The sequence below is a fragment of the Chelmon rostratus genome, chromosome 14, assembly GCF_017976325.1.
Source record: "Chelmon rostratus isolate fCheRos1 chromosome 14, fCheRos1.pri, whole genome shotgun sequence".
NCBI classification, from domain to species: domain Eukaryota; kingdom Metazoa; phylum Chordata; class Actinopteri; order Chaetodontiformes; family Chaetodontidae; genus Chelmon; species Chelmon rostratus.
In genome coordinates, this window is record NC_055671.1 from 11,260,584 (window position 1) to 11,372,538 (window position 111,955).

The following is a 111,955-nucleotide window of genomic DNA, read 5'->3' on the forward strand; positions in this document are numbered from 1 at the left end:
AAGCAGAGGTTCAAGTTCGTTCTTCACGTGCAAAACATGAGGCCAGAACACAAGGTCCATCTGGTAGCTATTCCAGATCATATGACATGACCTTCATCGGCAGATGGTGTTTGCGCACAAGATGTTCACTTCCGTCCACCTTCACATCCATTTTTTCTGAGCTCTGGCAGTAACTGATCGTTTGGCCACTTGGGAGCAGCAAACAAGCTGCAAACACAACACTGACCTGCAGCATCATCAGTTTTTCCGTTGAGAAAGTGAGTTAACAACCAGTTGCCTATTTACACATCCAACAGCAACAGTATCATTCATTGTACAAGTCCAGCACTTACTCTCCTATAAGGTCGGTTTTTGGGCTCCATGAACACCTGAGGGAAATGTGTGGCTATTTAGCTGCTAAATGCTCCCTGTGTTCACCTGCTAATCACTAAGTGTGTCTGTCTGCAGCTTGGTGCTGAGCAGGTAATGCACACTGATTTTTTAGAGCCTTTTCACGAAACACAGCTGCTGCAATAAAGCAAGTAATAAAGCTGGAGCCCTACAACCAAAACAATGAGCTGAAAAATATTAAAATGGGCAACTCCTTTCACACACGGGCAGCCGAGTGGTTCATTGATGACATCAAAACATTTCTTAATCTGCTTTAAAGACCTGCTGTCGATGTTGGCTTAAAAGCAAAGGGTTTAAAGTTCATTACTAATACAAGCAGTATCGAAGTCATACCTCCATCTGCTCATGACGCTCATATAATGTGATGAAAAGGTCCAGACATTTGTGTGTACAACAGACGTGTAGAGGCCCTTTAATCAATGTTTGGTTGCCTCAGTGGGGCATATTTTAATATATGACAAGGAAATAAAGATTTATACATATTGATACCATATACTCAACATCTTGTCCACATGATTACATGCAATGGTGTTTCCAATAATACATAAAAGAGACCATATTTTAAACTACTTTGTGTAATATAGTGATTAGTAAATGAGGATTTGGGAGTATGGAGTGAGGGGATTACATGCCATAAAGTCAGTTATACCGGGTTGCATAACCTTGTGCTGTGGTACATGAAGCCAGCAGGACGTCAGATCCATCAGAGGTGATTGATGGATAATGTGATGAATAACTACAATGCAAAGGTGATGGAACATGACCCTGTTCAGACGGCTCAGTGGGGGGCATCATAGGTTCAAAATATGGCTAAAAGTGACCTTTAGGTATTAAAGCTTTAACATTCGGGCTTGACCTCTGTTCCAGGAAAAACCTCCATGTCAGGTTTGTGTACCAGTTGGTGGAGTGTTAGAAAAGCATTGATTCATTCACGTTTTCTTAAAATTTTAAGGCATTTTAAAAAAAATCTAAAACTTAACTATTTTGCAAAAAATATTTAACTGGTTTCCTGGCAACCTTGTGGTTTTCATTTTTTGTAGTGTAGATTAAAAACATGTTAATCAGCAAGCTTTAAAGGCGCTGGTAAGTAGATTTTCTCAGGCTAGCTGTTTCCACATGTTTCAAGTATTTATGCTAAGCTAAGCTAATGTCTCCTTGAGCCAGCTGCAACATTAACAGACAGACATGAGGGTGATGTCAATCTTTTGATCTAACTCTGGGCAAGAGAGTGAATAAACACCTTAACATCTAAAAGTATTGCTTTAAAGGCAAAGTATGAGAATGGATATTGTTATACTCACACGACTTGTCAGATCTCCAGGCTTCAGTCTGCACAAAGGCCCACCTTTTAGGTTACAAAGACCCTCCACTATGTGGTGCCAGAGTGCCAGTAATAAAAATATCTTAGTGACTTCTCTACCAGCCTGTGTTAGATGAAATAAAAGGGTGAGTGTCTTTATTTAGTGTCTGCTGCTGATCGTTCATGATCATGATGCTTTGCTCGCACACTGCAGCAGCCTCAGAAGAGATCACAGTGCGGTCACACGCCATACACCATCAGCTGTATAGATCTAAAATGGTCCACTGGTAGCACGGCCTGTGTGACAGACTAAATGTGGACTCCTGTGGTGTCAAACAAACAAAGAAGCCACTCAAAAGCTGTTGATCTTAAAATAAACTGTTTGGATCTGTTCTGCCGTCACGCTGTTTTCCAACCCTGTGGTTATCTGCATCCTCCTGACTCCCTCTGGTGTACAGATGGAGAACTACACCTTTTAGTCAGCCATATTTTCTTTTTGATTTACAGGACACTCCAGCTGGTGCAGCAAGAAATCTATTTGCTAACATTATACAATGAGGCACTAGTCAAAAGGGTTTGTCCCCTGTTAGAATAATTAGTCTTTTTATTCAGCTTTAGTTAATGACAGTTTGACCCCTGACCTGCTGGAAGAAGACGTTCTGGTGTTTTCCATTATTTATGATGCAAATGTGTTGTTTTTAGCTTAAAACCGGCCGGACATGTAGCTTTTTAGATCTATCATTACACCATCTTCTATGATAGTTTATCATCATGTCCTTAGTTTCTCATTAATATGAATTAATATGAAAACCATGCCAGTCAGTCAGTCAGTCATGTATCACTAAGACACACTCCCAGTAAGTGTGTGCACACTCTACATGGTGTAATTGTATTGTGTTTGCATGTTTAAATACAGTTTAAAGCGCCATAAGAATTGAATAAATAAATGTGTGTGTGTGCGTGCGTGTGTATGTGTGTGTGTGTGTGTGTATGTGTTAATAAGTACAGTGGTGGCAGTGTGTGTCAGTCCCTCCCATTCAGAGTCCTTGTTCTTAACATGACAGACATACAATGCCGCAGGTGCGTGACTTCTTCTGACGCAACAGTGAATGTCTCAATGCCAGGACTCATTTAGCCCTGTGGTGTTGCCATGGAAACACTTGTTCACAGTCACACCCTGAGGCGCACCTTTACTGCCAAACAAAAATAGAGAGGGATAAGTCTCTTCCATTCAAAAAAGCCTTCGGTGAAATAAGTGGTGTACAGGAATTGTTTTGGATGATAGTGGAGCTCAGTGGGCCTTTCCTGATCTGGTGTGAAATCAGATCATTTCCTGTCCGGGAGGAGGACTTGGGGACTTGCTTGAGGTAAAGTATGCAATGTTCACCTGTTCAGGCTGACGTTTCAGGGGCGTGCCACATGTGTCAGCTATTGATCCTGTCTGAGACACTCACACACACTCACAGTGAACTTACACAGCAGCCTGCCAACAACAACAGCAGTAGTTAGGAGACGAAAATGCACGTTTAATAACTGTGGTTTGGCTTTGTTTTCAAGCTTGGTCTCGTGGACGTTATGTTCCATGAAAATGAAGACGAAGTCATGAAAGGTCCCGGGGTTTGTTCTGGTGGATCATCGTGTTGGCACACGTTTGCCCCCTCCGTCAGGTAAAGTTGGTGTTCTGTTGTGTCTCCTTTTCCTTAATTAAAATGACAGATAATCTCTCAAATCACAGGCGGATCATGATTCAAGATTGTGTATCAGGCTCATTTCTGAGCTCATCTCTGTAGATACGTAGATATATTCTATCTCCATTTAAACCGCCTATTCACTTTTAAAATATCATTTTGTGTGTTTCTTTTCTTATTTGTTGCACTATTTTATTTTATGTCTGTTTTTTGGCTGTTTGTGAATAAACTGTTTAATCTTACTCATCAAGCATTCAGTGCACTCACTGATAATCCATCTAAGATTATAAGAGAGGATGTACCTGATGCACCGGCAACAATGTGGTGATAGGGCCTATTTAAAGGCCTGAGGAAAACTTTCTAAGGATGGGTCCATGGATTTGTGCTATTGATCCAAAGTTCTTCATTTATTTAAAATGTACAAACTGGGAAAAGAGATCCGTATTTGTCTGACAAAGAAACATTGTTCCCCTCCTGAGTCGGATATCACACATAACTGTGCGTCATCTTGTTCCGACCCGACGGGACTTGACTCCAGCTATTGCCAGATAATCTGTTTGCCTAGATTTCTCCCTCGCTGAGCGGTGTTATATCCTCATTTACTCTATTCACCATCCTCCTCTGGACAAAATGCTTCCATCCACTCCGCTTCCACTGTTTGGGTGCCTTTTGTTTATTGTTCCCTTCACAGGAAACATTTAGAAAGCTGCTGCAGGAGGGAGAAAATGTTTTTTCCCTGATACTAAAATAACTACAATATGTTTAAAGTCACTAATGTAGTCCAACAATACCAGCACCCTTCCTACACTTCACTTCTGTTATATGATGCTGTTATAGGGGACAGATATTTGTAATTATTTAATTTGATTTCTACTGATGCTCCTGTGCAGCTTGTTTTGGCTTTCAAGTGTAACTAAATCAGCCCATTTATGAACTGTTGTTTATGATTGGATTGCCACGCTGTCTTCTTTCATAAGCAGGTAATATAAAATTCAATGCACAGTGTCATAACGGATGTAAACACCTCTAAAACGCTCTGGCCCAAGCAAACATTCACCATGTGTGTCTATACGGTGCAATACACTATCTACGACTCTACATACTGTTTGCAGTTCCCCAGAGCTGTGATAAAAGTAGTGTGTTTGCTCTGTGGTATTGTACTCTGATTGAACAGGAATGCATTCAAGCATTTGATTCGACATTGTTCACTATCCATTGCAAGATATGGTTAATTGACTAAATTATCAGAAGCAAAGCTAAAACATTTCAGACATATAATTACACAAAAGGCTGAAGAATTCAATCATTCATTCATTGTTCAGGATTATGCCTGAGAAGTTTTTTTCCTGTGATGCACTCTTTCTCCCGTTTGAACTGTTGTTCAGCAACAGGTCTCAAAAGCCAAACGTCACTACAATGAAGCTGAGCAGCAAATGTGTTTATTTCATCAACCAAAATCACTTTTTAAGGGTTTAAATGACTGTGTTTGTTATATTGCAGAGTGAAGAAGCCAGGCCCGGGTGTCAGACGTCTACGCTGGGTGCACGTCCAGCTGCTGGTCATCTTGCTGGCAGGTACGGTCTGACCTCAGCTGTGGCAGGTTAGAGTGACGCGCAGACAATGGAGCAGCGGCATCCGCCACCTTATCTTGACTGACAACTCTGCACCTCTATTTATAAACGTCTGACGTCTCAGACATGCCAATCATTCAGCATAGCTCATGTAACACACACACACACACACACACACACATCTGAATGTGTTATTTCTCCCTCCTGTTTATGCCGTAACCTGTTGTTCTAGTCTGATTGCCGTCTGTTTCCTAATCGCGTAAAACTTCACAGTGCCGTGGTGTCTTTGTAGAGGAAGGTGGAAAATATGACAAAGAGGATCAAAGCGAGATAGTGTGGGATAGTGTAACACAGCGTCTTTGGGAAAGTACCCCACATGTCTCAGCCTCTCAACCATGATTAAATGCAAGCGAATGGAGGGAGATCCAAAATGATTCTATAGAAATATTTTAGTTGTTTTTTTTTTTATTTGCAAATGCATCAATATATTTCTGTTTTATTTCATTTTCATAGTCATGATGTCCAGTGTCTACCATGCAGTATTAATTGCCGAAATAACTGAACTTTGAATTCATACTTTGATTCATAATAGATATATAATTCTTTTCCTCCATCAGGTCAGGCTTCCTGCATTGAGGCCTCCACTTCTCCTTCCCCTGTTTCTGCTACAACAAATGCACAGACCTCAGGTAAACTTGAGAAAGCAGACAGACTCGTCCTACTCACTGCCATATCAGTAGAAACACTTGTAATCAGAGAGCAGCAAACATCCGTTTCAGCCTTTGACAAACCACAACTGTCTTTCAAAGCCTTTCTTTTCACCACACGCTGCTGCTGCTGGGCTCGCCCATCTCTTACGACCGGCTGAAAATGAAAACCAACCTGTTCAGTCCAAACCTCCCTCGGCCACTCTGGTCTCAGCAGCTGAAGGGGACTAATGACAGGATAAAAAACATGTCACATAGCACAGAGGCTGTAAAGGGCGTCACTCAGCGGTGTGGAATACAGGTGCAGTGGAGGAGAAATATTCACATACAGGAATAGTTTGACATTTGTGGAAATATGCAGATTTACTTCCTTGCCGAGAGTTAGATGAGAAGATAAATACCACTCTGGTGTCTGCACAATAAATACGAAGCTTCCACTGGTTAGCTTAGCTTAGCACAAAGTCTGGAAACAGGGGGAAACAGCTTGCCTGGTTCTGTCCAAAGGTAACAAAATGAGTTCACCAGCAACTCTAAAGCTCATTAATTAACAGGTTATATCTTGTTTGTTTAATCTGTACAAACAACAGCCCAAGTGCTTCTCCCTGCTTTTGGTGTTTATGCTAAGATAAGCTAATTGTACTGAAGTGTGTGGGTTAATTTACACACTGCGATAATCCAAATCAAAGTGTTATCAACACATAATTTCTGTGTAAAAATGTAATGTGGAGTTCAGGTGAAGCTAATATGAGGCTTGAAAAACAGCTCATTAATTCAGGATCCTTATATCTTGGCTTTTATTACGCTGATTTTTAAAATCTGTCTCCTAAACTCTTTTCTGTCCTCTCCTCTTGCAGCAGTGTACTACTTTCTCGATGTCAGTGTGAATATCACTGGAGAGAGGAAGAATGCATCAGAAATCACAGACTGGGTATGTTGAGAAACTGGTTATGGACTACCTGCTTAATAAAACACTGGATATATCATGTTCATATCCTCTGATTAAATGTATCCTGTTCTTTTTCTCAGCTTATCCAGGTGTTCCAAAACAACCTGGAGAGCTGTGTGTCTCCAAGACACGAAGAAACAACGACCCCACCTACTTCTCCACAAACTACACCTGCAAGCACATATGAGACGACAGCAACATTACAAAGCTATAGCACAATGTCAGCTGCACCATCAACAACATTACAAAGCTATAGCACAATGTCAGCTGCACCATCAACAACATTACAAAGCTATAGCACAATGTCAGCTGCACCATCAACAACATTACAAAGCTATAGCACAATGTCAGCTGCACCATCAACAACCTTACCGAGCTATAGCACAATGTCACCTGCACCATCAACAATGTTACCAAGCTATAGCACAATGTCATCTGCACAATCAACAACTTTACAAAGCTATAGCACAACTGCAGCTGCAACATCAACAGCCTCAAATAGCTTCAGCACGACTGCAGCTGCAACATCAACAGCCTCGAAAAGCTTCAGCACAACTCCAGCTGCAGCAAATCAACTGACCACCGTGGCTCAGACGCAGAGCAACAGCCCTGCAGCCTCTTCACTCAGGTCCAGTGTGATCACGCAGATGCCTGAGTCTAGAGAAAAGAACAGACCACCAAAGAACCCAAATTCCAGTTCTACTGCAAAGAAGCTGGACAGAGCTCGTCGTGAAGTTCTTGGCAGTGGGATACATATCAGGTATAACTGCAATGATTTCTCATAAAATGAATGAAAGGGTGAACATTCAAGTGTTTCCACAGCATAGACCACTTACCAGAGAATGTTTCTTTTTTTGTGGATGACAATCATAAAAATTAGTACAAAAATGCTTTGCATATATTTCTTCTTAGGATCCTCTGCTGTCTACTGGAATAGTGAACTCTTAACAAAGTACACTTCAAATCCCATATTTGTTAGTGGCGGGTTCCCAAAAGTCCACACTGTGGGGAACAGCTTTTCTGATTTGCTGTATTTATAATTAATGGTATGTTGCTGAACAGCGGCCACTGTGGCAACAGGTTGCAATTACAACATAATTGGCACACTGAATTATCAAGAGCCTCACAATGCTTGTTTTGCTTCTGCCATAAAACCACAGAAATGTTTACCTGTGAAGAATAAATCGAAGAGTAATAGTACCACAAGCAGAGATGAGTCATAAAGTTAATTACCTGACTCAGTGTCAGTATCTTATGTTTGCTTACATTAGCCACCACATGCTACGAGTCATCAGAAGTGGAGCAACAAAACCTCTGGGTGTATTCATTTAAGCCAGGGCGTGTTTAATTGAATTCAACTCTTCATTTGTAACAGGAACAGTGAGATATCTCTACTGTCAAAAAATATATATATATACACATGTTTTAAGTCAGTCTTGTGTCACAATGACGTTGTCTCTCTTCATTTTTCGGTGGGGTCAGTAATTACAAAACAACAGGCCTATTTCAGGTAAGTTAACAATTAAATGTAACTGTTGGTTACAGTATGTGAACAGAAGCACGTGAATCAAGTTTGACTCATGTTTTAACAGGGAATTGAAGTGAAATGCGCCGCAGAAACTGCAGTAATGTAAGCGATCTACTAAACTCCCCTCACATGACTGGAGCGAGTGTGAACGATGTGTTTGTTGTTAACACTGAGTTTATTCTCCAGAAACACCAGCTGCACTGTGTTGCTGAGGCTGAAGCAGAGCGTACCTCCGTGTTGCATCCTCCGTACGCTCTGTGCGGCCAGCAGAACGTCCCCCGACATCCATGTGGTGGGAAGGAAAGCAGGCAGAACGAGTGAGTGCTGCAATCTGTGAAATACGTGATTACCTACCTAATAAGTTCCATGACGCAACCAATCCTCTGTTAACAGGTCAGCTACAAAATGAGTGCAGTAGCGATCCACAAGAGGAAAACCGTTGCATTTATAATGGTCAAGCCGGAGCATTGTGGTAAGATGTTTGGGTTTTTTCCTTTTTGTAACCCCTCAACTTATTTATTAAATTAACGTTAAAAGACGAGAACACTGGGACATTTTTTTCATGTTTGGATTTCTTTCAACAGTGAAGTGTCTGAGTCTGCATACGCGGTTCAACTAAGCAACTCGTCTCACTGCCGTGGAGGTGAGCTCCGATCGTTTCCTTCAACAGCTCCAAACCACACAAAGTATTCAAGTCAAGTATTCATCTTTTAACCACACGTTGAATCAAAATGGACCAAATTTGGACTTTTGTCACTGATCTACATACATTAACCCACAATGTCAAAGTGGACATTACACATTTTACATGAAGCTGACGGGTTTTGAGTTAATAAATGTTCACCGGATGTGCACTGTCACATGCCGAGAGCAGCTAAAGCACATCCATATTGCTTGGATTGTCCACACACGGCCTGGTCAATTGATAGGACAGTATTCTGATTGAAACACCACATGTGCTTAGACAGTATTACAGCTTCTTGCTGAGAGTTACATGAGAAGATCAACACCACTCTCATGTCTGTAGGTTAAACATGAAGCTAGAGCCAGCAGCCGGTTAGCTTAGCTTAGCATAAAGACTGGAAACAGGGGGAAACAGCTAGCTCTGTCCAAAGGTAACAAATCTGCCTACCACCCCTCTAAAGCTCACAAATTAAAACATTTTTATCTTGCTTGTTTAAAGTTTATATCTTGGCCGGGTACAGTGACTTCCTGACGTCTTGTTGTCACCATGGGGTATCCAGGCAACCAGTGTCTCCAGGAAGTCACTGCCCCCAGCCAAGTAGTTGTCCTGCACAGCCCATCTGCTCTTCTATATTATCAAGTATGGTGATGGCACGGTGCCACACAATGTGACAAAGAAAGTAAAATATTGTATGACAATCTTGAAATGCTGCAGTTCTATTTCGCACTGACGTTTAATTCAGTAAACCAACACGCTTTGACTTTGTTTCAGACAACAACTGCAGCTGCTCTGCTTACTGCAATGGAACTGGTGAGTGTTTTATCAGCCCACAAAACCACCAGGTTATCATCTGAGTACATACAGTTTGAAATATAACTTAATTTTTATGTTTGTTTGTTTCTAGATGCATACTACACTTTTCAGATTTCAATACAAGATCCCAATATAAACATTTCATATGTGTTGTCCCTGGTAAGTATAAAATATGCTTGTCTAAGTGTATGTTTTAGTATTTGCCTTGAAGTATCCGTTTTGCATCAGTGTGTTATTGCATTGAATCTTCTCAGGTTTCTAACATGGGACGACCGCCAAACTGCTCTGAAAGTGCAGAGTGAGTTTTGTAAATCAAATTTCACATCATGTTCTTTACAAACGCTTTCATCAGAGTTAACACAGTCTTTGTAATGTTGCTCTGCAGTGTTTCATGTCCTCTGGCCATCATTGCCTATGAATACAAGGTAATCGTGTTGCTTTTCATTTTCTAACATGACTGTTCGGACTGCTTGCTAGAGAAAAACTAATCCAAATGTAGTTTGGCCTTATTATCCAAAAATAACAATGGCTAAGCTAATACTGTAGGCCAATTTGATTTGTTTTAAAGGAAATCCATCCTTTACTGGAGCGTATAATGTATTTCATAGAATTAATAACATTTTCACAGTGAGCAAGCCAGCTAATTACAACTGAGATCAATTTATGTAGAGATGCTGGGTTTGCCATTGAAGTCTGCATATTCAGCCGGGCCAAACAGAACGTCACATTGTGCATTTTGTGCACAGATGCTTCTGGTGGATGCCCGGTGCCATTGTCTTTTACTCCACAGAGACATTTTGAGTCAAGTTATATTTGAGTAATGTGTTTCATTCAGGAAACTGTCACAAAAATGCACAAAGAGAAACTTTATGACACACATTCTCTTTTTGTGACACTTCTTGAGCAGTTTGTTCACATTTGGCTTGCTTTTCCATTGCACTTCATTGAGTTTGTGAACATTTTATGCACAAACAACATTTTTGGGACCTTATCATTCAATGCACACAAGTACATTTTGCGTAGAAAGCATACAAAATGAAAAACTTACTTAACTCATATTCAACATGATACTTTAACATAATCCATTGAGATAGTTTGATTAAAATATAAATCTCTGCTCAGGATGCCAATGTGACCTGTGGAACAACAGCAGCAGAGTGAGTCCAATCATGCTTTGAAGGAGCATTTCTATGCACTGACACACCTGATACATTTGAACATTGACTGTCTGTGCTCTTCTGATATTTTTCATTCTAGTTTTCAGAGCTGCAGCGTGATTTTAAGCATTGCCCATGAGGTTCCTATCTGTACCGTGTCGGCCGCCGTGATTCATGTGTTTGAGTCTGAGAAACAAATCAGTACCAATGGACGCGTGACCCGAGCAGGTGTGTATATTACCTACATGGACGCAAGCCAACAAGTTCATTCAACGCATCCTGTAAAATCTCTGATCTGTGTTTTGTCTCATCTGTCACACAGCAATTTGTGGAAATTCAGCAGCCAGCGATAATCCTCTAAAATCCCAGTTCACATGGGATGCAGTCAACCTGAAGCCTGATATCTTTTGCATGGCAATAGAAGCATCTTCACCCAAACTCCTTAATTGGTTTGTGTTATCTTCTGCACTAACTTTGCAAAATCTTTACAAATTCAGAGAACATGATCATAGTTTGCTTCCAGGCTCTTTGCATTGTAGTTGACTTTCTGCAAACACTTTCAACCAAGATTTTAATTTGTCATTTTCATATATAGTCAAAATGGAAAACACGTGGTTGTGTTGATGAAGGAGCAATGCATTCAGCGGCCATTTACCACGCCCGGCCCAAATGTGACAACCCCGCGACCAAACACCACCAGCTCATCTCTAAATGTAACTTCATCCCCAATGACCACAATAGCTGAAGCCCTGAGTGCCACCACCGCTGTTGCTAATGTCACAGTGACGGCAACACTCAGCACAACTACAACCACCTCAAATGAATCTGTGTCTGTGACCCCATCAGAGAGCCCAACAACCAACGGATCAGGTTCGTTCTCACCTCAGCACTGTGTGCAACATTCCCATGGTGACAGCATCATTAAAGCATCCCTTTTGAACGCTGTTGACTGCAGCTGAGAGCCAAGCTAACGCGCTGCTGGACCTGACCAGAGACGTGTCCAAACTGAACTCCAGCCAGGTGGATCAGCTGGTGTCTGAGCTGGAGAATCTTTTGTCCGGCCCGACAGTCAGCCTGGCGCTGGGAAACACCTCCGTCCACATCGTCAGCAATCTGCTGGACGCTTCGCCTGAGACACTAGCCGACTCCTCTAACAGGTTGTAGACTCATTTTTCTGGAATACTCAAATATATCGTGCACGGCTAAATGATTTAGATAGTATAAGTCAGTGGTTTCAAACCTTTTTTGCCCATTTTGTTCTCCACACCCCATTATGACACAAACTGAAATATAAAGTTAGACAGGGGGTCTTCCATTAGTCTGTGTGTTCATATGAATGTGACCCTCAAGCCGTGGCCTCAGACAGATTTTATGCACTGTTTGATTATGAAATGTTATGACAGCGGATTTAATTAGTAATTACCACAAAATAAGGTACAGTAGCTATCATGTACATGTATATAATTGTTCTGCTCATCAAATCTTTACATTTCCTTGCGGCGGTACCAAATGTTTCGAGGCCCAGTAGCGGTCTGCGGCCCAGGCGCTCTGGTGTAACTCAACAGGCTCAGCAAATGTTATAATTGTTCTTTTCCAATTTGTTTCCTCTTTCACCAGGATTATAGGGATTGTTGATACGGTGGCGCTGAAGCTGGTCCTTCAGGAACAGCCTGAGACCCTCTTGTCTCCAGCTGTGGCTGTGTCTGTGACGCCAGCAGATGGGAGTAACTTTAAGGAAACATTTTTTTCCATCTCGGACCCCAGTAATGTCCAGGTATGTGTCATTAATGGAGTCAGTTTACCTGTGGGCTCCTGGTTATTTTACAGCAGATGTGGAGGTGTTATATGTGCAAGAAGTTACAGTGAAGATGCTACATACTGAACAGTGGTAGAAAGTAACAAAGTGCACTTGCATCAAGTACTTACTTTAAGTACAATTTTCAAACACTTGTACTGTACTTGAGTATTTCCATTTTATGCTACTTCATACTTGCACTACAATAATATATAATAATGCACTGTTTTTACATTACATTATTCATTTAAATGCTGATGATACTTGTTAGTTTTCATATTTCTGGCTGGGGATTAATAAAGTCTATTTTATCTTACATTATTAAGATTTTACTTTAAAAGATATGATAAGCTGAATTCAACACATAACTAAAGATTCAAGATTGTCTTTCATCTTGTGGCATGTTACCAAAAAAAAAGCAGAACTTTTTTTTTTGCTCTCCTTTTCTCTACCATTAATCATCTCATGACCCGTCAGATTTATCTTGTGATCCACCAGAGGGGGTCCAACTGTTAGGTTGGGAAACACTGGGCTGAACTACCAAACTGTGTATAATGTAGATAAAGCAGCTCCTCCTCAAATATACCAGCACATGGGATAGTTTTCTGCAGAATGAGTACATTTACTTTAATAGTTTAAGTACACTTAGTAGGATTTTGACTGCAGGGCTTTACTTTTACTGCAGCATTTTTAGACTGTTGTTCTACTTAATTAAAGGATCCGACGACTTCTTTCACTGCAGGTAATTAGTGCTCATGCTGCTACACCTTCAAACAGTCAGCAAAGAGTCAATAAGTGTGGACCAACCTAAAAATGCCTGACAAGCAAGCTCAGAGGCAGTGAAGAGCTTTGCAACTGCATGTTTAATATTGACATGTCGCAGCATGAAAAGTACATGTGTGGTTAAAGATGTGAATGATGGCTGATGGAGAGCTGCTTTGCATTTAGGTGTACCACTTCCAGGGCTTTGGAATTTGTTCCATGTGTGTTTTCTCTGCTATTACCAGCAAAACTGTCTCCCGTGCAAAAATGTCTTTTGCCCAAATGTGTCAGAATGTTCTACAGCACATGACCTGTGCATATATTTGATCATGGTGGGGAATTCACTGTAAACAATTTATTCCCCAACAGTGGTCTTATATCTGGACAAATACCTGCATTAATGTAGAATCTGGATGTCGGCTCAGTATATTCTGCTAACGTGGAGAGGTCGTTGCCACTTTTGCATGACAGAATTCAGTGAAGTGAACTAGGTCATAGGGTCATCTGGCCTACTTCCTGTCACCACAGTGACATGACTTGAATTGACATGACATGACATGCCTGACATTTTAATATGAGTTTTAGCCTGGGATTACACTTGTTTTTGTACATGTTGCATCCTTTTGAAGAAGAAAGGAGTTGAGCTATTGCAGCTCAACCACAAACAGTGATCTCTGGACTGATGTCAGTTGCACCAAATTAAAAGGCGGTGTTCAAAGTCTGTGCTGATAAAATCCAGTTGTTAGCCCTGTGTGTCTCTGTTCACGACCCATGTGTGCTGCAGGTCCGCGGGGATCCCAGGCCCAGGCGGAATGCGAGGAGCGCCTCCTCCGTCCCTCAGGGCTCCATTAAGCTGCCCCCCTCCCTCACACAGGACCTCACCACAGAGGAGCAGCAGCTGGTCTCCAGAGTGCAATTCAATTTCTACCAGAAGAGCACAGTGTTCCAGGTCTCTACAGTCAGCACACATCCCCATTCAAAACCGGATACACATTATTATTAGCTGAGGAGAAAAAGAAATGTGTTATCATCTGCATTTTTAATTACATACCCCAGATCGACTGTTTAAAAGGTTTCTTGTGTTGTCTCTAAATGGCCGTGCAGGACAGATCTCTGGGAGAACGCAGACTTAATAGTGGGATTCTGGGGGCGAGCGTGGCCAACCTGTCAATCACAGGACTGCGGGACGATGTTGTGATTCACCTGAGGAACACGGAGCCCATCCCAGTGAGTCCGCTTTCAAAATGCAAATTACAGACAGTCCACAAACACGATGGGAGAGCAGCAGCTGTCACTCTCAACAGAGGAAAAAACTGATACAAGCTCATGTGCCTCTTCCCAAACTACAGGCTAATTTTGTGGCTACATGTGTTTTCTGGGACTTCGGATTGAACAGTAAGCTTTTTTTGACGATGACCATCAGAATTAAGTGAAAATAAGGGAAAAATAACGAAGAAAACTGAAAATATTGTTCTCCTGTTTCCTACCGGCAGACGGGTCAGGCGGTTGGAGTTCAAGTGGCTGTTTTGTCCAAAACAGCACAGACGCCGAGACAGTTTGTAGCTGCAATCATTTAACCAGTTTTGCCATCCTGCTGGTGAGTAGATGATCATGTTCCAAATTTTTTAGCACATTTATTGAAAATCAATCCGAACAGTTTGAATCTTAAATCTGTTTTGCTTTCTTCTTTTTCGGACAGGACCTCTCCAGAGAGCCTCTAACGAGTCGCCTCCAGGCCACCATCCTCACCTTCATCACCTATATTGGCTGTGGAATCTCAGCCATCTTCCTGTCTGTCACCCTCCTCACCTACTTGGCCTTTGGGTGAGAGCCATGAGATAAATTACACACGCAAAACTTGGCAAGAATAACGCTATTTTCCCGCATAGATGGTTTGTTTTTATTAGTTCACAGATAAATGTGTCTTGCAATGCAGCATTAATAATGTGCAAAGTTCGCAAAAACTGGAAAGAGGCAGATATTTTTCACAGCACTTTTTACAGTCCACTGAGATGTTTCATCTTGGCTAACCGATCTGAACACTGCAGGAAGTTGCGTAAGGACATTCCATCCAAAATCCTAATCCAGCTGTGCCTGGCCCTGCTGCTGCTTAACCTGGTCTTCCTGGTGGATGCCTGGCTGGCGCTCTACCCGGATTCCGTGGGCCTCTGCATCTCCACTGCCTGGTTCCTTCACTACTTCCTGCTGGTTGCCTTTACCTGGATGGGACTTGAGGCCGTCCACATGTACCTGGCACTTGTGAAAGTCTTCAACAGCTACATATCGCGCTACATGCTGAAGTTCTCGCTGGTCGGCTGGGGCGTCCCGATGATTGTGGTCATAATTGTCATTGCGATTGACAAGAATAACTACGGTCTTGTTTCCTATGGAAAGTTTCCTGATGGCACAAGTGATGACTTGTGAGTCTGCAGCTACATTATTCTGCACAAACTGAAATTATTCCACGAATACCAAGACGCATCAAATAAAACCTGCACAGAACAAACCCATTCATTCCTTCCTATCATTCCCATCTTCTCCCACAGCTGCTGGCTGAAAAATGACATTGCCTTCTACGTGGCAGTGGTGGCCTATTTCTGTGTCATTTTCCTCTTCAACCTGGTCATGTTCATCGTGGTGTTGATCCAGCTGTGTCGGATAAAGAGGCAGAACCCTCACAATGCGCTCCACCGCACCACCCTGCAGGATGTGCGCAGCGTGACGGGGATAACCATCCTCCTGGGCCTCACTTGGGGCTTCGCCTTTTTCGCCTGGGGGCCCGTTAACCTGCCATTCATGTACCTCTTTGCCATCTTTAACTCCTTGCAAGGTGAGCTGACTCATTTTATGCAAGAGTGGATCCATGAAAACCTGGTTTTGGTCATTTTTATAAGGGCTCCACATCTTAAGAGGACCATTTGAGTGTATTACAACTTGGGCTTTTTGGTTGTACACACCAAAAATCACTGCACCATCGAATAAGAGGGTGTCTGTTATAATCTACTCTGGCTCTTTATAAACGCACATGCCCCTTTTTGTTATTGATTCTTTTTAATATGTGGTTATGAATATCATATGCACATTTTTTGTACAACTACTCTACTATACTGTACATATGAGACAGTTTTAAGGTCATACTTGAGCTTATTCTGTCTAACACTGGGTCACAGTAGCCATATTTTAGTTTGGGTAAATACCCCGACAGCAAAAGAAAAATAAAAAATAAAAAATCTCACTAAGAGTGGTCAAAACAACCCCTTGGTAGTGGGTAAAACCATCCAGTATACACCCAGACTGGGTCACTTTTTAACCCAGTGATTTTCCATGTGTAGCTATCATTGTAATCAATTTTGTTAACATTTTATTTATTTAGCTGAAATCTGGGAACATGGCAGCGCACTCTGTGTCTGACATGGCAAGGCACGCAATCAGACAGGCTGCAAACACGCCAACACTTTCGGCAGATTATCTAAACCGCTTCATTCAGAGATGAAACTGAAAGTAAGGGCACACGAGGGAAATGTCAGGACTAATCCCTCATTGCATAAGAAAATGTGCCTGTGCACAACTTTGGTAAGTACAGTAGGTAAAGCTGAAAGAGGAAGCTGTCCTGTAAACTGTAATTGATGTTTACAGCAGACAGGTAGTAATTTTACCATTTTTTCTTGTTTCACTTTGATAGTTTTCATTGACAAATCAGATAGAGCCCTAAAACTGCACTTCCAGCCAACTGTAAAATGATTTAATATGATGAAATCAGAAAAAGTGAGAATGATGTAGGAGCAGACTAATTCCACCCACTGGCTGTCCTTTCCCTCAGTGTCCAAACACATGACGCTCTACTGCACACTGTAAAAGGTTTGGTGCGTTGCTGTTTCTGTTTTGCAGGTTTCTTTATATTTGTGTTCCACTGTGCCGTGAAGGAAAATGTGAGGAGGCAGTGGAGGACCTACCTGTGCTGCGGCAGAATGAGGCTAGCAGAGAACTCAGGTCAGAGATGTTCACCTTCCATTTCATTTCAGCACTCATGTACCCCGTTTGCTCTCTCATTCCTCTGAATATGGACATCTGCTCCATCAAAGTAAAAGATTCAAGCGTATTGGATGCCTGATTAATTCCGCATCCTGATGATCATCTCGTGGAATGTCTTTTCACAGAATGGAGTCGCACCGCAACACAGAAGACTGCAAAGAAGTCATCAGTGACCAGAATAACATCTCTTAAGTCTTCCAACAACTCGTCCAGCTCCTCGTCTTTCCTCGTCAGCGAGTCCTCAGAGCACATTAATGGCAGTGGTGAGTGGAGACAGTGAGATTCACAGACTTTGAGATGTTAAGTCACTCATCACCAATTATTTCACATAAACTTTAGGTAGGTTTTCATAGCAGGATTTACTCATCTGTCGATTGATGTCAAACACAGGTTTTATGTATTGTCCAGCTCTTTGCATATATCTGTTATAAACTTGGTTTGACATCCGTTTTATACAGAAATCTCTCCTTGGGCTGGTTCTTTCTTATTTACAAACACACATGTAAAAACCAGAATCACTATGGCCTGCACTCTCACCATATCCTGCAGACGTTCGTCCCCAAAGTTAGAACAGAATTAGGCAAAGAAGCTTTGAAATGCACTTTTCCCCCCTTTTTTCCTGGAATAATGAGCAGGAGGGCCTGACGTGGTCACAGCTGATTACTGAGCAGGAATTTAAGGATGGAGAAAATACTACTCTTGGTCAACGAAATCCATTTTGTAGTCATTTTTAGTCTGTGACAGTTGTATTTGATTGTTTGTGGTAATTATTTCTGAGACTTTTACCTTGTCAAATAAAGGATATTTTACACACACACACAGACATGAAATGTGTGGTCAACAATGCTTTTGCAGAATAGTTTCCCCACAAATTGGATGTGTTAGAAATAATGCAGTGTGCTGTATTTACAGGAAGCCCGTTTGAAGACAGAACAATCACAGCTGCTGAAGACCCTCGTGTGGATGTGATCCTCAACGAGATCAACATGCAGAACAGAAACCAACAAACAGCGTGAACCAAAAAGGACAGAACAGACTGTTTGATGGCTCTTATTTTTCAATACTTGTACATAATGTAAATTAATAATTTGAGTAATTTATGCACCGTCCATCTGCATGTCACATGCAATATTTGCAGTTGATTTTGACACATGTTCCTTCATTCATACTTTTCTGAACTCGATTTGCACAATGAGGCTGAAGCACCTTTATTCCTTTACACAGAGATGTTGTTATATAATGATATTCCAGTGTTAGGCTGCATAACCCCAGCATCACGTGTTACATTCAACAATGTTGTGCAACTTTACAGGACAGTGAAGACGCCATAGACACACCATGCCATTGTTAGGTAGAAAAAGTTCCAAAAAATCAACATCTTTAAACTGCCAAATAAATACTTCTATATTTCCAATAATCCATTTAACAGAAAATAAAATTGTCTAAACTGCAAAAACCACAGTGCTGAAATTTCTTCATGTCTGGATAGCTGACGTTAGGCTGTAAAGAGCAAACCCAAATCCCGTATATACGATTCAGCATTAATGGAGGCTTCATAGATGTGCAGGTGACCATGTGCCACGTGCACTGATGCAGTCCCACACCATCATGGATGCTGGCTTTTGAACTGAGCGCTGATAACAAGCCGGATGGTCCCTCTCCTCTTCAGCCAGGAGGACGCGGCGACTCGTCAGACCACAGGAGTTTCCCACTTAACCTCAGTCCACCTTCAATGAGCCCGGGATCAGAAAAGGCGCATCTGACTGGCGCAGTGTGTAACAGAGAGGTGAAGCCCTCCTCTTCTTCACTTCAGAAACACTCTTCTGCTTCTCTGAGAAACTCTTTTTAGACCCAATCATATCAGTAACCTGTGTCCAGTTAGTGTCCCTAATTACAGTGCCTATCATAAGTATTCACCCCCTTTGATGTTTTACCCTTTTATTGCTTTCATAAATCAATCATGGTCAATAAGATTTAGCTTTTTCAACGCAATTTTTTTTTGGAAAAAACTCTTTAATGTCAAAGTGAAAACAGATTTCTATAAAGTAACGTTAATAAAAGAAAATTATATAAATGAAAATAATAGTTTGCATAATTATTCACCCCCCTTAAGTCTGTATTTAGTAGATGCACCTTTGGCTGCAATCACAGCAGTGAGTCTGTGGATAGGTTTCAATCAATCTTGCACATCTGCCCACTGCAATTTTGCTCCATTCTTCTTTGCAAAACTGCTCAAGCTCTGTCAGGTTGTGTGGCGATCGGGCATGAACAGCCATTTTCAAGTCCAGCCACAAATTCTCTATAGGATTGAGGTCTGGGCTTTGACTCGGCCACTCCAGAACATTTACCTGGTTCTTTTTTAACCATTCCTGTGTTGCTTTTGCAGTATGTTTCGGATCATTGTCTTGCTCGAAAATAAATCGTCTCCCAAGTCGTAGTTCTCTTGCAGACTGAAAAAGATTGTCCCCCAGGATTTCAGTGTATTTTGCAGCATTCATTCTGCCCTCTATCTTTACAAGCCTTCCAGGTCCAGTTGCTGAGAAACATCCCCACAGCATGATGCTGCCACCACCATGCTTCACAGTGGGGATGGTGTGTTTTTGGTGATGTGCAGTGTTTGGTTTCCGCCAAACATGACGTCTTGTCCGATGGCCAAAAAGCTCATTTTTGGTCTCATCAGACCAAAAAATCTTCTTCCACTTGACCATGGAGTCCTCCACGTGCTTTTTGGCAAACTCTAGTCGAGATCTAATATGACTTTTCTTCAACAGTGGCTTTCTCAATGCCACTTTCCCATAAAGCTTTGACTGGTGAAAAACCCAGGCAGCAGTTGCTACATGCACAGTCTCGCCCATCTCAGCAGCTGAAGCTTGTAACTCCTTCAGAGTAGTTGTAGGGGTCTTGGTGGCTTCACTCACTAGTCTCCTACTTGCACGGTCACTCAGTTTACGAGGGCAGCCTGATCTAGGCAGATTCACACAAGTGCCATATTCCTTCCATTTCTTGATAATTGACTTCACTGAACTCCGGGGGATGTTCAGTGCCTTGAAATTTTTTTTGTAACCATCCCCTGAATTGTACTTCTCAATAACCCTTTCCCTGAGTTGCTTAGAGTGTTCTTCTGTCTTCATGGTGTAATGTTAGCCAGGAATACTGATCAACCACTCTCTGGACCCTTCAGACACAGGTGTTTTACAACTCAATCACTTGAAACACACCCACACCACTCAGATGATCTTCATTTCGCTAATTGTGAGACTATTGGCAACAATTTGCTAGACCTCTATAGAATTAGACCATTAAATTAAAAAGGGGGTGAATAATTATGCAAACAATTATTTTTATTTATATAATTTTATTTCATTAACATTACTTTATAGAAATCTGTTTTCACTTTGACATTAAAGAGTTTTTTCCAATAAATTTTTGTGTTGAGAGAGCCAAATTTTATTGACCATGATTGATTTAAGAAAGCAATAAAAGGGTTAAACATCAAAGGGGGTGAATACTTATGATAGGCACTGTAACGGTGAGATGCTCCACCAGCTGTTTCCTTTCAGCATTTCACAACTTTTCCAGCCTTTTGTTGCCACCCTGTCAAACTGTTCTTGAAACGTGTTGCTGGCATCAAAATAAAAAACATGAAATTAGTCAGTTTCATCATTTCTTTTCTTTATGCTAGTTTCTATTCAGTGTGAGGTTTCAGTGGTTTGCAAATGATCACATTCAGACTGAAACCTCAACAACCACTGGATGGATTAAGAACGTACAGTTTAATCTGGGATTTGTGCTGCACACTGCTTTAGTAAAGCACCTGTCATGGTTGGAGTATTTCTCAGGACAAAAATCTGAAATCATGTTCAGTTTCCTGTTGCAGTTTGGTTAAGTTTAGGGAACAAAATGACTTGGTTAGATTTAGGAAAAAATGATCAGTTAAAATAGACCCTTTCACAATGTTAACATTATAGAGGCTAACTTCCCCCACAACACCAACACAACTCATATCAGACCACGCAAGTTCAGGCCAAGCACTGAAGTCGGCTTGCAGTAGTTGAAGTGCATCACCTGCTGCACCGATCAGCTCATCCTTTCAGTCTAATCGCACATTTGCAGAACAAGATGTGACGCATAGCACAACTGTGCAAAACTTGATCACTGGCTAATGCGGTTTCTACATTGTTTTCCTTCTCAGCTTGTACAGACATGCTTTCCTAAAATACCCCGAGGTCGTCTTTGATTATTATTCATCAATTCCATTTCTTCTGAACAGAAATAAAAGAAAAGTCAAAACATTTTCCCCCAAAAACACTTTAATTGTAGATGGTCACAAAAATGATCTCAAGTGGGACAGAACAGCATTTGGTGAAATCATATTGAATAAATAAATGTAACTCAGTCCCACAGGGTTGATCACGTGTAAACGTGCTGTGTACTGTGTATGCAAGCTACATTCACCGTCCTTTACATGCACCTAATACAGTCTTAAAAAACTTAAAATATATCAGGAGAAACCAAAGGTGCTAATAAAACAAGACATATAAACAGCACAAGCACAGAGGTGGCATTAAAGTGGTGGAATCGTTTCCCTTTTAAAACACATTTGGACTCAAACGCTTCAGTCTCACTGGACATGGTCACATTGTCTTGATACAACCTGAAAGAATCAAATCACATTTGTGAGGCAGTAACAAAAACAGAGCTTAAAAGCAATTCAGTTCAGCTGTGCCGAGCCTACAGATTGCCCTATCACACAATTTGAGCTCATAACTCAAAGTAAAGAAAAGAAAACCTAAAGAACACACCTGTTGTAAGAGCAGGTACACCACATTATCAGTGCCTCAAAGCACTGTGGAAACATCTAACAGTTCCTTCAGAGCACATGCAAATGGACATTCCAAATCAACACAAACGAATACAACTGATAAGTTGTAGCAAACAATGGTCGAACACAACTAAAACTGGAAGAAAGAGAAGGAAGATTCGGGGAGAAAGGGGTTAATGGAGAGGGGATAATAAAACTGTCATTGTGCCCCTTAAGTTGTGTTCAGACTGAACACAGAGGGAATTTTCATCTTGATTTATTCGCACCAATTTGACCGCTGGAGTGTTTTGAAGTCCGTGCTTGTTAACCACAAACAGCCAATTACAGTGCAAATGCTCGCTGTAGTCAGTCAGCAGTAACGCACTAATGCCAGCCATGTAGACTGCCATGTGCATGAAAAATGTCTGTAGAACTATCAACTACTCTTTTTATATTGAAAGAACACTGCAATTATTTTTGTTTTTGTGTCCTGTTCCTCCAGACTCGCTCCATTTTTTTAAATTTAACCATTCTAAAGCCACCAGAACAATGCGTGGATCCAAACTTTGTGTTGCCTCTAATTGTCCTGTCATGTTCAGTCTGAACACACCCTAAAGGCTACAGCAGAAACGGGAGGAGCATTAACATTCCAGCCGCTGGGAATTCGTGCAGAGAGAACTGGAGGTCTCTACTTCTTCCATATGGTGTAGAAAACCCATCTGACACAGTACAATTAAGGATCGTACACAACAAAATGTGATGGCGTGCAAACATGTGCAATGTATGAACAAATGATCGCAGTTCAGTTTATCTCAACTTTTTTTGTAGTTTTGCCCATCATTATGTTGACACAAAGCTCGAACTGTAATCAACATGGTGAGAAAACAAAAATGCCATCCGAAAACATTTTTTAGCTTATTTATCCTCCAATTACAACATGTTAAAAGCCTCTGGTGGAAAGGATACAGCTCAGAGTAGGAGGGCACACACACCACCTCTTTGGAGAAGTCCACCGGACACGAGAGCTTTCCCAGCTGCTCCTCATACAGACTCAGTGCCTCTGTCAGATTCACGCTGTTACCCTGATGAACAATGACAGAAAACTGGATTTAATGCCTCGCCGCTCTGTTTCCACCAATCAGTCAAGTTGCATTCACATCCATGTCTGTCCAGACTTGTATGATATATGTAGTGAAGGCTTTAAAGGAATTTAATAAAGAGGTATTCAGCACATTTTCTGGCCAAATTGAAGTTATCACTGTATTGAAATGTAGGACTCCAGTCAGTAATTTCCCGTGAGAAACCTGCTGTCTTCAGTTCAAGGATATTTTTCCAGAAGAGGAAAGAGGGCTGATAGAGAGCTTCATCACACGGTGCAGCAACAATCACCTGAAGCTCAATATCAGCAGAAGCAATGAGCCTGTGGTGGACTACAATGCTTCAAATATGGATGTTGCTGCAAAGAAGTTACAAATTGTAAAATGTGGACGCTTCACACAGGAGATCTATATAATCTGCATAGTTTCAAGGTGGACACACAAGATTAGTGTCACCAATTCAGTGTCTGACCAAATGTTAAATATGGTCACAGTCTGCCCTTCTGTTCCTGAGTTATGGTGATGAATAACGGCCAGAAAAGTGTCTACACAATTCACAAATTTTAATCAGTTCATCTTTGAGTCCAGGTGGACATTTGTGTCAAATTTGAATACATTTCCTCAAGGCACTCCTCAGATATTACGTCCATGAGAATGGACACACTCTCTACCTGATGGTGACTCAATACTATGACTGACTTCTCCCTTTGTTGGCTGATTTCTCTGAAATTGATTTTAATATAAAGATACTGACTCAAGCTTACATCTAAGAATTATTTAATCCCTCCAATCAAATAGTAATTTGACTCCTTCCTTGCAATATTCATGAAATGTATCTTCAACATGAAATGTAAAGAATAATGAAAGCAAGAAACTCTGAAAACCCAGTGTCAACCAGTTATTAAATGGCAGTGGGGGAGAAAAAACTATAAAGCATCTCTGTCTGCCCTATGATCATCTCAGAGATTGAACCATTGCAGCATCTGTTTGGATGTAAGAACGACATCAACGTCAGCATTTCCTAAAAGGACAAGACTCACCTGTGTGAAGTATCTCCCAGAGGGATGCAGGACTTTTATTGACAGATCTAAGATGAGACGCAGGAACTCCCATGTCGAGTCTACAACAAGCAGTTAGACAGGTTCAGACATACGTTGAGCAGTAACACGTCTGTGCTGCATTTAGGCAACACCCCAGACAATATAGACAGGTATAGGCAGGTATCAGACAAAATGGACGGATTTATGCAGGAATATGCTTATTAGAGTGAGTTAGGTTCATGTACTTTTCGCCGACAGGTAAATGCAAGTATAAAGTAAAAAGCCAGTGTTAGGTTCAGAATTCAGATATTGAAGAGTCTGACTCATTTTGACTAAAAGAATTCAAAAGACGGTTGAATGAAATCAGATTAAATGTTTGTGGTAATGAAGAGCTCAAAAATTTAAATGTAAGAATATTTAGTGACTTTGAAGGACTGTTTTTAAGCACTTTAAGACCTGCACACACCCTGGTACACATGCAGTATATTATATAAAAAACACAGAAACCTTCTTCTGGCTCCGTAGATATCGGGATTGCAGTGAGGTCATTAATTACGTAATCAAACGTCCTTCCTTCCTGGACGTACTTCTTCAGCACGGGGACACAGTCCTCGACTAGTATCTGTAATGTAGAGATGATGACAGTCCGCTCAACTCTCCTCTTAGCTTTCTGACATCTGGCTCGCAAACATGGACGTAAACAATGCTGGATTTAAAGAACTTCAAGAGAACAACACACTAAATGTAAACAAAACTGCACCTCTGACTCCGCCTGTTCATACCCGGCTTTAACAAACCGGTTATTGAGGGATCACAAACATCAGGGGAAGAAAGTGTTCAGCACTCACTTGGTAGCAGTCTCCCTTCAGGTTGTCCAGGATATTGCCGCAGGTTTCTCTCATGTGCGTTTTGCACCCGTCTATCACCTTCTGGTCAATGTGCACACGCTGTTAAGGAATAATCGATCAGGTGCAGGTGTACAATTACACGCATTAGTAAAACGCTGAGAGAGAAAAAAAAACAAAGTCACAGCACAGAACAGAAAAGGCTCCGAACCCATAAAGGATATCTCCAACATGGTGATCATCTTTGGCTTTTGTTTGACCACCTCGGCAAGGATGCCTCCATCACCTCCTCCTAATATCAGCACCTCTTTTCCAGCATAATTCTCTTTGCCGCTACCTATGATGGCTTGGGTGTACGCCAAATCGCTCTCAGCCAGGTCTGCAAGTTAAACAAATCACTAAAATCATTGATCAATCTGCGTCAATAATGCAAACTAACAATAATCACCATTGAATTCAAGTGTCATCTGGCATGTTACATTACAGCGTGGTTACATTAACACACTTGTCACAGTGCAAATGAAAAAAAACATTAAACTGACAAACATGCCACGTACTGCAGTGTTGAATACACTTACTAATGTCTCCATTGAGCACGAGGATATTTCCAAACTGCTGTGAGTGCAATATTTTTATGTTTTGGTATGCAGAATCTTCTTCGTACACCACCCGGTCAATGTCATATTCAATCAGTCTGCCATCAGCTGTGGGCCAGTATCGGTCAATTTTTGCTCCTCGTACAAGGGCGGGGAGCCTTGGGGTAAAAGGTGAACGACACAGTTCATTACATTTACTGCAACACGCATGAAACACGGCGATCACCTTTCTGCGACGTGAGCCTCCAGATACTTACCTTTTAATCCTTGTAATATTGCCATTTAAGAGAACCTTTAGCTCCTTTTCCAGTGCATTTAAAAGCTGTGGAGGAACAACTGAGTCAGAAATACCATAACAGCAGAACGTTTTCATCAACTAGTAGGATATTTTATAGTGCTAGATAGGCGGCCAAAACACAGGCAATGAAAAATGCAGCAGCGTAACGTATTGTGTTTTTAAATCACCTACATTGTCTAGTTGTGCAATGTTATCCTCTTCGTAACACTGCAGATCAATGGTGACCAACCCCTGGGAGTGCACACGCAGAACAGCAAGCCTGAGAAACGAAGCGAGAAAGAGAGCAAAGCAGTAAAGTGAGTGGAACATTTTATTGATTGATTCTGCACCCAAAAAAACTAAGAAAGTGGAAAGCTTCAATACGTCCACTGCACCCCTCCTGTAGCATAATCCACCTCCCTGCTGAGCACCAGTGTGCGCACTATATACTTAACAGGCTTAATGACACTCACATAAGGCCAAATAACATCGCTGACTTGTTTCTGTGGAGGTTTATTTCCTTCCAAAAAAAACAGGTAGCTTTAGTCATGTCAGACCAGCCCAAACTCGTTCAGCAGGGCTGACAGAAAACAGTCACTGAAATACTGACCACTAACAAGGCAAATACTCCAGTAAATGCACTTACTGACCTCTGCATGGGTCAAAGTCGGCATGCGTGTCATATGATATGCATTAATGTGTGCTCGTTGGGAGCACGACAGCCGTCTCAGTCTTCTTAATGAATTCTTGTCACTTATGCAGGATTTCTTCTTATATTAAGTCAAGTGATGAAAATGGACTTATCTCAACTAATTAAACCAGATCTGAACTAGCCCAGCCAGGTTATCTCCATTCTGGCTTTGGGAAACAGCTCCATTCTGGATTGGGTTGCTGTGCTCGCTCACTTGCAAAACAACAAAAACAAAACATGTTTATTTTGCCTACACTACACAACAAAAGATGCTCTATGGAGTCTTACTTAACATCCTCACATGGAAATAAACAAACCCAAATGATTTTAGTGGATAACATTCTTTTCCAGAGGGTAAGCTGACTAAAAGCCAACAAAACATCCACATTCCATGTGGCAGCATTAAAATGTAATGTTCATGCCTTTGCAATATTTGAGACAAATAACGCAATTAAGAGCGCAGACGACACCCAGCTTTTGTCTGACAAAAAGTACAAAAATGTTGTTCTTACCGGCCATTCTTGCCTACGAGAGTAGCAAGGTATCCATGCTCATTTGTGTCATGGACAGTCTCTGTCATTTCCTGCTCATGAAATATGGACAGCAGACCAGGGACTGTTGTGGCAGAGTCAACTGAGGACAGAAAGACAGGAGATGATTATCTGCTCCCTTTACACTTTCTCTGCATCACTGGTGAGAGAAGTGCTCTGATCCTTTACTCACATAAAAGTAGTAACAGTAGTAAAAATACTCTATTACAAGTAAACATCCATTCGAAGTACTGCTTAAGTCAACGTACAGGAGTATTATTAACAAATTATGCTGAAGGATTTAATCATATCCTGTATCAAGTACTATCAAGTACTGGTGTCATATCACTACAGTTTATACTACTGGATTATCAATACATCATGACACATGGATTTATGAGTAAGCAGCATTTTAATGTTGTATTTATAGTGGGGTAGTTTACTGGACTGTAAAACAAAGCACTGTATTTTACACATTCATTATGATATTCTCACTTACAATTGAACCGATAATTTTACGTGTCAAATAAACGTCTTGCAGTAAAAAGTACCGTCCAACATGTAATAGAGTGTAAGTACAGAGTAGCAATACATGGTAACACTCAAATACCTCAGAACTGTACTTATGTACAGTAATGTAATAGTAACAGTATAACAAAGTATCCTGTCTATCTATTAGACAGAGCGAGAGTGAGAACACATATGGAATTATGCAGCAAGCAAAAAAGTGTGAAAGCAATGCAAAAAGCAAAGTATGCTTTATATTTTAAGATTCTTCACAGTGTTTGCATTCTCTCTAACAGCTTCAAGAGGTATCACCTGAAAGGGTTTAGTTGGTTAAGCGTGCCTTGAATTTTGAATAAATCAGCAACAATGTCACCGGCAAGGCGGCCCCGCACCATGACACCTCCTCCTCCATGCTTCACGGTGGGAACCACACATGCAGAGAGCATCCGCTCACCTTCTCTGTGTCTCACGACGACGCAGCAGTTTGAACCAAAGCATCTCAAATTTGGACTCATCAGACCAAAGTACAGATTTCCACCTGTCTAATGTACCTGACTTGGCCCAAGCAATACTTTTCTTCTTGTTCGCTCTTTCAGTGGTGGTTTCTTTGCAGCAGTTTGACCATGAAGGCCTGTTTCATGCAGTCTCCTCTGAACAGCTGATGTTGAGATGTGTCGGCTACTTGACCTCTGTGAAGCATTTATGTGGGCTCTAATCTGAGGTGCTGTTAACTGAGACTTCTGAGGCTGGTCACTTGAAAACCAAGGACATGTGTATTGACTTTAGACATCATCACTCCAACCCCGCCAACACTAAAACTGATGGTCAGGATTTGAACACTGGAATTTATAAGAAGATGAGCTTTGATTAACACCAAAATCCTGTGTAAAAAAAGCCAGCCTTTTTTTACATTCTCTTTTATCTGTTTGTATATTCCTCTGAATCTTAAAGTGAAAAATGCATTAACAAAGGTGATCAAAGACTGCAGCAGTATCACAGCTGCTCAACAGAGAAGTCTGGTTGCCCCTCTGGGGACAAATAAAGTCCTGCTTAGTCTTGACTCTTTACTTCACTGAGCGGTTCTTGTCATACTATGGATTACTACAGGGGTCAAATAGGGCAAGTTAAGTACATGAGGAAGGCAAGAAATTCCAGTAATTAACTGTTGACAAGGCACGCCTGTCAACTGACAACCAGTCCAGGCAAATACCTCAACAATGTGCAAAGCCGGCATCAAGACAAAACGTTGCTGTTTGGAAGAATCTAAAATAACATACGTTGGTATAACAATGTATATACATAAATACACATATTAATATACATACATATTAATATACATACATACATTATGTATACATAATGTGTATATATATGTATAGTGTATGCATAACATACACACGTGTGTGAGTCATATATATACACATATATATACACACAGATTTAAATATATTTAAACACTATATAGGTACGTAATAATACTTATACATTCTTTTACTTTTATATCAGTAAAGGAAATATGAATACTTCTTCCACCACTGCCTTTACGTATTAGAGTTCAACTCATAAAACTACAAAAATGGCCGAATTTGCGCCACTTCCTGTGCGACCTCGCTGCATTGAACATACTTTATTCACATTGTTAGCCAGAGCGGTACTGAGCCGCTATCCTGTGCAATGGGACTGAATAGAGTTTAAAAAAAAAGTGTAACGTCTAACAACGCACATGACATTAAAATCACACATTTCAGCTACAATAGCTTTCAGTTTTGAACCCTAGCTTGTTAAATACATCTCTGTGTGCGCCACTATCAGCCATGTTTAATCCAAATCAATAAAGCGTTACTGTTTTGAAGGGCAGTGACAGACTAGCAGGTTGATAGTAGCAGGCTAGCCTGCTAGCTAGCATGCAGCCCTGATGCAGTGAGTGTAACCTGACTGCACTGGAGTGCGTTCAGCCGCCCATCGCACTCGACTTACCTGCCGTAGAGAGGTTGAAGTCGAGAGTATAATGTCGCAGTGCCATGTCTGAGTGCAACCGTCATCCATGCCTGGAATAGGCAGGCTGCGAGTATTTATGTGCAGAGACAGAGGGAGGGCCCTGCTACCACTGCTGCTACCACTACCCACTACACTCAACCAGGCGTGGCTACTGCGGTGTCAAGGGAGACACGGTGACAGAGCAGAGAGTAACATGCGAGGCGAGAGAGAAATCGCCCCCCCGCGGAACGGTGCAATAGAAAGAAGAAATAAACTTATTTCTCTTTTATAAACATTTACATTCAAGGTCTTACAGTGACTTATTTAATCAGCTGTTTAGAATGAGACACCATTTCCCACATTGTTTGTATTTCTTTAGTAAGAGTGTTAAAAATGATTTTGAAAATGAGAATCTGTATTGGGTTTTTTTCACTGTTCAACTTGAACTGGAAAAATTAGATCCGAAACCAGGGAGAAAAAAAATGTACAGCAACAGCACCAGAAATGTAAAAACGACTGGATATTTTGTTTCTTTGTTTTTATGAATCTGCAGAAACAACACTTCGATTTAAAATTGCCAGTATTTGTAACTTTCCCAAAGTATTGCATACTTTACAGTACCTAACAGAGCATTAAAATGAATTCTCTTGGATAGGCTTCAAGAACACATCATAACTACATACAGTTTATTTTTGTGTGTAAATGCACTGAAGGAAGCCATAAGGAAGCATGCCTTCCACGCCGTGCAGAGGAATTTTATGTCCATTAACTGATTTAAAGAAAATGCAATCATAATGGCCTTAACTGAACTTACACACAGTCACACTCCTCATGTTTTTGGAAACACTGGAACAGATGCCTGTACTGTATGTCTATGTGTTTTAATCACTGCTGACTTGTGAGCTGAATGATTCTATCCCTGCGTTGTTGTCCTCATACTGCATTCATTGTTTCTGTACTGTTATGACCCTGTGAGTCTGAAATAAAGTTACACTGAAAATTATGAAAATCTGACTTTTTAGGAGGATGCCTCACTGTCACAATTAAGGACTATTATAACACATTTACAGCTCCCGTCACTAGCCCAATATGAGAGCTTAATTGATTGGTTTTATTGTGTGGTTGATCACAACTAATTGCAGGTGTGTCATAAGGAGCTGTTAGGCAATACATATCTCACAAAACTTCCCTATTCCCCTGCCAATGAACTGCATGCAGGTGTTTCCAGGTTTGTGGAAGACTTAGGTGCGCAATTTGGTGGGCGGTATCTCTGTTCATAAAGTTGCTTCAGATTTTTCTTTGTAGCACACAGCAGCGACAGAGCCTGCAGCAGTCACACATGCACCATATCGTATGGTAGAATACATGTGTAAAGGCACATTGTACCCAGAATGGAGGGAGTATTGCATCTGAGTTACTTTCTCACCAACAGGTTTTCTAAATATGGAAATAATGTGGACACACCTGAGCCAAGAGGGACAGGGAGGGGTGAGTGGTGAGAGAGAGCAGAAGTAAAACATGCCATGTACTAACTGTGCTGCAACATTATAGATTTTCTATTGCATGTGGACCACAGGAGGAAAACTGAAATTAGTCTACATTAATTAGACTCTGTGGAACTGAGTGTGTAAGCAGCACAGTATTCTTATGGGTATCTGCTCACTCATACATACTCATGCAGATATGTAGCTGTGTGGTAAACCATAATTTCAGCCTCTTATTAAGATTGCATTTACTACCTAACCTCATTTAAGTCAAAGCAGGAAATTAACTGATCTATGTTTGTACAAATATATAAAAAAGCATGAAGAAAAGCAAATACAATTGACAAAATTCCACATGTCAGTTTTATTCACATAAGTGAAATGGGCCCAAATAGACATGACATATATTTGCTTTTAACCTAACATAGATATAAAGCTCACTAACAGCTGGGTATTTGAAAGAAACACAGTACATGCACAAAAGTGGATGATGCTGAGATTCAGAAGAACCCTGTAGTAGGTTGATTTATCCACAGCCAGAGGTTCTGACTGCAACTTAATGAAAAATCTGATGCAGATCTATTTGAATCAATCCAAGCTTATGAAATTAGCATAAATGGCACACAAGTGTGCACCATTAGTATCTATGGCATGGTTACTCACAGATATGGTTCATTCATGACTTGTATCACATTTAAAACACATACAGAGCATGTCCATTATCACAAATTCTCACAATCTCATGACAATTAATGCAAATACAAGGGGTAGGCATGTCCACAAAAGTATTTTTGCAATAGTGTCCATATCACAACACAGGTGGTACAGTACGTACTAAAGAATTCAAAATCACATGGTAACTTTTCACTTTAATTTGTTACTAGAAAGTTACAGTCATGATCACACTGTGGTGTCGAATGTAATCGATTGTCACAAAATAGTGAGAAAAAAAAACATGTACGTCACACCTTTTGCAGGGGTTCAGACAGAACCAAGCTGTGCTAAGACAACGCCGGGGGATGCATTGGTGGGGAGAGCGTGTAAAGGTGAGCCAGTGAAATATGATGCAGGAAGTTTAGCTGGAGTAACAGAGTAATGTGTTTATTGCACTACCTGCCCAGCACCAAACGGCAGAGAGACAAAGTTAGCGACTAGCTAGCGAACATAGTGGAGCATTCAGCAGCTAAAGAGCCAGATATTTCGCTCAAGACTTGGTGGAGACCAAAAACAGAGCTAAAAGAGAGTAAATACAGACTTATATTTGCCAGGAGGCCATAAATATGACTCCAAAGGAATGATAATGTTGCTCTGTAACTGCGGCATGTGTAAATAGGCAACGGTTTGCTAACAAACCAGTAAAGTGTTGTTTTCAAACTTGTTTTTGCTGCCCCCATGGCCAAAAAAATCAGTTACTGCAGTTACTTCATAGCAACATTTTTTTTTTCCTAAAAAGCATCCCGAATTGGAGGCCTTCACGTAGTTCTGCCATTTTGACAAACCACGACGGAATATCAAGTGAGTTTTCAGCGTCACTCAAGCTGACCATATACACATGTAGCCCCCCTGTAGCAAACTGTTAAAAAGTAAATCCACCACAGTCAAAAGCATCAAAATCAGAGTCTGCCACTTCAAAGTCAAAGCTGTTGTAGTGGGGCGAGTCGAGCGCGGGGCCACCGGTGTGGTACGCTCCCGCTGGCCCCATGCCAGAGAAATCCGTGTTGATTGGCAGGTCAGGAGCTTTGGCTTCCAGATTAGACAGAGAGCATGTACCGAGATAACCCATAGCAGAGGAGGCAGCAGCCCCTCCCATCAGCAGATAAACTGCCCTCACCGCCTGGGCGTTACTGATAGTGCCATGACGCAGACACCCGGCTGAATGTGCACCTCCTTTGTAATACTTTGAACGGGGAGAATTCCTACCTGTGAGCAGTTTGAAGAAAACATACATGCAGTCAAACAAAAACCACGTGTGGCTCACACCAACCCGATTATTGACAAGAAAATATTCCAAAAGAGCACTCGCCCTTCTAAACTTACCTTTCTCCCTCGGGGAAGCACAAGTCATAGGCCCTGGGGAGGGTACCTCTGCGTCGCAGACCGGGGGAGTTGGTGGATCTTTGTCCAGGATTTGCTCAGGCACCAGATCTCTGAGAGTAATGTGAGGCGGTGGCGCGTGATGTCGCTTACAAGGACTGAGAGGTGATGAGAGACTCTGCGGGGAATAAAAGGAGAACTCTGTTAAGGAAAAATATGGGTCGTCGTTTCATGTAGCAAAATCCAATCAATTTGGTTTGACCAAATACGTCAACCAAATTGCTGTATTTTGTGTTGTGCTAATTAGCAGGTTAGCATGCTAGCACGCTAAACTACGGTGAACATGGTAAATATTACACCTGCTTAACATCAGCATGTTAGCATTGTCACTGTACGCACGTTGTAATGCTGATGTTAGCATTTAGCTCAAAGCAAAGCTCAGCCTCATAGAGCCGTTAGCATGGCTGGAGACTTATGTACTTATGTGTTATGTATGTACACATTTTCCAAAACAATGACCTTCATAAATGTGTCTTATTAACTCACCTTTTTCACTTTTTTCAGCATATTCAGCCATTGACTAAAAAGTGATAAAAATGATTCAGTTATTACGTCCATAGAAATCACACATCCATCAATACATCAGTTAAAAAGTGCATGCCAGTGAAATAACTGTGTAGGTTGCAGGAGTGGAAAATGGAGTATTTGTGGCTTCAGTCAGTCTTCTTGCAGGTGGTCATCGTTAACAACAGGCTCTCCAAGTCTCTGATTATTAACACTGGTGCCTCACAAGGGTGTGTTTTGTCTCCACTGTCTCACTTTACACAAACTGACATCTGCAAACTTAAACACAAGATGCTTAAGTTTGCAGATGATGCCACATTGGTAGGTGATCTCTACATCTTAAGACACAGCTTAAAGAAATGAGGTTTCATCCCCCGTGACACACTGAAATGGTATGTATACAGTGTTATACACCATAGCTGGGTGTGGCAGTGAATGTCTCCCCATGGCAGTGTGGTTTCAATCATGTATCATTATAACTTAAAATACATTTATGTGCTCAAGTGATGGTATGTTGTTGATCTTGTTGTTCTGGTCTCGCCTGAGCTCAACAAACCAAATTAACTATTTTAAAATGGCAATAAAGAATTGAAAGTGATATTGACATTGAACACACTTGCTGCTACACAATACAAGCTATTGTTGTAAGAGTGACATGTGAGGAAAGGTGAGCAGGAAAGGTGAATATGTAGGCAGTTAAAAATGAGAATATAACAAATATGTAAATAAAGGAGCGGGATGGGCTTTATGTGGTTATGAGCAATGACAGCAAAAATCTGAAGAGCAGTTCAACAATTTGTGAAATGCACTTCTTTAGCTTTTGTGCTAAGTTAGATGAGAAGATAAATACTACTGTCATAGCCATCTGCTAATGAAGCTACAACTAGTTAGCTTAGCTTAGCATTAAGACAGGAAACGGGGAACCAGCTAGCCTTGCTCTGTGAAAAGATAAAAAAAAACACCTACCAGCTCACTTATTAACATGTTATAAAAGTAAAAACTACAAGTTGCGGTTTTATGGGGGTTGTTGTTGTTTTCTCACTTCCTTGCAGCCAGGCTGAGATGTTTCCCCTTGTTTCCAGTCCTCCAGATATGTGAGTGGTATAAACATTCTCATTTAACTCTTTGCAAAAATGTGAAAACCAGCATTTCCCAAATTAAAATAAAACACTGGAACCATTCCCCTGAGTAACTGGTTGGAAATGCAGTTACTCAGTTGAATAATGTGTGCAGGATATCATTTTAGTGGAACAGGGCCAAGAAATTAGTAAAACAAGCATAGTGACCTGCAGTCTGCAGGGGTTTCCGCCAGCAGCAGCAGGTATTTATTCTGCGGGAGGATGAGAGCAAAGCAGCAATCCCTGCATCCACCAGAGGGTAACTTTGGCAGGTCAAGGATCTCCTTGCCTTCCACAATAGCCTCACAATTGCTCTGCAACAGCACCAGCTGGTCAGGGGGAGACGATGCATCATGGCACACTAAGAGCGTGCCCTCAGCTGTTAGGAGCAGAAACCTCTTCTTCCACTGTTTGAAAATAAATCCACCTGGATAAGAGAAGCAGGTTGGGGAAAAAAAAAATAAAATTTTGTTGGAAAAATGATGCCGTGAGAAACATTTCTAATCACAACCAAATACCAAAGGCTTATTTACAATATTATGCATGGTCACAGTGATCATGATTGCAGTGGGAGCAGTGTGGAGCTGGATTAAAGCGAAAACACTCATTCTATCATCCCCACAGATTAGAGGCAGTCAGACGGTTGGAGGATCAGGGGGGCTGTGGATGTTGGGCTCAACCAATCAGACTATGTTTACCAGTGTCCACATCTGGTTCTACTCATCCTATATACATACAATAAAAAACACATGGACACACTTTTTATTAAAGCACGTAACAGGATTACACTGACGAGCAATGGTTGAAAAAGACCGAACACCAAAAATTTAGTTGTCTTTTTTGTGAGTGTATTTTCAGCTATAGCTTGATTGTTTTTAATCAGGGTTTGCCACACAGCTGTGGCTATTAAGTAAAAAATGTTTATTTATTTACAGAAAATATCATTCCGTTTTTTTTAGAGGAGAAAATCCAGTCCAGAGAGCATTGCTGACTATTAACAACATCATGACATGTTGTCATTTTGGGGCAAAGCTCATGAGTTTGGGCAAACACTGAGACACAAACTACATTCATCATCCTGCTGAACAACATCATCACACCTCCGTGATGCAGATTCTAATTTAAATTCTACAAATAAAAACAAAACAATATAAACATGATCACCATTTATAAAGTTAGCAGACAGCAAATTTGGAAATTACCATAAAATCTACTGAGAGCTGCACAGCTATCCTATAGCTAGATATAAGAGAGGTAATCATCTTTGATCAGGGAAGAAGAGGATCAGCTCACCATACATCCTGAGCATCCCATGGTGGATCCCGGAGACGCTCATGTTAACAGCCGACGTGTCACAGTCGCACAGGCTCGGAGAGAAATGTTAGAGGACAGGATGGGTGAAAAGCACATGAAGCTCAATGTGAGTTTTAATGCTCAGCTTTAATCCGCATTCAGCCGGGATGTTCCACAGGGCCACAGTTCAACAGCTTGCTATGAAAATGGGTTGTGACGAGATGTTACGCACAAACTGCTGTCGTGCATGCAGAGATACTATTTTAAATGACTTATCAGCATGATTCAACTATTTGTTTTTGTTTGTTTTTTACATATTTCTCTTTAATAACAGTTCACTTTTACATACACACAATTAAATGTATCAGTTTCACTAAATCTGTTTGGCTCATTCCCTCCCATTCAAATACAAATTCACATCTACTTCACTTAGTAAATGTAATCAATCCATCAGCATGAACGATACATCAACAGCAGCCTGCAACTCAGTCGTCACAATAAATGTCGGCATTGTACGTTTCTGCAAACCACGTAAATGTTGCAATTTTCCATTTCAGTCTCAATTTTATGCTGTGACAAAGCAGGTCTGGTTACGTTTGGGCACAAAAAACACCTGGTTTGGGTTAGTAAAGCATCATTTTGGCTTAAAATACCAGATTTTGTCGCTACAAATACGCCTGGAAGCTTGAGCATCACACTGACCCCAGCAGCCACGAAAAGACCATAAGGCGATGTTGAGTAATGTCCTGTGCAATTTTATATTTTGTCATGTTTAATCCTGCACATTTAATGGCTGATAGTTACACAAACATTTATTGTTATATACTTAACTTGAAGAGAAAAAAAATAAACTGTACAAATTGTTAAATCCTCTAAAATCAAATACCTTCTGATCACCACTTATCACAGTAGGTCGTATACGTACATTATACACACAGCATGAGTACAAGATCAAATCAACGTCATTACAATGAAGCTTATTCTTACACAGAATTTATTCACCGTCACAGACTTTAAGCTGTCTTGAAAAACAATAAATAAAATAATTTAAATTCAAACATATAAGCTACAGTATGTGGAGCAAACTAAACAGAAAAAAACACTCAAAGACACATAGATATGCTGAAAAAAAGTGACACAATAATCACAAAGGAAATATATAATGAATTAGAAGAAAACTACTGATTACACATAAAGACATAAAGCTAGCTTCCCAGAACCTATGTTCCTTGATGCTACTGCTAAGGCACTTTATCACATTCTCACATAAACAGTGGTTTTATGCTCTCCTCTTCTAGTTAAAACCAATTTATCGGTATGATTAAATAAATGACAACGCTTAAAACTTGCATATAAAAAGTCTTTCTTTACTGGCAGTTTCTTGTTAGCCACTTCGAGGACGCTGCAGTTTCTTGCCATCTGCTAAAGATGGGGTTTGTGTAATGAAAACTGCTCTGCTTGGAAGTTACCAATGTTTCATGTGATGTTCGTGCTCTTAACCGTTTTTATTCTGCATTATTTTATTCAAATCATTCTGCATTTTTCATGACAAAATCAATTTGTGGTGTGCTTTGTCAGGAATGATGACCACAAGTCGTTCAATAGTTGTCACTTTCATTCTGTGTGTGTGTAAAAGTACTTGTTGGCTAGGAAAGTTGATCCTCATATTGCTTTCTAAAACAGTCTCCAGCAGGGAAGAAGTCCCAGCAACGCTCCTGATACATCTTCCACACGTATGACTCCTAAAACAGAGGAAGTATGAACAAGCTTTCAGAAGAGCACCCAGCACGAGACAAGAAACTGAACACAGCAGACTCTGTGCTATCGGTCAGTGTGAATCCTGACGATAAAACAAAACAATAGTGAATCAACTGTAATGAAACAGTTCAGACTGACCTGCCCAGTGTGCTCTGTCTCATCTTTGTTGATCAGGTACATTAAGAAGAACCTGAAAAGGAGTCATGTGTTAATATTTTCTCATTTGTGTACACACACAAACACACACCATAATACAGAGGAGGTACACTCACATGTAATTGGCCAGGTTGTGTTCATCTAAAGTGTGGGTCTCAAAGCCATGTGGGGTTGTATCAAAGTAGTCACTTCCGATGCCGCATATGAAGCATTTTGTCTGCATAAAAAAAGCAGTGATGAAGATTAAAGCCATGTTGTGTGTACGTGAGGTACTAGTATCAGCCTTCTTTAAAGTATTATACTGTACCTCCATGTCTTCCTTGACCTGCTCTTGTTGGTCTCTGAGTTCTCCAAAGGCGTCAATGATCAGACCTACAGTAAGAGTATCATTAGAGATGTTTATTAAAATCTGTCAAACAATCAGTATCTTAAAATTTTCACTATATCAACATTTTCAAGTAAAAAAGTGAAAATTTTAAAGTGTCCAGCGTTCCAGGCCGGCATCGTGATTACCCTGAATAATGGCCAGCAGGATGACAATGACGAAGAAGAAGAAGGTTATATCAAAGACCACTCGATAGAGCTCGTATTCATCTCCTGCAGGATCCTCGATCTCATCTCCAATGCCTCCACCAGCTCGCACACCCACGTACATGTGGAACAGGTAACACTGTGAGGTACAGAAAACACACATCATTTGGAAAGTGATGCGGGCGACAGCGTATCGCAGTGCACATTCTCAGACACCAGAGACTCACAGTCATCATGTCGTCACATTTCATATCCGGTTCATCTTCATCTTCACTCTTGTTGTAAAACTTGCGGAAGAAATTGAAGGCAACTACGGTGTAAAGGTACACCACCACAGCCAGCAGGCCCACCGTCATCATGAGCTAGCAGAGAAAGGAAGGTCGCAGGGTTACTACAGTCAAACTGAGGCAAAACGAACACTGTGAGTTTTTCTCTGCACTTGCCTGTTTGCCGTTGTGTGTGACGGAGGACAGGATGGTGCGCAGAGTCTTGACCCCCATGGCAATATCCAGCAAGTGGCAGGCGAAGAAGAAGTTGTTGTAATGCCCAAGCAAAGACATTATCGTGTACCAGCAGAGATATAAGAAAGTCTGAAAAGATAACAAGGAAGGTTAATTCAGTTCTTAAAAGCAAGTCATGTTCACATACTATAGTATAGTATAGTACAGTACAGGGTAATATTATAGTAAAGTATGGTACAGCATAGTACAATATAGTGGAGTATAGTGGAGTACACTGTGCAATATACAAGTAAATATGAGTTTCCTTACACCGTCCGTGAACACAACACCAAATTTCCAGATCTGGTACTTGATGTCAATGGAGGTCAGCCTTAAAAGAAATGACATTGGTTGATATCCATTTTAAATGAACTGTATCTAATCTCTGTTGGTGAACTATGCACGTACCATGCGAACACAGAGTTGTCTGGTTCCTCCTGTTTCTTCTCATGTTGCTGACTCACATCCAGGGAAGCTAGATCGACACCCAGGAGCTCAGCGATTCTTTCTCTGCCGTAGATGTCTCCATACTTATCCAGAACCTGGACACAGACATTACATCACACACTGACCTGCCCTGCGGAGCCCATTTTAAAACGACCTAAAGTCAACTCACCTTCCGTTTGACAAATTTGTCCCAATAGTTGTTTGGGAAGGAGCTGTGAAAAAAAGTGAGATTAGTTAAATCAAGAAAGAAAAGCTGTAGGTGTTTGAAATAGATTTCTCGTGTGCCTACTTATGCTTGACATTATCAAAAAGTCTGTGAGGAGGCAAACGATTTCTTTCTTCACATACGGTGTATTCAGGACCAGTCGGTCCCACTGGCCCTTAATATCATCATCCTCAGGCTGCTCAGTGATGTAGAGGCCATCAAACTCCAGCTTTCTTGCAAGTTCTTTCTCCCTCTTAAAGATCACCAGCGGAATCTGACGAAAACAAGTGCAAATGCTGTTTAACTGAGACAGAATCACTTAAAACTTCAAAAACTTTTTGAATATTATGAGACAAAAGTGTCAAATTTTACATGCTAAGTCAACAGCTTTTTACTGTGTGCATGTCATACCTTGAGACAGTTGTAGCCGATAATACAGATGAATGAGATGACTGTGTGCAGGGCAGCAAGGAAGGCCAGTGTGGGCTGCATGTAGCCGGTGCTCTCTTCTAAATAGAAATAAATTGGGACGTCTTCCTCGTCCTCATCTCCTCCTTCACTCATTCCAGACCCTTCGACCTCTTCCCCTGAGCCTTCAAACAACCCAGAGCCTTCAAATAACCCGCTTCCCTCTGACAGTCCGGACCCCTCCATCTCGTCACCCTCAGGCGGGGTGTCGGACACCTAAACAGAGCAGATAAATGTGGAGACATCTTGGTTTAGTAGAGCTAAACCACACAGATAGTCTATCAATCAGACATAATTAAGAACAAAACTCAAATAGAGAGTGTATTATTGAGTTCTCATTAAGAACATAATCATTCAACTACAAAATGATATTTTCACCTTGTAGAACAGCAGGATGAAGTTTAGGGCAAACGCGAGGAACAGAGCCAAGAAACGCAGGTTGTAGAAGTTTCTGGAGAGGTAGTTCTACCAAAGAGAGATGAATATTTTTTCAGCTGATCAGTGAATTGGTGAATTAGTGAAGAGTGACAAATCCGTTCTGAAACAAATACTAGCAAATGTGTCACCATAAATTTATTTCTTTGGGTTTCCAGCTCAGTCCAGATTTGAAAACCTCCTTCCGTTTTCGGCTTCTCTTTTTTTATCGCAGATTTCTTTGGTGCTTGGGGCTCCTCTTCCTCCTTCCTCTGGGATTCCTTCTCTGCTTTTTCTCCGGTTTCAACACTGACAACCAAACACAGCAGGATTATTGTTCTATATCTGCATTTCATTAACATTAAAATCAAACCATGATGCGCTGCGGCTGTCACTGCTGCAGCGGTGGAACAGTTTGAGAGGCACAGCTCCACACTGTATGATAATACCACAAATGTACAGCACATTATGTACTGGCAGTAATGTTGCTGGATGGAAACGATCCAAAGCATGTTCCAACGCTATGAATTCAGAGCATCAAATCATCCCAAACTATTTGAGTAAACATTCCCATCAACTGTATATAGTCTTGGCTACAAGGTCTTGTCTGTTATTGAGAACCATGACAGAAAGAAGTTATGTTGAGAGCAATTTGACATCAACTAGAGCCACTTACTCAGCCTTTTCAGGCTCAGGAGGAGGTTCCTCTACAGGAACAGGTTCAGGCGGTTTCTGGCTAGCATCCGCCTCTTCTGGTGGCTGTAAGAAAACAAAAACAAGGCACACAGTAGCCACCAACATTTTAGCCTATTTTCTTCCTTTTTTTAACAAACAAACAATGCAAGACTTGAGACTTTGGAGATGTCTGTCAATTAACAAATTGACAAAAAACTCACCATTTTCCTCTTTGTTATGGGAGTTCCTTCAGGAGTTGGAGGTTCAACAGGTGACTCTACACCCATGTCTCCAAGTCCACCTGGAGCATCAATGCCTGGTATCCTCCCTCCCTCTTTTTCCTGGGTATCCTCCTCTTCCTCCTCTCCACTACCAGTCTCCCCAGTGTCCGTGACACCTCCTGTGTCTTGCTCCTCCCCTGCCCTCGGCTCCCCTGGTCCATCTCCGTGCACATCATCCTGCGTGGGATCTGGCATGCTCGCTAGAATCTCGGTCACGGTGATGTTTTTAGCTCCTTCCACTAAGCCCCCTCCAAACAGCGTTTGCCAGATGATCATGAAGATGCCTTTGCACACATTGTAAATGAAGTGCAGTATACTCATCAGGATGGTCCAGAAAAAAGTGGACAAAGCCACTACAATCTCTTTGATGGTCATCTTTCTCACTCTGCGGTATTGTCTGCGAAGGTTACGGAAGGTAAAAATGCTGAAGAAGCTTATCATGCTGTTAATGAAGTCTGCAAAGGCAGAGCTTGATTCAGGTTGCCCTTCCTCTCCGTTGCTGTCCTCATCACCTCCTCCACTTGCACCTGTTCCTCCCTCACCTCCACCTTCATCTCCTTCATCGTCTTTTTCGCCCTTCCCCTCCTCCTCCTGCTCTGAAATTTGGGAGGCTATATTCATCTCAAAGATGGTGTCCTCACAGAAGTTGACAAACATCTCCATCTTCTCTGATTCGCCACCCTCATTGACAACATCAAAGATAAACTGGCGCTTGGACTCTCTGACCTGGGGCATCTCCCACTGTCTGCGGTTTACTTCACTGATTTCAAAGTAGATACGCTCAATTTTTCTGCTGGCGCCCATTATTTCAATGCGGCCCAGGAAGGGGCGGAAGTAGTTCAGCACACTGTCTGCTTGTTCGAGGAAGTTCTGTAGCCTGGTGTCATGGGGGACGTGCTCAGACAGGTTGGTGAGCAGCACTGCGATGTTGAACCCGATGTCCTTGGCAGGTTCCTGGAAACGACTGGCAAACTCCTCATAATGGATCATGTCGTTCTCGTCTGCTTCGGAGCAGGACAAAAGAAACTGGATCTCAGAAGGGGAGTACTGTTTCTGACTGTCCATGGCCTTCTGGAAGTCCTTCTTGGAGATCAGCCCTCGAGGGTCTGTGACGTAATCCCGGAAAGCGTCTGAAGCCACGATGTCTTTCAGTTTGAGGAACATGTCAAAGAACTTCAGGATCATCTCCACGTTGCTGGACGACTCTACCAACATATCTACCATCTGGCGGGCTATTGTACCGTTTACCACGTTTCCTGAATAAGACAAGTAAAATTCAAACAGGGGTTTGACAAAGCCAAGACAGGAGGAGATGAAAACTGTTGAAAACTGAACAGACAAAAACTCCTTTACCCTCTAAAAGGGAGAGCAACATAACAACCATGTCTTTCTGTAGGTCAAGAAGCTCCTTCAGCAGACCGATCTGACTGGAGTCCTGTGACCGTGAAAAGATGGACAAGATCTTACAGTAATAACAACAGATCTTACACCATTTGAAAGTATTAGGGGTTTACACGGATACATAGAAATGCAATAGTCACTGGTGAAATGAAAAACACAAGTCAAAGGTGTCAACAGTTATCACACAAAATTATTTGAACGTATAGTAACCCAAATCCTTGTTATGATATGAGGTGTACAATCAAAATACTGTGTGTTGCATACAGTCACATCCACATCAAAGAAGGTGCTGCAGAAAGAAGTTAAATAACCAAAACCTCATGCTGACAGAGTCTGTAAAAATGGTTTAGGAAAACTTCAATGTCAAACATCTCCTCCAGCTTTACATAAATTCTGGTTTCAATTCAATAGTTAATTAACAAAATTACTATGACCATAATATTTCTATAACTTTGTATATGAAACAGAAGTTAACATGTCAGCTATTCTTATCTGAATAGTGATTAAATGGTTGGGACAGTGAGCATTAGATTTAATAGCTGAAGCCTCTGACACAGAGTGGGCATCTTGGCTCGTAACAACCCATTAATAAAGGTTCCACCTGCAACACTGTTGTGTCCGCCTGTGCAACGAAAACGTCAACAGGGTTTTTATTGTAAACGAACCCTTCATCGGCTGCTAATTCATTATTCAATTCATTATTCTTTCATCCGGAAAAACAGGAACTCAGCAGACCAGAATACGTTTCACTGCCACTGGCCTGAGCTTATTCTCTTATATGGTTTGTGTTTGGACATACGTAGCCTCACAATACTACAATACAGGAATACTTTTGTTATATACAAATGTTATATTAATGTTAAAACAGTGTTATGACCAAAGCTATACAAAAGCCACAAAGCAAAACAACACAAATGAAACGCAGGTTAAATATTAGTCAAGGAGAAATGGCAACAGAATCGTAAGCCCTGTTAAATGTGCGCACACATAGTGGATGTCACATTAAAATGTGTATTGGAACACCAAATAATCTCATATTAAAGTGTGTATCCCAACAGTGGAGGTTAAAAGTCGGCCCCTCTCAAAGGAAGTTTTGTAGTCACCTGCTTTTTTGTTAATTGATTCAGCAAAAGCGATGTTTGTTGGTAATTATAGTATTGTGGGTTTTAAAGTTCCTGCTGGTCTACATAGTGTCTGTAATTATTTAATAAGGCTAAACTTTGTGGTTAGGAGAATTTTGCTGTGTGGAAATTCACATATTATTTCTGTAGCCTTATGTGGTTCAGAATGAATGAAGCAGGCGTGCCTCAAGATTTTATTCAAGTGTTTAGAAAGAGATGCCTGATAATAACCTGATAGTAATGGACTTTGCAACCTTCTGCTCATTCAAGTATTGATCTGTTTGTGTGTTTTCGAAATAATGACTTGTCCTTTTTGATTTGAACCATACAGTAATTTCGTGTGCTTTGGGATTTACTGACAGTTATGTGTAACTGAGGAGTTGGGAGAGCTTTAGGTCTCACAGAGTACACTCTGTTCTTATTTCTGTCTGACTTATGAGCCACAAGCTGATGTTAACCTGCTTCTTATACTCTATAAATAGCCATCCCAAATGAAATTAAAAATCACAATGAATTCTTGCAAAAAGGTAGAATAAGTAACTGGTGGAAAGTCTTTCTGTTATTGCATTATTACATTTTTACTGAATGCGAAAAAAATAAAATTATGTACACCAGTTAGCTTTTCAATGTTGATCTGATGTAGCTAAAGTAAGCCTTTCAACAAGATCATGAATATTAGGCATTTTTGAAGTGTGTATTTGATCAAATGACATGAAAAAGCTTTCTACTAGCTGACATGACACAGCATGTGGTTTTTGTGACTTCACAATGAACTCAACCAGGTGTTGAAGTATCTGCCTTTTAAAACTCACCTTCTATTTTGTGCTCTGTTTTGTTTGGATATTGAGCTCAGCTTTAAAAAAAATGACTGATGACTCTCACTGAATCCTATTTAGTATAAAAGGGTTAAATTTACTAAATTAAAACAAATCAATCAAAGACATAAAGTGAAATACAATAAACACTGGTTTGTGTATTTCCATTTTATGGACGTATTTAATGTGGCATCATGAAATGACAACTGACAACATATATTTAAAGGACAATTATTTAGCTTTGTGTCTTTAATGACTGAATAAATGGATCTTCATTTGATGGAAAAAAGCTCCCTTACAATTCATAAAAACAAATGACAGTGGTTTGCTGGTTGGAGATGCCCTCTGCTGGACACCACTGCAACGGAACACTTTGTTTTCCACATTGTAGTTTAAGTTCAATGTGGAAAAGTCATGTCACAATGAAAAACTACTCATTCAGTTGTTAAAGACAAAACAGTAAAGCTAACTGTCCTTTTATGTTGTTTTTGTTTAATTATAACACATTAATGCATACATGAAAGGAAATACAAATAACAATGTGTACTGTATTTCACTTTATTTCTATGTTTGATTTGTTTTCATTTGGGCGTTTTCGACCTTCTATAATATACGAAGCCCTAATGAAGACATTTCAAGTCAAAGTATTGTTATTCTTTAAAAGCAGGTGGGTATAAAACAACCTGATAAGGAAAACCAACATTGAATAAATTACAAGCTAGTAAACACAATATCACATCAATAGATAAATAAAATGAATACATACTTTACCCTGCATTGACCATGTGGAAGACAGTTTAAATAATAAATCAATTATTCAGTTGTTAAACAATTAAAAGCATTATCACAATGTCAAATGTTATTATGTACGACAAATATTTTCTTTCCTTTGACAGTAAAACAATGTTTGAGTTCTAGTATAGATTTTCACACTCCATAATACATCACCTTTTACATACGGTGCTATGGTTAGAGTTTAGTTGTTTGGTATTATACATTTAAAATATGTCCTACTCACTGGTTTACCATAGCTCTTCAAATATGATGACTGCTAAACAAAACAACTGATACTTGTGAGAATATCAGGCCAGGAAGGGCAGCGCATGGGAAAGTCATTTTGTGTTAGGTGCATCATGTGTTAAGAGTATTTTGAGTTGGGAACTTGTGGATGAAGTATGACTCGGCTCTGAGTGTATTAAAGGGTTAAGCATGCAAAGCATTGTGCTAATAATAAAGGTGCGCCATTAGCCTCAGTCATCCATAGAGGATGAGTGCATTGTCCAGAGCACAAGTCATGTGATTTCCCTCAAAGTATTTTGACCTTTCATTTGTACCAATAAAGTTGCATCATATAGCCTGAAATCAATATGATTCCACACTTCTGGTCAGGTTAGTTTGCCTTTTAATGGTTATGCTACCTGTATATTACATTTTAACAATTAAATATATATTTGTTTACAGCCTTTGAAATGCAAAGCAGAATTAATGTGAAGAACCACACTGAAACCAGCCCATACTGGAGGTACAAATAAATGGCTGAAATACTTATGGAAATCCAAAGTGACTTTGTTCTCTAGATGTAATCTTCAGGCGCACTATATGTAGTGTTTACTGGCCACCTATTAAACAAACATTTGCAAGCATGTTTACTATTAGGCTTGTGACAACATAGTTCTTTTCATGCACATGTAAAGAGCCGTTACATGGTTTATACTGTCATATATATGTACATGATGAGAAACTGAATGGACACTGAACATCCACAAATAGATACTCCTGAAGGCTTATAGGGTGTCAAGTGAACTTTCACTAATATAATATACAACGAAACTCAGAGGGAGCCAAAATGAAGTAGAAAATGATCATCAATGCACAGTAGGGGGCAATACTTGGGGCTAAAGAGCACCGTGCCTTTCACGGTTGCCATCGATTTCTGTCAGCATCACTGAAAATAAAATATGTTACGATATAGTAGTGTAACAGATTTAGTCAATATTGATCAATATTGACTAAATCTGTCACGAGTCATCATTGATCAAGTGTAGAATTGATGTCAGTGAGCTGTTGCAGAAAGGCAACAAAGAGTTTGTGTTTCCTTTATTGGCAAATACATGTTTTTCATTTGGGAAGTATAATTACTGGAATCGTATGTGCGTACCTGAGCCAGCTTCATCATCATGTGGGCAAAGACATGAAGGAACCCAACAATGGCATCCCACAGCCTGCTGTGGGCCAGGGACTGCTGGTTGCCGGTGCACGGGCCCTGAAGAAAGAAACAATGTGTTAAGCACATAATAAACAGCCAGCTGGTCTAAATGACTGATTCGTTTAATTTTTACCTGAATATATTCAGTTAGACTGTTGAAAATCTGCTTGGCCACAGTCATAGCTTTGGAGAAATTCTTCTTGCCTGGGTCATCAATGACATCCTTGCCAGAGTAATACCAGTAGAAATCACTGATAGACTCCTTGATTGAAAATAAAAGAAGAGAGGTAGGTACAGTGTTCCCATACTACAAAAATACTGCATGTTTAAATAACAATGTGTGTACAAACAATCTACTGCACATTCAACTGCACATCCCGCATAGCACATGTAGTTTCTGTGTCAATGTAATCCCCAATATAGCCTTCCAAAATTCTATTCTTAATCTGTGATAACAACGCCACCTTCAGGCGAAATGAAAAGATGCACCTGGAGTCGAAGGAGGTAGTCTACGGTACAGATGATGATGTTGATGGTCGTTGTGCTGCCAATCTGTGTCCGCAAGTAGTTCTGAAAATCTGCAGAAAAACATAGAGAACATTTTGAATAGTAGCTACGTTTGAAAATTTCATGAAATTTATAACTTGGATTTACATTTCATTTTACTCTTATTCGAAACATTCTCACCATTATTGTGACCCTCACAGAGCAGCTGCAAGAAACGGAAGAGGTCACAGGTGAACTCATCATCTGCCATCACTTTCTCATCTAAAAAATGAAATGAAATGAACAGAAGTGTTAAATTACATCCTAAAATCAGGTTGAGATCAGACTAAATGCAATTCTAAAAAGTCTTACTGGTAATTACTGAAACAGTTTGCCTTAATGTAAGCAGTGTGAAAATAGTAAAACAAAATTCATTGCTCAACTCACCATCATCTCTAATAGCATTTTAGTAACAGACCCATCTCTGACCGAGTGTAGAATTTTTACAATAAATTAAATAATGAGCCCACTACATTGTATACATAATATTAATACAAGAAATACAAATGACTGTGGTCTGACAATGGCTTGACATATAATACACCGTCAAACAACATACAGGAGGCATCAACATCACGTGCACACAGTTAACAGACAAACAAGTGTTGCAGTGAAAAATTAGCACAGACACATATCAGACGTATAGTCACATGAACAACACGTATAAATTAAGCAGACAATAATAATGCACAGTTGTACAGACAGATAGACAGCATTAAAGTTAAAATGTAGCCATACTCAGGGGTGAACTGGTCGTTTTACAGGTGGCCTGATCTCTTATAAACAATAAAAAATAGGAGATAAGGAAGAATCTGAATTTTTAAGCATCATCCATCATATAAAATCTTGGCACCGTTTTGAAACAGTCTACAAAAATGGGCCATGAATTGTTCATGCAGTTTTTTGTTGCCTTTCTAAAATCCCAGTCCACCACTGGCCGTAATCAACACACACACACAGATGGAGAATCATGCAGCACACACCAGCTTTGCTCTAATGCAGCAGAGTTAAATGTCAGAGAGGTTGGGGCGTTGTCCATCAAAATATTGAAGGGAATCCAGTGAATGATACGGTACATGAGAGAAAGGGACTGCACAGCTAATATTAGCTAATGACTTCCAACAGACTTGCACTTGGATGGAACTCTTTAAGATTAAACAGCTTCATGGTTTGAACTTGATCTCCTGAATTCAAGAGATTTAAATTTAAGAGTTGGTATTCTCAGATCTATCAGAATATTCTTTTATGGTTAAATAGTGTCAATAGTATTCTGTTAGATTTGTGTGTTCCAAGTTTTTTCAAGCTTGATGCAAATTCATCGTTAAGATTTACTGCAGTACTGTAAATGTGTGTGGCCATATTTCAAGATAAGAACAGCTTCTCTATAAATAATGTGAATGTTAAAGAAGAAGAAAAGAAGAAAAGAAGAGAAAAGAAGAAAAAAAATGTCAAAGAAGTTGAAGGTTTCACACAATTTCAGTAATTTTTTGCAGGAGCAGAGAAGACCAGATTCCATTCATTGCTTTTTGAAATGAACAAGAAATGTGAGGAGGGACACAAGCTATGAACATGAAAGATGGACAGAGGCATCCAATCCTCTCTTGGTGGAATTTCAGCGTTAGAAAAAGAAGTGATGGAGCAAGAGGGACAGGGGAGAGAAAGAGGAATAAGAGAACAGAGAGGCAGATGGACAGAAACATGATTTACCCCGATCTAGGTTCAAGTCTGAGGACCATGAAAGGAGGGACAAGGGAGAGGTGGCAGTGATCGTGGGGAAGGGAGAGAGGATCAGTGTGTTGACAACAGTAGAGGACTAAGAGATGAGGAGGGGGAGATTAACAACATTCCATGGCAAATTCATTCAGGTAGAACTTCAAATGAACCTCCAGAATTAGGTGACGAAAGTTGGTAAAAGAGTAGGTGAAGGCCAATCAACAAGTCAAACTACTGGACATAGGAAGGAAAAAAACTTGAACTAATTCAAGTTAAATTAAATCTTTGAATCTAACCATTTAACAGTTATCGAGTGTTAATAATATTTAATGTTAGGAAACTAATCATTCAATTAAACTTGTACAGTAAATGTTGCAGATGGAAGATGAATTAATAGATACTCAGACTGTCTTAAATATATCTATTAATTCATATCTTATTTTGATTAATTTATTTTCTATGTTAATGATGATGAGGCAAATACCTTTTTACAGTCACTAATAAAAAACTCAACTTGAGTAGCCATTTTTCATTTTGACCACTGGGACTCAATATTGTGTAAAATCTCATACTGGATAGAACAGAGTCGTTTGCACCACGATATATATGACAAACATGAAATCCTGTGTGTGTTTTCGGCGCAGCTTGTCTTGTAATGCACACAGAATTAACCTATTTGGGATTTTCTGGACATACAGAATTTTAACTAAGTGAGGACACCCAGACATCCTGCACATAATTAATCACCAAATATTCTATTATAAAATGCTGTTCATATAAGTACTACTGCTGAGTTGAAAGCTGTGGTGCAATGAATAATGGGAACATGTGGTACTCACTTATTGTTGACTTTTTGAATTATGTCTGCAAATAATTTCTATAGGCCTCCAGATCTGCTTTGGATGTGTGTGCGTGGCTTACAAGAAACAGCAAAACAGTCTACAGCAGGCATCTCAAACCGGTTCCATAAAGGGCCACGTGGCTGCAAGTTTTCATTCCAACCAAGGAGGAACACACCAGGCTGGAATCAATTCATCAGCTGATCTCAGTCTTCAGCTGATAACTAAGTGATCCCTTGATGTTGATTGGTTGGCCTGATGTGCTCCTCCTGCGTTGGAATGAAAACCTGCAGCCACGCGGCCCTTTATGGAACCGGTTTGAGATGCCTGGTCTACAGGATGTGCATTTGATTCCTCATTCAGACAAAATGTGTGTACCATCTGCACTTGCACCCCACTGCTGGTGACTGTGTACATTTTTCTGTAATAAGATGTGTGGGGTAAGTGTATTCACGAATATGAGGCAGATAGTCTACAACATAACAATATTAAACAATGGCTGCAGTGTGATGTTTTGTGTGCAGTATGCAGACTTACTAGTGCCCTCTTCAGAGACCATGCCCAGCCCCTCTGCCTTGTTCTGCCTCTCAAAGGCATTTAGATCCAGGACACTGCAGACAACACACAGACATTTTTTAGACGTGCACTCCTCACTCTAAAAATGAATCTAGTACAATACAACCATTATTCCAAAAAAAGTTAAGACGCTGTATAAAACAGAATGTGATCGTTTGCTAACCCTTTTTGACATATTCTCAATTGAAAACAGTACAAAGACAATATAAATTGAATGCTTCACCTCATCAACTTCATTGATTTTTGTAAATATCTGCTAATTCTGAATTTGATGCAAACAAGTTTTTTCCAAACAAGTTGGAACAGGAGCAACAAAAGACTGGGAAAGTTGTGGAGTGCTCCACTACTTCATGGGCTCAGGAACACAATGCAAAACTGTTGCCAGTACACACAGTTTGTTTGCAAATGTTTGAATCCTGTTTTTATTTGTGGTTTGCACAGCGCCCCAACTTTTTTTTTGGAATTGGTGTGATACAGTTCAAACGTTGAAAATTGTGTTCACTGATTGAAAACTGACCAGCATGTCTGCATCAGTGCCTGGAGACTCAAAAAGAAGCCTACATCCTTCTTATCCTTCAAGTACTCCAGCATTTTCTGACAAAAGAGAGGGGGCAATCCATAAAAAGTGCTCATTTAAAGGTAACTTTAAATTCCAAAATGACATAATCTAAAGGGTTTGTTTTCAGAGCACATACCCGTTGAACCTCGCTGTTTCCACCGTTCAGAATAGAGATACCCAGCTTCAGGGTTGTAGTCACCATTGGGCCTGTCTCACCTAAACAAAAAAAGAGAAAGGCATACATTTGGCAGGGGTAAACTGAATCACGGTGCAGGCAGGTTTGCAGAGAAAAAGTGTTGACTGAAGATACGAAGCAAGACTACCTTTGCAGGCACTGATCATTTGCAGAACCATCTCGGCAGCACCACGATTATGGAGTCTGGACTGCTGGTACAGGAGCCTTTGTTTCTCCATTTCTTTTTCCTGAGGTAGACAAAAACATTATGAGCATTTGCTCATAATGTATATATTTACCACAGAGAATTTAAATAGACAGAGTGGACTCTTTCAGGTCAGATATTTGATCAAATATTGAGTGGCAGAACTCAATACACCAGGATTGCGCTGCACCAGATATTCATAAATCCATTACTAGTTATGAAAGTTTAGTCATTTCTCAGTTTTTAGTAACAACTAGTTTCAAACTAGTGATTTATTAAGTCAGGCTTCACCATTAACACTTAAGAAATGTTATAGGTAGTAAAGACTTGAGTAATGTGCTGAGGACACATCTGTAGCAGTCTGTCCAATCAAGAGCAACAAACTAAACAGGAAGTCACTGTTGCATCCCAAGCTAGCATAACTTCCAAAAATGATATTTTTAGAGGCATGTAGGTATAACTTTGTTGTGTTGAGAGTACTATTCATACAGTTAAAAATGAGGGAAACACCTGATTATGCTAATAAGTCATGCATCAAACTTCAATGACGAAACACAGAACTAAGATTACTTTGAATGTACGAACAACTGGTGCAACTGGCTCCAGGTGTTGTTCATGAAAAAGTTGTCCACTCTGTCCATTCATTTTCTCAATCTGAATTCACATTCACTCTCCTTTCACTCAAGTCCCTAACCCTACACCTTTTTACTGTCTCATCAACTTACCTTTTTTTTTTAAACAGTCCACAACTGTAGCATTACACATCTATCGGTGATCTTTACAGAGAAAATACCTATTTTTTAGTAAATTCTGTCAATTACCTGTTAATAAATCAATATCAATATCAATATATTCTTACAGCTATTACTCATTTTCGCTTCTCTTCTATGTTCAGTAATATTGTCTTTTCCAAGCACTTGCGTTATGGGTTTGCTACTGTCTATTTAAAGGCCCTGTTTGACTCTTGCACACACTCTGTCATCCCACTTTATTAGTCATGGAGTTGTTACACTACTTCTTCACGTTTGCTGGCTGGAGCAAGCGTTAGACTACAGGAAACAGCCCCATTGGCTTAGCACTTTAACCATACAGCTTACCAGTGTCTTTATTGCAGCAGCCCTGCAAATAAGATACTTGTAATCTGTAGCTGTAATCCCTCTGTATCCGAGATATTTCTTTGGCATTCCATCGTAGTGTGCCTTTGCTTCAACAAATGGTTCGAAATAGTCATGCAAAATAATTTTGTACTTATGATAATGTACAATTCTTTATTTATAATAAAGAGCCAACTGGGAATGAAATGCCATTATAGAAAGAAAATGGCAATCAAATTAATATCTCTGAATCCAGAGGACAAACTGACATTCCTCTGTTCAGCCACACCACAAATCAACTTGTAGCATCCCACATCCTGACCTCAAAACAACCCCCACCCGGCCACCCCTTGCCTCCCCCACCCACCCAACCCCCCTCCCACCCACCCACGTATGCCTGGCCACGCTCTACCCACTATGTGTCGAGCAGTTGGACCTCCAACTTGCGCTGCAGTCCCTGACTATCTAATGAAACCTGATTATGAGCGATGCACTATGCGATGTGTATGCATTTACTAAACTTTATAACTATGTGCATGAAGATATAGCTTTTAACGTTGCATGTTCTATACTGGCTTTCGCTGTAGTCTGTCAGTAGGCTATGTGAGTGGGGGAAGGGAACATTGATCAGTAGCATTCAGTTAATGAAGACTGGTGTTATGGGGGTGAGAGGGATTACATGAGGTGATGGGGAGAGAGACAGAGAGAATGACAAATGGCACAGCTATATAAACTGGGAGGAATGACATCACTAGTCAATGAGTTTGTGTTAAAACACACTCACAGATATTTTCAGTAGAGATCTGAATTTGGACGGCCTTTCGTAACAGATTCAATATCATCTCCAGGCTTTTTAAAAAATCTTTCAGCATGTCTAACTCCCCAGTTTGATATAAGCGCTCACATGATTTGAAGGCATCTTTTAATTAAATTAAATTCAGTAATTCTTTAGTAGTTTAAAGCAACAGCATGACGAAGCACAAAAACTGCTTATGCTCAAACAAACAAACAATCTCACTGGAGTCCTCAAATAGTTCGGCTCCAGTTGCTTCTAACAGTGAAGTGAGCACTGGGTGTATCAATGAGGACAGTGTGTGAGACTCATGAACCTGACACAAGGAATGTAGTAAAGGCCTGCAGGGTGGCAGCTGGTGGTGCCTTTAAAAGTAAACCATAAAGTATAAAAAGCCCTGCCAGTCCACTCCAATTCTTTGAGCTATACAGAGTAAAACTAGAGGAATGGACAGGGTGGCCATGTGGTGTAACAGGAAGAAAAGGTTTGAGCTAAATATTTTGCTTAATTTTCCTAACTTTATCCCAAGCTGTTTACATCATCCATCAGGCTGAGTTGATGACTGAGTTTAAAAAGTGAGTTATAGTTAGTGTGATGACTATTGTTTTCATCATTATTGTTATCGTTGATGTTAAATTACATTCAGTTAATCTAATCTAATTAGACCCAATCCAGATTCAAAGCACCAAGTGGTGTCAACAGGACTTTTTTGAAACAGTCAATGGTACTTGTAAATAATCGCAGCAAATTGTCCAACTTTTTGTCTGAAATTGTCTCAAAGGAACTAGAAAGATCAGTGCACATATAGTAATTGATACAGTAAAACAACAACAACTCTGGATTGGAGCTTTGAGTTTCCGAATCAAGCAACTCACAATGAATGAAGCACAACATAGAAACAGAGGAGACAGAGCACAGACAGAACAGACAGAGGTAATAAGACAAAACAAAGAGAGAGAGAGAGAGATGTGGTTGTGAAATAATGTGCCGATGATGAGGTCACTCAATGCGTTGAGAGCTACCGCTCCACTGTGTTCCTGGTCCCTAGCCCCTGGCCGCCCATTACCAGTTCTGACTGTCGCACCTCAAAGGACATCTCATCCTCAGCATTTTCCACCATTTCCTCTCCCCCTTCTTCTTCCTCACCAATATGACAACTCTGAACAAATGGAGAGGAAAAGAAAAAATATGAGTGTTTCAAAGTACACTGTACACATATCAAACCTCAAATCACAGCCAAACCCCCGTGCAGCCACTCACCTTTGCCATAATGTCAGCATATGCCATATAAAGATGATCTGTATCAAGTTTACTGAAATGGGGACAAGAAAAGAGATTCAGTGAACAAGGAATAACCTCTCACCCTGCATTTCTACCACATTTCTGCTTAAAGGTGTCATATCAGCAAGGATCTATCTAACCTCTTTTCTGTCAGAGCGGTACGACTGAAATGCAGAATAAGTTGGTGGAGGGGATCTGGCTTTGTTTCTTTCTCCTCCTCTTCATCTCCTTCCTCTTGCTCCATTGCTTTCTGGGATCCACAGGGGGAGGAAGGGTGAGTAATGGCACAGAAAAAGCAATTTCACATGAAACAGATGTGAGATGACACTCACAGATAAGTCGTCTATCATCCTGTCTTCAAACGAGTAACCCTCAGTGTGAAGCCAGTTGCGTTTGTATCCCTCGAGGAACATGTTTGAAGCTCTGTGCCTGCAATCCAAAAGAACAAAACAGAACAAATAACAACTTGCGTTTGCATTTGCATACATCTGTTGTGGTTATTTGGTGAACAGTCTGTTCTGTACATGTCAGGTCTGACAACTTTCCCACCTTGGAATGTTGTATAGTGGTGTCATCCTAAAGCAAGCCACCACAGCCCTGCGTCTCTGCTTGGACAACAGCTTGTGCCACACCATCTTCTTGGATTTAAATGGGTGCTCCGTCTGTAGCAGAGAAGGTAGACATTTGCAAAGTGGTCCATGGTAACTGTACAGCAGGAAATGTATATATTATACATTACAGTTCAAAAGTTTGGAATCATCTTCCACACAGAGCTTGATTTGATACAGTCAGACAGCTGAGAGGACGACTCTGTATTTCTGAATGGTCTCTTTGCACATAGATGTTATTTTGTATGCTGTGTTTGGGCATGGAGGATAAAATGCTGTACAATGGGTCGACCAGACTTACAACTGAATGCGCAGGAAGAGACAAAGATACCTCTGAGCAACAGTTAAATAAGAATATAAGAAATCACCATCGTTGTGGTTCAACAATGATCAAGTCTCACATATGCTTTCCTATCCTGGAAACTTCAAAATCAAAGGGAATAATAGTTATAACAGTGTTCTCCCCTGTCATGCAACACTGTGGGGACATCGACTAAATTTAAACCATTCTTCTTTTGGAGTCCAAACTATTTTAAACTTAAATGATATATTATACTGTTTTATCTGTATGTTAAAATAGTAATTATCAAAGGAAAGAAGAAATACATCAGCAGGTGAATCCAAACACCCCTTGAACAAAATATCGTCTTGGTTGTACTGGGTTGGTCTATAGTGCATTTCCCACAGTATATTATTTTTATTATTATTATTATTAGAGGTTTCTGTAGGGAAATTGGTGCGGCTGTAATAGTAGTGAGCTTGTAAAACAGCATCATTTTGTTGTTCATTCAACATCTCTGCTACCTGTTATCCTTCTACCAAACTCAAAACTACTGAGCAATATGTTTATTATTTTCACATAATAAACACAACACAATAGTACAATATTCATAGCTAATTCAAAAATATGTACCAGTAAGGACAAGTTTATTTTTTAAAGCTATTTTCATCTCTGTCAGTGGTCATTTCTCATAATCTGAGTCTGCTACACTTAGTGCGGTTAACATTGGCCACTCACCACTTCAAGGTGGTAGAGGACAGCAGAGACCTCCTGCACTCTCTTGACAACTTTCACTGGAGCGTCAGCATCTTCAGCTTTCCCTGCCATCTCCTTGTACAGGGCCATCTGCCAGCGCATGGACGGGTTGTCCACCTTTCCATAACACAGGGATACAGAGCTTTCTGAACTGCATTGTGGCCGATTATCTGTTATGACAAGTCCAATTCCGTGGAAGCAAATACAACACTAACAGACTGATAGTCCAGGAATTATACCTTGCCCTGAAGATGAAGGTTGTTCTGCAGGAACTCTCTTACTTCTTCATCAGTATCTCGCTGCAAAGTAAAACACTTTATCAACCATTGTCCTCCTAAGAGTAGTTGGGAGGTAAAGCTGCAATAGAATGGTTACTATACTGCAGTATTTAACTTGATACAATTCAGACAACAGATGTTTACCAGAATCATTCAAAGTCAGAGAAAAAACTACCAAAGAGTATCTGATCTTGGCCAGGTTGATAAGCTCCTGATCGGCGGGAGAGCACATGTTCAGGCCTATGGGGAGCATCTTTTTCAAGGCAGCCACAATAAGTGAAGTCTGCACAGAGTAACGGTCTCCCCGTCTTTTCTTCTTGGTACGTTCGGTATCTGAGCCTCCACCCTGAGAAAATAGACAATAAACCAAAAAGCATTCACAGTATCTCATAAAATGCCACAGGTGCGACACCACAGTTAACACTGCTTTGTTTCAAACACATGACAGCCTTGATTCCAGGCAGTCACTCTCATTGATAGAAACCCTAATTAGTAATTAACTATTTTTTCCTAAAATGCTTGGAATGAATGCAACACCAGCAGAGCAAAAATTGCAACTGATTCTATACAGTATGCAACTGTACATCACATCCATATAAACACAAAATGAGTTTGTCAACAGTCACAGTAAAATTCATGACAAACCTTGGTGATTGTTTTAATATTAACTATTGAACATCATCCTATCTTTCAGTGACGACTGACTGCAAGCTGTTTATTATGCAATTACAGAAGATTTCTCCATGTAAAAAACCCAGCTACGTTCACTGGGGATTCTTACTCAACATGTAACTGTCAACCATGTGTAAAGAAAACACAAGTGCTAACAGCCGAGGGCCTATTTCCTGTCATTTCCTAAACATGAAAAATAATTGTTTCTCTGAGCTCAGACTGGTAAGTAGAGGGTGTAGTGAAAATGTGAAGGCAAAGTGGGGATATAGCTGGCTTTGGGAGCGGGAAGCTGAAAGGAATGGGTGTAATACGAAAGTAAATCAGTGAAATTGCATTTACAAAACATGCAAACAGAAAACAGATCTCATTCAAGTGACAACCCATTCAACATTCCTCGAACAGGATACATATCTAAAACAAACACGTGTCTTTTTTCTGCAGCCCTTGGTGAAAGGTTAAAATTTTAGATGAAGTTACAGAACAAAATTCTTGTTAGACGGATTAGTGGCAGGCTGGTAAAATCACAAAACTACTGTAAAACAAGCTGTCTATGGGATAGGTCCCTGTGCTCGCCTCCTGAACCCTGAGTTCAGTCCTTCTGTTGTCTGCTCTTTCTGGAGTCCTCAAAGATATGCAAGTGTATGTGAGAGCTTACAATATACCAATGCATTTTGCAATATGAATGTTTAGTCTATTAAATGCATGCTCAGTGAATATGTCACAGGGTATTTCTATCTGAGCCACAGAAAGTCAAATAAGTGAATCTAACTTGGGGACTTGCTGCGTACATTCACCAGCAAGATTGAGACTACTCATTATCACTCAGAGATTACACACATTGATGCTAGAAAGTACTAGAAGCACATAATATGGTCCAGTGACCACTTATAAAATACAAAGTCGGTTATTATGGTGTTGTTTACCGTGACTCAAGTGTGTAAACCCTAAACTTGCCTTGTGAAAATTATGGCTAGATTTTACTGGTAGGTCTGTTAACTGTCTGAATTTGTCTTTAGGCAATTCCAGACATGTACATTAAGGCTGAAACGGAAAAATGAACTGAACAGGTCGGTTACAACCTTCTAACAGCAGTCTTTTCATTATACTGTAGGTGTTTGTTGGAATGTCACTATAATGCCCTATACACCCCCCCTTTCCAAGTTGAATAACAAACATGATCAGTGCCAGGTGTACATAAGCCACTGTCTCTGCTTCAGTTCAGTGCCAGATGCAAGTGTGTTATGGAAGACTAGTTCAGAGGGAACAGGGTGCAAAGCATTTCGGGGAGTAATTTAGATAATAAGAGTGAATTAATGTATTGGTTAGGTTCATGGTCATTTTGAGCACATTCTAAAGAGGGAACCCAACAAATGTTTTCCAGAAATCTGCTTCAGTGATGTTAAGCATCAAGTCTTGTGTTAGTGTGGATACTAGGGAGTGTGAAGGAAGCTACACCATGATGTGAAATGGCATTTCCAGAGAGGAAAGAAGAAAGAGCACAGAGAAGACTAACATCATGCCCTAGTGGCAAAAAGCTGCATTACAAAAGCTACAGGTCAACCATCCTTCAATGAAAAGAAACAAAAGACATACTAGAAGACTCCAACTCAACTATGATCAAAAAAGAGCAAACTCAGTGGCAGGATGATGGCACTGTGCTCTCACTGCCACTTTGGGCTTGGTGTAAAGCCCAGTGCCATGAGCCCAACTCTACAGCTGAGTACTTTCATCAAGCGCCTCCAGACTCCCCCCCTCACACACTGGCAGGACTGGGGAGGGCCGGCAGATGGGGCCTGCCCTTTTGTCCAGTGATCCTTAATAAGAATAATGTGAATGTCATAGTGTATATTCCCTACAGTTCTTCCTTATGTATCACTTGGCACTAGTTAAAGTGTACAGTATGCAGACATACATCACTAGTTTTATGTTAGGCATGGAGTAATCCAATCTAAGACTGTGTGTCAGTGCACAAGTGAAAAGGTCCGTACACTTGGGTATTGCCATGCTAATGGCAGTGTAAGTGGATCCAAACTCCATCTGTCGATCCTTTGAAGAAAAGTTTGGCTTGGACGCTCATATTCTATTAATATAAATAACTCTATATTTATAGCAATGACAAATTCTCAACTGAGTTTTGTTCCACTCATAAGCAGATACAGCTGCATGTGCAGAAAAAGCATTTGTCACTGCCACTAAATTAGGCGTCTCGGGTCATGTCTCAGTGAATGGAATGTGCACGTCTTTGTGTGTGTCAGTGTGCACGAGCGAGTTAAGTATACTTGTGTGCGTGTGCTTGTAGATGTATGTGGATCAGATGTGCCAGTGTGCTGGAGAGGTTGATGAAAAGCTCCCCCAAAGTGAGGTGCCATGCGGTCAGCACAGCGGTCGTGCAGGAACAAAGTCTAACCTCTGAGTCCCCGCCCTGGAAACCCAGCCGCAACCCAAAAGAAGAGGACAAAGGACAGCCAAAGAGAGAATATTGTTAACACAGCTGCTATTGTTCTCAAATTTGCGAATTAAAATCAGACCTCCAAATTATATAGCAGGCTTTTGTTATGATAAGCCAGGCCTGATAAATAAGAATATCGTAAATTGAACAAAATCAGGAACTGCCAGAAACTTCTTTTAAAGTCTTTTAAAGTCAGGTACCTAGGTAGGTGCCTTTCTGTGTTAGATTGCTTTGAAGGATTATTTTAATTTTCGTATGGCAATAATTCGTATGGTTAATAAACGGCCATTTATTAACTGGCTGGAAATAGTTGGTAAAGTAACAAAATCTTAAAACCGTGATTTAAAAAAAGGGCACAAAGAAAGGAATGCATACAGTTGTTACACAAAATGCCTGATTTGAGATCTGACACTATACCGGCCCCGCTGCGGCACTGGCTCTGCCTTTCATTAACTCACCTTGCTCATTTTGCTCTTGCTGTCAGCGGTGAGGAATGACATGTTATTGATCTCATTCATCACCACAAAGTTTTGCTCCTCTCGCTTGAAGTTCTACGATACAGAGAGAGGCAGGAAACATACAGTACAGTAAAGGGTGTGAGCTGTTACAAATGGCTGCATTCAAAGGCCAAATGAACATACTCACATGAGATTTGGACCAGAAAATAAAGACCTCTCCAACCATTCGGAAGAGCTCCTCTGCATCTGGGTCTGGGCATGTCAGCCATCTTGCCCTGTAGCAGAACAGATTACTTTAAGCCTCCCCAAAGTCACAACAAGTTTAACTAATGAACGATATATGAAAAGATAAGTGCATTATTTTGCAATTCCATCAGTACAAGGTAGGATTCGTGGTTCAAAATTTATAATATACTGGTGTTTATCACTTAATTGTACCTGTTGTTGTCCACATAGCGAATAAGGAGAGGGTAGAGGGCATACAAGTCTCTACAGAGGACAGCAAACTCATCACGTATGGTGCCGTCTTCCTCGTCTCCCTCTGGTTTCCCCTCCATCCGCAAATGGTCCTCTTCAGCGACCACCTTTGAGGTACGTTTCTTCAGCTTCTCCATTGTTGGGATAAAGTGGGACTTGAGCATTTCTGGCTTTGCCCTGCTGACAATGGGCTGTGAAAACACTGGGAGAGAAAACAAATGGCGTCATGTACAAACACTTGTACAAAAACACACTCAGGTGTAAACAGTGACATTAATACGGTTTAAAATGGTGCTCACCGGCCAACCTCTTCATCCAAGAGGCCTCATCGATACCCAAGTTGTTGACTACAATTTTCATGATGCTGCCCAGCAGCTGATTGAGGTGTTCTGATGTGACGTCGGTGCAGAGCCGGCCCTCTATCTCGGGGAAGTTCTCAAGCCCTCTCTCCCACCAGCGAGGCAGGTAGTTACACAGCATGGGCAGAGTGATTTCAATCACATGGGGCATCTCAGTATAACGAGCCCCTGACTCTGCCAAGTCTCCAATTTCCTTCAGCAGAGCATCCAGCTCTGGAATGTCTGGACATAATTCCTGGACTTCATTGGGAAGGCCCAAGACTTTGGCAGTCACAAGAGAAGTAGTCGAAAGTCAGAAACAAGGCATGTTGTTAGAGAAAAAAACAAATCAGAGGAAATATTAATGCACTCACTGGCTCTCTCCCTGGGTGTCTTTGTGGTGTAGACAGAGAAAGCGTTGAATTCATTTAGATGGGGCTCTAAGTAGGCCACTGGCATAGCTGCTGCAAGGTGAGCCAAACACTCTCCAAGGGCTGGTCTCTGCCTGTAAATGCAAAGGACAAGTGCAAAAAATGCTCCCAAGTATCAACTTCTAAATGACTTCACAGATTGTAATGTATGCAGCGAGGGACTTACCTCTCAACATGTGGATTCTTGACAGTGCCCAGGGAGTAGATGCTACACATGATGCGATAGCACGACATTTGTAGATCATCCACTGTATGCAAGCGACAGTGACAAGTACAGCAGTGTCAGTGTGAATGAATAAATAAACCCCATGTAGAATCTGGAATAGTACTGACGTGAAAGCACTCACGGATAACATCATCTCCAAACTGGTGCTGAGCGATGTGATCAAACAGGGAGGTAAGCACTGGGAGCAGGGCGATGGTTGTGTAGTTAATGTTCTGGGACACGCCTTTCACTTGCTTTAAAGGAGAGAAGTAGCACATGGTCATGAACGAAGGATGTTTAAGGTTCAGCGTTTAACTGATCATTTGCAGCAGTCAAGGGATTGCAATATTTCAAATATGGAGTTTTTCTACTACCTGATTGCCTTTGGATACTTTGCCCAGTTTAAGGTTCTCTACCATCTTCTCGATATCATCAGCAGCACTCTCAAAGAATGACCGCAGCCCTGCTTTCACAATCTCAGGCCCTGACTTCATTACTGTCCTAATTAAGCAAATAAGAAAGATTACAATGATGAACAAAAACATATGCATCTCCATGGCTTTATGCATCCTGTGAAAAAATGAAAAAATTCTAAACCTTGCATCCAACGACCGTGCCAGGATGTGAAGACAGTTAACAATTGCTGGCGCATCCGTTCCTGCACATACAAACACAATTCTGCTGTTAGGAGGTCCTCTATAGAATAGAGAATAGAGAGATAAGAGGAAAAAACACTGCACTTGCTCTAACCTGGCAACACATTACAGTCGATACAATGTAGCCACGTAGGAGAAACACAGAAAAGAGTCAAAGATTCAGAAAGAAAGTGACATCTTACCAAAGAGAGAAACTCTGTGTCTCACCAGAGCGGACATTTTACAGAAGATACTACGATGAGAAGCAAAGGAAAGGGAAGGAAAAGAAAATGCAAGGAAAAGGAAATGCTGATAAAAGCAGGGAAGTGATGCATGAAAAGAATACAAAACGTAACACCAGTGTGTTATATCTGTATAAGAGAGGAGATCACCTTGCAATCATCTCCTTCTCCTTATTGGATGAATGTCCACCACTGCCCAGAACTTTTGCAGGTGTTGACAAGAAGTACAGGCAGTGGTTTTTGAAATACTGGTTGATTAGAGGCATCAAGATCTGAGAGGGAGAGTATTCAAAGAGTTTTCATGCTTAGTTTAGCAATGAGGACAAGCTGGGCCTTTAAAATTGTGACCACTCTAGCTTTACGCCATAGTCTCACCTTGGCAAAGAATTTGATTTCCTGCTCATGAGGAGACTTTTCCACTCGTCCACTGCTCACCACAGCCTCTATACAACACATTGCAAGAGAGGATAGTATCACAATAGCACTGGCAACAAGATTTAAGTTACACTTGTGCAATTCTGTCAGATGTTAAAGAATCTGTTCTTCATTTTTGCCCCACAGTACCAAGATGAGCAATGAACTCCTGGGCAATTTCCATCCATTTCAACAGCTTCTGCAGGAAACCATAAGCGAATCTCTTCTCGATGGATGAGATGTCAGACTCCATATCTTTCAGGCCCCTAAAGTGAAACAAAGTTCAACTTTTTGTACTCTCCACTTAAATTAAATGATAAATTTCCTCCACGAGTATCTGTGGCACATCATGGCAGCTTTCAAACTATAATGCTCAGTACTGGTTCCCTCTAGAAATGCTTGCTATGTTTCTGTTTTTCCTTAATAACATGTTTTTATTCCAAGCACTGCAATGACTTGGTACAGCATTTACTAAACAGAAAATATGTTGGAAGATGAAAACACATTTTACTATTATGAAACAATTGTAATTCCCTGCCAAATGCTATATATAAATTGTTCTTCAGATTTATTACCTTGTGACAGCATATCCATTAAGCTGCAGGAATTTGAGCAGCTCGTGAGCCTTCTCTCTATCTCGTGCCTTTTCTTTCGCCGTCAGAGTGTCATATGGCACCAGCAGGGGATGCGTTCCACCTCCTACACAAACAGAAGCACAATAAAAAACTCGTGAAGAAAATGGGCAAAAGTCAAATCTCTCATTTTCGTTTGTCCAGGATCCCTCTTCTAAAAAAACATCTTGCCTTTGGACTGCAGCTCCAGCTTTTTCTTCCGTCCCCAGGTGTTATGGTAATTTTCTGCCAGTTGCTCTGCCATAGACTGTGAGCAGATAGAACGTATGAATATTGATCAGACGGAATGATTATAGCACAGAATGCTAAACTATTTACTGCCATACCTGCAAGTCTCTTGAAAGAGCCATGTGTGTAATGTCAATGGGCTGTGGACTGTAGCCATGGCTTGGGTCGTATGTTGCCTGGAACAGAGAGAATTACTTTAAACTACATACTAATAATGAATAACATTATTAATATCAGCACATCCATCCAACTGCTCTATACCTGAGCGGTCTGTGAGATTTTTCGGGATGCTGCCTTCTTCTTCTCTGACTCTTCTTCCTCTCTAGCTTTATCTATGTTCCACTCCCATGCAATCATGGCTTTGATTGACTCTTTGATTGGCCAACGGTAGATCTCTTTGTCCTGCCAGAAGAAACACAGTGATCAGTGAACCAGAGACTGGTGAGGTAGTACAGGCCAGGGAGATTTAATGCACAGCATTAGAGTGAACGTACCTTCTCTGAGAACGTTTTGTATGGCCTCAGCATGGGATGAGTTTTTGCATTTTCATCCAGCGCCTCACCGTACGACCAGTTGTTCTGGATCTGAAACATATACATGCATATACATTCTTTTTTACAGCATCAATGCTTACAAATATTTAATGGCCTTCTCCCTACTAGTAAGTTTGTATCTATTTGAAATTATAAATCCAATGCTTTTCAGCACATAATGTATTTCTGCTCTGATCAAACTAACCCAGCATGTTGCTCCTGAATTAGCTGAAGAATACGTAGTATTACATTAGTGTGAGTGTTTATAATGAGCGCAAACAAAAGTTCTACCTTTTCAAAGGCCCATTTATCATGTGTATATTCCGCATATTTGTTGATAAAGGGATCCAGTCTCTCAGGGATGATCGTGCTGTGGTTGGAGGAGGAATAGGAGCACATTTAGCTTTCATTAATTTATAGAGAGATTCTTCATGTCTTGAGATGCATAATAACAAAAATCCTCTCACTTAGCGGTTTCTACAGGTTTTGGATCAAAGTTTCCCTCTGCATCTACTGATGCCTTTTTCTCGGTTTTGGAGGAGTAGCTGGCGTCAACGTAGTCTGGAGGAATGGCCCCAGCAATGGCGCAGATGCATGGCATTGAAATTTTGAAAATCTCAGCATCAAATTTCTGGAATCAAAACACAAGATATTACAATCTGCCCTTACGCCAAGTAATATGTTGAAAAAGAAAAATCTCATATTGCAGGAGCTCCACCTTGTGTGCTAGCGATTCAAAGATCCCCCAAAACAGTTTGCGGGTCAGATGCAGCTCCTCTTCTGACGCAACTCCAAAGTTGGCCCAACCATTAGGGAGGCAATAATACTTCCAACACCGCTCATAGTGATTGGTCAAAAGCTGTAGGACGCAAAAAAATGAATAAAATAAAAGTGAAAGTGGAAAAATGAATGCCAAAGGAAAATTTTGTTTTTAAGAGTTTCAAAATGTCTAAAGGTCCTCACACCTTCAGCGGCATTTTGGCGTACTCATTGAGAATGGGTACATCAAACACCAGCCGTCTCAGTAAGTGCTGAAGCATAGATGGACGTAGATGTCTGAAATAAAGATAAACAAAGTTAACTTCAGCTATGAACCTGTCAACATTAAATGCCATGAAAAGTTTTGCCATGAGGTTAAACACACTTGCACAGAGCCATGAGGCACTCTTCAATGATGTCTCTTTGGGCCTTTGTGAAGGCTCGTCCACGAGATAGCCGGTAGATTGTGTGCAACATGGAGTCAATCATTATGGCCCGGTGGTCACTGCCAGCAAAGAGCGGGGCACACTTGGTGATGAGTGGCAGCACAGCGGAACAGAGGTAGCGGTTCAAAGCAAGGGCCATCTCTGTGGTGCTGAAGGCAACCTGTTGGAAAGGAACTCAAGCAGTGAATCAAGCCCAGCAGTACCATAACAATCCTGCTCTGCACTTCTCTCCATGCACGGAACATGACTGCATGTTTGTAAGCTGTTTGGAGCTCACCGTGTCCAGAGAGGCAGCGGCCCTCATGTCAGGCAGAAAGCCCACCTCCAGCACATGGAGCAGGAAATCCTGGTTGTCAATACCATAAACTCTGTCCAGGAACAGAACCATGGGAGCCTTGTGATCCGGCACAAAACTAGCTGACATCTTTGGTTCTATGATGCTGTTGTCTAAGCAAAATATGAAGGAAACATGTTGGAAAAATTATTACCAAAATGCAAACTTGGAAGAAAGAAGTGATCTGATGGCAGAGGAAGTTTAGCGTACAGCCGTATAAAGTGTATAGAAACATCAACCATGAGCAGTAGTCATGATACTAACATCATACTCTGATTCATAAATTCAGGATGTTCTCCCAAGTCTTTACCTTTTCCAAAAGACGGAATTTGAACAGGAAGGCTGATGACTCCCACCAGATCCTCAATGGGTACGAGAGACCTTAGGATGGCCCTGATTCTCAGAGCTTCACCCTTACCAGCCTGGATCAACTGTGGAGACAAAAGCATGTTTTTTTCAATTAAGGCATTTCCAACAACATTTCCTATTCCTGTATCTTTCTTTCTCTGCCTGTTTGTTAAGTCCAATACGGTAGCCACTAAACAGCTTACGTGCATCTCTGGAGCGCAACGTCCCAGCAAGTCAATAAGGGCAGAGTAGAAGGACATGATGGCATTTCCCAGGTGCACCCTGTTCTCCTCATGCTGCTCCTCTCCTCCAAACCTTTCAGACAAAAGATAGTGGCACTAAATCTTTCTGCTACAGCAACATTGAAGGAGACAATGCACTCTTCTGTGCCTCACTAAGGCCTGCAAACCAAAGCTAGAGCTCTTACATGGGAAAGCGCCTGTCTTTCTTAACACTGGGGCCATCTCTTGCAGGGTCCTCTGATATTTTGATGGCCTCTTCTATTGCAGCCAGCAGACCATTACCACCCTCCCCTCTCAGGGCTGGACCAAAGCACTCAGGCCGGCGAATGAGGAGACGGACCACTACATTAGCGTTCTCTTCTACGCTCTCTCCTACAGGGAGGAAAAAATGGATTAATGGTTATTATGGAGGGAGAAAAGAAACAACTTAGGCTGTAGAATTAAATATTGCATTGTGTAGCAAAATAAAAATCAGACCATTGACAAATACAGCAAAGCGAAGAAAGTCAAGGTATTTCTCTCCACCACAAGGATTCCAGCCAATGTCAGGGTAGCCTTTAGCCAGTAGCATTGGACAGCTCTGAAGTCCACATCCAGCTAAATACTTCACCACCTGGAAAGATATCAGTGCACTCAAGTGATGAAGACTTTTTGTTTGTGATAGTGTATATTGAATGTATTTTACCATTTCTAAGTCCTGTTCTTGGAGAGCCAATGCCAGCTCGTTGTTGTCGATACAAGAGGCTGCAGCCACGTCCAGGGGGGTGGAGCCCCGCATTCCTAAAGAACAACACGGGGCGTCCAGCTTTATCACAGTTCACACATCAAGAATTAATCACCAAGAATAATGCTGGAACTCAACAAAGACAATCACCAAGGCCGATGCCACTGTTCTGCAGAAGGTAGCTGAGGTGGTCAAACATGGAACGCTGATTCTGACGACTGATGCGACAGAAATAGCAGAGAAAACGGCAACAGTTTGTCACCACTCGAGGGAATCTGATCTCCTATTGGGAGAAAGCATGTTAAAGTTAAGTAACATGCAACGTTGGTGTTCTTTTTTTTCCGGTTACCTGGTAACAATATAAAGCATGTTCTATGTGTAAATTGAGCACACTTAAAAACATACCTTTGAGTCCCCACCGCCCAGTACGTTAACCATGACCTCCATGACAGTTTCATGCATGCCTAGAGCTCGCATCAAGTTGGGGTGCTGATAAAAAACTTTGTTACTCATGATGTTCCTAAGGAGGAAGAAAGGAGGATAAAAATTAGTTGCCGACATTGTAGCTTCTGCCACATGTAATTATCAAGAATTCAAGGCAAGAACTTCAGAATAAATGAAATCTTATATCAACCCGATGCTTTGAATCATCAGCCTCTCCTCTTCCGGACCCATCTGGACAATAAGCAGTGAGCGGATCTGGCCTAAGCACTCCAGCAGGTCCATTGTGTCGTGAATGGACACTGCGTTGATGGTGTAGGCTTTGGGAAGGGCACGCATGAGCTCACCCAGCCCATCATACTGCCTGTGAAGGAGGCTGAACATCATGCGCACTAGCTCAGGGTTCTGGATAAATGACTCCTGGGCCCAGTGGATCATAGTGTGAGAAATGAGCTCCTGCAATGTGCCTGGTAAACAGAGTACAAGGAGTCAAGCAATAGCACAAAAGATACTATGTACCTTATTGAAGAGACTATAGAGGGGGTTTTTGACAACACTTAATTAGCTACTCCAAAATTACTGGAGAATGTTCCTCAGGGGATTTAACAAAACACATCACTGTATTTTCAAAGGACAGACCACAGATGTTCAACAAATCTTCTGTTTATAATTCATAATAGTTAGACAGTAACTGCCATTTTTCTGCCAGTGTAGTTCCTAATCAAGGGGTAAACAAAGTTCTTGCTATATCATCCTTACATTGAAAGCCATGATGTTCATGATGTGTTTCATTTCACTACGACAAGCAGAGCAAAGTGGCTACTGATGCTTTTAAGATTGTAATACACCTTTCAATACAATGTTTTTTGTTTTGGATCACTTAATGAGGTGAAGCTTTCCTCCAGGTAAATGCCGATCTACAGAAGACGCTGTTGCAGTTGTATGTTGTTGCAGTTGTGTATGTGACATGCAAAAGCTGAGAGGCTCACTTGGTTTTTTATCTTCCTGTGGCTCAGGCTCCACCTCTACCTTCTTCTCACGGAATTTTTTCACTTTTTCCAACAAACGGAGCAGTCGTCCACGGACAGAATTATCCACTTCTTCCTCTTCTTCTTCTTCTTCAATATGAACACCTGGGAGTGAAGTTTTCAGTAAGATACTTTAACTTCTATTTGAAGCTGTCGGTCACAGTGTCAACCTGAATGCTGATGTCGTCAGACTTGATACTGTAGATGAAGACTTACCACAGTGAGCCAGCAGAGCATTGTGAAAAGTCAGCATAGACTCGCGGACCTCATCGGGAACGGGGCACTCTTCATCCTCTGCGCAGTTCTTAAAGTTCATGAGCATGTTGACCTACAGTTTTGGGAAAAGAAAACAAATTCAAACTTATTCCAAATACACAAGTGACCAAATGGGAGGAAGCGGTATTTGTTGTTTAGGACTATATTCTGGGTGTACCTGCTCCTGTGGTGGGGAGCGAAATTCACGGGTCTTGCGGGCGGTCTCGGCTGCACTCATGGTGAAGGCCAGCATAAGTTCATTGTAGCGCTGCCTCTGGTTGGACTGTATTTGGCTGACAAACTGGTCTGAAAAAGCAGTGATGGCCTCCACTCTGTGACGTAGCTCACAGTCACAGAAATACTGCAGTAGAGTACACATCTAAAGGACAAAAGCTAAAGTGAATCACTGCTTTCCAGTATCACTGGAAAGAAGATCTTTTTATGTATTCTAAAAAAGACCAGCCATACCTGCAGTTTGACAGACTCTGGTAGCTTCATCTGGAAAAGTCCTTGCTCTAGTTGTTCGTCTTTATTCTCCCCAGCTGTCTCTGCAGGTTTCTCTTTCTCTGTTTCCTCAGCTCCTTTCTCACCGTTTACTGGCTCTGTCCCCTCCACCATTTCTTCATGTGGCACGACTGCTTCTGCATTCTCTAGTTCTTCCTCTTCCTCCATTTCTTCACCCTCCTCCTCCTCTTCACCTAAACCATCATCCTCAAATTCCTCTTCCTCTTCCTCCACGGCTTCCGCCTCTTCTTCCCTCTCCACTTCTGCTTTTGGGGGTGTTTTTTGTTCCTTCTCTTCCTTCAAGTTGGCATTCTCCTCAACGGGCTCCTCTGCTTTCTTGCCGCTGAAGACTGTGGGCTCGAGCATCTTCAGAATGTGTGTGACATCTTCGTCATCAAACACACCCATGATGAGCAGGGTACTGATGAGCTTCAGGATTGGAACAAAATGAAACTCAACGCTTCCTCCCACAGGATCTCTCATGGCTTGACCTCCATCTTGCACAGCCTCAGTCAGCATGTTCAGGGCCTTGGTCTTTAGCACCTGGAAACACAAGCAAACTTGTGATTATTAGTGACTCGAAAGTTCTTTAAAAATGCCAACGCTGTTCAACCTCACCTGTAAGGGGATGACTGGACTCAGAGTGTATATGTCTGGATCTGTTCCCACAAAGCCAATGGAAGAGAAATGGAGTTTTGGACGCAGACATGTGGTGAGGCCGACCCCGGGTAGAGCATGAGATTTCTCTGTGTACAGAGTGATACTGCGTGTTTCGTCCGTCATTGGAACTATGAATTCCTTGTTGGTTCCCAGCCGGTTCCTCTTGGCAGACTCCAGGTGCATGCTGATGAGCAGGTCATAGAAGCCGCTCCTCATTGGTCCAGGTAGGTAGGTGTTCTCTATGGCGTAGAAGAGCTGGGATTCATCCACATGGCTGCACAGGGCGTGAGCCACCCGGTTGTTTCCCAAAGCACACACTGAGCCATATAGCTTGAGAGTATGATAGTGAAACTTCAGCAGGTCCATACGTTCCGACAGCTCCAGGATGTCAATGCACCTAGAGGATCATTCATTTTGTTGAAAAAAAGCAACACATTTTTGTAAGTCCTAACAATGCAACAGATAAATCCAAAGTGACGCAGCTCTGACCTGTTCTCTTCTGGGATGTGGAGGGCCATCATGGTGAGTGGCTCCTGACACTGCACAATCCAGCCCAGTCTCTCACTAACACGCCCAGTCTCCGGAGCCAGGAAGTGGTTGGGCATACGGCTCCAGATGACTGGTGTTAACATCTGGACATCCAGTCTAGGAGGGCACTGGGGGACAGGGTTCTTGCGTTCACTCCGGAACATGGCGGTGGAGATCGGCATAATGTTCTAGCAAAACAAGTAAAGGAAGACAGTTACATAACAAAGTTCATAATGTGTGGTCTCGACTTTGAGAATTGGTACAGACTGAGATGTTCTGTGACTGACCTTGAGCTTGCCGAGCTCAAACTGAATCATATTTTGACTGGAAGGAAGAACAAAGACAGCTGGGAACAGTTTTGTGTTGGGCTCCACCTGCAAGAAGGGAACATTACATTGTTGCATTAAATAACCATGACTTTACAATGAACTGTATGAATTCCAGACTGAAGTTCATCTAACCTGGTAAAATGTGTTGATCTCTTTTCCATTAGCAGTGAAAGTCATGAGTCCTGTGTCCAAATCAATCAGACAGCCGATCACAAAATCCTCTTGACTGACGCGGGTCTGCTGGGAGCTGCTGAACTCCCCTCCCCATACCATGTAGCAGTTACTGCGTTTTATACTGCGCAAGACAGAAAACAAATCTGAACACTTCTTGTATGTTTGTTATCTTAAATAAAAACATGGTGTTCTTTTCTGTTTACAAGAGTAACACACCTGTCATGGATGTTGCCTTTATCATCACCTACAGTGACTGTTACATTTCTCACTTTGCTGATGTCAAAATGAGGGTCATACTGGTGATAGTCTGGTGTGATCCAGCCCACCCACACGCCACTGGGCTCCTGCCCCGCAAACACTCGCACAGAATAATAGTACTGGTACGGGAAGGAAGTGGGTGGGAAAGAAACATCAGTGCAGGTTCAGGTGAAGATGATTCAACTCGTTCAATATGAAAAACAAAGTAATAAAATATTGTATGCTGATTATGGTGTCAGTATAAGCACAAATAAACAAAGTGTGCATGGATTTGATGGGGTTATGTGGATGATAACTGTATAAATATAAGTAATAGTCATACTGTGGTGGTGTTGAGGATGATGTCGACATCATCCCTGTCATCCGGCACCACATCCTCCACTAAACGTGGCATGGTGGGAACAACAGGGGGTGGAGTTATCAGTGCAGCCTTCTTAGCCTTGAAAAGGAATCTGCAAATAACAGCAGCAATTACTCACTATACATGAAAATTTAAACACATTATCCCAGCTGTAGTCTTCTCAAACTCCACACACCTCATATACCCCTTATCAAGTCACTGTACATGAATCTATACGAACCCTTTCTTCTTGCTTTTCTCAGTTGAGGCATCCTTCTCGTTCTCTCCATTTTTGATGGCAGGGATCTCTTTGGGCACAGAGGGTTCTTTCTTCTCCTCCTCCTGCTCTTTGCGAGTAGCTGACTTCTTGAGTATTTCAAAGTCAGAGTCTGGGTCTACCTCTAAGACCTCATCCTCAGGAATGGTAAGGGCTCGAGTGAGAAGGGTGGTCCCCGCTGGGACTTTGAACGTCTCATGAAACTCAACTGGCATGCTGAGTCTTAAGAACAGCAGATCTGTGTTGGCGTTCTGGGATCCAAATGTCTTGTGGGTCACTTTGAGACAAGGCGGAGTTTCAACTGTCCCATCAACCCGGGACACCTAGAGCATAAAAAAGGGGGGGGCAGGGGGCGATCGAAAGAATAGAACTTAGCTCATAATAGATATGTAGAAATATTTCATCAGGACATTGCAACAAATCATGCACAATACCTCCATGTGAGGATGATCAGTAGGCGCAGTGATGAACTGGGGAAGGCTCTTGCTGAACCACATGGTAATGTCTCTCTTCATGTTGATAGCAAACGGTTCAAACCCCTCTTGCAGGCCACAGATGGTAAAGAAACGTAGGCTGCTGACATTTTGTCCCAAGTTGATCCTTCCAACCTGCGACAGGCCGAGACTGCACACAGGTATGAAACCTAGGGATGTTTCATACATGCATGAACACGAATCAGAAAGACAAACTCACGTGTCTCTTCATTTGCTATCAGCTGTGACTGTTCTTACCCTCTCCTATCTCGATATCCTTAAAGGCCATCTCGGAGCCTGAGTCACTGATTAACATTTCTCCATTAAGTGTAAACATGATGTTCATCTCTGTGAGGTCAATCATGCAACCCACCACATCACCAGATTGCCACTGACGACCAAATGGCTCATTTCCCACATGCCAACGTTGGGCCTGAGAAAGAAAATGGTTAATTTTAGAGTTTTGAGTTATAGAGGCTTTGGAATCCTTCACAAGCTCGCACACTAGGTTTTGTTCCTACCTTGAAGCCATTGAAGACGTACGCCAACTCATCCGCACCAAGTTCAGTGTCTGCGCGAACACTGGGCCTGGCCCAGCCCACTCTCATCTCCCCAACTGTCACAGCCTCAAACTCGAAGTACCACTTCCCCTGTGTGACACCATAACATTTCTCTGCTCTGAACACTCTGATCTTATCTCCACGGGCACTGCCTGGTCCATCCCCACCTAAATTAACACAAACACAGTAATGAACACTTCAAAGAAAAGCTTGTAGACTTCCTACAATGCCTGCAGCTCTAATTCAAATCTTGTATAGGACTACATTAAAAAATTAACAAATACTCCAGCCATCCTGCTTGTAGATGGTGGTGAAAACTTACTGCTCTCCTGGTCAGGTGGTTCTATGTTGTAACCATATCCGATGAGAGTGCGAACAGCTGCGCAAACTGTGTCTCTGTTGGTCTTTTTAGTCTTTTCATCCAGTAGGTTGTAAGGAACCAGACGGGGATTGCGCTTGTTCATTATGTCCTAGAAAATAAAGTAATATCACACATAAAAATGAAAATAGAATAGACTAAAGCTTTTCATTCAGCGTGTGCCCATCAAAATATCTACACATACTTATTATTAGAACTATAGGGACTTGATCATAAAAGGAATGGTGGTACCTGCACAATACTGTATGTCCAGCCCTGGCGAACCCGGTCTCTTGCCCACACATTGTGTCCGTTTTCTGCCAGTCTCTCCACCAGAGTGTTCTGATTAGGAGTCAGCTTAACATGGTTGAGGTCCAGAGGGGCTGGCTTATACCCACTACTCTGCATGTAACTAACGAACAATGCTTTGTGATCAGAATGGGTGCAGGAGAGTCTTCAGGCCATTACCAGAATGCTTGATACAAGAGAAGCGATGTCACAAAATCAATCAAAATAAATGAAATGCCTTGCAGCTCACGTTTTGGGGAGCTTGGTCCTTTTTAGGTTCTCCTCTGCTTTTTCATCTCCCATTCCTACATGACAGCCTAGTGCCAGCAGAGTCCTTTGAAATGAATCACGAGAGGCATTAGAAATACAAGGAGACAAAAAGCACAGTGCTGTTATTTAAGTGAAGGCACTGACTTACTTGAGTGTCTCTCCTGACATTGCTAAATTGTAGTTCTTCTCTGGTTCAGGCAGACTCTGGAAATCTACCAGGCAGGGATGCAGCTTCTTGTTGTCATCACGAAACTTGACATTGATTTTAAAAAGGTAAAGTGAAAAGATGTTTTAAGTACATTGATTAGAAAAACATTTTCTATGGTAAAGAAAACCAACACAAACACTCACTGGGCCAAAGGTCCACCCTTGTTCAATGCGAGTAACAGCCCATAACTCGTGGCTATTTTCTGCAAGCTTCTCCCGAATGCGCTCCAAATGAGGGGGAAGCACAATCTGAAAGAATAAAAAATTCAGTGCAGCGAAAAAGATGAAGATGAAAAAGAGATGGAATAGGATTTTACCTGGATGGTGTCCACAGGGCAAGGAGTGAAGGCGGTATGTGAGAGGGACTGAGTTGGACCCAACAGGTTGCGGACGCCATCGAAATCATGCTTATACTCCTTGATGGGCTCAATCCGCAAACGGTCCCTCGGCAGCACTGCTTCATAGCATGGAGCGTAGCCTGGAGGTGGGAGGAACTTAAAATCCCCATGACGCCCTCCGAGGAGAAATCGCAACCTTCGGTTAGAGTGGAAAACTGACATTAGTCTCATAGGCCATTGCCTTGCCAACAATCAAACATTATAATTCTGATTTAGAATGTCGTACGTAACGCCTGCAGAGAAGCTGACAACAGGAAAGAACAGGCCGTCCAGGTTGAAGTTCTCAAACATGCCCTGAACAGGATGCCCATTGATGCGGAAGGAAATACTGGGCACGCTCAGATCCAAACAGCAGCTGACCACGTCCTCTGCAGCTAAGATGTGCTGATTGGGTGTTGCAACATGACGCGGAACACGCCCTGTGGACACATACAGTGAAAAAAGAAAGAGCAAGAGTTTTAAGTAATACAGGTACACACTGTTTGAAATGAACTCTCCGAGTTGGACCGGACGATGGTGCCAGTGGTCAAATGCATGCAAAAGACTTCTTCTAAGTCATACCATGTTGATTTTACCTGACCAGAGGTTCAGTCCGTCAAAACCGTAGGAGTAGAGGTCATCCCCAACCCCATTGCCCCCCCAACCTTCCCCTCCACCGGGGTAAGGACTGTAGCCCTCCGTCAGAGCCCAGCCCACACGCAGGTGATATGGCTGAGCTGTAAGGAACGGCTCCACGTGGTCCACCATCACCTCGAAGTACCACTTCTTATACTGAGTGGATCCTTCACAAGTTCCGAGGAACACGTTGGGTCTCATGCTGAAGGAGGATCACAAAACAACTCACAGCTCAGAGCAGATGTTTTGATAACTGGGTTTCAGCACAGAGGAAAGAGCACAAAGCATGTACAGCCTGTGCTGAAGGCTGCTCATAAAAATCAACCCACCTGGTTACATAATTGATAATGTTGGTTTGAAGTAGGAGGTCACGACCTGGAAGCAGGTTCTCTGTGATGAGATTCTGATTTGACCTGACAGCCACTCCATTACACACACAGAGAGAACAGAGCACATCCAAGACCTGACAAGAAAAAGGAGACAGAAACTCATGAAGTCATTCTGTAGCTGCCTTGAAACTTGAAACCTTGAAACTGAAAGGTTTTCCAACATGCTCAGCAAGCAGTGTTCCATGTTCCTGACCTTATGATTGCGTCCATGCTTATCCAGCAAAGAGATGATTGATTTGATGTGATTCTCCTGGATGATATTCAGCACCTCTGGACTCTCAATTAGAACACAATATAACACCTCCAGGATTCCTGTAAAAATGTGACAATATTTAACACCAGCAGCACGTTTTTATATGGTATGGTAGAAAAGATATAGACACTATAATACACCAATGGAAATAATCTGCACAGTTTTTACAAAGCTTTAGAGGCTCCTCATAGTGTTTGTTACAGGAATATTGTTTTAAATTGCATCTTATTTTCAGCTGAGCAACAAACAACCTTTCATCATTGACATTTATGTGGTCAGTCTGATGTATGTTGGCTTTTAAAGAGAACAAACAAGATGTTATACATTTAAATGAGCTTCTATGTGTATATACATACCTGAGGATGCCTCCAAACGATCCAATTTACTGACCAGCCAGTCGAGGTTATCACAGAAGAGGGCACAGTTCGTACGGTTACCTCTGATCAAAGAGGCTGCACAACAGAAGAGCAGCAGAAAAGCTTGTAAATGCAGCACATTCAAAAACATGAAAGGTGGATCATTATGAGACTAAATCTAAAATCACCACGAAAGCACAGAAGAAATCGCTAGACATACCGAGCAATTCATACAGTAAATTTACTATCTCCTTCCATGACTCAGCCGCTTCTTCCCCAGCATACTCTGAGAAGTGGGCGGCTGTGTTGTAGACATTGAGCCGATCAACACAGTCCAGGACAAGAGTTATCATCCCCTGTTATAAAACAATAAAAACTTATGCTGAAATACAAATATTGAATGGAAGTAGACGAATCAGCCTAAATTTACATCCAAACATGGAGCCTTTATTCATTTTCATGAACAGTCATCCCTCAGTAAGAAGACAAACCTCTTCCTGAAAGAGGTTCTGTCGGTTCTTGAGGGAGCGAAGCTTGAACTGTTTGTCCTCGTGCTCCAGCTCCTCCTCGGGGGGTCGGAAGTAGAAAATGAGGTCCTGCAGGGACAGCACCACTGTGTCCATGGGCAGAGATGGGGGGTTGGCGGATTTGTTTTTCCCACTTAGGGCATCTAGACCTCTGGAGACATGAAAAGAACATGATGAGAATACCACAGCAAATATGCTGTATCTAAAAGGCAAAAACATTAGCTATCAGCAAAGGTCTGGATAAAATGAAGTGGTGCTACTTGATGAACTGGTTGAAGAGGCCTGTTGTGCTGTAAATCATTCTGGCAGCTTGGGACTCTTCAGTCTGAGATCGAGCCACTGTGAGTGCATCATCCATGTGGCCTTCTTTATGGAGAATGGCCTAAGAAGTTAACAAAGGTGCTCTTAAATTCCATGCACACACTCAGTTGCTCCAGGATTCATTGGCGATTTAAATTTTGCTGAACATCTTGCTTTACCTTTCTCTTTAGAGGACCCAGACGGGCAGATTTGGCATCAACAGCAGCATATGTGAGCCAGAGGCCAGATGAAACGTGTTGTACGAAGCACATGGACTCTCCATACTTAATCTCAGGCGTGCCCATGCCTTCCACATCTCGCTTCTGGGCCACTTCAATTTTCTCCTGTAGTTTCAATGAAAAGCGAAGGCTAATGAGAATCTCTATACTGCACAACAAGGGCTCAGACACAATCCTGGCACAGCTGACTTCGCTTGACAACGACCTTTGATATTCTGAAGCAGAAGGCGGACATCTTGGAATTTGCCTTCTCAGCGTCCACCAGCAGCAGTCCTTTCTCCTCATCCAGACAAAGATATCTGCCGGTTGTTATGTGACGTATCCGGAAAGACTGGCCCCATTTAATGTGACCTCCGCTCCAACTACCAACAGGCACAAATGAAGGAGCATCAGCGTACTGTAAAGTCAAGAAAAGTGAGTGACTGTACTACACATGTAGTTAAATGCAAGGGATCGAGACACTCACGCGATTCGTAGTGGCTCGAGTCTCCATAAGGATCGAGCGTGACTGCACACAGGCCCTCCTTCATAATGAGCAACCCTGGAGCAATCAATAATGTGCAAATAGTAAATTTAAGGTTGACAAATTCTTACTTTGCAGGCAGACAGTGGCTTCAGTTTCTGTCAGTACACTACGGCAATCAACTTGTTGCCTAGTGTTTTGATATTTGATGGAATGTACAGGAATGAGAGATGTTGGTCACCTGCGCTGATCATCCCCTTGGTCAGCTGCTGGGATTGCCAAACACTCGTCCATGTGACCATGGAACAGCCTGATGACGTACCCTCCGATCAGAAAACCTAGTGGAAGGGAGTCATATTGCTAGGAGAGTGTGGACGCGCTCATGAAAAAAAGAGACGAAAAAAACAAAATTACAGACCTTCTGCAAGCTCACATCCAGACATCACAGGAGTCATGGTCCACAGCGTTTGCATGAAGGAGGCATCTACCATCAAGTCACCGCTGGCGTAGGACAGATGCTGAAAAGCATGCAGGGGTTAATACTGGAAAGACTTGTTGACAAATTGTCAGTTACGATGCAGGTAAATCAAATCGTGGTTACCAGGTATCGCTCTGAAGAAACACTGACAAGAATGAGGTCATCTCCCACCCTGACCTTCTCGCCTTCAGACCTTTGTTTGGAGGCTGGGTGGATGGTCCACCAGCAGGCCTCTCCTGTGACGGACAAATAGATTTAGAATATAGAGCTCTACATCTGTGTGTGTGTGTGTGACGTAGCGTGCGGTGAAGTGCACAGCCACCTGTGGAGTCTTCCTGCAAGCCCACATCAAAAGCCAACTTGTCTGTCAGAGAGCGTGAAGTAGTCAAACAGCTCAAGTACTGTGGCATAAAGAGAGGGATAACAAGTCAGCGTGGTGAGATGACAGGCACTCCAAACAATTTAGAGAAGAACTTCTGCCCGGAGGAGGGAACATTATGGAGCAGCAGTAGCTCACCATGCTGGAGTGAGCGTGTTTCAGGAGGATGGCATGTCCATACAGCAGGGTTCGGTGACCCCCACCCTGTGACGACTGGCAGAAAGACGAAGAGGCAGAGTTAAGTTAAATGTACAAAAGATGAAAGGAGGTTATCGTGATAACAGTTGGGCAGGTCTACAGACTCCAAGTGTGTGTTTGGAGCAACAGGAGGAATAAAAACCACACTCCTGTCTGACACCACCGATTCCAAAAAAGTTGGGACGCTTTCTAAAACGTAAACGAAACAGAATGTGGTAATGTTGCTAATCCTTTCTGACAAAAAACCCAGAAAACAATACAAAGACAATATATTTAATGTTTCTTCTCATCCCTTATTCTGAATTTAATGGTGTTGGTGTTTGGTGTTTTTCATGTTCATTGTCTATTATTGTTCAATAGATGTTAAAAAAGAAAGAAGAACAGGCAGAAGCTGAGGTTTATCTACGGTGATTGACTTGAATCAGTAGAAGTACTGCAAGCTAAGTTGCTCTATGACGGCACTTATGACACGAACTTTCAGGCTAAAACAGTGAACATTTCAGTGACGGGGAGACTGAGAACACATACCCATTTGTCCAGATCGACAGCCTGTGGTTGGCAGGCGGGGGAGTGAAGAAACAAGAAAAGAAACACAGTTGTTTAATGAATAATGTACTGCATTTCTTTAATATATCACAGGTCCATCCCCTGGAAAAGACGCACCTTTGAACCAAACAGCACTGAATGTGTCTTACCTCATCCACAGAAGAGTTGGACAGCATCTCCTGCAATGCCCGCACAGACAGGGACTGCTCCAGAATGAAGCAGCAGATGGCAAGATCTGGAGGGACATTCTGAACCACAGGACAAACAGTGAACCTGGTGGCCAGCAGCAATTACAATTCGGAAAGAAAACAGATAAAAGGCATTAGGCGCCATGTCCGTTCACTACCTGGGCGTTCGAGGTGGTCTCGAGGAAACACAGACGATTCCCAAACCCTTCGCACGACAGACACAGCTTGATCTGTTCCTTGAGAATAGATGCCGTACACTGCAGCACCACCTGATCATCCTATAAAGGCAAAACAAGTCCAAAGTGAGTTTTTGCAGAAAAAACATGGGGACAAAGCAAGATTGACTAACATAAGATCCCAGAATCCCAGAATTGTCTGAGGGAAACCTGATTTCTAATAACTCTGAGGAAAACAGTCTTCAGCTTTCACATGTGCTGTTGAACTCTCCAAAACTTGCTAACAGACTTTGATGTGATCTGTGGAGTTCCTGTTTAATGAATACTGCAAAGCTCAGATTACATGATGCCTCTTCCGTTGCATGGCATTAAAGACTCTAATAGAGCCGTATGAACCATCCTGTCTCCGTATTTGCAAAGGGTGGAATTACAAGCTAAACTAATCTGGAGGTGGCTACGTACCAAGGAAGCAGTGAACAAAGGAAGACAGACAGTGTAGATATCTGACCTTTTCTCATTTCATAAATGAGAGGGTTCTTTAATCAAAAACACAACAGTGTGTCCACCATAAATAGGAGAACCTTGGGACGATACACAAATAACAGAAACAGCTGTTTTCTTATACAACTTTTCTTAACCTTCACGTGTTCTTGTCCCGTTAATGTATTTCTCTGCGCCTGTCACTGGCCCAGCTCTAATCTCCCTACCTCTCTGGCTCCATGACACCAGCCGCTCCCCCAAGCTCTCTATTTCAGGCTGCTGCACCTGCTGTTCACACATCCCATTCTGGAGAGCAACAGATTTGGATTTGACGGCCAGGGGAGGAAAATTGGCCCACATTGCCCTGACTCGATAATGCAATTAGTAAGCTTGCTGAGGAGAGGAATATCGTAAAATTCACTCAGAGTTACCTCAGCTCAAAACTGCACGCTCAGCTGTTTGTGTTCTTATCTGCAAATACTTCTGGTTCATTCAAAACAAGCCAGTAACACGTCATTTCAGTAAAAAGAGTTCAACATGTGTTCAAATGTCTGTCAACTGGGTTGAAACATACAGTAATTTTATTTAGTTTGTGCCCCATCACAGTTGCTCCTGGAGCTTTAAACTGGCAGCAGATTCTGCCAAATATTAACTGCTGAAAAGGGGAAATCTGTAAATTGATATGCCTTAATTAACACAGGTATGTACAAAGTTAAAATACTGTGGTGTGATCATAAACTGGTTGCTAACACATTTAAATTCACTTCCAACAACAAAAAAAAAAGCAGAGCAGGTGGACGTTTTTTTCAAGTGAAAGACTGTCGAGCTTAAGCGTGAGTTTTACTGTGTCTGCGTAACAGTCTGTGAGTCTGCAGTGTCGTGTAGGGGAGCTGATGCAGTCTGTTTCATCTTCATCAATCCCACGTCCTGAACACAGGGCAACTGAAATATCTGTCCTATAAACATAACACTTATGTCAGTACTTTGTTTAGAATTTAGAACAGCCATTAGTGAGAATGCAGAGCAACGACAGTGTTGGCAATTAAAAACAATTCAGCAAATATTAGGGACCGTTGAACAGTGACAGGTCTAGCATCGCGTGGGACAGAAGTGTTAAGTTTCTGTCACATTCTGCTCTTAAATTATTGTGTGAACATGAATGTGCCTACAGACAGACACACCACCGGCTCAGAGACAGAGGCCATCATGACAACATGAGGCTAGATGCAGGATTTTCCATGAAACTACTATCTGACAATAAGCATAGCTAGTAGAACTTTTGTAGTAAAGTTGCCCCATGGACTGAAGTAAGCAGGTGCTGAAATGGGCCAAGCTATGAACCTGATAATCCTCACACAGTAAATATAGAACTCAGCTGAGTTCAGGGTGAACAGCAACAGACTGGCACTAACTTAATGACACATTGTTAACATATTTTACTTTAGTGCTATTTCAGGACACGAGACGTGAGGCAGCTGAAAGCGTGTTTTTTTGAATGAATGCAGCGTCTAGATTGAACATGTAAAAGAAAATCACCTGAGTCTGAATGTGTTCATGCTCATTCAAATATTCAGTGAACGTTTCTTAAAACTTATTATCAAGTGACCACAAGGAAATGAGTTTCAACTAATACTCATAACACAGCGTATATAGATAATCAGCATCTGGCCTGTGCTAACATCAGGGCTAGAGTTACCAGGGTCCAGAGAAACTCAAGTGGCACTATGTAGAACAGCTACAATAGCTTGGTATCAACGCTGACCATCCAAATACAGAGTGTTACATACTGCAGACTGCTTGCAAGGCCACAATGCCCTTCTGCAGGCAGTGACACAGAGAGCTAAAAAAGAAATCTGATAGCTCAGCGGTGAGTAGTGCAGCATAAATAAACAGAATTAAGCACAATACTCATCACATTTTAGAATGGAACATTATAGCGTGACAAAAACAGTCAAAAGTTTAAAAATTCAAAATTAAACTTAAACATCTTTAAGCAGGACATCCACAAATCAAATCACAAATTGGAGCCGCAGTGAAGCAAAAACCTGACAACAAACTGACACCTGTGGATTAATCTGATACACTTACATTTTGGTGTATTTGGGCAAATAAGCTAGGGACACTGAAATCTGTCAAAGATTTTTCTAAAAAGGTGGATTGGTGATTATTCCGTACGAGATAAAGTCTAGGTAACATAGATTCTTGATGCGTATACACACACACTAGCCAGAATACTGATTTGTTCCTGTGTTCATCCACAACCATATCGCCATTATACTTTTGTAGATCCTTAACCCACAAAGCCAAGAAAATCACCCACATTCCCACTAAACCACTCGGCGTGGTCCAGCAGTTCACACTGTCATTCACTATTAATGAACTATTCCCGGTGTTCGTCATCAGGTCTGGCTGCCTCCAATCTTGCCGTGACCCAGATGCAAGCTACAGAAAATGAAGCATGTGATTAACCTTTCACAGAAGTATTGAATTATCCTACTTGCCATCAAAGTAAATACTGTCCATTAAAGAAAATGTGCGTCAGTGTAAAAATGTTATATTTTCATACCACTGTATCTAATTGCTTGACGTATTCTAACAAGCACCAGAGGATTTTTCTTTGTGACAAAACAATAACATATCAAGTACCCGCTGGGATATAAATAGATAACAATGTCGACAAAACCAGCCACCTGTCCTTGTCAGTCTGTGCTCAGTGCAAAGAAAGTAACCTGACACAAAAACACTTCTATTCTCTCTCACGGAGCAACAATTCAACATACAAAAAGCTAAGTATTGTGCATCGTTGGCTGAATAAGTTCACGACAGTTGCAAACTATGAGAAGAGGCAGACAGCATCACTTACTGTGCGCAGGAACTGAATCTCTTCCTCTCCATCTCCACCCTCTGCCATCCTCCCGAGGCTTTAACAGCTAAACCTTGAGAGATATGGGAAAAGGCTTGTCTCTTGGTTCTGCAGCCGCTGGCGCCCGTGTGTCCACCACATAAGACCAGACAATGTTGGTGAAGGCTCCTGAAGGGCAATGTGGGTCTGTGCCTCTCTCTGGCTGTGTTATGAGGCAGAGGGTTTGACCATTCTGTCCTGTTCATTACAACATCTTAAGGAGGTGGAGCAAGCTGGCAGAGCTGAACCAGCGATTTAGGTGTTCCCTGGCTGTGGTGTCTACAGCATTGTTTTGCACCATGTTGTTGCATTATAAATGACTGGGCTAAAGTAAGTTATGAAATTTAAGCAAGAGCTTTTATAATGCTTTAACACTTGAAAAAATGTGTTATAAAAGGGGGCAGATTAAGTGACTGAACTGACAGTTTGTCCCAGTCAGTGGATGGTGTCAGTGTTTGTTGTGTGTGTTAATGTGTGAATGAAATCACATAAGAGACATAAAAACATAAATGTATTATTGATTTGAATTCATGTTAAAAGATAATGCTTTGTTTTTACTATTTTAATGTTGTTTATTTTTTAAGTATTGATGCATTATTTATGTTCTTTCAAATATACTATAAGACAAAACTAATAAATTAGATTCTACTACATTCTTTTTCAGCAAAAAGTATATGTATACTATAGTGTGTGTGCGTGTGTGTGCGCGCGCAACATGCATTTAGCTAACTTAGCTGTTGTTGCCTAATTAAACAGCTAAAGCTAACTAACTAGCTCTTCTGAATGTTTACGTCCCTAGAAATTAAAACTCACCAGTTGGGTCAAGTGCCTGTGTGCTGCCATCCCCTGCGCTTTCTGTTAGGATTATAAAAAACTTGAAAATAACTCAAACGAATGTACAGCCTTTAAAAAACTAAAAAACGAGCAGATTCTAAGATTCAGTCATTAGCAATAACTTTAGCTGAGTAACAATAAGTGTAACAACGTAGCCAGACGACCAGTACCCTAATTTAGCAATTATGTGAGATTGAATGTGTTAAATACGAATTATGCACTTCTCCAGCCCAAAGTTATGAATAATAAAATTACAGGTGAAATGTTTATAGCAACGAAGTTTTGTGTATAAGTGTACAGTTGTACTGACATTCACATGAATGACTATGCACGCACACTCAACTTCCCGTGGAGGGCAGCAAAGCGCGCGAGCTGAGCGGCGTCTGTTGTTTGCCATCCAATTTCAGTAGAAGAAGAAGAAAAAGGTGCGTCGGTAAAACAATTCCCCCTTATTTTCACAACACAAAGCAGTGTCTGGTAAGAGCTTTTACTCTTTTAACCAGCGTTATCAACATAGTCATTACGTGCATATTTGCCAGTATACCGCGTAGTATTAGTATGCTTGCGCTGAAAGTTGAAACAGCAACCCAAACATTATAACTGGTTATTTTGCTAACTTAGCTTCTAGCTTAGCTCGCAAAGCAGCGCTACGTTACTTTACAAAGTGGCTAATGTTTTGACATTGGTGAATTCTTGGTAATGTCCTCGTTGTCGTTTGTGTCACTGAACTCCCAGACGCTTCCACAACTATAACGCCTGTGTACAGTAGACTTAAAGCAAATGCACCAGTTGGCGTTAGTCCGTAGCTTAAAACGAGTATGACTTTGTAGTCAGATGTGTTTTTCTGTGCGAAAGACCTCAAGGTTGGCGCAGAGGAGGAGAATGGATGCCCTCACCCACATGCTTACTGACCCACTTGATCCAAAAGAAGAAGACGATGGACAAATCACAGAGGAATGCCTGCTGGGGAACTGCAGAGTGAACCTCCCAGAGGACCTACTCGAGGACGTGAGTTACCTGGCGCCCAGTGATGAAATGCTGCTCTTTCCTGCTTTGTTCGATTGTTTACTGGTGTAAGACACTTTGCAGATGAAGCATTCATTTTCGCTCTTTGCTCTTGTTTGAAACAGCCTGAAATTTTCTTCTCTGTGATGAGCGAAAGCACCTGGAGTGAAGTACTGTCAGATTCTCAAAGGCAGCACCTTCGTCAGTTTTTGCCACAGTTTCCTGACAATAATGTTGCAGAGCAGGACAGCACCATCAGCGACCTGTTCAACAACAGAGACTTTAACTTTGGAAATCCTCTTCATCTTGCACAAAAATTATTCAGAGGTACTTCCTAGTTATCCACTTATTTACCCACCAACACACAATTATGTCATGCTGAGTGAATTTTTGAAGCACTTTGTGATCATGACTCATTACCTCTACCCAGACGGTTACTTCAATCCTGAGGTGGTGAAGTACAGACGACTGTGTGCCAAGTCCCAGCGAAAGCGGCAGTTGTGCTCCCTTCAGCAGTATTACCACAGACTGTTGAAGCAGATCCTCGTCTCCAGAAAGGTATGTTTGTAAAAGTTTTAAGTACAAGGCACATGGCTTTCTGCAGTTAGTCTTACTATGTCTTCTTGTTCAAGGAGCTGCTGGAGTTTGCGGTTCACAATGGTCTGGACTTTCCACCAAAAAGAAAGTTACCATCCAAGACTCATGCTGAAATGCGGGAGCCAAGGGTGAGAAGAAGACTGAGCCGCATATTAAAGGAGGTCAAAACTGAGTGTGGAGACAGCAACGCTTCATCTGATGATGATGGTCAGTCTTTTCAACTCTAGTAAGAGTTCATGAAATGATTTTGGCGCTAGTATAACAACCAATATGCAATGTGAAGATAAAAAAAAAAAAGAAACTAGAAAAACATCAAATAAATATAGACTTAACATTAGAAACATTACAAGATTGTCAGTATGAAATTCAGGTGCAGAAAGGCAGATTTCTAAAACTGACAATACCAGTGTTTTTGCATAGTATTATTATTATTATTATATTGTTGTTGTTGTTGTTATTATTATTGCATATGCTTGTAGACATATCATTATGGACTCCAGCACCGCAATCACCGTCCTCTCCAACGCCCACTGTCTCGCTCAGAGTTCTTCCAAGCCTCTCCACCCAAGACATGAAGATTACTGGTCAGTGATTTGTGCAGTATCCTGATGATGTTCCTCAACTGTTTATGCACTTGTATATGTATAAAAACATTTTATTTCTTCACAGAAAAAATAGAACTAGGGGAGCAGGACTTGAGAACCATGCTGCAAAACCACAGAGAGAAGAGGAAGCGACAACCAGTAAGAAAAAAAAAAAAAACACAGATATGGTTTGGTCTTAATTTGTACAGTGTATCACCAATGATCGATTTTCTCAGGACCATCCAGACTTGATGACCTCTGATATTCACCTTGGAGACATACTCTCAAGAACAAATATTGGTCGGAAGGGGACTATGCGTGAGTAAATCGAGTGGAAAACATAATGATGAATCTTAAGCCAAAGTCTTGTTTACTTTGAGTTCATGACACATGGTCACATGTTTCGTGCATCTTTTCTTCCAGCACTCTTTGATCTGTCTCTGCCTAAGAAGAAGATGAAAGATGAGAGGAGGAAGAAGAAAATGAGGACAATAAAAGTGGAATCTGAGGATCCCTGTGAAACTCTTGCACCTTCAGACACACCATCAGCTCCACTGGCCAACATCATCAACTCCCTGCCGGACACACCCTCTACACCACTGCCCAACATCAAGGAGGAGTGAGTCTAGTGCCAGGCTGGTGTCAAGAGTGATTACACAATTGTGTTTGTTTGCCTGTAATATAATGAACCATCCTTGTTGCAGAATTGTGGAAGAGTCTCAGAGCAGCCCGGTTACAGTTGAGGAAATAGCCATCAGTTTCTTCAGCTTGTTGGAGACCATCTTAAGGGCAGAAAACCTTTGCAGTACTTCAGTGGTAGGCACTCATTCCAGAGTCTCACTCACGTTTTATAAAACTGACCACAGTTGTGACTATATATTATAACGCCTGCATTTTGATCACTCAGTTGGAGGATAAAGTTCAAATGTGGCAGTCGTCTCCAGCCAGCTCCCTCAACGTTTGGTTTTCATCTGTGCCATGCTGGTCTGACCTGGTTCTTCAAGCCCTGCAGTTTCTTGCAGGAGAGACTAAAGGTGAGTCACTCACAATGAGTGTATTAGCATGCATAAAATAGTCAATACAATATTCTACTAACAAGAAAATGAATAGTTGTATCGCTGTTTCTAATGATAAATGCCATTTATATACTGCCTTTCTCACCTTACTGACCACTCAAAGAGTTTTACAATGCCCATTTATAGACCGATGGCAGAGGCTACCATGCAAGGTGCCACCTGCTCATCAGGAGCAATAACCATACACGCACACTCATTCCAGAATACATGAAATGGTCGGACTTTATTTTCCACACCGTGCGACTCATGTATTTTTTTCCCCCACACTTTTATTTGTTTTAATCAGATGGGATGATGGCACTGCCCAGTGGCTTTTCTCCGTTTGTGGAATTTGCTGATGAATCTCAGCAGTGGAGGTGGATTGGTAAGAAGGTTTAACTGTAGAAAATCCTGATCGATGCAGTTCTTGTTATTCAAACTGTATTCTTGAATATTAAAGTCACTCACTCATTTTAGGCCCCACTCAGGATACAGAGAAGGATCTCAGTGCACTCTGTCAGCTGTGGCTCGACTCCAAAGATTTAGTTGTCAAGGTACTACAAGGATTTATTTCACAAATACAGTTTCAGCACTGACTCTTCAGTTTGAGCTGCTGCTTTATTTATGTTTACCACTGTTTGATTTGAGAGAAAATTTCTTCTTTGTCTTCCACAGACAGAAAATGAAGACATGTTGGAAATTACTTCCCCTACACCGAGAGTGTAAGATTCAGTGACTCATAAAGACATGATGTAGTGGCTGAAAATTTAACCTATTAACTAGTGGATTGACTGAAAATGAATGATTGTTTTTTTGGTTTGCTGGACTAAACATACTTTATTTCATATCATTTAATGTATTTTAGATAGCAAATAGTTGATTACTTCATCAAAAAATCATCAGCTTAATTGTAAATAAAGACAGCTGTTATTTGTAGTCTCACATTAACATAATAAAGTGGTTAGAGTTACAATATCATGGTTGTTAACGGTGTAATTTCTCTAAACAAGCAGTTCGACTGATTATGTGGTGCGGCCCAGCACGGGAGATGAGAGACAAGTGTTTCAAATCCAGGTTTGTTTGTGCAGCTGGAATTATTTTCCTTATTACATTTTGCCTCTTTTGACATGAACTCTCTAAGCAGGCATGCTTCATTGTTTGTTTGCTTTATTAGGAGCAGCAGCGATACAACCAGCCACATAAAGCCTTCACCTTTAGGATGCACGGCTTTGAATCTGTGGTGGGGCCTGTTAAAGGGGTGTTTGATAAGGAGATGTCTCTCAACAAAGCCCGGGAGCACACGCTGCTTCGCTCCGACAGACCACCATACGTCACCATTCTCTCTCTGGGTAAGGCCTTCTGTTTTACTCTTGACTTGCCGGGCTGTGGGGGAACCAGTGCTTTAAGTGTGGGCAAGGGAAACCAACCACACCGCTCTGACTTCTACCGTCTTTCTTCCACAGTGCGGGATGCAGCAGCGAGGTTACCCAATGGAGAAGGAACAAGGGCAGAGATCTGTGAACTGCTGAAAGACTCACAGTTTCTAGCGCCAGATGTCACGAGTGCACAGGTGTGATATATTCTCTTTTACTTACTCTGGCAGGGGATTTATTTTGGTATGAACCTTCCATTGGCCTGTGTAAGAGCTTCTTATGGTGACATTTCTTGTGAGTAAGGAGCTTCCATTGCCATTTAGGTGAACACGGTTGTCAGTGGGGCTCTGGACAGACTTCACTATGAGAAAGACCCCTGTGTGAAGTACGACATCGGCCGCAAACTCTGGATTTACCTGCACCGCAGTCGCAGTCAAGAGGAGTTCGGTAAGCAACTATGAGCTTGATATTAGGGTTTAACTGTCCACCCTTGCAGTGCAAAAGTGTAAAAATCTCTAATCCTGTAGTTTTTGACTGGAGTCAGCCAATATGTATTTATTTCCCTCCTTTGATTATCTACTATTGTCTGAATAGTAGATATCCCTGTAGCTCTCCTTGTGCTTTTTTTTTTTTGCCTTTTAATCCTTCATCTCTCTATGGCCTTCTTGCAGCAAACTCACTCATATGCAGCACATGCTCATGGTCTTTAAGATCACTGTGATAAGAAAAAATGTTCATTCTTGTGTTTTTTTCTTTCTCCCATTCAGAGAGGATCCACCAGGCTCAAGCTGCCGCTGCAAAGGCTAGAAAAGCCCTGCAGCAGAAACCTAAACCTGCATCCAAGCCTGTGAGTGTACTGCCTCCGTTTTCTACCACAAGATTTTCTTTAAAATTTAGAAAACAGAATGAAATGCTAAACACACACGATAGCAAGGATGGACACAAGATTACAGACCTAAGGTATATACAGACATCTCAGATCTCGGACACATAACATGGATCTGGGAGAACACAACTAATGCAAAGCAGTAAAGTACAGAAGTTTTGCTTCTGTAGTGGATGTTATTGCATTCCCACTTGGGGGTTGTAGTTGTTTGTCAGTGTTTGAAAAAAACATTTTAGGTGTTGATTATAAATCTCAAGGCCTGTTTATATTTTAGAAGTCTGGAAGTAAAGATGGAGGCAGTAAAACCCCTGGATGTCTGGAGGCAGGACAGGAGATAGGCTCCATTCCCATGTCGCCAACCCCTACTACACCCACCATAAACACACCTGGAACCCCGAAGTCACCCTTACCCTGTGCAGCCACCACGCCAACAAAGACTGGAGTCCCGGATACAATCAAATCCAGCCCTGGGTCAGTGTGACACAAGCTTGTTTTTATTGATATTGTGATTTAATGTGTGTAATTCATCATAGAATGTTCCTCTTATGTTTTGCTTCTGCTCCCTCAGTGTTCTTCTTGTGTCGCCGCCCTCGTTGCCCCAGCTGGGAGCCATCTTACCCAGCAGCCAGGCCGGCCCAGCAGCTTCACAGCCGGTCACATCCCAACACTCGGCTCGGATAGTGAGTCACCTGGCGGCGGGCTCCCTCCCTCAGGTGCGGGTGGTTTCGGCTCAGCCTGGTCTGGGTTCTTCAGCGGGGAGTCAGCAGGCCACGCTGGTACATCAGACCCCTCACCAGATCAGGATGCCGGTGTCAGTGGCAGCCAAGGGCATTTCACAGGTAACCAGAGAAAGAGCCCCTTTTGTTGTTTTCATATTATTATGGTTTTATTACGTTAATTTTGTCTGTGTTTAATGTGCGTATCAATAGGCAGTCGTTTCTGTGCCTCTGAGGAGTCAGTCCTCCAGCAGTCCAGTCCAGGTGCCGACCACCCTGTCTGTGTCTGCCGTAGCTGTGGCCAAACCTCAAGCTGGATCACCTGGTAGCCCGGCTACCAACCCTGCCTCCCCTGCTGTGCTGCAAGGAGTCGCCAACCCGAATATCAAACAGGTGAACCAGTTTTTTTTTTTTTTTCAAATAGGATATGTGGTCAGTTAAGTTGACGACTTGTAGGGCCTTTTTTTGGAGAGTCGTAAACAGTGAGGAAGTCTCCACCAGGCTGGAAGTTAGTTGAACAGATTAAAATGTGTGGAGTCACATATTATCTGATTATTATTATATTTTCGTGCCCAAGTGACTAATGGAGACAACAGTTTTTTAAGGCTTTCTGATATTTAGCGACACAGCTGTAATATCCGCTGGCCAAAGCCACCAGACTCCATTCACAGAAACAATAATTTTATCATTGTAAAACTAATTTCATTCAAATGCTAATGAAACAAAATAAAGCTCATCAAAATGTTCTTGGTTCATCCTTGCACTGTTCCAAAAATCACCACCAACTCTGGTTTGGATGAAATAAACTCTTAATTCACCTAGTCAGAAAAGGAGCGAGAGAGAGGGACGACATCAGAGAAACATCAAGGGAAAACAGCATGTAGAGCCAGAACAATTAAATCTAATTTAATAACTGGACATTCTGACCGGAGAGACATAAATATGTCAGATTTAAACTGATTTTCCCAGAAAAAAACAGTAATTACTTGACAGCAGAAACTCTTGTTTTGTGACTCCTGTCCATCATTCGGTGCATCCGCTGCGGTGTTGCAGATGCTGGTTTCAATAGAAAAAGCCATCAGATTGAGGAGCAGATGCAGATGGAGCTGACTAAAAAATTTGTGTCCTCAAATGAGAAATGTGCCATGCTAATGATCACAGGATTTAACTGTTGGTATGTTTCATTTTTTGCTTCAAAGGTGTCCATCACAGGCCAGTTGGGTATGAAAACTCCAGGAGGAGCAGGAATTCCAATAACGGCTACAAACCTGCGCATCCAGGGTAAAGATGTCCTGCGTCTTCCACCATCCTCCATCACCACTGACGCTAAGGGCCAGACGGTGCTGCGGATCACGCCAGACATGATGGCAACTCTTGCCAAATCACCGGTTGCAACTGTCAAACTCACCCCTGACTTCCTGAGCACTGCCACCACGGGCAGCAAGAGCATATCAGCCACTCTCCATGTGACGCCGCCCCACCCTTCACCGTCCTCTGCCTCCAGTGCCACATCCTGTACGGGGGAAGTACAGAGCTCTAAAGCAGGCCCCGTCACCTCCACCTTGTTGAAGGCTGCAGGAGACACAGCCATACGTCTGATGCCCACATTGGCTGTCACTGTGGGTGACCAGAAATCTAGGACCTTCTCCACCGTGTCCTCCCCTGACAAGAGTGGCGCCACCATTCGTATAATGCCGGGCCTTGGCGTTATTCCACAGAAACAGGGTCAGACCATCACGATGACGACCACCACTGGCAGCAAACCGCTCACAGCGTCTACATGTGCTAATGTAGTGACCATGCCTGCCAGTGTTGTGGGTGGTGCTAAGGGGATCACAGTGGCTCCCGGCGCCTCGGCCTCGCCTCTGACACTGGGAACAGCTACAGCCACTGTGCGACAGGTCCCTGCTACAGTGGTTACTACGCAAACAGTAAGAGGATTGCTCAGCTTCTGTACATATTTTAAGGAAATTGCATAAGTGTTTTTTTTTGGGGGGGGGGGTAGTTTTAGCTTTTTCGGATAAGGTATGTTATTAAATTCGCCCACCTTAAATACAGAAAAATAGACCAAAAATGTTGATATTTAATATTTTAAATTAAAGGGTGTGTAGTTCTAAGATTATCAGATTTAGTCAGCTGGGTACATGTCAGAAGCAGCATGGCCTCTAGGGGTCACTATTGGGCTGCTAGGTTTTTGTCATTGGTCACTCTGTTGCTTCCTCTGAGAACATTGTTTCCTGTGCTCATTCATTACCCAACTGATAAAAGCCAGCAATTTAATATGTGATAATATACCATATAACAATAAACACACATTTCCCGCATGACAGAAATTTTCAGTAACCATGTACAAATAAAACAGTTTTTATTACAATGATAGACCAAACTATAGACCCACTGTTCTCACTGTTGTATTGTTCTGCAGGTTCAGCTAAATGTTTCTATATGTCACTCACCCAGGTCATGGGATATCAGCACAAATCTGTTTTTTTTTCCTCTGCTCACCAGTGAGCTACTGGATGCTGTCTCGTACATTTTTAGCCAATTGTACTTTAATGACTGCTCTGACATGTGTATTGATCTATTCTGCAGTGTTTATTTAAGAAGCTCTCCTCAAACATGTCTCTGTATGCACTTTGACAACACTATAGGGGAAGTTGCCTGCACGGATAACTGTGCCCCTCTCTGTCCTCAACCAACCACTGAAGAGCAAGAGTGTAGTGACCACACCTATTGTGAAAGGAAGTCTGAACACAAAGTAAGTCTCATCACCCCCACTGTGTAATTTCTTTGTTCATTTTTATTGAGATTGCGTCTCTTGTTAAGACCTTTTCCAGGCAAAACGAGCAGAGAATGAGGACTAAATTAAACTCCAAATGTAAAATTAGCTGTAATGATTGTATTATTTTAATGTGTTGAGAGCTTCGGTGTTTTAATGTTTCACCTCTAGTGAGCCTCCCTTGATTGCAGCTGCAACCTTGCAACTATTTATGTCTATTGTTTTTATATATACTGTTTACGCTGTCAATCAATTTACGAGCCCCTTAAATGTGTTTATTTGTTGCTGTTTTGTCTATTTCTCGTGACAGGGTTGGTGGACTGACATGTTTTTGTCCTTTTCCTCTCTTTTCTGAGCAGCATCAGCAGCCTGGGCAGGAACATCATCCTGACCACCATGCCTGCTGGCACGAAGCTGATCGCTGGGAACAAACCAGTCAGCTTTGTCACAGCACAGCAGTTGCAGCAGCTTCAGCAGCAAGGACAGGCCACACAGGTTAGCGTAGATTTCACTTTTTTTATGTCGCAGTCGCAAGTATTATCAAGTAGTTATTATAATAACTACTGAAGTCTTAATTTACAACCATTGTAATTAGCCGACAAAAAATTGGTCACGTTACTCGACGGCTTCACTTTCTTTAGGTTCGCATCCAGACGGTGCAAGCGCAGCAGCTCCAGCAGCACATGGCAACAGGCTCCCCGAAATCTGTTTCCACAGTTGTAGTCACGACAGCACCTTCGCCCAAATGTGCACCTGAACCCCCGCCCGCACCTCAACAGTGATCCTATCTCATCAGTCTCATCTCATCAGAATGGATCGTTATTGGTAATATTATTACAGAGAACAATATGCCTTATAGGGGAAGTTGCCTGGACGATAACTTATTAAGTTAGTTATTACAGTGTGTAATATACTTTTATTTCTTTTCAATTGGACGATTCCCACAAAAGCCAGAAACATAACCCCTCTCTGTAAGCTCTGTTGCAGGTTGATCTCTGGAAAGTTAACAGTATTGGCAGTATGCTGAAAATCGTCATTTTTCCTCAACAACATGTCATCTCCTGGATTTCATTAAATAATAATAGTAGTAAAACAGCTCACTAGGCTGTTGACCACTACAACAATATCCCGGTAGGTTGCGTAGAAATTCTTTGAAAAGACCAGTCGCTCCATTAATACTTCACCTAAGTATAACTGCAAATCACAACTTGTCCATTCATATTAAATTACCACTTTGAATTTCTGTACAGCTGTTAATAGGATGCTCTCCTTCTCACTTCTTTAACTGTTTGCTGGAATATTAACAGATGTGATGTCAGTGGGACTTAAGTCTGATTTATTTGAATGTTGTGACTTGTTCATGTTTGTTGCAATACATTATTTGCTCTCTTATTAATTTTTATTTTATTTGATACGCTTGAGCCATGCATAAACTACTTTAACAGACCATAATAACAGATCGTATTTCAACAACAGAGATGTGTCTTATTTATTCATTTATGTATTTATTTATTTATTAAAAGGAAAAAAAAAGAAATCTGAAATACATTATGTAAAAAAAAAACAGATGTGGTCTCAGAAACATCAACATAAATGAAATCAAAAATAAGTGCAATTTCAAAGAACTATAACCGTGCAATCACTCTTCATCTGAGTCTTCAAGCAAAGCTTTCTGGGAGCTTGATTTGGAGGATGTATTTCGCATTCCAATCTCTATGTCCCGCCCCCTTCCTGAGAACCGCCCCACTGTGCTGTTGGAGCAAAAAAAATACGGCTTTAGGAAACACACGAACAACATAAAGATAAAGATTACGCATCCACGCAAGAAATTTCCCAGCCTGCTCAAGGGTTTGAGTTAGCATGAGGGAAATGTGACAACACACTGTGCTGATGAGTAATGAACCAATAAAGAACGGGAGAACAAGACGGGTTTCTGTGCAAGGCCTTGGCAAATATCTGTAAGGCCTTGTAAACATTTTAAACACTCATTCAACATGTTCAGTAGCCTTAAGCATACAGTGCATCTTGTTGAGAAATGTTGAATGTAAACAAAACCATGTTGACTGTAAAAACCACACAGTAAGGGTTGAAATACAGGTTCAGAGACCAGATTAAAAGTCCTGTTTTCTGTTCAAAGACAGCTAGTTCGTTATAAGTCTAGTTTCCAACACTGCTGAAGAAATCATTAGATCCAGTTTCTCAATATTGTATGTTGATATACAGTACAAGAATGGAGGAAAGCATTTGTAGCCTAAACCAGAGGTTCCCAGATGTTTTGGCAGGAGGACACTATAGATTATTTCACCAAAAATATGTTGTGCTCACCCATTATTTTCTCTGCACAGTAAGTTATAAGTACACAGCATAAAGAGTAAAAAAAATGCTGGAATATTCAACTGTTTTACATTTTATGGGGAAAGATAATTTGGATAAATGTAGATAGGTTCCCCAATTTACTGCTCCTGTCATGTAGGTATCATGAAAGTGAAGATGTGGGTAATTGATTTCAAATGTTCATTTGATCATTTATTTACTCCATTTTGCTAAACCCATAACTATGGCACGTTCAATAATGATTGATTTTAGCACTAAAGGGTGGGATACTTACAACCAAACCACAGAGGAGATGCAGGCGACTAAAAGCATGGCCACAGCTAAATGCCAGCAGAAGCACATTGTGACAAACATGACGTTGCCGTGCAGTTCCAGGTCCCACTCTGGTCCACTTAATGGGTAAAGTACAAATCCAATCTGAAATGACAAATGGTGTGATGAATGGGCAAACTGCAGCAATCTGGTCAATTTAAATGTCTTAAAAACAGCTTAATGCTTGATAAACTAATTTGGTGTTGAAAAAGCTTAAAGAAAAAAAAAAAACATTTTGGCACATGTTTAAGAGTAATGCAGCTTGAGGTAGTCCTTGTTTTGGTGTTGAGTATATCGTATGCATTGGAACTAACCTCAAGAAATGGTGTATGGGCACATTTTTCCACAAATCACACTTAATGCATTACAGTGGTCTGAGCATCTCATTTCTGCTAATCACCTGGTAGAACCACGATCCCTGCAGGATGAACAGGCATCCTTTGAGCAGCTCCAAAACAACGTTGTCTTTAACGAACACCTCCAACATGCTGCTGGCCGATCCGCTAAACACAGCCGTGAGCAGCAGGGAGTGGATGTGAGCGTCCAGAAGGGGCCGATTGTGCACGTGGTAATAGAACAGAAACCCTGGATGATACACAAAACATGGCTCAAATACACATCGGAGGAACATATTTGTGATGTGAAGGAAAATAGCTAAAACCTAGCTTCCTTATAGCTTACCTTCAACGAAAAGAGCCAAGGAGAGAGCAAGGTGGTCGACACCAGCCGGCACCAGTCTGGATGCAGTACTGGCAACCAGCACTATTCCATAGATCCCAAAGAACAGATACATGGTGCCGTGCTGCCAGTTCATCAACTTGACCCATGAATTGGTCTCTCTGTCGTAGAGGTGGGCGTGCGGCCCATCCACCACAAACTGTTCAACCATAATACCTGGGACGGGACAACATGGCACCAAATGAGATGAGTCAAGGACACGTTTTAGAGTATGTGTGTGCAGGCAGACTGAGAGGAAAACTGACCAACAAATGAAGCAAAGATTGAAAATCCGCCCTCAAAGTAGTTCATTCTTTTCACGAAAGGCGGCATGATCTGTCTTCCTTTCGGCTGATTTGTCCTCCAGTAGTGTTGGAGGCTGTGTTTCACTGTTAGCCAAAAGCCAAAGAGCAGGAAAAAGGAGCCAGGAATGGCATGTCCTCCGAAGTTGGCCATCTTTAGGCCTGAAAACACAAGAAATATACTTCAGTAGTAAGAAACATACATTTAAGGGAGACTCAGTGTTTATTATTTTGACTCCTAGCTCTTCTTTTGAATGTGAGAGGACTCCACGTGGAGGTTAAAGTACAAGCTCGGCGTTATATTTTATGGCATCTGGGGCCAAGTAATGATTACAAGCAATCAAGGAAAAGGGGTTAAAAAGAGCAGCTGACAACGAGATACCCACAATCATGGGACACTAGATTACTTAAATATAAAGGTAGCTGCAAATGTCTATATATACGGTACTTACATAACCAAGTCATGACTATGGTGCAATCTTACTAATTATGTGTGACAAGCATGACCAAAACAGCTGAAAATATTCTGGAATGAAAACGTCACTGAGTTATTGTTGAGCCAAAACATTGGTCTCTTCTAATAAGTTTCATGTCAATGCAATGTCATTAAATCCTGATATGCCAGCAAAGACCTACCGTACAACGCAAATGAGGAAATATATATGACTTGGTACTATATCTTGTATTTTAGCAGAGCTGCTCATTTGTCTTGCAAAAATGGAATTCAAATTAAACAGGGCCGTTCGCCAAATGAACACGTCCATCCATAAAAAGAAAAGCATGAAAGCGATGTGTATCTCAGTTTTAGTAATGTTAGTGCACCCAGTAGAATATTACTGAAATGCTGAGCAGTATGCTTTAAATGCCATGGAGCCACTATGCAAAATAGAAATTAGACACGTATTCTTGTAGCATGGTCCCTCTTTTTCCTTTTTTTTTTCATGTCAGTGGCCAAATCAAGGCTTTTCAGGCTGACCATTTGTAACTTCCTCATGTTATCCCCAGTGTCTGCATGAGGCACGGGTGTGTTCAAGATCTGCATGTTGAGTCAGACAAGTTTTTCTTGACTAGCCCTGTTTGACCTGATGATTCTAACAATTTGTGCCTTTGACACACACACACACATTCTCACTAAACTGTCAGGAGGCACGGGCCTGAAGAGAGACTTAGCTTTTCCCCTATAGGTTGGTTATAAGCTGCAATAGTTTCTGCTCATTGAAAGCATTGCTGTAGGTAAACTCTAAGCAGAACAGCCCCTGCGCAGATACTAAATGTGAAAATGAGCCCATCCTGTCACAGTTATAAAAGATAGCTTTCAGAATGTACATACCTTATTCTCTGCCGCTAATTCCCAAAGGCTGAACAGATTGTGGGAAATCTATGACCGTTGGCAGCTGCCAGAGTGAGAGCACCCTGGTCTGTGTAAACTGTGCACACCTGTTGTCTGCACTTCTAACCTGTATTGACATCATGACTTAGCCCCACCCATCATTTGCATTGGTTTCTGTGAGCAAGGGACATCCTCCTGGGAAACAGCTGCAGCGCTCAGGCAGAAAAACAATACCTGACTGCAGATCATGTTGTTTATTCATTTATTTATTGTAATACAAAAATTATTTGACATGTGTGCTTGTCACCTAATGTAGAGTACATTTTCATGTGAAAACACGATGTTGACCAAACACATTACAGCAAATCTAATTCATTTTCCCTTCTCATGCCATGAAATTAGTCCTTCCAAAACACTAATGCCAAAATCTAAACAAAGATTTGGTACAACTATTTTAAAAGTTAAGAGTGCAAAAGACATTTGGTGAGCACTATTACTTACTAGTTCTGCAATTTAGTTAATGTATAAGCTCAGATACAAACTGTGTGCACAGGGAGAGGCAGCAGTACTTTAAATGAACTTTGCACTCATTTTCAACAGCTCTTTATTGCCGTCATTATCATGTTCAAATGATTCAAAATCATTCCTCAGGAGCGACTTTAATTACAAAACTGAATGCTGTAAAAAACAAACAAACAAAAAGCTTTTCTTATTGTGTTTGTCTTTGAATTCACGCTGGGTTATAATATTACACAGAATAATTTCTTCTCTCGAAACGGGTTCTCAGAAGAAGGAACCGGTGTTACTAGAGGGTCCTCTTTGGCGTGAGTTTCACAGTAAGCCATCAGATCAGCTGCTGCTTTGGATACCTGTACACAAAGGTTGTGTTAGTGTGTGTGTGTTTGTGTCAAAAAGAGGATGGAGGAGGATAAAAATATTTCAAATTCAGTTTACTCCTTATTTAATTTAACCACTGATTAAAACACCCAAAGAACACCTTTGGTTCTGCATCACTCAAAGGTGTAAAACTGAATTTTGTTAGATTGGAGAGGTAGGATTGTTCAAATTCACTGCTTTTTGGCAAGTTGAAGATTGAAAATAGATGGGAATTTAAATACACATGAACGTAAATCTCTTTTGAGACAGAAAAGTGAGAAGAGCATTTTTCATTCATTTGTTAATACTCATTCATTTTGAAGACACACAAGACATGTTGCCATATTTGACAGTCAAAAGCATTTTCAAAAACATTTCCATTATTATCAGCTCGGTGGTTCCATAATGTGCAGACTCACCATCATCCTCTCTATGTTGACCTCCAGCTTCAGTTGTTCTACAGTCTTTCGAGCATCTGCAATCTTGGCCATGTTGTTGGACATCCTGCGCCTTTCCCACTAAACAGCAAAACATCAAGTGCGAGTGATCAGAGAAGAAATGCTGTGCATCACTGAACACGGTGCAACTTCTACAGTGCGCACACAGCAAACGTGACAATCTATTGAAGGTATCTGTGCCACGGCCGGAGTCTGTTTCAATTTGCTCGTTAATTCTGCTCCCTGGGCCTCAGCTGCAAGTGGCACAGGGAGGGTCTCAAAGGAGGAGGGCAGGGTAGGGTTCCCCAGGGGAGGGCATCCGCTAGCTGAGAATGTAAATACACCCAACATTAACATTAACTTGTTGCTCCTGCAGAATACGTTTGCCATAAACTGCAGATGAAGAGATTTAATGCTATTAATGTACCCACTGTTGTTTCTACACAGCTGCTATTCTGTAGCTCAGCTTGCAGAGACTGATGCAAGAGATCAATCTTGTTGAACCTCTTAGAAAGCAGGAAAAGCATCATTAGTCAACAACAAAACACTCCATTTATTTTGTCAGCATCTGTGAGTGTGAAATACATTAGTCAGTACTATCAATACAAATCATTTCTGCACACTAATATAATTAATTCTCAGCACATTTGAAGAGATATATGGTCTGACATGAGCTGGTTCCATAAATATGTACAAAATTAGATAAAAAAAAGCCAATTTCTCATAATAATCAAAACATCACTCACCACTAGATCAACAGCAACCGTTTGGCTCCTGGAATGAAAGTCCCCTTGTCTTCACCAGGGTCCTCCGCACCAACTTACAGTAACAAATGAAGTGAGATTAATGACAAAGATGAGGAGGAGGGCTTCAATAGGTTCCCTCCTTCAAATAATAAGCTGTGGTTCTGCCCCCAGGATGGGCTCAGTGCCGCAGTTAAAGGCAACATGTGGTGTGACCTTCATCTCTTGAGTCCCCATCACACGCCCACCTGAGATAATATAGCAGCTTATGTTCCCAGATGGAGCATTAAACATAGAGCCGAAACAGGAATTAAATTAAAAAGACTAATGGTGTGTTTAATGTAGAGACATGAAAAGAAAACCTGTTTTCTCGCAACACCTGACATGAAAAGACATTAGACTGTAGTGAGGAAGCTCCTCAGAGAATAGGCGTGGTTGTGTGCCATGACTTTAATTAATTTTCGTATTCGTGACTCATTCTTAAACAAATATCAAATCTTCAATACTTGCATAGATATTTGCCAAGTGCAATCATTTTAAGCACAGTGGGCTGCAACACTCAATAATGAATTATCTGTATTTATAACAAGTTTATTATGTGGCACAACTGAATGTTAGAATTCAAAATAAAAGACCTCTGAAAGTCATAAACATACATTTCCGTTTTATGTGCTTTTACAGTGTAACAAATAATTTTGGCTCCAGTTAGACTTGGATTCACTGTTTTGGACAGTTACAGATGTATAATAGGGTCAGTGTCACATGTTGCACACCAGCAAGGCATTGTCAGAAACAGGAAAGAAACTAATCTTGGTTTCTGATTCTTTTTAGATTTTATTCTTTTTTTTAATTTTATGATTTTAGCTGAAGGTCAGATGCACCCTTTGGGTCTTTTTTTGACAAAGTTGCATAGAGAATGGTGCAGATATACAGGATTATATTAGTAAGCAATGACTCTAAATACACAATGGTTCAAAGGTAATATACTAATGTGTTTCTAGGGGATCTTATCAAGGTACAAACAAGTAATATGGAAGATAATTAGATGGCTTGCAATATACCCAATACTCAGTTGGCAAGGTAAGTGACTGAGGTTTTGTCAAGTTGTGAGTTTTCTTATTTGTGTCAGGCAGTAGCTATCCTCTGCACTGCTGCCAGTCTTTGCAGCAGAGCTGACAGTTGCTCCACACAGCAGCAGGGGGCAAAGTGGCAGTGTTATGGAGTTAAATGTCAAGTGCCTCATTAACATTTGTTTTCCTGTTGTAATTGGTCTCTCTCTGTGGAACATGTGGGACCATATGAGTAGAAAGAGCTGCCACCTCACCTAACCAACCTGTCACCAAGCGCCCAAAAATATAATTTGCCCAGTGTCGTGTTGTATAATTCAAGTGGCGGATTTTCAGATTCTGTGGTAAATTAAGGACTTAATATTATTGCCCACATTTGACAAGTATAAACTCTGATCATCCAGACAGTCAAACAGCATGTCTCACTTTGTTCATTTATGACAACAGTTCAGTTAAACTAAAAAGCACAGGCCATCAGATTCTTGTTTACTGAATGCAAAACACAAGCGAGAGTCAAAACCAGGATCCAGTCAGTACAGGCTAGCTTATCAAAAGGGCTTAGGCAGAGAGTCATAAATCCCAGGATCTTGCAGGCAGAGACAAGCAGGCAGGAAGGCAAAACAAAGGCTGGAAAGCTATGGTGGATACAAACTAGACAATCTGGCAAAGCATGGGTGGAGATGGTGTAGCAAACCCACTTTGTGTTTTGCGCTTGCTGTTTCTCGTTTTGTCCACCAGAGGGCAGCTTGCACTGTTTATGAGTTCATTTGAGAGAAACAAATAGTATTTTGACATGATTCTTTATAAATATATTTCATGATTAGAGTTGTGCTAAAAAATGTAATTTCATCTATATGTATGTGTATATTTTGTTCATTTAAGAGCTAAAAGGGTTCATCTTAAGAGTGCAAGATTTTATTTTGAAAGCACTATATTGTACTTCCGGTTTAATAGTGTCGCCGGGAAAATTCAGCCATGAAAACGGTATGAACGATTTGACGGTAAAATTCTAAAGTTGATTGTAAGGTAAACAAGGGTAAACACACGTGAAGCAGCAAAACAAAAACGTGACGGAAACAACGTATATTTTAGCAACCCCCCGAAGAGGCACAAGGTTGGTGTGTGATTGCAATTATATTTTTTAACAATGTGTATGTGTAGGAAATTTACGCTAGCTTGTTGCTCATATGTTTAGCGATCTTACGATATGTTGCTGAGTATTCAGTTACGCTTGCACTGTGATTGTTTACCAGTTGTTATATAGGAAATGGTATTAGAGATGTGATTTGTTGTTTTCTTTGTTTTCTTACAAGTTCTCACGTTGGTTTATTGTGAAATTTGAAGAAAGGAATAAACACTAAAAACCATCAGTCGAGTCTCTTACCATCTTTCGGAGGGTATGCTACAGTGAGAACTTCACCCAGCGAGGGACCAGTGACAACTTGTATGCAACATCAGCTGTTTGTGAGCTATACAATCGTCAAGACACGGAGCAGCGCTGCAGCATCGTCATGGGACGGTAAGGAAGACAACTACAGTCAAAATGGATGCCTTAAAGGAACGGATAAATAAACTAAAGGCAGAAATTGAGGAAAATAGAGGATTATTAAATCAAGGAGATGAAGAAGGCTTGTTGTCAAGGCAGGAATTAAAGGCGCTAACTGAGACTAAAAGAAAACAGTTAGTTGAGCTGGAACATGAAATGGAGGACACAGAGGAATTAAAGACATTACGTCATTCATCACGCAAAAGTGTACCCACAGAGAAATTTCTTGCCTACCAAAACGAAGAACAGAGTAAAAAGAGAAAAAGGCTGCTTAGTCTTTATGAACAATGGAAACTTCAAATCAGATCAACCAAAGAAAGTTTAAAGAAAACCACGTCAGATATGGAACTGGCTAAAATGGCAGACAACATTGAAAATGGAAAGGATAACATAATGAAAGTTTACCACGAAATAAGACAAGACACAACACCATCTACGGATCTAAGACGCAAAATAGATGCTTGTGATGCCGTCACCAGAGACATTATGAAAATAATAAATGAACGCTTATCTGGAATAGATGATGACTTTGATGCAGAGCGTGAAAGGCAGAAACTCCGTGAGCTACAGGCTCATGACTATGCCCACTCCATATATGGCACTGCTTCTCAGTCAACTAGCAGTCATTCTTCTGAATCAGTCATGGCCGCAAAAAGAGCTGAAGCAGCCGCAGAGCTTGCTGCAAAGGAGACTCAATGTAAACTAATGGAGGAAGAAAGAAAGCAGAAAGAAAAAATAAGGATGATGGAGTTTGAGTTAGAACGTTTACAAGCAGAAAGAGACATACAGGTGGCACGTGTCAGACTAGAGAGCTACGACAGAGAAATCAATCAGGAAGTCGACAGTCAGCCCTTGCAGCGACTAGACAGTCAACACATCAGACAAGACCCTGTTATTCCCTCTGTGCATGACCAAAGCCCTTTCATTGCCCCACCAAATCCCTCCAATGACATCTCCTCTCTAGCCCAAGCGATACAAGACAGCATAACCATTAACAGACTCCCCATGCCAATGCCCACTGTGTTTAGTGGCGACCCTATCCACTACATTGAATGGAGAGCTTCATTCATGTCATTGATAGACAGGAAAGGTATTTCGCCAGCCGACAAACTTTATTATTTAAAGAAATATGTCAGCGGCCCTGCACACAAATGTATTGAAGGCACCTTTTACCGAGACGATGATGAAGCATACAAAGATGCATGGAATAAGCTCAACCAGCGCTTCGGGCAGCCATTCGTCATCCAAAGGGCCTTCCGGGACAAGCTGTCAAAATGGCCAAAGGTGCAAAACAAAGACGCTGAAGGATTAAGGGCTTTCTCTGATTTCCTAAATGCCTGTCTCCAAGCCATGCCTCACGTAAAAGGTTTGGAAATCTTGAATGATTGTGAAGAGAACCAAAAGCTGACACAGAAAGTCCCAGATTGGCTAGCAGCACGCTGGAATCGCCAGGTCTCAATAGCCCTCATGGAAGGTGAAGACTTTCCCACTTTCGAAGTTTTTGCCACATTTGTGTCAGTTGAAGCGGAGATAGCATGTAACCCAATCACGTCCCTGCATGCTCTGCACTCATCTAACTCATCCCATGTCAAAAGAAGCACAAGTGAAACTAAGGGAAACAGAGTAAGTGTTTTCAGCACTCAAACAAACGCAAATACTGAAAATTCGAGGTCAAATGCTGGAAAAGAAAGGCCTCCCTGCATGTGGTGCAAAGACGACAAGCATCAACTACCCAAGTGTACGAGTTTCAAGGAAAATTCCCTCAATGAACGACGAGAGTTCATAAAAGACAATAAGCTGTGTTATGGATGTGTCAAACCTGGTCACAGTGCCAAAGAATGTCGTCACCGTCACACTTGTGAGCTGTGTAAAGGAAGGCATCCTACCTGTCTACATGATGAAAACTACAAAAGATATGAAGAAAAGGACAGACCTGTAGCCATGGACAGAAAGAAATCTACAGCTAATTTGATTGCAGCTTCAAACTGTGCAAATGAAATCGTGACTGCTAGCCCACTCTGTGTCACTAAAGAAGATCAGTCATGCAACACATCCATGATCGTACCTGTGTGGGTCTCCTCTGCTATGCAGCCATCCAAGGAGCAGCTAGTCTATGCACTGCTAGACACCCAAAGTGACAGCACCTTCATTGAGAGAGAAGTAAGTGATGAATTGCAACCAGTCACTTTTCCTGTACAACTGAGGCTTACTACGATGTTGGGAAAGAGCACGATTATGAAAAGTGAGAGAGTAGAGGGACTCCGCGTCAGAGGCTATAGTTCAAGTGTTTACATCGACCTTCCTCCTTCTTACACAAAAGACTGCATCCCCCTGAATCGTGATCACATACCTACCCATCAAACAGCGAAACAATGGCCTCACCTAGCAGCAATCGCAGATCAGATGCCACCTCTCCTGAGCTGTGATGTGGGACTCCTCATCGGGTACAACTGTCCCAGAGCAATAAAACCCAGACAAATGATTGATGGAATGGACAACGAGCCCTATGCCGTCCTCACAGACTTGGGGTGGAGTATTGTGGGCTGCTCCACACCTGGCCTCAATGAAAGTCAATCCAGTCTATGTCACAGAGTTGCAGTAAAAGAACTCCCTCCAGTAACGCCAATGGATGTGATAAGTGTACTGGAGTCAGACTTCAAGGACACTAAAGGAGATGACAAAATTGTCTCACAAGAGGATCTCATGTTCTTGAGCAAACTCAAAGATGGAATAAAGAAAAATGCCCTGGGTCACTACGAAATGCCTCTTCCTTTTAAAGAACGGCCATCTTTACCTGACAACAAAAGGCTCGCTGAAATCAGGCTCAACCATTTACAGCGAAAGTTCAGCAAAGATGAGAAATACAAAAGAGATTACACAACGTACATGAAGGAAATCATACAGAGAGGTGACGTGGAAGAGGTGCCGACAGATGGAGCTGAAGGTGAGCGGTGGTATATTCCACATCACGGCATATATCACCCTCAGAAGCCTGACAGACTGCGTGTCGTGTTCGATTGCTCTGCAAAATACTGTGGCACTAGCCTAAACGAACATCTACTCCCAGGGCCAGACATGATTAATAACTTGACAGGCATCCTCATACGGTTCAGACAGCATCCCATCGCTTTTCTATGTGATATAGAGAAAATGTTTCACCAGTTTCACGTCCAAGAGGAAGACCGCAACTACCTCCGGTTCCTCTGGTGGAAAGATGGAGATACCACCACACAACCTCAAGAGTACCGCATGAAAGTACATCTTTTCGGGGCGGTGTCATCGCCTGGGTGTGCGAACTATGGACTCCAATATTTAGCAAAAGAGCACAGCCACTCACACCCAGCAGGTGCCCAGTTTGTTGCAAAAGACTTTTATGTGGACGATGGGGTAACAAGTACCGACACTGTGGAAAAGGCCATTCAGTTGGCAAAGGAAGCAAGGGAAATATGCATTAAAGGGGGTCTCCGTCTCCACAAATTTGTGTCAAATAACCATGCTGTGTTGCAGAGCCTTCCCCCATCAGAATGTGCAGCAGAGGCAAAGACAAGGGATTTGACATTCAGTGACACACTGGAGCGAGCTTTAGGAATCCAATGGAGTGTAAAGGAGGACTGCTTCAGATTCAACAGCACCTTAAAGGACCAACCAGCCACACGTAGAGGCATATTATCAACTGTTGCTTCCATATATGATCCTCTCGGCTTTCTCGCACCATATGTCCTCAACGGGAAGAGAATCCTTCAAGAAATGTGCAACCAAGGCACTGGCTGGGATGAACCCCTGCCAGAAAGACTCAGACCACGGTGGGAGAGTTGGAAACATGACTTCATCAACTTGCAAAAGGTAAAAATAGCTCGCTGTTACTTACCTGCCAACTTTGGGGAAGTTGTTGAAACTGAGTTACACCACTTCTCAGATGCGAGCACCAGCGGATATGGCCAATGTTCTTATCTGAGAGTCAAGAACAAGAAAGGAGAGATTCACTGCTCACTGGTGATAGGAAAGGCTCGTGTTTCCCCCACGAAAGTGACTACAATACCACGGCTCGAATTAACCGCAGCAGTGATTTCCGTCTCCATCAGCAACATGCTCAGAGAAGAATTGAGAATTGTTGATGTGAAAGAATACTTTTGGACGGATTCAAAGGTGGTGTTAGGCTACATAAATAATGATGCTCGGAGATTTCACACCTTTGTCGCCAACCGAGTCCAGAAAATCCGCCACTCCACAAATCCCCAGCAGTGGTGCTACGTTCCTACGGATGAGAATCCAGCAGATGGAGCATCTCGAGGTAAAACTGTGAATGACCTACTTGCATCCAACTGGTTCACCGGCCCCATGTTCCTCTGGCAAAGGGAGATACCCAGAGTAAATGATGCAGTACCAGACCTCTCCATCGGGGATCCAGAAGTCAAAAGGGCACAAACCCTGCAAACAAAAACCACAGAAATAAAGAGTCTTGTTGACCGTCTGTCCAAGTTCTCATCATGGTCCCGAGCTACCAGAGCTGTAGCTCGTCTGCTTCGGAGAGCAAAAGGGATGACATCACAGACCCTTTCTACAGTGAGCGAAAGAGAAAGTGCCAAGCATGTCATCATCAGAGATCTGCAAAGACAAACGTATGAAGTGGAAATCAAGTTGTTGAGCAAAGGTAATCAACTACAGCGTCACAACAAATTACACCACCTTGATATTTTTCTCGACGCAGATGGTCTCGTTAAGGTGGGAGGACGACTCTGCCACTCGTCACTTACTGACTCTTTCAAGCATCCAATTGTCATTCCTAAAGAGCACCATGTGACAAAGTTAATAATCGCTCACAACCATGAAAGGACAAAACATCAGGGAAAAGGATTCACAATCAATGAAATCAGAGGCAGCGGATATTGGATTCCAGGAATGAATAGAGCAGTGGCATCATACATCCATCAGTGTGTAACTTGTCGTAAACTCAGAAGAGCTGCAGAGTGTCAAAGAATGAGTGACTTACCTGTTGAACGTGTCGAGCCCTCCCCTCCTTTCACATACTGTGGAATGGACTGCTTTGGCCCTTTCACGACTACACAGGGAAGGAAGCAGCATAAGCGATACGGACTGCTCTTTACTTGCTTTTGCTCACGAGCCATTCACATCGAGATGTTGGAAGATATGTCCACTGACACTTTCATCAACGCCCTGCGATGCTTTATTGCTCTTCGAGGTGCAGTTCGACAAATTCATTGTGACCAGGGCACTAACTTTGTCGGTGCTAAGAATGAATTCAAAACAGCATTGCAAGAGCTTGACACACAGAGACTGAACACATTCCTGTCACAAAAACAGTGTGACTTCATCATGAATGCACCCCATGCCAGTCACACTGGAGGCGTGTGGGAGCGCCAGATAAAGACTGTCAGAAGTGTCCTGAGCTCTACTCTGTCTCTTTCTCAAGGCAGGCTCAGTGATGCTTCATTAAGGACTGTATTGTACGAAGCTATGGCTATAGTCAACAGTCGACCCCTCACTGTTGATAACTTGAACTGCCCTGACAGCCTTGAACCACTAACCCCGAATCACCTGATTAACATGAAGTCCAGCGCAGCACTCCCTCCACCAGGCACATTCCCCAAAGAGGACTTATATGGAGCAAAAAGATGGCGTCGTGTGCAGTTTCTTGCAGACCAGTTCTGGAGCAGGTGGAAACGAGAATACCTGCACAATATCGCCACCAGACAGCGGTGGCACACGCCAAAGAGAAATTTAATGGTGGGTGATATAGTGATGGACAAAGATGAACTGTTACCCAGAAGTGAATGGAGACTCGCAAGAGTCATAGAGACTGTCAGTGGTAAGGATGGACTTGTGAGGAGGGTGAAAATCTCTGTAGGAGATAAGAGTCTGAACAGGAAAGGTGAGCGTCTTGCCAAACCTTCTATTTTAGAACGCCCAGTGCAGAAGTTAGTTCTGCTGTTTGAAGCTTCTTAAACTGTGGCTACATAAAGACAATGACACTCTTACTGAGAAAATTATTCTTTGTTCACATCATTTAATGTGAAGCATTCATAATTTTGGTGGGAGTGTAGCAAACCCACTTTGTGTTTTGCGCTTGCTGTTTCTCGTTTTGTCCACCAGAGGGCAGCTTGCACTGTTTATGAGTTCATTTGAGAGAAACAAATAGTATTTTGACATGATTCTTTATAAATATATTTCATGATTAGAGTTGTGCTAAAAAATGTAATTTCATCTATATGTATGTGTATATTTTGTTCATTTAAGAGCTAAAAGGGTTCATCTTAAGAGTGCAAGATTTTATTTTGAAAGCACTATATTGTACTTCCGGTTTAATAGTGTCGCCGGGAAAATTCAGCCATGAAAACGGTATGAACGATTTGACGGTAAAATTCTAAAGTTGATTGTAAGGTAAACAAGGGTAAACACACGTGAAGCAGCAAAACAAAAACGTGACGGAAACAACGTATATTTTAGCAACCCCCCGAAGAGGCACAAGGTTGGTGTGTGATTGCAATTATATTTTTTAACAATGTGTATGTGTAGGAAATTTACGCTAGCTTGTTGCTCATATGTTTAGCGATCTTACGATATGTTGCTGAGTATTCAGTTACGCTTGCACTGTGATTGTTTACCAGTTGTTATATAGGAAATGGTATTAGAGATGTGATTTGTTGTTTTCTTTGTTTTCTTACAAGTTCTCACGTTGGTTTATTGTGAAATTTGAAGAAAGGAATAAACACTAAAAACCATCAGTCGAGTCTCTTACCATCTTTCGGAGGGTATGCTACAGATGGGCTGGATGAAGTTGTGCTGGACAGACGCTGATGAAACCAGAAAGGAGGGCAGAGTGTCCATACATCCCATGCACGCTAGTATTTTCAGGCACTCTGTCTTGTGACATGATTCTTTATAAATATATTTCATGATTAGAGTTGTGCTAAAAAATGTAATTTCATCTATATGTATGTGTATATTTTGTTCATTTAAGAGCTAAAAGGGTTCATCTTAAGAGTGCAAGATTTTATTTTGAAAGCACTATATTGTACTTCCGGTTTAATAGTGTCGCCGGGAAAATTCAGCCATGAAAACGGTATGAACGATTTGACGGTAAAATTCTAAAGTTGATTGTAAGGTAAACAAGGGTAAACACACGTGAAGCAGCAAAACAAAAACGTGACGGAAACAACGTATATTTTAGCAACCCCCCGAAGAGGCACAAGGTTGGTGTGTGATTGCAATTATATTTTTTAACAATGTGTATGTGTAGGAAATTTACGCTAGCTTGTTGCTCATATGTTTAGCGATCTTACGATATGTTGCTGAGTATTCAGTTACGCTTGCACTGTGATTGTTTACCAGTTGTTATATAGGAAATGGTATTAGAGATGTGATTTGTTGTTTTCTTTGTTTTCTTACAAGTTCTCACGTTGGTTTATTGTGAAATTTGAAGAAAGGAATAAACACTAAAAACCATCAGTCGAGTCTCTTACCATCTTTCGGAGGGTATGCTACAGTGAGAACTTCACCCAGCGAGGGACCAGTGACAACTTGTATGCAACATCAGCTGTTTGTGAGCTATACAATCGTCAAGACACGGAGCAGCGCTGCAGCATCGTCATGGGACGGTAAGGAAGACAACTACAGTCAAAATGGATGCCTTAAAGGAACGGATAAATAAACTAAAGGCAGAAATTGAGGAAAATAGAGGATTATTAAATCAAGGAGATGAAGAAGGCTTGTTGTCAAGGCAGGAATTAAAGGCGCTAACTGAGACTAAAAGAAAACAGTTAGTTGAGCTGGAACATGAAATGGAGGACACAGAGGAATTAAAGACATTACGTCATTCATCACGCAAAAGTGTACCCACAGAGAAATTTCTTGCCTACCAAAACGAAGAACAGAGTAAAAAGAGAAAAAGGCTGCTTAGTCTTTATGAACAATGGAAACTTCAAATCAGATCAACCAAAGAAAGTTTAAAGAAAACCACGTCAGATATGGAACTGGCTAAAATGGCAGACAACATTGAAAATGGAAAGGATAACATAATGAAAGTTTACCACGAAATAAGACAAGACACAACACCATCTACGGATCTAAGACGCAAAATAGATGCTTGTGATGCCGTCACCAGAGACATTATGAAAATAATAAATGAACGCTTATCTGGAATAGATGATGACTTTGATGCAGAGCGTGAAAGGCAGAAACTCCGTGAGCTACAGGCTCATGACTATGCCCACTCCATATATGGCACTGCTTCTCAGTCAACTAGCAGTCATTCTTCTGAATCAGTCATGGCCGCAAAAAGAGCTGAAGCAGCCGCAGAGCTTGCTGCAAAGGAGACTCAATGTAAACTAATGGAGGAAGAAAGAAAGCAGAAAGAAAAAATAAGGATGATGGAGTTTGAGTTAGAACGTTTACAAGCAGAAAGAGACATACAGGTGGCACGTGTCAGACTAGAGAGCTACGACAGAGAAATCAATCAGGAAGTCGACAGTCAGCCCTTGCAGCGACTAGACAGTCAACACATCAGACAAGACCCTGTTATTCCCTCTGTGCATGACCAAAGCCCTTTCATTGCCCCACCAAATCCCTCCAATGACATCTCCTCTCTAGCCCAAGCGATACAAGACAGCATAACCATTAACAGACTCCCCATGCCAATGCCCACTGTGTTTAGTGGCGACCCTATCCACTACATTGAATGGAGAGCTTCATTCATGTCATTGATAGACAGGAAAGGTATTTCGCCAGCCGACAAACTTTATTATTTAAAGAAATATGTCAGCGGCCCTGCACACAAATGTATTGAAGGCACCTTTTACCGAGACGATGATGAAGCATACAAAGATGCATGGAATAAGCTCAACCAGCGCTTCGGGCAGCCATTCGTCATCCAAAGGGCCTTCCGGGACAAGCTGTCAAAATGGCCAAAGGTGCAAAACAAAGACGCTGAAGGATTAAGGGCTTTCTCTGATTTCCTAAATGCCTGTCTCCAAGCCATGCCTCACGTAAAAGGTTTGGAAATCTTGAATGATTGTGAAGAGAACCAAAAGCTGACACAGAAAGTCCCAGATTGGCTAGCAGCACGCTGGAATCGCCAGGTCTCAATAGCCCTCATGGAAGGTGAAGACTTTCCCACTTTCGAAGTTTTTGCC

The 111,955-nt window shown here is 41.5% G+C and overlaps 6 protein-coding genes across 8 annotated transcripts; 2 read left to right on the forward strand and 4 right to left on the reverse strand.

Annotated features, from left to right (window-relative positions):
- Positions 1–2,927: 2,927 nt before the first annotated feature.
- Positions 2,928–19,357, forward strand: LOC121617691 (adhesion G-protein coupled receptor G2). Of its 3 annotated transcripts, none has more exons than XM_041952891.1 (31): positions 2,928–3,057; positions 3,248–3,357; positions 4,879–4,952; positions 5,567–5,638; positions 6,511–6,584; positions 6,683–7,362; positions 8,085–8,112; positions 8,195–8,232; positions 8,317–8,447; positions 8,524–8,602; positions 8,715–8,773; positions 9,587–9,625; positions 9,720–9,787; positions 9,883–9,926; positions 10,014–10,053; positions 10,751–10,785; positions 10,886–11,013; positions 11,108–11,234; positions 11,381–11,655; positions 11,741–11,942; positions 12,403–12,559; positions 14,127–14,291; positions 14,447–14,569; positions 14,692–14,737; positions 14,836–14,939; positions 15,042–15,166; positions 15,391–15,762; positions 15,889–16,172; positions 17,231–17,332; positions 17,500–17,637; positions 18,287–19,357. In XM_041952891.1, exons 2-31 carry the CDS (start codon positions 3,266–3,268, stop codon positions 18,388–18,390), a joined length of 4,005 nt encoding a protein of 1,334 aa, XP_041808825.1. In that variant the 5' UTR covers positions 2,928–3,057; positions 3,248–3,265; the 3' UTR covers positions 18,391–19,357. The 3 variants fall into 3 exon arrangements, with proteins under 3 accessions (XP_041808825.1, XP_041808826.1, XP_041808824.1); XM_041952892.1 differs by lacking the exon at positions 2,928–3,057 and having other exon boundaries at positions 3,168–3,357; positions 6,683–6,801; positions 6,844–7,362; XM_041952890.1 differs by lacking the exon at positions 2,928–3,057 and having other exon boundaries at positions 3,168–3,357.
- A 2,315-nt stretch (positions 19,358–21,672) lies between these two features.
- Positions 21,673–29,876, reverse strand: sms (spermine synthase). Its single transcript, XM_041952537.1, has 11 exons — positions 29,736–29,876; positions 27,234–27,354; positions 26,223–26,310; positions 26,011–26,075; positions 25,736–25,911; positions 25,382–25,536; positions 25,161–25,250; positions 24,820–24,934; positions 24,313–24,392; positions 23,142–23,257; positions 21,673–22,894 (listed from the first exon to the last, which is right to left on the reverse strand). The coding sequence occupies exons 1-11, from the start codon at positions 29,779–29,781 to the stop codon at positions 22,864–22,866; spliced, it is 1,083 nt and encodes a 360-aa protein (XP_041808471.1). The 5' UTR covers positions 29,782–29,876; the 3' UTR covers positions 21,673–22,863.
- A 6,753-nt stretch (positions 29,877–36,629) lies between these two features.
- On the reverse strand, positions 36,630–83,375 carry LOC121617272 (ryanodine receptor 1-like). Its single transcript, XM_041952402.1, has 108 exons — positions 83,275–83,375; positions 79,914–80,033; positions 79,717–79,815; positions 78,962–79,036; positions 78,767–78,845; positions 78,568–78,680; positions 78,385–78,484; positions 78,208–78,304; positions 77,970–78,044; positions 77,709–77,865; positions 77,444–77,608; positions 77,225–77,346; positions 76,929–77,115; positions 76,658–76,793; positions 76,438–76,533; positions 76,022–76,140; positions 75,769–75,902; positions 75,400–75,641; positions 75,051–75,243; positions 74,744–74,960; positions 74,571–74,675; positions 74,368–74,471; positions 74,200–74,283; positions 73,914–74,073; positions 73,629–73,773; positions 73,265–73,470; positions 73,002–73,176; positions 72,705–72,913; positions 72,235–72,593; positions 71,976–72,105; positions 71,612–71,772; positions 71,354–71,516; positions 71,180–71,266; positions 70,854–71,080; positions 70,323–70,761; positions 70,049–70,247; positions 69,837–69,940; positions 69,669–69,785; positions 69,379–69,579; positions 69,162–69,273; positions 68,907–69,050; positions 68,111–68,384; positions 67,882–67,996; positions 67,627–67,759; positions 67,438–67,532; positions 67,230–67,365; positions 66,938–67,124; positions 66,714–66,825; positions 66,473–66,593; positions 66,106–66,275; positions 65,768–65,988; positions 65,589–65,679; positions 65,342–65,482; positions 65,091–65,254; positions 64,915–64,993; positions 64,585–64,674; positions 64,352–64,492; positions 64,189–64,266; positions 64,034–64,109; positions 63,806–63,929; positions 63,381–63,496; positions 63,192–63,259; positions 62,967–63,088; positions 62,778–62,827; positions 62,537–62,597; positions 62,314–62,440; positions 62,082–62,193; positions 61,901–61,982; positions 61,678–61,808; positions 61,265–61,585; positions 60,927–61,167; positions 60,676–60,763; positions 60,489–60,581; positions 59,989–60,003; positions 57,085–57,255; positions 56,871–56,930; positions 56,614–56,748; positions 55,537–55,649; positions 55,320–55,416; positions 55,128–55,237; positions 54,967–55,018; positions 54,791–54,865; positions 51,763–51,862; positions 51,576–51,655; positions 51,398–51,474; positions 50,842–50,915; positions 49,460–49,477; positions 47,894–47,974; positions 47,696–47,784; positions 47,340–47,468; positions 47,159–47,263; positions 43,017–43,098; positions 41,604–42,919; positions 41,384–41,466; positions 40,860–41,016; positions 40,672–40,758; positions 40,237–40,509; positions 39,969–40,099; positions 39,790–39,832; positions 39,582–39,715; positions 39,444–39,504; positions 39,117–39,263; positions 38,901–39,035; positions 38,656–38,812; positions 38,450–38,514; positions 38,259–38,359; positions 38,125–38,176; positions 36,630–37,970 (listed from the first exon to the last, which is right to left on the reverse strand). The coding sequence occupies exons 1-108, from the start codon at positions 83,320–83,322 to the stop codon at positions 37,875–37,877; spliced, it is 15,066 nt and encodes a 5,021-aa protein (XP_041808336.1). The 5' UTR covers positions 83,323–83,375; the 3' UTR covers positions 36,630–37,874.
- A 1,194-nt stretch (positions 83,376–84,569) lies between these two features.
- nfrkb (nuclear factor related to kappaB binding protein) lies at positions 84,570–94,617 on the forward strand. The gene is made up of 26 exons (XM_041952719.1): positions 84,570–84,624; positions 85,003–85,155; positions 85,278–85,479; positions 85,583–85,710; positions 85,785–85,956; positions 86,229–86,333; positions 86,419–86,492; positions 86,570–86,651; positions 86,757–86,952; positions 87,038–87,149; positions 87,241–87,367; positions 87,696–87,773; positions 87,866–87,942; positions 88,064–88,110; positions 88,402–88,462; positions 88,563–88,737; positions 88,852–88,958; positions 89,085–89,208; positions 89,529–89,608; positions 89,922–90,118; positions 90,216–90,486; positions 90,577–90,756; positions 91,563–92,294; positions 93,015–93,121; positions 93,502–93,637; positions 93,784–94,617. Exons 2-26 carry the CDS (start codon positions 85,030–85,032, stop codon positions 93,922–93,924), a joined length of 3,837 nt encoding a protein of 1,278 aa, XP_041808653.1. The 5' UTR covers positions 84,570–84,624; positions 85,003–85,029; the 3' UTR covers positions 93,925–94,617.
- A 52-nt stretch (positions 94,618–94,669) lies between these two features.
- On the reverse strand, positions 94,670–98,265 carry tmem45b (transmembrane protein 45B). Its single transcript, XM_041952720.1, has 6 exons — positions 98,138–98,265; positions 96,772–96,969; positions 96,470–96,682; positions 96,189–96,373; positions 95,751–95,893; positions 94,670–94,893 (listed from the first exon to the last, which is right to left on the reverse strand). Exons 2-6 carry the CDS (start codon positions 96,959–96,961, stop codon positions 94,782–94,784), a joined length of 843 nt encoding a protein of 280 aa, XP_041808654.1. The 5' UTR covers positions 96,962–96,969; positions 98,138–98,265; the 3' UTR covers positions 94,670–94,781.
- A 258-nt stretch (positions 98,266–98,523) lies between these two features.
- On the reverse strand, positions 98,524–102,772 carry gng8 (guanine nucleotide binding protein (G protein), gamma 8). Its single transcript, XM_041952377.1, has 4 exons — positions 102,645–102,772; positions 100,197–100,269; positions 99,433–99,531; positions 98,524–99,006 (listed from the first exon to the last, which is right to left on the reverse strand). Exons 3-4 carry the CDS (start codon positions 99,514–99,516, stop codon positions 98,878–98,880), a joined length of 213 nt encoding a protein of 70 aa, XP_041808311.1. The 5' UTR covers positions 99,517–99,531; positions 100,197–100,269; positions 102,645–102,772; the 3' UTR covers positions 98,524–98,877.
- Positions 102,773–111,955: the final 9,183 nt, after the last annotated feature.

Excerpts from the sequence above, each read along its gene's own strand:
- nfrkb (XM_041952719.1), top strand. The coding sequence starts at position 85,030 with ATGGATGCCCTCACCCACATGCTTACTGACCCACTTGATCCAAAAGAA. Across the intron at positions 85,711-85,784 it reads AGATCCTCGTCTCCAGAAAG|GAGCTGCTGGAGTTTGCGGT; the intron begins GTATGTTTGTAA and ends TTCTTGTTCAAG. Across the intron at positions 87,150-87,240 it reads ACCTTTGCAGTACTTCAGTG|TTGGAGGATAAAGTTCAAAT; the intron begins GTAGGCACTCAT and ends TTGATCACTCAG.
- LOC121617272 (XM_041952402.1), bottom strand. The coding sequence starts at position 83,322 with ATGGCAGAGGGTGGAGATGGAGAGGAAGAGATTCAGTTCCTGCGCACA. Across the intron at positions 72,914-73,001 it reads GGATATCGAGATAGGAGAGG|GTTTCATACCTGTGTGCAGT; the intron begins GTAAGAACAGTC and ends AAACATCCCTAG. Across the intron at positions 55,417-55,536 it reads CCACTATACAACATTCCAAG|GCACAGAGCTTCAAACATGT; the intron begins GTGGGAAAGTTG and ends TTTGGATTGCAG.
- gng8 (XM_041952377.1), bottom strand. The coding sequence starts at position 99,516 with ATGTCCAACAACATGGCCAAGATTGCAGATGCTCGAAAGACTGTAGAA. Across the intron at positions 99,007-99,432 it reads TCAACATAGAGAGGATGATG|GTATCCAAAGCAGCAGCTGA; the intron begins GTGAGTCTGCAC and ends CTTTGTGTACAG.
- LOC121617691 (XM_041952891.1), top strand. The coding sequence starts at position 3,266 with ATGTTCCATGAAAATGAAGACGAAGTCATGAAAGGTCCCGGGGTTTGT. Across the intron at positions 11,235-11,380 it reads TCACCCAAACTCCTTAATTG|TCAAAATGGAAAACACGTGG; the intron begins GTTTGTGTTATC and ends TTTCATATATAG. Across the intron at positions 15,763-15,888 it reads GATGGCACAAGTGATGACTT|CTGCTGGCTGAAAAATGACA; the intron begins GTGAGTCTGCAG and ends CTTCTCCCACAG.
- sms (XM_041952537.1), bottom strand. The coding sequence starts at position 29,781 with ATGGCACTGCGACATTATACTCTCGACTTCAACCTCTCTACGGCAG. Across the intron at positions 27,355-29,735 it reads CTTCAACCTCTCTACGGCAG|TTGACTCTGCCACAACAGTC; the intron begins GTAAGTCGAGTG and ends TTCTGTCCTCAG. Across the intron at positions 22,895-23,141 it reads GTGCCCTCCTACTCTGAGCT|ATGGGTTTTCTACACCATAT; the intron begins GTATCCTTTCCA and ends GTACTGTGTCAG.
- tmem45b (XM_041952720.1), bottom strand. The coding sequence starts at position 96,961 with ATGGCCAACTTCGGAGGACATGCCATTCCTGGCTCCTTTTTCCTGCTC. Across the intron at positions 96,374-96,469 it reads CTTGGCTCTTTTCGTTGAAG|GGTTTCTGTTCTATTACCAC; the intron begins GTAAGCTATAAG and ends TGTATCATCCAG. Across the intron at positions 95,894-96,188 it reads AGGGATCGTGGTTCTACCAG|ATTGGATTTGTACTTTACCC; the intron begins GTGATTAGCAGA and ends TTGTCATTTCAG.